We start from the raw sequence: 144,179 nt of genomic DNA, 5'->3' as shown, positions 1-144,179 counted from the left end.
GTAAATGCAGTTCCCCTTGCAGCCCGCTAATCCGGAAGCCGGCAACGACATGGACGTTCCCCTCTCCACGATCAAAATCCGGTCGCCGATGCTCTCGCCGTACTTCCTGACCACGAGGAGCAGGCCCTCCGCAGACTCCGCTAGGTAAACGGAGCTTGATCCGTTGTACGAAAACGGCGGCGACGAGATGATGACGGTTTCTTTCACTGAGGTGTCGATCTCGATGGTGCTGAGAATTCCTCCGCGGGTGATGGCGTAGAGCTTTCCTTTATAAAACTCGACGTCGACGAACTGCCAGTATCGTCCGGCGTGCGTCCACGCTTTGCGCCCGCGCTGCCAGAAGGCCAGCCCGGCTTTCGGGAAGGCGACGACGACGACGCACTGCTCCTTGGACGACGATGACGACGACGACGACCGCTGCCGGCACAGCTTGGCCTTGCGTATCAAGTGCTGCCAGAAGCCGGCGGAGGTCGACTTCGCGCGCTCGCCGCTGAATTCGGAGAGGCGGCTCTTGACGTCGGCCGCGGTGACGGTGTCGGAGAGGTGCGGAATCTGGGTGGCGGGCGGGAGGCGGAGTTGGGATCCGGTGAAAGGGTTGAGCAAGGAGAGCGCGGTGGAGGGGCCGAGGAGGACGAGCCAGCCGTAGGACGAGCCGAGGCAGTGCTTGTGGGTGGGGAATTCGAGGCGGTAAGTCCGGTGCTCGGTGAGGCTGTAGAAATTGCGCGCGCCGGAGCCGCCGCTGGGGTCGCCTCGTGCCGGCAGCATCAGGAAGGGCAGCTGCGGGGGGAGATGGCACGGCCGGCTGGAGACGGCGCCGCGCCACGAGGAGCAGACTGCGCGGAATCGGATGTAGTCGGCGTGGAGAGTTATGCGGGCGGCGATGAGTTGCAGTACGTCCGCGGGAAGATCGTACCAGCTCATCAATCTTGAAAACTTAAAATCTTTAATATTTATAAAAGTAAAGAGAAAGAGAAAGAGAAAGAGAAAGAGAAGGGGATTAAGAACTTCAACTAACTTTCTGTTGGATCTGAGTAAGGTGCGGTTAAGATGTGCGATTTGATTTTTGATGGAAGGGGGAGGACTCATCCTTCCAGGGCACGACTGCCTAGGCCGGCGAAGACGCTGCGGTCGTCGTGTGGGTTGCGTGTTGACATTGCGGCTTCTGCAAGCGCTGCACGAAGTCGTCGACGGATTTGCTGGACTCGAATAAAATTAACGGAAAAGTACAAACTAATGCTTACAAGTTACAAACTTCCAATTTTTAATTTTAATAAAATTTTTTTCTGAACTTATTAAATAGTTTAGTAGATTTTTTTTTTTTTTTTTTTCGTTTGGTTTGGGACGGAGTTCATATCAATAAAATTTATTTTATAATGGAAAATAAAAATTTTGATTTAAAGGCTTTATATAATTATATGCGACACAAGCGATCAAAAAAAATTATGTAATTAATAATTTTAATTGAGGTGAGCAATCTATTAAATTATTCAATAAAATATATGAGTCTAAAATTTAAAGTTATTTTTTTAATAAAATTATTAAAGTTTAAAAGGCTTTCTACATTTTTTTTTTCTAAATGTAATTTCACGGATAATTTTGTAAATTTTAAAAGAAAATATTTATTTGTACACCCCTGTTTGAATGTACATTCTACAACTCTAGAACTGATGGTTGAGATTAAATGGGTATTAAATGCGCACGTAGTCTCATGCGGCCTTATTGAGATTCCACCCATTCCCCTACTGAAATTTAAAGTTTTTAAATTTCAAGTTGAAAATTCTAAATGTTAAATTTAAACTTCAAAATTAAAATTAAAAATTTATCTTTACATTTAATAAAATATGAAAAATTTATTTAAAATTTAAATTTAAGCTTAAAATTTTAATTTTTAAATTTCAAATTGAAAATTATAAATATTAAAAATTAAAATCAAAATTTAAATTTTAAAATTTTTAATTTAGATTTCAAAATTTAAATTCGGTTCTAGATAAGTGTAAAATTTAAAATTTATATTTACTTTTTGCAAATACAAGTTATTTTATTAATTAAATTTATAAATTAATTTAGAAAAGTTATTTTTATTTTGGAAACGTCTACCTATACACCCTTGTTTGGAGTGTACATCCTACCGTTGGAAAATTTTTCTGATCATTTAGTAAAATTTTTTTTCAAAAGCAAAAAAAAAATTTAATTCTAGTTTTAGAAAAATTTTGAAAAAAAATCAAATAGTAAATACTGTAAAGAAAAGGATTAGAAAAGGTCCGTAAATCGAGATGTGTAGAGTAATGTCCTAAAAGCGAGATTGCCCCTCCACTTGCAAGGCTTCTCGGCAATCACTTCTAGTGATACAACGTCCACGTTCCGCTCCGTCGGCATGCTTTCAATGTGGCACAAGATGAACCCAACAAGTTTTAGGAGGTTCAGCAAAATATTAAAAAGCTCGGTGAAAATCAGCGAAAAGATCAATGGCGAGAAAATCGAAGCAGCAGAGGTAGAGATTAAGGTTTTTCTCTCAGGTAGGCACAGGTTGAGATTGAACTCTTGCAACCTCCTCCAATATATATATATACAAGGCAAAGATTGTGTTTCAACGGGTCAATTTTGTGTAGCGCAAGATAAGCCTACGAGTTCGTAATATATAGGATACGGGTTAGGATTCCCAAAAGATAGAGATAAAACTAATATATATATATATATATATATATATATATATATAGTCCGGCTACTATACTATCGGTAGCACGGAGGGCTCCGTGCTACCGAGTTGTTTTCGATGATGCGTCTTCCAAATCGACGATAAGCTCTGTTAGCCTTGATCTACATTATTGAAAATATTTGGAAACCAAATTTGCCTTGTATATATATGCAGTTTTTTTTGCATTGCATACTGGTACCCCGACGATGCCGTACCGGTACCAGGCCACCCAACAGCTCAAACCCGAGAGCTGCTTCTCTCGGTTTATACAGGGGATTTCCGGTACTCCTTCTCTGGTACCGGTACCTAGCACCCCAAAACCTGCAGTTTAGAGGTTTTGGTGGTAAATACTCCCTCGCGCATTCTTGCAACACGAGGAATGGGTCGGTACTCAGTCAACGACCAACAAAAACATCCAAAATAGCCCAAAACGCTATTCTAATACTGGAACCTCGTAGTTTGCTAAAGTTTAGTGTGTTACATTCTCCGGTCCTAAAAAGGAGTTTCGTCCGCGAAACTACAAATCAACCACACTACAAATCCATCCGAAAAGGATGGGGAAGCGCTCTGTAAAGCCCTCAATAGTCCCACATCGGATGGGATACTGATTCTGATCAGTTTATATGAGACCTACATGCTAATAGTAATAACTGGGCTTAAGCATTTTGGGCCGGTGGTTTGGGCCCAACGAGTTATTGTTGCTATTGGGTCGGGTCGTTGCAATTGGTATCAAAGCCGAATACCAGCCGGAAGTGTGAGAATTAAGTGCTATGCGGGATAAAGTGCTACACCAACGGGTTTGGTGGGAACCACCTCTTGAACACGTAGGAGCCACCTCTAGAATCTCACATCGCCTGGTAATGGTCCTGGTTTGTCTGTCTGTAATCTGGTTTGGACCCGACGAGGATGTCAGGGTCTAAACAGGTAGAGTTTGTAACGCCCCCAATAGTCCCACATCGGATGGGATACTGATTCTGATCAGTTTATATGAGGCCTACACGCTAGTAATAATAACCCGGTTTAAGCATTTTGGGCCGATGGTTTGGGCCCAACGAGTTGTTATTGCTAGCGGGTTGGGTCGTTGCAATTGGTATCAGAGCCGAATACCAGCCGGAAGTGTGAGAACTAAGTGCTATACGGGACAAAGTGCTACACCAACGGGTTTAGTGGGAGCCACCTCTTGAACCCGTAGGAGCCACCTCTAGAATCTCACATCGCCTGGTAATGGTTCTGGTCTGTCTGTCTGTGATCTGGTTTGGACCCGACTAGGACGTCAGGGTCTAAACAGGGGGAGTTTGTAACGCCCCCAATAGTCCCACATCGGATGGGATACTGATTTTGATCAGTTTATATGAGGCCTACACGCTAGTAATAATAACCCGGCTTAAGCATTTTGGGCCGATGGTTTGGGCCCAACGAGTTATTATTGCTAGCGGGTCGGGTCGTTGCAGCTCCAACAGCGTACAGAATATAATCCAAAGATCTTGAGCATGTCGGATGTCGGATCGCTCCAAGGCATCTTCATACCAAGATCCCGCGGCTCCAAAGATTCGGCATATCTCAAGCCAAACTTCCACTATTGTTCCTTGAACTCAAGTTCTTATAGGGAAATTCCATCTCTAATCAGCGCTCGTTCAACAAGCTCTTTAGTTGATCCACATGAAGCCAATTGCCCCCAACAAGGCTGAATTCCATTTCTGACCTTCCTCAACTAGGTCGAGGCGAAGTCTAGCTCTGCTTAAACTTGCTCCTATAAATGGAATTCCATTATATCCTTCTAAGGAGGATTCAAACAGTATTATCCATAGGAAGAATTCAGGGGTTACACCCGATATACAACCCATCAAAACTCCACCAGAGTGCTCAACTGATTATCACTTACTAATAAGAGGAGAGAAAAAAAAATCCAATCGTCGGCCCAAATCCCAACGATGATCCTCCAAATCCAAGGGTTACAACTCGTCAAGAAATTACACAACTGGGTGCAATTCTATTCCACAGTATGGTGTAATTTTCCATATTGCTTCTATTCGCATATTCCACCATTCAAGTCTAGTTTGGCAACAAATAATCCAAAATCACATCCATGGTGATATTCCTTTCGGTAGTAACGGAAGCTGACGAATCATCCCAACTCGCTCACCAGAGATGGTCACTTGATCAATCATTCGGCATTGTATCACAATACTTCCATACTATATCCAATTTCACCACCAAGGCGACAATCTCAATTTCATTTCCATAATAGCTGCTCGGGGTCGGTGCTCAAAAGTTCCATAAATTCCACTAAGGACATCTCTTCAATTCCAATACTCATAAATACCAATCATAGGACAAATCATAATCGTCCCGTCAATGAAAAATTTCATTCTCTGATCAACTTGATTTCCAAATAAATCTTTCGCAAGCCTAAATAATGGGCTTGCCGCCAATTGGATATCTCATAACATTTGTCGCTAGATTCCTCGAGTAGAACCAATCGAAATTCTTATCCTCAATACCTTCCTTAGAACATAATGCTCAAGGTGTTCGTCGTCACCGAGTTCAACTCAAGGGATAGAGAGGGATCAACCCATAATTCAATAATAAGCTCTCTATCATTGTCATCATGATGTGACTGTCAACCAAAATGTCAATCCCATAAACTCTTCTATGCAGTTCTATCCACTGAACTTAATTCCTTTGTACATAATTCGAAAAAAGGGAAACAAATAACTTGATAGTTTCCCTCTTTGAGCTTTCCCAACCACTCAATCAAACAGTGAGAGCCTCACATCTTGATCACCTCAATCTGCCTACGCAGTCATCCGTCACAGATGCTCATCAGGATACCTCATGGCCATCAGCAGCTGATTCTCAAATCCATCCAGTAGGGCTTAGAATTATCATTCAACAAGTCCCTTAACTTGTCTCAACTGGTGGAGTACCAAAAGCTTAAGTGGCATCACAATAATTTTCGTGATGTCCTAGCCTAATATCCAAATCCGTTTAAGGTACAATCTTAAGCTCCAGCACAAAAGGGTAATACTAAGATTGCATTTCAATCTATTGAGTACACCTAAACCTTAAAGCTAATCAAAAAGATCAACGAGCCTCAGCAACGGGTCCAGATACTAAATCGTGTTTCAATTGAAACCACGATAGTCAACATATAGTTGAAAACGACCCAATTAGTCTCACAACAAGTGAGATTGCTTTCTACAAGGCAAAACACTAGGCACAAAAAGCCTTCCTGACAATCGGGCTCACAATTTTGTGACTCAGTCGGGAGTACAACAACAACTCCACAAAGATATCCTTCATTCTGAGGATTCTTAATCATCCAAAGTCATCGGCCAATTAGGCCCTAAATTCCCTCCAAGGAATACCTGGTTTAGGTATGAAGATAGTCTTCGCAAATAGCGAGATCAGACCCTCAAGATGCACTAATTCGTGCTCAAGTTCACAAAGCGAGTCAATTCAGCTCACACAAACAACGGTACAAGGTATCTCACAATCACCCATAGCAGTTAGGGCCAATCCATTTTGTTGGCACACAAAACCCTCTCACAAGGCAGGGTGTCCCAAACGACACACCCGATTATCCAATTATCCTACATGCATCGAAAAAGAATCAATACTAAACAACTCGGAAAACAGCCGATCAAAGGATGCAAATGATGCAATCATCTCAAACATGATCAAATTCTAATAGTATTACATAACAAGCTACCTGCAGCAATCCTCTCTGTTGTGGCCTCTCGCTCCAGCGAATCTGTAGGAATACGCTCACTGTTTACCTCTCGCAATAAGGTAGGTGCAGACACCTCTGCTAGCATGCGACTCTCCAGGCACTCAGATCGAAAATGGCCCGCCTGGCCACACGAGAAATGCTTTCCCCTCCGCCGAGGACATTGTGGGGGAACATGCAGATCTCTGCAAATCACGCACAGCACAGGCGATCGACGATGCGTCGTTCTTCTCCTAGCAAAAGAATCACGTCCCCAAATCGATTCTTCTTTACTTTCCTCGACGATCCACCGACATGCAACTTGTCACTCAGGGTGGTCTCCTTTGCCGTCCCGATAACCTCCGCACCACTCCCCAAAGTTAAGGCACGATCAGAAACCTCATGGAATCTCTTAAGGTCAGCCGTCTGCTGGATCAACAAGCTCTCCAATCGTCTGATCCCCTCATCCTGTCGGTGCAAAGCCTCGGCTTGAAGTAGCGCCACGCTCGACTATCGCTCCACCACACCAACTAGAGTGGCCAACTGCTCTCTCAACTCCCGAATCTCGCCTAATCGGGGGGATGTAGGCTTCTCCTGCATCAACAAGCTCTCTAATCGCCTGATTCCTTCGTTCTGTCGGCGCAAAGCTTCGGCCTGAAGTAGCGCCACGCTCGACTATCGCTCCACCACGCCAACTAAAGTGGCCAACTGCTCTCTCAATTCCCGAATCTCGCCGGATCGAGAGGATGCAGGCTTCTCCTGCTTAGTCGCCTCGGCTGCCGTAGAGCGTGTCGTTGACATCACAAGCTGTAACAAACATAACAAGCATAGGTTAAAATAACCCATGCTATCGCAGCCCCACTTATAAATATAATATCCCAATCATGCGACAGTAATGAAGTGACCTCCCACCATTCTTCGATATCACGTTGTCGGCAGCCAACGTGATCTTGTAAAGACATAGATGTCATTCACTTCGATCCAACTGCAACACTTTTGGAGTTAAAAGTATAACTCAATCATAATACTTTCGCCTACAAATGATCCCAAAAGATCCCGTCTCTCACGTTTCTATCCCTTATTGTCCAATCGGCCTAAGGTTTGCTAGGTCCTCTAAGACTCAACTCTAGGATCTGATACCACTATAATCTATCACGCCCCAGCCCAACGGAAGCCGCCCGACACGTGCAAAGACCCGCCGTGTACACCAAACAACCACAATGCACACAAGGTATCTACCAATACAAGAATGAATAATATCAAATCCTAAAAAGGCTATCAGAGCGAATAATATATAATCACTAATATTCTATCACAAATATATCCACAAGATATACAAATGTATACAACTAAATCCAAAAGTCTAACAACAACTCTAAACCAAATGTATAATACATCTTTCCACAAAACAAAAAGAAAGATGACATAGATCTATCTAAATAACTCCGTAGGAGCTCTAGCTAGTCGCTAACCCCTTGCCACGATCCCTAACCTCTTCCGTCGCGGAAGGCTCTGAAACAAAAACCAACAATAAATGGGGGTGAAAACTATTAAACAATAGTTCCCAGTGTGTAAGCCGCCGAGAGTGGCGAAATACACCATTAGGTCAACTGAGGCATGCTATAAAGGGGTCAGTAAGCAATTAAATATAAATGACAAGTAAATAAATATGTTCATTTCATAGTCATTCCTCTACTAAAGGATTTACTATCAAGTACATGATATTCTAATTCCATTTATCCAATTATATGCCAATGTTCGTTTACATGCACATTCAACTATATGTCAATATTGGTTTACATGCATGCTCATTATGTCCAAAAAACTACAATGAGTAATTATGCTTTTTTTTGCTATTCTAACCATGCATTTATGCTAATCAATATTGATATAAATATACTACCACTAGTGAGTCAATGCTAAGAATGACTAACATTAAGTCCACAATATGCACTATCATGCATGTCTACAAGTCTAACTAGGATACACTCTCTAGTAGTAGTTTCCATATTATACTTTAAGTATCTTAGTTTAATTCTCGTCATGGATCTACACATGTGTAGTCCGGCTTGCGCCGTGCCTAAAATGGCCCCGTAGTAGTCAACATTCCCACTCTAGAAATGAACCTCTCCCACGGCATCCCATTTCGGCGCCCAATCCTGCGCCGGCGAACTTGTGTGGCGTAGGCTATCTCCGGAGTGCCGGCTTGTGGGGAGCGACCCTCACAAGCATGTGCGAATGAGCACAACGGCAAGCAAGCATAATAAATAGTATCCATCTCTTGGTCATCATGTCTAAAATATAGAATAAGTACCAACGACCCCAAAGGTTCAATATAGTATCACATTGTCAATGTTTGTCATTTTCTATCCCAAATGTCTCTACATGACATTCAAGTTTACTAGTTCATAAGCACACTACACTTGTCATTATCCTATTCAAGATAGTTCACTATTGCTCAAGTCTCCAATCAGAGTTTACATATAGACTATTCCATTATAACCAAAAGAATCACTTTCTTATGCCATATGCATAGGTATCACAAGATGTTTACAATGCATGTCATGCATATATTTTTCTACCAAGTCCCTATTACATGGAATAGAATTAATATCATGCAAGTGAGTTCCAACAATTTATTTTACAAACACTTTTCCCTCTTGTCATTCGCCCAAGGGCATTGGAATCTCAATTCACAAGTCCAACACATGGAATGCGACTATCAATCCCTAGATCGAATGCAATATCATAAGGTTATATACTAGTTGTTCAACTAGATTGGATTTATCAAACTTAGTTTCATTTTGACCCTAACATGCACTTATGCCACAATGTCATATTTTCCTTGTCTACCACAAGTATACCTTACATGCAACCAATTGCTAGGTCTACTTCATTTCACAACTCAAGCAAGGTTAACAAGATCAAACCTTATTTATCTCTAATCATGCTCTCTATTATAACATAATAGGCAATACAACCACATGTCATTTAGAATGCAAATCTATATTATGTACCTCTACTACATAGAGTATAAACGCCCTACACATAACATGTAATCTCTAACATGCTCCCTAATGTTGCATAAAAGAGGAATCATCATGAAGGGTCACTTTATGCCCAAATCCACATATATGCCTCTACTACATAGAGCACAAATTTTACTATACATAACATGTATATATTATGCTTTCATAAATTCTAGCATTTTACATTAAGCATGAATAAGCAACTAATTATGTCTTAAAACTATAAGAAAGACATAGGGGGAGTTCACCCATTTCGGTGAGGTCAAACCCACCGGATGATCTTCGAACCATTTCGTTCTTTCGAACAAAGTTGTCCCTCAAGCTTCTAGCACCCTAAGAGAATTTCTAAGAAGGTTAGTAGTAATGAACGAATACCCAATAAGCTAACTTTAACCAACCCAAGAATAGGCAAAAACTCACCTTGAATAGTGTAGAACCCTTCCAAACTCCAAATGAGGGCTAGGATACTTCTAATCCTACCTAAAAGAAAGTTCTACACCCATCAATTTAACCCCAAAGGTCACAAATCAAAAACCCCCAAAATAAATTCTAGTTTTTTCAAAACTACGTTTTCTTCCTAAAACTCAAACAAAACCACAATCACAAGTGATATAGAGGTTACTAACCTTATCCCAAGCTCCTGTTACGTACCTGACTCGGCGCAACCCGTCGATGATGAGATATCGCTGAGATGAAGGACGGCGTCGAGGATGATGATACACGTAACAGCTTGCCTCGGATCGATCGGATCAGAATTGGGGTATTTGATAAGTAGATGAAAAGGATAGAAAGAAGAAGATAGGAAGAAGAGAATAGAAGAGATGAGAAGAGGTAGGATTAAGAAGAGAGATTAAGAGTTATAAGAGATGTTGAGAAAGAAGAAATTTCATTAATCTGCCTGCCTCCAATCTCTGTTACACGCTGCCTTTTTATTGCTACAAGAATAGAAAATAAAATAAAAACCCTAACTCTAAGTGGGCTTCAATCCTCCCTTCGCGGCCCATCCCTTCACAGATATGAATTACTCTTCTGGGCCTCGGCTGGGCTTGTTTGGACCAAAACTGCATGATAAGCGGGTAAGCGGTTCGCGGGTCCGCCTAATCCGCACTATCCACAACCTGGCGGGGCTTGGGTTCGTGTTTTGCCTCCGATCCAGAATACTGCCCATCCGACCAGCAAGCTTCCATCTTCCCCAACCTTAGATCCTGTCGGACCTCTTTCTCCCTTCGGCCTCCCTCACTCCGATGCCTCTCCTCCATGAGCATGGTTCCAGAAGGTTGAAGCTCCCTATCCTGTGGAATGAAGCAAAGAAAAGCTAAGCCTCATCTCCTTGTACTTATTCTACTAGACCTCATCACTAATACTACTCCTAATCCTCTCACTGTGCTTGGCAGGCGTAACAATCCCCCCCTCTTAACACGATCCTTGTCCTCAAGGATCAAAAGAGGGAAACTGACTTTTAAGGAGCCAGTAATCTTCCCAAGTTGCCTGTTCTGCCGGCAGATTTGCCCACTTCACCCGCACTTCAGTTACAACCCGGTGCCCACGCTTCACCTTTCTTATCTCCAAAATCTCCTCGGGTTCCGCTCGCACTTCATCCTCTTCCTCGATTTTCGGTACCCTCGGTGACGCTTGAGCTGCTAACGGGGGACTCTTCTTCAGAAGGGAAACATGAAACACGGGGTGAACCCTCGACCCTTCAGGTAATTCCAACCTATAGGCGACAGGACCGATACGCTCCAGTATCTTGAAAGGACCAAAAAAATCGCGTGGTAAGCTTCACATTCCTCCTTATGGCCACTGTGGTTTGCCGATAAGGTTGTAATTTTAGATAAACCCAATCTCCTACTGAATATTCCTTCTCTTTCCTGTGCTTGTCTGCTTGCTGCTTCATCCTACTCTGAGCTACCTGTAATCGGTCCCTTAACTCCTTCGTCAACCTTTTTCTCTCTGTTGCCCCCCCTTTGAATTCCTGAGGGGTAGCTGTATCCGTGGCGGCCACCAGGTAATTCGGGGGAGGTTGCCCATACAAAGCCTCGTAGGGGGTCATTCCCAATGATGAGTGGAAGTTCGTATTATACCACCATTCCGCTAGTGCTAGCCACGCATGCCACTTCTTTGGATGTTGAAAACACAAACATCTCAAATAAGTTTCCAAGCACCTATTAACTCTCTCAGTTTGCCCGTCGGTTTCCGGATGATAAGCGGAACTCATGTGTAGTTTTGTAAGGAAGTGAATTCTCGAAACTCGAGGATTAGACTTCGATTACAATCGACTATTCGTCGAGGGTGTAGGCTTCGGAAAGTCCGTAAGCGATTATAATGCATAAAGTGCATTAAAGAAGGGTCTGCGGGAGCACCAGTGCAAAATCTGCACTGGAGCAGAAATGCTCTCGGGGACCGGTCCTTGGCAGGGAGGGACCGGTTCCATCAGGTGGGTTGCGGAGGTCTCTGATGAGACCGGTCCCTGATGGGCAGGGACCGGTTCCCGAACGTTGGCCTGGCGAGACTTAGCCAAATTTGGCTAAGTCCCGAGAATGCAACTCTCGGGAACCGGTCTCTCGGACAAGGACCGGTCTCCCGGGGACCGGTCTCTCAAGAAAGGACCGGTTCCCGAACGCGAAAATCCCTCTGCTCGAAATGGCAGCCTTCGGGGACCGGTCCCAAGTCGGGGAGACCGGTCCCTCCGCGCGAAAACTGCCCAGTGAGGGCAGTGAACAGGGGTGAAAGTTGAGGGGCTTTTATGCAAAATGGCCTTTATTAGAGGTGGGGGACCTCTCTCTCTCCCTCTCAGCTGCTCTCTCTCTCTCTCTCTCTCTCACACTCTTTCCCTCTCTCTCTCTAGGAAAGAAAAGAAACGAAAGAGAAGAGGAAGGAGAAGAAGAGAAGAAAGAAGAAGAAAGAGAAGGAGAAGACTAAGAAGAGAAGAAAGAAGAAGAAAGAGAAGGAGAAGACTAAGAAGAAGAAGAAGATTGTCTTCTTCTCTCTCTCCCTCAAGCTTGGAGCTTAGGTTAGAGGTAAGCTCCAACCCCTTTAATGGTGTTTTTAGGGTTTTGGGTTTTATGGTTTAGAGATGGTTCGAATAGGTTCAAATGGAACCTAGAGGAGATAAGTAGATGGTTCGGGCTCGCAATCGAAGCTCGCACCGTGGATTTCCCTCTCGTCGCCATTCTAGGGCACGGATTTGGGAGTTTGGGAAATTTAGGGTTTTGATCTAATTTGTTGGGTCGCTAACCTAATTGCTAGGTCCCGGAACGCGTCGGCGAAGTCGGTTTCTCGATCCGACGAGCGGGTGCGGAGAAATCGCCGAATCGGGTACTCGAGGGCTCGCTTCGCCCCGAGGAGTTGAAGCGGCGTACAAGAATCCCAACGTCGAGTTTTCTATCGTTGCGGCATCGCCGAGAGGTGGGTGGTGTCCATCCCGAAGCAATCGGGCTCCCTTCTATGTCTTAGTACACGTCAATTCTTGCATCTTGTATTATTGCATTATAGGATAAGTATGCATTGCCTTTCCTTATGCTTTCCTTGATGATATCATAGCATGTATTGGATACTGGATATAGAGGACTGGTGAGGATTGGGTCGAGTCTTTCGAATCCTATAATGTAGAGAAAATGATGAACAATGAACGAGTGGCACCTAGTCAATATTAAACTATGAACGAGTGGCATCTAGTCGATAGCGAACCAACGGACAATTGGTAATCTAGTTAATAGTGTATGTGAATCCTATGGACTATATGATGATTGTGACCCTAGAGGACAGGGTATCCTCGAGCTTGGAGGATTGGATCATGCTCATGGTCTGTTAAATCTTGTGATGGAAGCCCCACACAAGTAGTGCGCTCCGGATGTTGGTCACGCCAGGGATTGCCTATATGGCCCCGCCAGACGGTCTCGGGTCCGTAGTGTGAGTTAATTCTCCCTACCTTCGAGATGGCTAGTGAGCAGTAGGCTCCTTCAGGGAAGCCACGAGATTGAGAAATAAATAAGTGGGACTGATGAACAAGTAAAGAGCTTTACCTTTGGACATGATAATGGGTTAGTGGTTTACCTATTTCATTGTGCATGCATCATATATTTATGATTGGGCATAGTAGAGTAGCTTTACTTTCCTGTTATGTACAGTTTTCCTCATCTATCAACCTATCTGTTGGTATATCTACTTGTGCCCGCTTGGACCTAGTGGGGAGATCGGCGGAGTCGGCGGCCGAACCCACTGGGAACTAAGGAAGTTAGTTCTCACCCCTATTTTACTACAGGTTCCAGTTCGGGTATCCCCGGTGAGCGTGAGGATCGCGGTAAGGGCCCGGCGTTCTAGTCGCATTAGCTACCTCCCTTTTGCATTAGCCGTCACCCTTTTATATTTGAGAGTAGATGTTGTATAGGGTGAGGTGGAGTGATTGTATTTATATTTTGGAAGAATATAAAGATGTAATTGAATGTAGTAAATCAAATGAATGTAATAGATAGTCTCCTCTCTCTTATGTACTTGTATATGTTTCTATACTTGTATCTTGCTCTTGTTTTATAGCACTAGTGGTGCTTCTTGATCGTGTATTTATGAATTGATTCCTGGGTAAATTCTTATGCACGATCTGTTGGTCAGCCTTGGACTGACAGGGGAGGTCCTGTCCGTTCGGCGTCTGTTCCACGCGCCCGGGCCGAGCCAAATTTGTAACGGTCGCGGGGCGTGACATCTATTATGCCCCGAGAGTGTAAATTTGGAACGAATCGATGTCAACGTTCACAAGAAACAAAACAGGAACAACATTAGACTACTCAGGTGCGCACTAACAGTATAGCTTTGCAACGAGTACTTTTTCTCATTTTATCGACCAAATAGTAGAAGCTAATTATATTGTTCTATTATGCCCCAAGAGTGTAAATTTGGAACGAATCGATGTCAACGTTCACAAAAACCAAAACCGAAGCAACATTAGACTACTCAGTTGTGCCCTAACAGTATAACTTTGCAACGAGTGCTTTTTCTTATTTCATCGAACAAAGAGTAAAACCTAATTAACTTGTTGGATTATGCCACGAGAGTGGAAAGTTGGATCGAATCGATGTCAACGTTCACTAAAACCAAAATCGGAACAACATTAGACTGCTCACATGCACCTTAACAGTATAAATTTGCAACGAGTACTGTTTCTCATTCTATCGAACAAAGAGTAAAAACTAATTATCTCGTTCTATTATGTCCCGACAGAGTAAATTTGGAACGAATCGATGTCAANGTGGAGTCGGCGGCCGAACCCACTGGGAACTAAGGAAGTTAGTTCTCACCCCCATTTTCACCACAGGTTCTAGTTCGGGCGTCCCCGGTGAGCGTGAGGATCGCGGTAAGGGCCCGGCGCTCTAGTCGCATTAGCTACCTCCCTTTTTGCATTAGCTGTCACCCTTTTGTATTTGAGAGTAGATGATGTATAGGGTGAGGTTAGAGTGGTTGTATCTATATTTTGGAAGAATGTGAAAGATGTAATTAAATGTATTAAGTCAAATGGATGTAATAGATAGCTCTTCTCTCTTTATGTACTTGTATATGTTTTATACTTGTATCTTGCTCTTGTTTGTAGCACTGGTGGTGCTTCTTGATCGTGTATTCATGAATTGATTCCTGGGTAAATTCTTATACACGATCTGTTGGTTAGCCTTGGACGGGCAGGGGAGGTCCTGTTCGCCCGGCGTCTGTTCGACGCGCCCGGGCCGGACCAAATTGGTAGCGGTCGCGGGGCGTGACAAGTTTGGTCCCCAAAGACTGGAAAAGCTCCTTCCAAAACTGACTGACGAATATCTTATCTCTGTCAGAAACGATACTTTTCGGACACCCATGAAGTTTGCATATTGTTTCCATGAAAGCCTTGGCTACATCTGCTGCGGAAAAAGGGTGTTTAAGTGATATGAAGTGTGCGTATTTTGTAAGTCGGTCGACCACTACCAGTATAGTATCTCGCCCTTCTGATTTGGGTAGAGATTCGATGAAATCCATGCTTATATCTTCCCAAATTTTGTGAGGAATAGGTAAAGGCTGCAATAATCCAGTGTATGGAGTGCCATCCACCTTGTTTTGAGTGCACACAGTACATCGTTTGACCCAATCCTCTACGTCCCTTTTTAGTCCTGGCCAAAAGAAATGCTGTTTAATTCTTCTATAGGTATTTTGGATACCTGAGTGGCCACCCAAAGCCGAGTCATGCATTTGGCCTAGAATGTTCTCTCTCATTGGACCAATATTCCCGATGTATAACCTCTCTTTATAGCGCAACAATTCATTACCATAAGAATAATGCCCTTGGATGGTCGGTTGTAAAATCAGCTCGTGTATCAGCGCCTCACAATGTTGGTCACCTTTGTAACTTTCCACGACCTCTCGGACCCAAGCTGGAATAGCCGCCGATATGGCTAAAGTAACTCCCTCCTCTTCTCTTCGGGATAATGCGTCGGCAGCCACATTCTCTTTACCCTTCTTATATTGAATGATGTAGTTTAGCCCCATCAGCTTAAGCATACCTTTCTGTTGCGTTGGCGTGGAAATTCTTTGCTCCAATAGATGCTTCAAACTCTCGTGATCCGTTTTAATCACAAAAGTACCAGTGCTGACGTAGTGCTTCCACTTTTGCACGGCCATTAATATCGCTAGGAATTCTTTTTCATATGTCGACAGCCCCAAATGCTTACTACCAATGGCCTTGCTCAGATAAGCTATGGGTCTTCCTTGTTGGGACAACACTGCCCCTATTCCAGTCCCGCAAGCATCAACTTCGATAGTGAAAGGGTCTCCAAATTTAGGCATGGCGAGTACCGGAGCCTTCGTCATGGCCCTCTTTAATTCTTCGAATGCTGTTTGAGCTTCTTCCTGCCACCCAAACTGATCCTTCTTTAATAATTCGGTCAAGGGTCTACTAATCTTCCCATACCCTTTAATGAACTTCCTATAATACCCGGTGAGTCCTAGGAATCCATGAAGTTTTTTGACGGATTTTGGCACGGGCCAGTTGGTCATCGCTTCAATCTTTGATGGATCTGTCGCCACTCCTTCCTCGGAAATAATGTGACCTAAATACTCCACCTGGTTCTGCCCAAAATAGCATTTACTCCGTTTAGCGTAGAATTTATTCTTCCGCAACTCCTCCAATGTGGTACGCAGATGTCTTACGTGATCCTGTAAACTTTCACTGTAGACTAGAATGTCATCAAAAAACACCAATATGAATTTTTTAAGATAAGGTTCAAAAGTAAAGTTCATAATGGCTTGGAAAGTGGCTGGGGCATTTGTCAGGCCGAATGGCATGACTCGAAACTCATAATGCCCTTGATGTGTGCGGAAAGCTGTTTTGGGAATGTCGTCAGGATTCATCCTAATCTGGTGATAGCCCGATCTGAGATCTATTTTGGAAAAATACTTTGAACCTCCCAATTCGTCTAGCAAATCATCGATAATAGGTATTGGAAACTTGTCTTTCACCGTGCATTTGTTAAGTTGCCGATAATCTATACACATTCTCCAGCTTCCGTCCTTCTTCTTGACCAATAGGGCAGGGGAGGCGAAAGGACTATTACTCCTCTGAATTATCTCATGGCTCAATAATTCCTTTATCTGCTTTTCAATCTCCTCTTTCTGATCTTACGAGTACCGATATGGTCTAACATTAACTGGGGCCGTGTTGGGCTGTAGAGGGATTTTATGATCCTGGACGCGGGGTGGTGGTAACTCTTTGGGCTCTTCGAACACATCCCGGAACTTCTCTAGCACCTGTTGGATTTCTGGAAGCATGTTTATTTCCTGTACAAATTCTTCTGATACTGCTTGGTGCCGGAGAAGATAACATTCACCTTTCTCTACCTCCTGTCTCCATTGGGCTGCAAATATTAATCTTAATTTAGCTCCATCCTCCATTCCTTTTAACTCTAGCTTCTGTCCATCTTCAGTGATTGCTACTGAGTTGGATACGAAATCGAAAGTTACCAATCCATAGGATTTTAGCCAATCAATTCCAAGCACTATGTTAGAGCCTTCAATCCTAATTACCCTCAAGTCGGATCGAAATGTGTGTCCTTGCATAGTCCAAGTAAAACCTGGGCATCTTAACTTACTCAAAACTTTGTGCCCGTTCGCTACCGTTACCGTCAAGGGTGAGGCTACTTCCATTCGGGCTCCTATCTCCTTGGCCACTTGCAGGTCGATAAAACTGTGCGTGCTTCTCGTATCTATCAAAATAGTAAGAGTCCGATCGTTTGTTTTTCCACATATCTTGATGGTATCTTGGGGTACTTCTCCACTTAATGCATGTACGAAAACCCCTATCTCCTGCTGCTCTTCTCTGGAAGGTATAATTTCTGTTTCTTCTCCATCTCTCCCGCTGACCGCCCCCTCGCTATCCCCTGTTTGCAAATACTCTTCATCATACACCTCCATGATGTTGTCAGTAGCTTGTAGGATATTCAACGACTTGTTTGAGCATACGTGTCCAGGATGATATTTATCTCCGCACCGAAAGCATAACCCCGCCGCTCGGCGTCGCTCTATTAACTGCTTGTTGATCGGATATTGATTTGCCATAGTTTTGTTCTGACTTTGGTTCGATTGCTTGTTTCCCTTCGAGCTCCTATACAGGGAGGTTGATTGATAAGTCCCCACAGATGTTTTGGGAGTATATCTATTCTTCCGGTTGCTCACATTGAGAGCCTTTTCATGTAACTGTGCTTGTTCGTATGCTTCTTCTAGCGTGTTCGGGTGAGTGATATCGAGAAAGGGAACTAGTTCTTCCTTGAGCCCATTAATGTAGCACGCAATAAAATATTCTTCCGTCAAGTAGGGATTGTAGTGAAGTAATTGGAACCTTAACTCTTCGAACCTTTCCTGATATTTCTCACATGTTCTCGTGTGTTTCAAATTGCTGAATTCGCGGATCAGGTATCTCTCCCCCAATTGCGCAAACCTCCGACACACCGCTTCGGTAAATTCATCCCAGGACACCGTTTGTTTATTAACAAAATAACCTTGCTTCCATGTTCTTGCCTTGCCTGTGAGGTGCATCGTTGCTACACTCAACCACTGATGTTGAGGTATTTGATACAATTCAAAATATTGTTCGCAATTTTCGATCCAATTTCTAGGGTCCTCTCCATCAAAATAAGGAAAATCCAACCGAGGGTACGGTAAGTGCTGATGTTGATTAAAAGTTCGATTGCTCCACGGTGAGGCGTGTTCTTCCTCTATATCATTCGTTCTAAACGGAGTGGGTAGAATACCTTTACCTTTTTCCTCTCTGATCAGTAATGGCGTGTTGCTACTTCCAGGCCGGAACTTGCGGTCAAAAGAGGGCGCTTCGGCTTGAGTCTTGAGTGTTGGGGACGGAGCGGTCATCAGCTTCAGCAGCTCCTCATTCCTCCTGTTTGCCTCGGTTTGCAGTAACTCAAACTGTTTTTGCCCCGTGTCCCTCACTTCGGTTATTCGTTGGGTAAGCGCTTCTATGTTGGCTTGACGTTCCGTCCCCAACTGCTGGTACTTCTCCTCTATTGCATGGATGTGATCACTAATATCCCTTAGTCGAGTCCCTTCGGCCATATCTATATCCTCCAAATACTCCTTTGGATTGAACTTGAACTTGTTGCCTCGCTTACCCCCAATCTTGTCGTGTTGGTTGAACTAGTTATGGGGGTTCTATGAACGGAAAAATTTGTGACCCGGTAATTTGCCTCGGATGACCCAATGCGCCTGCGGTATGGATTAATCTGAGGAGTGAGGGGGTTTTCCTTAGATCGTATGGCCAGTCCCGGCTATTGTATGGTGATTTCCTTTGTCCAACTCTGATTGCAGTACAGAATCGGCAGTGCGAAATTCTTATACGCGATTAAACTCAACGATGCTGAGATCGGAGTTAGGAAGCGATTCTACCATACAGGGCCCTGGGATCGGACTGCTCTGATACCAATTGTTACGTACCTGACTCGGCGCAACCCGTCGATGATGAGATATCGCTGAGATGAAGGACGGCATCGAGGATGATGATACACGTAACAGCTTGCCTCGGATCGATCGGACCAGAATTGGGGTATTCGATAAAGTAGATGAAAAGGATAGAAAGAAGAAGATAGGAAGAAGAGAATAGAAGAGATGAGAAGAGGTAGGATTAAGAAGGGAGATTACGAGTTATAAGAGATGTTGAGAAAGAAGAAATTTCATTAATCTGCCTGCTTCCAATCTCTGTTACACGCTGCCTTTTTATTGCTACAAGAATAGAAAATAAAATAAAAACCCTAACTCTAAGTGGGTTTCAATCCTCCCTTCGCGGCCCATCCCTTCACAGATATGAATTACTCCTTTGGGCCTCGGCTGGGCTTGTTTGGACCAAAACTGCATGATAAGCGGGTAAGCGGTTCGCGGGTCCGCCTAATCCGCACTATCCACAACCTGGCGGGGCTTGGGTTCGTGTTTTGCCTCCGATCCAGAATACTGCCCATCCGACCCGCAAGCTTCCATTTTCCCCAACCTTAGATCCTGTCGGACCTCTTTCTCCCTTCGGTCTCCCTCACTCCGATGCCTCTCCTCCATGAGCATGGTTCCAGAAGGTTGAAGCTCCCTATCCTGTGGAATGAAGCAAAGAAAAGCTAAGCCTCATCTCCTTGTACTTATTCTACTAGACCTCATCACTAATACTACTCCTAATCCTCTCACTGTGCTTGGCAGGCGTAACAGCTCCAAACCAAGCTAGAGGATGCTAGGATTGGAGATCTTTCCTCAAATAAGCTCCAATCTTCTCATCCAAGCTCCCTCCAAGGTTCACAAACTTGCCACCATGAAGAGGGAGAAAAAGAGATCAAATCTCAAATTTAAAAAAAATTTGGGAGAGAAATCTAGAGAGAGAAAAAGGAAAAAAACCTCACATTTTTATTTCTCCAAGCTCTGCACAAAAGGTGTTGTGAGGGGGATGAGGGTTATTATATAAAGTTGTAACAAAACCTAAAAAGGCCCTCAAAACAACCAAAATAGCAAACTGCACGAACTGCAATTTTTTTTGCACTGCGTACCGATATGTAAGGACTGAGATTTTGGCAGTGTAGCTAAACTCTCTGTTGATGATGTTTTTGTGTGTAATTTAATTTCATAAGCACTCGCCAATTTTTAAGAGAAAACGAGTTAGGACGGAGGAGTTACGCGAACTTTAGTAATGACTTAAAGTGAATAGTAACTTCGATTTTCCGGAGAAGCCAATGAGTAGAGATGGCTTCTAGTGCGTATTGAACTCCATACATAATGATCCAATAGCTCGTTTTCAACGGTTCGACTGTTGTGGATCCAATGACACCTACAGATTTGGGTTTTGATGCACAATTTTCGAGAAAAAGGAGTTTTATCGAAAAGAGGGTTTTCGTTCTTTGCTATTCTTTCAACATGAAACTCCTCGTGATCTGTGCATGTGACCCAAAGTGGGGTGAAGGATATTTCAGGTACCTACTAGGGGTAAGGAACTCTAATTCGAATTCGAATTTAAGGTTTATTGGATTTACACTTTTGTGCATGTGTGGTGTTTGGAACATTGGAGAGCGGATGGGTTTTGTCGCAAATCGGCGACCCAATCGGACGAAACAAAATTGTAGATTCAATACCCCAGTCATGTTAAGCACGGTGGTGTGATCCGATCGGAAATCCGACGGACGGGTCTCCGGGAATCGCGAAATGTTCGTTGAAGGATCGAATTTGGCAAAATGGAAAATCTGCGAAAAGCATATTTTATGTATCGTTTTGCGTGAATTCGAATGTCGAGGTGCATCCACGCGAAATACAAGTGCAATGAGGGACTGGACTTGAAATTTGCAGCTTTGGAGGACTAAACTGCAATTAAACCATCCTATATATATATATTAGCTCTAGGGTTTCCATACTACCCCTAACACTAGTCCATCTCAGCTCCCTCCAGCTAACCCTAGCCGACACCACCTCGACCCTGCCCTACCCGTGTGCACACCCTAGCCGCCGGCGAGCACCCCCGGCTGCCGGAAAAGCCACCCCAACCTCCCTCTCAGCTTCCCTCTCCATCTTGTCCCCACCATCTCTGCCGTCAACCATAAGGAGACACCCCAATCATGTCTGGACCTCACCCTGGCTGGGACCAACTTCCGGCGTCATCCCTGTCGACCCCCGCCATCCACACGCGCTGCCGGCGCCGCCTGGGCTCTCTGCGGCCAACCTGGGACCGTCCAGGCCGAGCTTAGCTTAGCTTGAGGCCGGCGTGCCGCCACAACCTTAGATCGGCCGCCCCATCCTCCCTCGGCCTCCGGCGACCTCCCGCTCGCCGCCCCGCCGTGCCAGCGCGCCGCCGGCCATCGCTCGTGTCACCTGTAGTCGCCCAGATCTTGTGCAGGTCGAACCTGGGCCCGCACTATCATCGGGTGCCTCCGCCGCCCACCGTCGGGCGTACCACCTCTCCTCAACCTCCGGTGGCGGATCGCCGTTGCCCTGCGCTCCTCCGGCTGTCGCGCGGCCGCCGTAGACCTCTTGAACCGAGTTGAGGCTGCTCGGGTCGTGCTTCTCCATCGCGCCACCAGCCGCCTCCCGCCGCCGGCGAGCACGTGCCCGACCCCTCTCCGACTGGCCGCGACCTTCCCCTGCAGGAGCACTCGCCGTCCGGCCGCCGCCGGTTACCTTCGGGCTCCACTGGTCCGGTAAGCACTATTTTCAGTTCCAGCACACTGTTTGAGGTTTTCGGTCACCTTTCGATGATTCGATGATCCCTCAACACCTCGGGAAGTGAGCACGATGATCTTCAATTCGTGCTGAACAATATGCTTACCTCCGATGGGGTCAGAGATTCCCTGGTCTACGCGTTAGAAGCGTTTTAAGTACTGTGCGTGCTGTTCCACTGATCTTCGTGTCACTCGTGAGCTCGCCACAGTGGCCGGCAATGCTCCGAAAGGTGAGCATGGCCTCCGACACGCCGAGACCTGTCAGCGGGTGTCTCAGCATGGCTGAATGACCCTCGGTTTGCGCTAGCGGGCCATAAAAGCTCAGAAATCACATAAAATAATGTGATTTTATGGAATTGGGAGGGCTTTTATGCAATTGTGATTGTTGTGGTCGCTGTTGGCAGCGTGTGCGAGCAGTGGGTAACCTCTGGACTGATTGTCCAAGGCCCCAGGCCTTTGCGGAAATTGAAAAGTGATTTTCGGTGAGTTTCTCGGCAAAATTCGCCGACAGAACGTGTTTTTGGTTCGGAATCCTTCCGATGGTGCTTCGCAATGATTTGTTATGTCGCTGAGACTTGTTGGCTGGTCAACCATGTCGTTTCGAGGGTTCGAAAACGACGGGTGAGCGACGGTGGGCTCCGGTGTTGAATTTGACACTTCTGAAAACCCGGATCGGAACGATTATCCGACGATAATCGTTTCGGAGTGAGTTAATGCCTTTGCTGCCAAGTCATATGTAAATATGTGTTTAGTGGCAGCGGGCGACTCGTATCTTGAGTCGGTGAGTTCTGGAACAGTTTGTGGGTTCCGACGGAGTCCTGGTGCGATTTTCGGGACTTCTGGCGTGTTATAGTAGTCGATTTTGGGAAATCGATTCCCGCGGGGCTATGAATGGAGATTGTGAGTTAGTGTTACTTGTTGGTGGGTTAGATTCTAACACGGTGGACCCTTCGTATGTAACACACCGGACCTTTGCAAATTACGATGTTCGAGTGTTTGATCTGTATTCCAAGTTTTTCTAGGTATTTTGGAGGGTCGTAGATAGCGTTCCGACTCATGGCTCGCATCCAGAGAATTGAGGTTTAAAACTTAGCACTAAAATCCAAAAGATTGAATTTTTGGTCCACTCTCGGGTTTGGTTTTGGAGGACTGTGTACCGATACACTTTGATGGTTGTACCGGTACAGAAAGTGTACCGGTGACAACTCGATGGTTGTACCGATACACATGTAATTTTTGGCCAACCCGAGGCTCGGGTTTGCGCATTCGGGGGAGTTGTACCGGTACACTTTCCCATGTACCGGTACACTTTGCCAGACTGCAAAGATAACAGTTTTTCAGGGGTGTAATTGCATTGTAGCAATTCTATAGCAGCCCCCACGCCCCCTAGGGCTTCCTTTGAGCTGAGGAAGGTGGAGAATAAGGTAGGGCTTCCTCCCTCTTCTTCTCTTTGGTCTATACTTCCCTTTTTGCTTGGGATTTATAGTTTGATCTCCTCTTTTGCTCCTTGGTGCTTCTTCCACCTTGATGAAGGCTTGAAGGCTTGGACTTGGAGCTTGTTGGAAGGAAAATCATCACCCCTTGTGGACTTTGAACCATGTTTGAAGCTTCTAATGAGATTGGAAGCAAGTTTCTTCCTCTAGATTTTAGTTTTGATGCTTTTTGTTAGTTGAAACCCTAGAAATGAAAAATTAGGATTTAGGGCTTTTGGATTTAGGGCTTTTGGAGCTTGATTTCTTGGATTAGAATCTCCCTCTAGGTTGGATTGGAAGGGTTCTAGCTCCTATTTGGAGATCGAGAGAGACTATCACCATCTTAGGTGAGTTTTGCCTTTTTTTGTGGTTCGGTTAATGATCGATCTATGTGTTGTTTGTAACGTTCGTGTAACTCTCCTTTTGTTACCTTTAGGGTACTAGGAGAATTGTGAACAACTCCTTTCGCGCAAACGAAGGGTCTCGAGGAGACTCGGTAGGTTTGGCCTCACCAAAATGGGATAAATCATTCCTATGATGATTTTTATTTATCGAAAAATAAAAATGCATGCACATTCATGTTAGATAGAATATTTGAGAATTTTAGAATGCTTAAAATACACATGTTATGTATATTGCATTTTTAGACCTCTATATAGTAGAGAGTTCCATGTTGGGTTTAAGCATGTGAATAGCATTCTTTTTTGTGGCTTGAAATCATATTTCATTTAGTGAAAATGATATTTGCATTACACTCTGGGACTTAAAACTCATGCCTAGCATAGGAGCTAATATAATGTCATAAAGTGGCATTAGACTCGAGAGAAATATGATTTAGTAAGCTAATGTCATAAAAGGACATTAGGCTTAGACTATGTATGGATTTAATGAGCTAATGTCATGAAGTGACATTGAGCTTGAGCTATGTGTGAACTTAGTAAAATAATGCAATAAAGGGGCCTTGAAATTGGAATAAGCTTGGGTATAGCAACGTGCTAGTGTCATAAAGAGGCACTAGACTTAGTCAATATTGGAACCTCACATTGAGACATAGACTAGACCGATGGGTTGCTAGTGGCTATTACCATGTTAAAGACATGATGATCGAATTTTTGAGATGATGACTACGCTTGCTTGCCATTTGTGCTCATTCGCACATGCTTTTGAGGGTCGCTCTCTACAAGTCGGCACTTCGGAGTTAGCCTACGCTACTTATACTCGCTCGTGCGGTATCGAGAAGCCTACGGGGTCAGAAGGGATAGACTCATTCCTAGAGTGAGAATGTTGGGGCTATCACCGACACTTAGGCGGTACAAGCCGGACTACCTTGTGTAGGTTCTTAATTAGAAATAAAAATCGACACAGAGTCATATAAGTAATAATCACTACTAGACAATTCATAGTAGTTGAATTTATTCGGTATTTGGACATATAGTATATTTGATGTTATTGCTTGTCGCATTATAGCATACTTGTTTGCCATGTTGGAGCATACTAGTCATGTATTGGCATATTGGACCATGATAGAATAAATCTACACCATGTTAACATCATGTATGTTTGTGGCATTGTAGATTAGCATTTCATTATATGCTTTACATATCGCAGCTTACTAGTAGTTCTTTTATCTACTTATACTTTTGGGTCTAGTGGTGCATTTTGCTCAGGTCAGTAATTGCCCACTGAAAATTATAAATTATAGTTCTCACGCCCTCTGTTTTATATTCCCTTTCAGAGCCTTCCACTCCAGGAGAGGCTAGGAATCGCGGCAAAGGTGTCGCCTCGAGCTAGCAAGCGAGGGGTCTTGCTAGGTGGATCATTTCTCCTTTTTATTTTAGTTGGAGAGAATGAGAGTATTTGTACCCTACATAGAGACTACCATTTTGGTTATTGTAGTATCGTTTTTTAGACTGTTGGTTGTATTCACTCTATGTTTTATCTTAGTGGATAGTTTTACTGCTTTTACTTATTGCTAGAATTTAGCTGCTATTTGCTCTGATATCTCTAGCTACTTATTTATTCTTATCATTCATCGCTATTATTGTAGACGCCTTATATGTGCAGGCATATGGCGGGTTTGGGCATGCTATCAGGAGGGCCTTCGCCGGTCCCGAGGCGTGACATCGTAGGTCCGGTTGCTTCATCTCCGAAGTCGAGAGACCAGTGCCAGATACGTACAGGTGGGTACTTCGATCTGAAGTCGGTACAGTGGTGCAAACTTGATGATATCCTCTTATCTTTGTTCTCCTGTTATTATTATTACATATTATATATTGAGCCTTGCACCCACGTTGTTTCCATTGCACTCTACTCAGTTGTTTCCATGTTTAGTATTATGAGTAGGAGTAGAGTAGTTTTATCTACATGTGATATCTGTAACCTGATTGGTCAGTTCTCGTACTTCGTATCAGTGATCTTGTTGGTCGGTTGGATTATTTGATAACCTATACGGTCAGTATACCCTGAGGGGTAGGATTGTCGGTTAGTGGCTGACTGTTAGTTCTGGAGTATACTTGCATATCTTCGATAGGATGTTGAGTGGTTCCATCCTAGTTGACCTGAGTGGTCGGTACTTGCGCTCCTTACGGTTCGATGACCTATACGGTCGGTTTACCCTGAGAGGTTGGATTGTTGGCTAGTTGCCGATATTTGGCTATTGAGCATATCAACATCGATCGCCACTGTTCGTACACAGTTCACGAACACCAACGGTCTGATCCACCGTAAGAGGGTATTTTTTTTTGAAAAAGTGGTTGGATGTGCCAGCCTGTGAGCTCATCGGTCAGGACTGAGTTATGTGCAGCTCGTGAGCCCAGCGGTCAGGACTGGGTTATATACAGGTAGAGTAGCAGTGGCATAGGCTTCGGGTCTACGGACCGTTATGCTAGGTTTAGATTGGGTATATATTTGGACTACTCGTCCGATTGACGCATATAGTTATAGTAGCGGTTATTGCATTCATACTTACAGTTGTTTCTCTACACTTATCTTGCTACTATAATTTTGATATGCATATATGCATTTGGTTTTTCTTTACAGTAGCGGTAGTTATATATCCTACTATTGTTCTACTTCCTTTTGGTTTAGTGCTATTGTATTCGTTATATCTGCTTATGACTTTATTTATTTTTTCTTATATCGGAAAGTACTCCTCGCATTCGTCGGCTTGCGGTACCCACTGGGAGGGGAGACATATTTACATTTTCTCACCCTCCGCCCCCATTACAGGTGACGTCGCTGGTTCTTGTGGGACGGTTTGTGTGGAGTGCTCTTAGTGGTTCGGTAGAGCTTTCGAACCCGTTTATCGGTTTCAATTCTAACTTTGTGTGTAGTGCTCTTAGTGGTTCGGTAGAGCTTTCGGATCCGTCTATCGGTTTCAATTCTTAAATAATTGAATTAGACAGTTTATATGGTTCAGCATTTTATTACATTTGAATTTGGGATTTCATGCATGTAGTAAAGGATTTGTGAGTTTTCGTGAAATAAAAATGGTCTTCTACCCCTCGTGGTAGCGTGTTTTTTTAAAAAAAAAAGATTTTCGTATGGGAAATAGCTTTCAAAAGGTTTTCTTGTAGTTTTTCATGATTTAGTATTTCAAAACTAGTTTCCGGTAGGAAACATTTTAAACTAATAGTTGTGGATTTATACTTGTAAACTCTAAATGTGAATGGTGTGTGAATGTATGAATGGATGAATATTTGTATATTCAGTTATGGTGGTTGTATCCTGTTATATATCTTGTATTTGTGCGACGCCTTGCAAATATAGGGGAGACTATCTGTGTGAACAATGGACTCTCTATATTTGTGGCGAATCTGGCATACTCTGGGGGTCAGGTTTTCAAAAAAAAAAAAAATTTGGGCACTTCCGCTTGATTTTAAAGAAGAAATAGGACGTAACAAATTAAAGTGGTATCAGAGCCAATTTACAACCACAACACTATTCACAGGCTGTTTTGAAAAGATAAAATGAACTGAACTATTGGTTAGGTTGAACTATAGGAAGGCCTACGGTATATAGGCACGCGAGAGTGCGGGGTTGGGTTTGAGTCTTGGTAAATAGAGCTGAGTCTGTTTGTTCCCAATTTGACTCTGACCCTGTTTGTTTCAGCACATGGCACGCAGTAGAAAGAGACGACGTACTAATGATGAGGCTTCTGCGGTTATGCGCGGCCTCCGACGGTTGGAGGAGCAATTGGCCGCACTTGCCGGTCTAGTCTAGCAGGTGGTGCAGCAGCAAGCTGCAGCTGGAGTGGTTCAGGCTTTGCCGTCGGGTACGAACACAGGTATTGCTGTGCATAATATTGTTGATGTGGCCTGCGAAGCGATTTTTGGACCTCCTGGTGATCAAGCCACTCGAAGGTCATTTTCGGGTACCACGGCGATCGTACCTAAGTCGGCCGGTGGTCATTAGAGTTATGTCGGTGACGGATGGCCCTAGATCGGTGTGCGCTACTGACACTATACCCAACTTGGCGACATCCACTGTTTCTACCGAGGGTGTTGACCCTCTGGCTATAGAGCTAGCCTGCGTGAGAGGGAACTTGGCAGAATTTAAGATTGGTAATCCGTCAAAGCCCTCGGACGAACGAGTGCACTTGGTCTTGAAAGGGAGTTCGGGCATAAATGCATTTGAAAAGTGGTCTCGTTCAATGTGGAGGGTGGGTCATCGAGCAACAATAAGCCACCCAAGCATCCTCGAACTTAATCATCTTCTAAGACTGAATCTGTTGTTAGAAAGAATAGAGGTGGTCGACCTTGCGTAATATGCGGTCAAGCGCATCGGGTGACCTCCTGCCCTCGACGTCGAGACCGTTGTTATCGATGCGGTCAGCTGGGTCATTTACGTTGAGATTGCCCTAGGGGTAATGGACCATTGCGGGGTGCAACTTCTTCTTTAGCAACTTCGTTGCAAGCAGTTGGCAGACCTGTTTCTGTTTCGACACAACCGATGATTCCGCTCATACGCAGGAGCGCAGGTATTAAGTTCAGTTTACGTAATTACCTTAATTAATTATGGAAGTCTCTTGAGTTGCTGTACATATCATGCATACCTGCGTTCCTCTTATCTTTTCGTTATTAGAATGGTAATCTAATTGGATGGGACACAGTTTTGTTGTCGGGTCTCCATAAATTGCATACGTCGTATGCGATTTTTTCAACACCTAAATTGGTGTGTTATGGGTTAGTCCGTGGTTGGTGATAGAATTCGTCTTGACTCAAGACACTCCAGGGTATTGTCGGAGTTCTCGAAGCTTTGGGTATGGTGAGGTTGTGGTGCGGAAATTGGTTAGAGAAACCGTCTCCTAAAGCTTCAGTTGGTGTGGTTCGCGGCTTAGTGTCGCTAGCAGCTTTCGGATGTTGAAAGTTATAGGACTCCCAGTGAGTCGGTTCAGGGTCGATCTGATTTCGAATGTAGGCTTGCAAAGTCAATGTTTCGATGGTTTGGTTGTGAACTTTTGGTTCAATGAAGAGCTAGCAGCTTTTGGATGTTGAGAGCTAAAGGACTCCCAGTGAGTTGGATCAGGGTCGATCTGATATCGAATGTCGGCTTGCAAAGTCGATGTTTCGATGGTTTTTGTTGTGAACCTTTGGTTCAGTGAAGAGGTATCAGATGGCTTAATACTTCGACGTGTCGCGCTTTCAACTTGTTGTTGTTAGTGAATTTTCAGATATTTCGCTTTTCTTTTGATAAGTACATTGGCTGCAGATAATGTACTGTCGAAAGTTGGGACGAAATACTCTCATCCCATTTGGGACTCATGGATTGGGTCAGTATTTTTTTCTTGATTGTCTTGTGGGGAAGCTAGAGCGATGGCCATCTCTGACCACGTAGAGAGTCTTGGATTATTTCCTGACAGGTTTTGCGTAGTTGATTTATCATCACTGCAGATGATTTTGACTCAGGCTCGAGTCTGGGTGTTCGTAGCTCTTTAGTTGTGTCATCCACAGCTAAAAGGTTTGTTTAGTTAGTAGTCTCGGTCTGTTACTGGAAGGCTCTGAATCACAGTCGTTGTGTGACTTGAGCCCAGTTGTTGGCTTTGATCGTCACGGTTGGTGATAGCGTATAAGGTTTGCGTTTTGACTTATCGTGCAAACCTTGGAATGGTACGCTTGTCCGGTTATTTGGTGATAGGTGCGTCTGGGTCTTAATGAGACCGGTAATTGAGTGTGGTTGGGAATATCGATCGCTAGGGTCCCTTGTAGGACGGCAGCGACAGGGTCTCGTAGAGACAGGTGTTGAGCATCACCGATGGTTAGTATCGCATAGTGCGATTGGTAATCCTATGCATCAAGTGATGGACTTGCATGGAACTTGCGTTGGTCTGATTGAAATATTGAGCGAACGAATTGTCCAGCTCAATTGGTATTGTCAGGCTTGGGCTTTTTGGCCAGGCGGACGATGAGGTCTTGAACTTAGGAGTGTCGAATACCGTAGGTAGGTTTTCGATACTAAGAGTTTGACTTGGGTTGTTTATGTTTTAGACTGGTGGGAAATTGTGGTCTCCGTGGTGAGTATTACTGACTCAGTTTTTGGAACAACGTTTCGTTTTTGCTTATGGTGAGCAGGTTGATGTTGTTAGCTAGTCGGAGTGTGTCTTTTCGGCCTATGAAAATATGCTCCAGACTTGTGGTGTTGTTCCGCGACTTTTCTACATAAACTTTCGAAGTAGTCAAGTCGATTACTGCTACGCGGACTAAGGTTGAGTGGACCTAGAGTTTCTGAGTGGTGAATTATTATCTCAGAATTGGCAATTTGGGATCGGATAATCCTGGTGTGGGACTGTTTTTGTTCGCAGGTTATAGGATGGTGTTGATCCTGGTGAGTTTTGGTCCGTAGTTTTTGGGTCGGTTTGTTTTCCCTCGTCTTGTCCGAGTGTAATCGCAGTCCTATCCTTCCCTTCGTCGGAGATTGTCCAAATTCATGGAATTGTGACTGACCAGTACTCAAAGGTGATACCGCATTGGTGGAGCAATGTCTGAATTCGATTACGCTGGGTACGTGGTCAAGTTTTGGGGACGAAACTTCTTTTAAGGGGGGAATGATGTAAGGACTGAGATTTTCGCAGTGTAGCTAAACTCTCTGTTGACGATATTTTTGTGTGTAATTTAATTACACAAGCACTCATCAAGTTTCAGGAGAAAACGAGTTAGGACGGAGGAGTTATGCGAACTTTAGTAATGACTTAAAGTGAATAGTAACTCCGATTTTTCGGAGAAGCCAATGAGTGGAGATGGCTTTTGGTGCGTATTGGTGTAAGGTACCGGACTTCTAAAATCATGAAGTTACGGTGTACATTTGGTTGGAGAGCCATTTGAAAGGTTCTGGTGAAGTTCGGTGAAGTTCGGGAGCATTCGGGCGATTTGGTGCGCGTAGGCGTGGAAACGGAACCCGAAAGGCTATGTTGGGCCATGAGTTAAATCTGGCATTAGCGTGGGTGAAAAGATGAAGAAAACATGCTCGAAAACATGTTTGGAGAGTCTCGGTTCGATTTCAAACGAATCGGATGTCAAACGGGCGAAAACGGAGCGAAAACGGACCCCGAAAGCTGAAAAAGCTGAAAATTTGGCTAAGTCTGGAATGCTGTTTTTCTGGACATTCGGGGACCGGTCCCTCAAGTCCAGAGACCGGTCCCAGCACCCGAAAATGGCCCAGTTTGGGCTGTGTGTGACTCATTTTGTTGAGGGACCTTTGTGCAATTGTGCAAAGTGTTTATAGGGTGTTGGAGGCTTATTTCTCTCCTTCTCCCTCACATTGGCAACCAAAAGAATTTCTCTCTCTCTCTCAAGCTCTCCTCTCTCTCTCTACAAGGGTGGATCTTGGAGGAGGATTTGGTGGAGAACAAGATCAAGAGAGGGATTAGCATCTTCTTCTTCTTCCTCTCCACCATTGGAGCTTGCTTTGGAGGTAAGCTCATGAGAGCTTTCATGGTAAATCCCTATAAATGGGTTTTTATTCCTTAGTAATGGTTTTGTTGGAACCCTAGCTTCTCTAATAGATGGATTATGCTTGAATCTAGAGGCTACATGATGGATTTTTGCATAGTGAAAACCTAGGGCTCCAAAATGGGGTTTTGGGAAATCTAGGGTTTTGATCTAATTTGATGGGTCGCAAACCTAATTGCTAGGTCTCTGAACGCGTCGGCGAAGACGGTTCGTCAATTTGTCGAGCGGGTGCAAAGATATTGAAGAAAAGGCTTGTTGAGGTACAGATTGCCGCAGCTCGCGGCGAAAGCTTCCTAAAATCACGAAATCGGAATCGTGGGCTCGTGGCATCACCTAAAGGTGGGGGAGTGCCATCCCGAAGCAGTCGGACTGCTCTTTATGTCTGAGTTCCATTGTCGATCAATTACATATTATAATGTTGCATTGTAGGGTGCTAAATGTAATTGTTACATGTTCTTGCATGCTAGTAGAATAATGTAGAGTTAATTTGTCTAATACATGAATTTAGTATGCTTAATATAGTGTCAAGTGACTTGAGACCCTATAATGAAAAGATAGTTGATAAGGAAGGAATATGTTTATGTGGATATGAACCTAGGAAAATGATAACCTAGGGAGATAGTGCTAAGAGTGTATAAAGAACACTTAGATGATAATGAGTGGCATCTAGTTAACATTGAATACAAGAACGAGTGGCATTAATGAACTTAGAGTATAGATGAAAACTCTTATTGCATGTTGAACTTAGAAGTGAATTAGTTCCCAAGTGTGGTTGTCTAGAGTGTAGGGTATCCTCAATGATGGGGGATATGATCATACTCATATGTCTGTTCGAAGCTTGGAGTGGTCGCTCCACACAAGCAGTGTACTCCGGAGTTGTCACAAGATAGGGATAACCTTTTTGGGTCCCGAGGGGTTAGCCTTTTTGGGCCCCGCAGACAGTCTTGGGCGAGTGAGCTGATCCTCCCCATGTGAGTCAGGTGAGTGAGCTGATCCTCACTTGTGAGATTTAGATTGGGTTGTGTCATTTGTGTGAGTCGGGCGAGTGAGCGGATCCTCCCCGAAGTGTTTAGAGAGTGAGTCGGGCGAGTGAGCGGATCCTCCCCGGTATGATAGAGTGAGTCGGGCGAGTGAGCGGATCCTCCCCGGTATGATAGATTGTGAGTCGGGCGAGTGAGCGGATCCTCCCCGGTATGATAGATTGTGAGTTGGGTGAGTGAGCGGATCCTCACCTGTGTGATTAAGTAAGTATGGCATTTCATTATTGTTGAAGCATCATGTAGTAGAATTGTAGTTATTTACTATGATTAAAATTTATGCATGCATTATTGCAGATTGAGGCATAGTTAGATGTTCGTTTTATACTCCTAACTGTTTATTATAAATGCTTTCAATTCAGCACAACTATCTATCTATTTGCATTATCTCTCTATGCCTGCTTAGACCTAGTGGGGAGATCGGCGGAGTCGGCGGCCGAACCCACTGGGAACTATTCGTAGTTCTCACCCCGTGTGGTTTTGGGGTACAGGTCCGAGTACTAGCGCGCTGGTCGAGGATCGCGGTAAGGGCTTGGCGCCCTAGGCATTTGGTAGCTTACTTTCCTATGCACTAGTAGTACCCTATTTCTATTTTGAGAGTAGATGATGTATAGGGTGTGAGGTATTTTGGATGATGTAAACTCAATTTTTAATATTTTGAAAGTTTAAAGGTAAGTTAATCAAATGTATTATGGTATGGATGTAATAGATTAGTATCTCTCTTTTATTCACTTGTATGTTGGTTACTTGTGATGCTTGCTTTTGTTTGTTTAGCACTGTTTGTGCTCTCGCTATCATTGTTTGATCATGTATGTAAACGAGTGTATTTCCTGGGAACTTGTGTACATGATCTCATCGTTGAGCCTTGGGCGGACAGGGGAGACTCTGTCCGTTCGGCGTCCGTTCGCCGCGCTCGATCCGGATCAATTGGACTCCGTACATAGTGATCCAATCACTTATTTTCAACAATTCTACTGTCCTAGACCCAATGGCCCCGACAGATTTGGGTTCTGATGCACGGTTTTCAAGAAAAAGGAGTTTTATTGAAAAAAAGGTTTTCGTTCTTTGCTATTCATGCATTATGAAACTCCTCGTGATCTGTTCATGTGACCCGAAGTGGGGTGAAAGATATTCCGGGTACCTACTAGTGGTAGGGAAGTCTAATTCGAATTCGAATTTAAGGTTTATTGGGTTTACACTTTTTTGCATGTGTGGTGTTTGGAACATTGGAGAGCGTATGGATTTTGTCGCAAATCGGTGACCAAATCGGCCGAAACAAAATTGTAGATTCGATGCCCCAGTCATGTTGAATGCGCTGGTGTGATCTGATCGAAAATCCGACAGATAGATCTCCGGAAATCGTGAAAAGTTCGTTGAACGGTCGAATTTGGCAAAACAAAAAATCTGCGAAAATCCTCATATTTTATGTACCGTTTTGCATGAATACGAACGTCGAGGTGCATCCGCACGAACTACATGTACAATGAGAGACTAGACTTGAAATTTGCAGCTTTGGAGGACTAAACTGCAATTAAACCATCTTATATATATATTAGCTCTAGGGTTTCCATGCTAACCCTAACACTAGTCCATCTCAGCTCCCTCCAGCTAACCCTAGCCGACACCACCTCCAACCTGCCCTACCCGTGTGCACACCCTAGCCGCCGGCGAGCACCCCCGGCTGCCGAAAAAGCCACCCCAACCTCCCTCTCGGCTTCCCTCTCCATCTTGTCCTTACCATCCCTGCCGTCAGCCACAGGGAGACACCCTAATCGTGTTTGGACCTCACCCCCTGGCCGAGACCAACTTCCGGCGTCATCCCCGCCGACCCCCGCCATCTTCGCGCGTTGCCGGCGCCGCCTAGGCTCTCTACGGCCAACCCGGGACCGTCCAGGCCGAGCTCAGCCTAGCTCGAGGCCGGCGTACTGCCACCACCTTAGATCGGCCACGCTGTCCTCCCTCGACTTCCGGCGACCTCCCGCTCGCTGCCCTGCTGTCCCCACGTGCCGCCGGCTGCCGCTCGTGTCACCTGCGGCCGCCCAGATCTTGTGCAGGCCGAACCTAGGCCCGCACTGTCACCGGGCTCCGCCGCCGCCCACTGTCGGTCGCACCACCTCTCCCTCGACTCCAGCGACGGATCGCCATCGCCCTGCGCTCCTCCGGCCGCAGCGCGGCTGCTGTTGACCTCTTGAACCGAGTTGAGGCTGCTTAGGTCGTGCTTCTTCGCTGCGCCACCGGCCGCCTCCTGCCGCCGGCCAGCACGTGCCCCACCCCTCTGTAATATACTGGACTTTTGCAATTTGCAGAGTTCGAGTACGTGGAAGGATGTGTGGATCAATCCTACATATTCTAAAAGGTTTGGATAAATTTTTGGACAAGTTAGAAGGTGATTGGAAAGCTAAAAGTGAGAAAGTGCATTGCAATTTCGAAACTGACATTTTCTGCATTGGTGTACCGGTACAGCAAACAGCAGCAGCTGCAGCTGCGTGGCAGCATGGATATTTTAGTCATTTCACTTCATTTACCCATCCTTATCTCTCCCAGCTCGACCCAGGAGCTCAGTAGAGCTTGCTGGAGACCAGAGAAGCTTCTACCTTCTTCTTCTTCTCTCTCTCTCTAAGATTTTTCTCTCTCTACAAAGAAGTTGCCGTGTCGCACCGTGTCGTCGCTGAGCTCGCTCTTCGCTGTTTGGGAGTGTTGCTGAGCCTTGGTGGACGTGTGAGGGAGTGCTTTGGGAAGCTTTTCGCAGCTCTGGACCAGTAAGGTGCTGGTTGGAAGCTTGAGAAGGTAAACGACGCGATGTTTTTCCGTTATCGACATTCTATTCGTCGATTTGAGTATTGAGTTTGGGTTGTTGCTTCTAATCGATGTGAACTGAGAATTCAGCTGTTATTAATGGATTACATGGCTGTGAATTAAGCTTCTAAGACTAGAGATAAGCTTCTTTGAAGGTTGATTGAGAGAATTAGCTATTTATGAAGCTAAATTAGAACTAATTGCACTTGTTTACGCGAATTGATGCAAATTAGGGATTATTTGTTCGCAGCAGGTCTTCGAGCTTCGCTGAGCTGAACTTGTACTCGTTGAAGCTGGTTTGGAGGCTGTTCTACCCTGAGGTAAGCAAGAATTTCAGTTTGGAAACTGAAATTGCAAGATTCCGACTATAGTTGCTAATATATGGTGAGTTTGATGCCGTTTCGATGTTGTTCGCAGCAGGGTTATGATCGAGCCCTGGATTATCGTGAGTTGACTTATGAGAGCTCTGGGAGACATATTTTGAGGTATTACACTAGTCCCAAAACAGGGATTTAAGGGGGTTATTTTGTACTAAGTGTAATTTAGACCGAAATCGGATATTCCGGTCGTTATTTTTGACGCGGTGTTGATATTTGTGTTCAGCAGGATTGAGATCTAGTAAAGCTGATCCTTGGGACTCCTTGAACCGATTAGAGCATTAGTGCGAGGTGGGTTTGACCTAACCAAAGCAAGTGAAGCTCCCCCTATATTCTATATGTTACTATAGAATTGATATGATCGTGTGTTTTGTCACTATATGGTTACTAAGGGATTTGGAATATCTATGCGATAATGTTGGATATAATGAAAATAGAACCTCTATGGAGTAGATGGAACTCATGCATATGTGTATTTATGTTTATGTAGATGTTTAGTTCCGTTGAGTAACTAATGGACATATTGGACATATTAGTTATGTCTACGTAAAGTAGACAACAATGACATTACTTGTGATTGTTTTGATAATATCTTACAAGTAGAAAGTTCTAATGTCATGTATGAATTAACATTGCTTCTGTGTACTTACCAATCTAGTGGATGCTAGCTATTGTCATTGTTATTATATTGAAAATGCCGACCAATGGATCGAGAGTAAGAACAGAAGGTACTATGACGTTCTGAATAGGATATACTGGGCTATAGACTTTGCTTGCTTGCCATCGTGCTCATTCGCACACGCTTGTGAGGGTAGCTCCCTACAAGCTGGCACTCCGGAGTTGGCCTACGCGACAGTTGCTCGCCCGTGCGGGATTGGGTGCCGAAGTGGATTGCCGTGGGGAGTGTATACTACCACGGGGCCATTAGGCGCAGCGCAAGCTGACCTACCTTGAGTTGGTCCTTATGAATGAAATGAAAATACTAAATGATTTGAGAACAGTAATGAATGCTCATCAGTATAGTGTACAGTATTTACTTACACACTCATGTTTGTGTTCATATAGTTGCTATGCTTCTATTATTCAGTTAATTCATTACTTCAGAAATCATGATTACATGCGGAGTATATGCCTATTGCCTACTAGCATTGTGTATAGATATCATGCAATTATCGCTTTTACTTTCATTTAGTACATCATGAGCCTAGTGGTGTAATTCGCCGAGGCTGGCGGCTTACCCACTGGGAACTATTGTTTATAGTTCTCACGCCCCTTTTATTGTTGTTTTTACAGAGCCATCTACAGGAGAGGCTAGGGATCGTGGCAAGGGAGTCGCGCCTAGCTAGGGACTACTAGGAGCGTGCTAGTCGATCACCTTGCTACTCGGCCACGGCCGAGGGTGATGTCCATTGTATAGAGAGACCACCTTTGTACCTATTTTTGTATACTCCGTGATGTATATTTACTGTTGATCCCGATGTTGTTTTTGTGACACTTGCTCTTTAGTCGAGATTTTGGATTGTACACTTTCTGTTCTTTCACTGATAGTATACTGACATGCACATTGCTCTGATATCAGGATAGGACTTTTTTTGTCTTACTTCCTATCGACTTCCTTTCTTTGTAGACGCCTTATATACTGCAGGTGTATGGCGGGTCTGTGCACGTGCCGGATATGCTTCCGCTGGTACCCGGGCGTGACACCCTCTTCGACCCGCCGCAACCTTTCCCTGCCAGAGCGCTCACCGTCTGGCCACCGGTGGTCACCCTTGGGCTCCATTGGTCCGGTAAGCACTATTTTCGGTTCCAACACATTGTTTGAGGTTTTTGGTCACCTTTCCGGTAATCCGATGATCCCCCGACACCCCGGGAAGCGAGCACGATGATCTTCAATTCGTGCTGACCAATGTGCTTACCTCCGATGGGGTCAGAGATTCCCCGGTCTACGCATCAGAAGCGTTTTAAGTACTGTGCGCGCTGTTCTACTGATCTTCGCGTTGCTCGTGCGCTCGCCACAGTGGCCGGCAATGCTCCGAAAGGTGAGCACGGCATCCGGCACGCCGAGACCTGTCAGCGGGTGTCTCGGCCTGGCTGAATGACCCTCGATTTGCGCTAGCGGGCCATAAAAACTCGAAAATCACATAAAATAATGTGATTTTATGAAATTAGGAGGGCTTTTATGCAATTGTGATTGTTGCGGTCGCTGTTGGCAGCGTGTGCGGGCAGTGGGTAACCTCTGGACTGATTGTCCAAGGTCCCAGGCCTTTGCGGCAATCGAAAAGTGATTTTTGGTGCGTTTCTCTACGAAATCCACTGACGGAACGCATTTTCGGTTCGGAATCCTTCCGACGGTGCTTTGCGATGATTTGTTATGTCACTGAGCCTGTTAGCTGGTCAATTGCGTCGTTTTGAGGGTTCAAAAATGACAGGTGAGCGACGGTGGGTTCTGGTGTCGAATTTGACACTTCTGAGAATTCGGATCGGAACGATTGTTCGACGATAATCGTTTCGGAGTGAGTTAATGTCTTTGTTGCCAAGTCACACATAAATATGTGTTTAGTGGTAGCGAGCGACTCGTATCTTGAGTCGGTGAGTTCCGAGATAGTTCGTGGGTCCCGGCGGAGTCCTCGTCTGATTTTCGGGACTTCCGGCGTGTTACGGCAGCCAATTTTGGGAAACTGATTTCCACGGGGCTATGAGTGGGGATCGTGAGTTAGTGTTACTTGTTGGTGGATTAGATTCTAACTCAGTGGACCCTTCGTAGGTCCGGTTGTTTCGTCTCCGCAGTTGAGAGACCAGTGCTAGATACGTACAGGTGGGTACTTCGATCCGAAATCGGTACAGTGGTCCACGCTCGATGATATCCTCTTATCTTTGTTCTCCCGTTATTATTATTGCATATTATATATTAAGCCTTGGACCCACATTGTTTCTATTGCACTCTACTCAGTTTTTTCCATATTTAGTATCATGAGTAGGAGTAGAGTAGTTTTATCTACATGTGATATCTGTGACCTAGTTTGTCGGTTCTCGTACTTCGTATCAGTAACCTTGTTGGTCGGTTGGATTATTTGATGACCTATACGGTCGGTACACCCTGAGGAGTAGGATTGTCAGCTCGTAGCTGATGGTTAGTTTTGGAGTATACTTGCATATCTTCGGTAGGATGTTGAGTTGTTCCATCCTAGTTAACCTGCGTGGTCGGTACTTGTGTTCCTTACGGTTAGATGACCTATACGATCGGTTTACCCTGAGAGGTTGGATTGCCGGCTAGTTGCCGATGTTTGGCTATTGAGTATATCAGCATCGATCGCCACTGCTCGTACGCATTTCACGAACACCAGCGGTCAGATCCACCGCAAGAGGGTGTTCTTTTCTGGAAAGGTGGTTGGATGTGCCAGCCCGTGAGCCTAGCGGTCAGGACTGGGTTATGTGCAGCCCGTGAGCCCAGCGGTCAGGACTGAGTTATATACAGGTAGAGTGGCAGTGGCATAGGCTTGTGGTCTACGGACCGTCATGCTAGGTTTAGATTGGGTATATATTTGGACTACTCGTCCGGTTGACGCATATGGCTATAGTAGCGGTTGTCTTGCTACTATAGTTTTGATATCCATATATGCATTCGGTTTTTCTTTACAGTAGAGGTAGTTATATATCCTACTATTGTTCTACTTACTTTCAGTTTAATGTTACTGTATTCATTATGTCTGCTCATGACTTTATTTATTTTTTCCTGTATCGGTAAGTACTCCTCGCCTTTGTCGGCCTGCGATACCCACTGGGAGGGGAGACATATTTACATGTTCTCACCCCCCGCCCCCATTACAGGTGACGTCGCTGATCCTAGTGGGACGGTTCGTGAGGAGCGCTCTTAGTGGTTCGGTAGATCTTTCGGACCCGTCCATTGGTTTCAATTCTAAACTCTAGTTTCTTAAATAATTGAATTAGACAATTTATATGGTTCAGCATTTTATTACATTTGAATTTGGAATTTCATGCATGTAATAAAGGATTTGTGAGTTTTCGTGAAATGAAAATGGTCTTCTACCCCTCGTGGTAGCGTAAAAAAAAGAAAAAATTTTCGTGTGGGAAATAGCTTTTAAAAGATTTTCTTGTGATATTTCATGATTTAGTATTTCAAAACTAGTTTCCGGGTAGGAAACATTTTAAATTAATAGTTGTGGATTTATGCTTGTAAACTCTGAATGTGAATGGTGTATGAATGTATGAATGGATGAATGTTTGTATTCAGTTGTGGTGGTTGTATCCTATTATATATTTTGTACCTATGCGACGCCATACAAATACAGGGGAGACTCTTCCGTGTGAACAGTGGACTCTCTGTATTTGTGGCGAATCTGGCATACGCTGGGGTTCAGGTTTTTAAAAAAAAAAAATTTGGGCACTTCCGCTTGATTTTAAACCAGAAATGGGACCCTTGGGCGTGACACAGTACCCCGATGATGCCGTACCGGTACTAGGCCACCCAACATCTCAAACCCGAGAGCTACTTTTCTCGGTTTATGCAGGGGAGTTCCAGTACTCCTTCTCTGGTACCGATACCCAGCACCCCAAAGCCTGCAGTTTAGAACTTTTGATGCTAAGTATTTCCTCGCGCATTCTTGCAACACGAGGAATCGGTCGGTACTCAGTCAACGACCAACAAAAACATCCGGAATAGCCCAAAACGCTATTCTAACATTGGAACCTCGCAGTTTGCTAAAGTTCAGTGTGTTACATAGACGGGGAGGCTTACCTTCTCTTCTCTGGTTCAAAGCACAAAAGAAATCCTAAAAAGGGCGTGGGGGTATATAAAGTGTTGCTACAATTTCAAAAAGACCTCTCAAAAACCTACAGTTTGTGGACTGCACTGCGTACCGGTACGCATGTTGGAGTACCGATATCCCGCAGCCGAACGCGCAAACCCAAGCCTCTGTCAAGCGAACAGCGCGCAGTGTATCGATACCCGCGCGATGCAGTACCGATACCAGGCTCCAGTACCGGTGCTTGGGCAAGTCAGTACCGGTACTCTGCCTCGCAGAGCTCAAACCCGAGAGCACCCCTCTCGGTTGCGCGATAGGGCTCCAGTACCGCCTCTAAGGTATCGGTATNGCCTCTGTCAAGCGAACAGCGCGCAGTGTATCGATACCCGCGCGATGCAGTACCGATACCAGGCTCCAGTACCGGTGCTTGGGCAAGTCAGTACCATCTCGTGCGCATCGTACCAGTACCCGCGCGATACAGTACCGGTACTCGGGCGATGCAGTGCCGGTACTCTACCTCGCAGAGCTCAAACCCGAGAGCACATCTCTCGGTTGCATGATGGGGTTCCGATACCTCTCTCTATTACCGGTACCCAGCACCCCAAAACCAGCAATTTGGAGGTTTTGGTGCTAAGTATCCACTCTCACTTCTCAAGAAGCGAGTAATAGGTCGGAACACAGTCAACGACCCTAAAAAATAATAGGAAAGGCTTAGAACACTGATCGAACACTAGAACCTTACAATTTGCTAAAGTTTAGTGTGCTACAGCCGCCACAACGACTGCGACGAGGCTACAGTTCGTCCAGAATGTTTAGCCAACGATGGTAGACAGCCGAAGCAGAGTTCGAGGAGGAGGCGGCTCGCTCGGAAGGGTACCATCCAGCGACGAGGCGTTAAGATTGATTCGCACTATCTAGAATAGTTTATTTGCCACGAGCCTATTGGCCCTACTCTCATTCAGATTCTTAAATTCTTGCAGATTTTAATTGTTATTGATGGATTCTAATATTTTGCTGACTGTATTGTCTGTTTCATGGTAGAGCGGAGCTCCAATGGGCTCGAGGCAAATAAAGCATTCAAGATAGTGCGAATCAATCTTAACGCCTCGTTGCTGGATCGTACCTGTTAGCGTCGGCTCTGTCCGCTTGAAATTGCAGACAAGCTTAGATGATTCATACTTTTATTAATTAATTATTATGAAAAGTTTGTATGTTGTATTGTATGCAAATTCTATTTGTATGTTACAAAGTACTATAAAATCATGTAATCTGCACAAAGAAAATGTAATTCTTGCTCACAAATTAATGGACTACTTACGAACTTGTAACACAATTTACCAAACAATGTAGCACTGTTTTGATCAATTGTTAAAGAAGACTTGTACTAATAATTCTTCATATTGCATCAATTTAGATTGGATTGCACTGTTATGTTTAAAAATACTCAATTAAGCTAGTGTTGCACTCTTTTTCAAACCATTGCACTGTTATTACTACCGTATTGCACTCTTACAAGCTTAGTTGCACTATTTTTCAAACTATTGCACTATTATTACCACTGTATTGTACTCTTACAAGGTTAGTTGACCTCTTTTATCATGCATTGGACTATTAATCGTGTTTTACAGACTTGTTTTTACTATAATTACATATTATCAATAATTGGGAAGAAAATTTACATTACTGAACGACTCGTTGCACCATTTGTTAAAGAATTGAATTATTATTGGGACTCTTGTTATCAGCGTTCCACTGGTTGTGTTACCCTGGTTGGAATTGCTTTGCACTGTTACGTTGAATGTTCCTCTATTATTAGGACCGCATTGCACAGTTAGAATCTTTCTTTCAACCTTTCACCTAGTCTTGCACTATTTTCGCGTTTAACGATGGACTTATTATACGGTTGAAAGAAGGACGTGAGATTTTATAAGAAACTTTACACTATTATCTTCTTCAATCGTTTAGCAGTTATATCTCACCTCTCGAACGTTGCACTCGCCGCTGACCGTCCTGCCCCGCCACCGCGGAACCACTTCCTCCCTCCTCATATTCCAGACCCTAAAGCCATGTCCCTCGGCGGAGCTTATTCCACTAACTCCCCTATGCTTTTTATGGTTTCGGAAGTGAGGGTGGGAGGTTGCCCTAGTGAGGGAGCAGATTGAAGGCGAGTGTCGCTGATCTGCTTTGGTGGAGATTGCACTGGAGCGAGCCGATGGATGCACTGTTAGTAGGGCTATTGCATCATTTTTTCTTGCGTTGCTTCGGGGCGTTGCACTATTATTTCTGTTGCGTGCTGCACAGTTCTTGGCTTTTAGCTTCAGATATTTTAAATTCTTAAAACCGAGCACCAAATAGCGGGACTGGCGAATAGCAGGACAGATGTGGTCCGAGTTTCGAAAAAGAGCAAAATTGCGTAAAGCGCATGGGGACGCATTTATTGCCCGTCAAGACCGTACGGTAGGGTAAACGTATCTTAAGAAATACGCGGAGAGCATTTGTATACGAGGGGCATTTTGGTCAGGCGGCTGAAAATTGAGTCCGAATCTGCAAAAATAAAAAATGTGGCCCACTTTTGCAAAAGCGCAAAACTAGTGAATTTTTTATGCAAATTGGCCATTAAAGATTCAATGTTTTAGAATTCGAAATAGATAATTCAAATTGGTTGGATTAGGTTGTACATCCAAAAGATGATTTTCGTAAAAAAAAAAACCTCTTTTTTAATTTTTCGTTTGCTTGGTTCGAAGAAAATTAAGTATTTTTAAAAATCTTATTTTCGTATTTCAAAGAAAATTAGCATTTTCTTTTTCTGATTTTTTTAGAAAAACAAAGATAATAGTTTTCCATAAAATATTAAAGAAAAGTTTTTTTATAAAAACTTTTTTTTTTTAAATCAAACAGACGAAAAATTGAAAGAACGGTATTTTATGAAAATTTTTATTCTTAATATTTTTTTCATATTTTTTCGGAAAACTAAACAGCTTCTAAAGGTACAATTTTTATTATTAGATTGTTGCCTATTACTTTCTCCGTACCAATTAACATGTGGGACTTTTCCTTGCGATCCATTAGATACTCTTTACTTCCCTTATCCAAAACAAATAAGGCAATGTGTACGCCGTGCAAATTTAAGTTCACTTTTTGGTAACTCAAAATCAATGCAATCATGCAATTCTTCATCTTCATGTAATGTGTTAATAACTTCAACAGGTGGCAAAATACAGGTGGCAAAATACAAGTGCACGTAGTTATCATGGTACACTAGTAAAATACCCGCGCGATGCTGCGGATATAAAAATAATTTTATAATAAATTTTACTTTTTTTTACGTTTTTATATAGTTTTATAAGTCTAATTATTAATTAAATAAAAGGTATATAAAAATAATTTAATCGGTAAATCTATTTAAATAAAAGTCATTAAAATTGGAATATACGCAAAGTACATTTATACAACAATTTATTTTATAAATATTTATATGAAAATGATTTGAGATAAATCTACAAAATAATTTAAGAAAATTAATAAATATAAGAAAAATAAAATTATAAAAGAAATTGTTTAATANAAGGTATATAAAAATAATTTAATCGGTAAATCTATTTAAATAAAAGTCATTAAAATTGGAATATACGCAAAGTACATTTATACAACAATTTATTTTATAAATATTTATATGAAAATGATTTGAGATAAATCTACAAAATAATTTAAGAAAATTAATAAATATAAGAAAAATAAAATTATAAAAGAAATTGTTTAATAACATCAATTATATATATACAGAAATACACTATATTTCTAAAATTTTACTTCTAAATTTAAATACTGTATTTTTTTTATGCAACAATATTTTACGTGATTTAAATTGCATCTATCAGGCTAGACTTTATTACGCAATTTATTATATGTATTATTAATAAATTAATTAATTATATTATATATAATGAATTATTAATAAAATTAATTAATTAATTTCATAGAGTTTAGAGATTTAAAATTTTAAATTTTGAAGTTTAAAATTTGAAAATAAATATTATAAATAAAATTTAAAATTTAAAATTATAAAATTTGAAAGTATCAATATATATATATAGAGGGTCCAGCTACGAGTTTGACTGGGCTACTATCGATAGTAAACCGCTTGGTTTACTACCGATTTGTTTTTGATAATAGAGCTTCCAAATCGACGATCGGCACTGTTGAACATGATCTAGACTATTTAAATTATCTAGAAATTAAATTTCATGATTTTTTGGCATCACTAACTGAACGATCAAAGAGTTACAAAATCTATAATTTAATGGCCAATATAGTGCGTTTGCTCATTTAACGGTATAGAAGAGTTTCAATCAACTAAATTTTTGTTAGAAAATTCTTTAGACTATTTAAAATAAGATCTAGACTCTACATCTCAAATATAAAAATTGTATCATCACTTTTTGAAGGATATTCAATTCCAGCCATTCATTTTTCTGTTTACTTGATGGATAAGAGAATAATATCGAAAATATGTGAAATTTGATTTCCAGATAGTTTAAATAATTTAGATCATGTTTAACAGTGCCGATCATTAATTTGGAAGCTCTATCATCGAAAATAAATCAGTAGTAAACCGAGCCGTTTATTACCGATAGTATTCTAGCAAAACTCTCCGGCTACTATACTATTATGAGTACGATCGCCCTCGTACTCATAAGTTGTTTTCGATGATAGAGCTTCCGAATTGACGATCCACACCATTAAACGTTATTTACGGCATTTAAAACTTTTAGAAATCAAATTTTATAATTTTTCGACATCATTTATCTTACGATCAAGAGGTTACAAATTTGAAAATTTTTAACGGCCGGTATTTGATACTTGCTAGTTTAACGGTGTAAAAGAATCGAAATTTATTGAATTTTTTATAGAAAATTCTATTCACTACATAGATAAAGATTAATAACTCCGATCTTGAATTGAAGGATCCGATCATCCTTTTTTAGGACGTCGTTCGATTTTGACCGTTCATTTTATGCCCACTTGATGGACTTTATTATGATTTCGAAAATTTACGAAATTTATTTTCTAAAAGTTTCAAATACTCTAGATCATATTTAACGGAGTGGATCGTCGATTCGGAAGCTCCATCATTGAAAACAACTTATGAGTACGAGGGCTCCAATACTCATAANTATATATATATATATATATATATATATATATATTCCGGCTGGGGTACTATCGATAGCACCAAGGATTTGGTGCTATCGAATTATTCACCGTTAGATTTAACCCTTTGATCATTTTTACCAGTTAGATTATACTATTCAACCAACCACTCACTCAACCCTAGGGGCCCACATCATCTGTCACGCCCTAGGACCCAGCGGAAGCCCGCCCGGCACGTGTCCAGACCTGCCATACATCTAAAACATATAAGACGTCTACAATAAATAAAACGGTAAATAAAGTAATGATAAAAGAACATCTAGGAGTATCAGAACATAGTACAACTAGAATCTACAACAAAGGAATAGACAATAGGCTAAAATCCACAAAGAAAAGAACCACAAAGTAGTATAACTGAAATCCAAATCTAAGAGCCAAAAGTATAATATAGGTGGTCTCTATATATGGATACAACTCTCACTCTCTCTACAAAAATAAAAGAGAGAAAACCACCTAAGCAAAATGTAAATACTTACTATCTAACTACGCGACCCCTTTGCCGCGATCCCATGCCTCCACCGGTGCTGAAAGCTCTGAAATAAAATCATAAAACAGAGAGTGTGAGAACTATTAAATAATAGTTCCCAGTGGGCAATTACTGACTTCACTGAAAAGCACCATTAGACCCAAGAACTAAGCAAGTAAGTGCGAATCGATAAGCAATATGAATAACAAGTATTTAAACATGAATACTTACTATACCATGATATCTCTACTTAGCATGAATTTGCATAAGTATGATGCTATTCTAACATGTATATGCATGAATATACAACCAATATGATATCCACAATATAAATAGTAAGATGTCATTGTTTACTATTCTAGTCAATATCCACTTGGCATGTTATGTCACTAGAATCCCAATCCTGTAGGACCTACCCGTAGGTAATCCGGCCTGCGCCGTGCCTAATCGCCCCGTGGTAGTCAACATCCCCACTCTAGGAATGAGCCTCCCCCACGGCATCCTATTTCGGTGCCCAATCCCGCACGGGCGAGCATGTGTCGCGATGGCTATCTCCGGAGTGCTGACTTGTGGGGAGCGACCCTCACAAGTATGTGCGAATGAGCACAATGGCAAACAAGCGTAAAAGTCCGTCTCAAGTCCCAAATCATCATGTCTAAAACATGAAATGTAGCAAATGTCTCAATGACCTATCACTATGTCATCATGTCTAAAACATGAAATATAGTCGATATCAAATGGCCTATCATTATGTCTCTATGTTGCAGTTTCATAGTTTACTAAGTCGGGTGCCCCTTTATGACACTTTTGTCCACTAAGTCCAAGTATGAGTTTAGTGTTCAGGAGTACATAATTCGAGTCATTTTCATCATATAAGACATGTTTCCAACTTGCAAGAAAGAATATTTTTCACATGCATGCATAATACACATATTGCTCTACTATATAGAGTTGAATTTTTATGATATATAGCACATGCATTTTAAGTATTCTAAAATTCATAAAAATTCTATCTAGCATGAATATGCATACATTTCGATGAAACGACAAGTATAAAACACATAGGAGACATTTCTCTCCTATTTCATGAAGTCAAACCCATCGAAACTCTTAGTTGCCCTTCGTTTACGCCGACGAAGATGCCTACTATTCTTCTAACTCTCTAAAGGTAAACTTAGGAGAGTTAAACTCAACAAACGAACAACCCAAAGTTCGATCAATAACCAACTCAAGAAAAATAGTGAAAACTCACCGAATGTGAAAGAAACTCTCTCGATCTCTAAATGAGCGTTAGAGTCCTTCTAATCCAACCTAAACAAAGGTTCTAAGCCCATCAATTGAGGTCAAAAAGCCTCAAATCAAAAATGCCCATTAAAACCCTAAATTTCCAAATCTAGGGTTTCATCAAGTAGAATTAACCAAAACATGAATCAAAGAGGGGATTTAAGCTTACTAACCTCACAAGAGCTCCAAACAAGGCTCCAAGTAAGCTAGGGTTGAAGATTCTCCCTCCACAATGCTCCAATCACAAGCTCAAAGCTTCTCCCATGGTGGTAACCAACAAGAAGCAAGAAAAGACAAAGAGGAGAAGATCAAAACTAGTTAAAAATCATCAAAAATGGAGAAGAAATCAAGAGGGAGAGTGCTCACCTTGCTCTCCATTGGTTAGGGCTTAAAAGAGCTCTCTAAGGGGGCTGAGGTGGGTTATATAAAGTTTGCAATAATTGCAAACACACCCTTCAACTAAAACAGCCGCACTGCACTGTGTATCGGTACACGAAAAAGTGTACCGGCATAAACCCCGCGAGACAGCAAACCCGACCCTTGGGTCGACAGTTCATCCCATTTGTACCGGTACAACCTGTTCCGGTACAACCATCAAGGCTGTACCGGTACACAGCCATGCAAAATACAACCCGAGAGCAGCCTAAGTTCTGCACTTTGGTGACCTTAGCGTTACTTTAAATACTCTCAACTTCTCGGATACGAAGCCATAGGTTAGCAACACTGTCAACGACCCTCACCATAATAAAAATATTTAAAAAAAACTCGGAACAGATCAAAACACTCGAACGTTCGCAATTTGCAAACGTCTAGTGTCGTACATCATCCTAACGTCACGCCGTTCCATCTAATGGCTAAAGAATGCAATAGCAACTAATAGCTTGTTGCTATTGATAGTATTCGCAGCGTAGTTTCTAATACATATATATAGTATATATATATATATATATAATTATATAATGATATACTATATATATCGATATATATATAAATATATACTTCCTTGAGTTCCTCCGAAGCATCCCGCGTTTGCGCGGGGCTTACGTGGACCTCCTTTTTATTCCTTGGTTCTCCTCTGCTCCTCTTCTCTCACGCTCCGAAGTACTCTCTCTCCTCCCCACCCCCTCTCCCCGGCTCTATCTCTTTTTTCCCCTATCTCTCTCCCCTAACTCCCCTCGTCTGTCGTTTCGCTGTAGGGCGCAAGGGCGCCAGCACGGGTTGCGCGCGCACGGAGTGGGGCGAGAAGAGTGGCGGGCCGACCCCGCACCCCCGCGCGCTCTTGAGAGAAAGAGAGAGAGTCTCTCTCTCTCCCTCCATCTCTCTTCCTCCGTCCTCTTCGCCCGTCCCACCGCCCCGGCTCTTCCTCGTCTCACCCCCCTCCTCTCCTCCTCTTATTCACTCTCTCTCCCCGGCTCTCGATCTCTCTCCGACTCCTGCTTCGCTCGTCCCGCCCTCTCCCGCAGCGAGGAGCAGGCGCAAGCGGGCGTGGTGGCATAGGTGGCGGCGAGCGAAGGCTGCAGTGAGGAACCGGAGGCGCGGGCGCGCGTGGGTGGGGCCCAGTCGAGGGAGAGAGGAGAGGGATTTTATTTTATTTTATTTTTTGTCTCTCTCTTTAATTTTTTCTCTTAATTTATGGGATAAAAAAAATCGCAGGAGCGCGGGGCGAGGCGGGGCGCGGAGCGGACACGCTAGAGCACGGGGCGGTGAGCGGCGTGGAGCGGACGCGCGGAGCACGGGGCATGGCGCGCGTGGGTCGGGCCCAACAGGGGGAGAGAGTAGAAAATTTTTTATCTTCTTTTATCTCTCTTCAACTTTTTCTTTTAATATATGGTTGAAGAAAATTTATAATTTTTTTAAAATTCAATCTAATTTTTTATTTATTTTTTTAAAAAATATAAAAAATATCAATAATTTAAATAGTTTAAATTATTTGTATTAAATATAAATTTTAATTTAGCTGAATAAAAAAATATTAAAAGTATATAAAAAATAAGGAAATTTAAAAATAAAACATAAAAAGTAAAAAAAATAAAAATAAAAAAGATAAGATAGATAAAAGAGGAGTAGAGGTAAAACTGTAAAAACAATAAATCAAATTTTTTTATAAATTACATATAATTATAATTATAATTATAATATATATAATTATATATATTTTCTTATTAGTATGGTTTTTGCCTTTATTTTTTTTAATCCTTCCTATAATTTATTTTTATATATTTTTTTGCAGCTATAGTTATTTATTTTTCAGTTATTTTTTTAATATAATTTTTAAGCTTTTTTTTACTATTATTTTTTTTATTTATTTATTTATTTCTACGGAATCAGCGCGAGCGGGTCCCGCACATGGCGGCGCCCTTTCTCCCCCCTCTCTGCCTCCCCCCTCTCTCTCTCCCTCTCCCTCTCCACCCCCTCTTTCTCTCTCGCTCTTTCTCTCTCTCTCTCTCTCTCTCTCTCTCTCTTTCGGCAGTGCGGACTCACTCTCTCTCTCCCTCTCTCTCTTTCCCCCCCAATTTAGAATATTAGATTTTAAAATTAAAATTACAAGAAAATTAAATTCTAAAATTTAAATTTTAACGTTCAATTTTTTACAGTTGAAACTAAAAATTTTAAAATTTAAAATATAAAATTTTGAAATTTAGTTTAAAATTTAAAATTAAATATTTAAAAGTTAGAAATTTTTATTATTTAAAATTTAAATTTACATTTAAACTCTCTTCCTCTCTCCCCCCCCCCTCTCTCTCCGCGAGCGCAGGCGCGAGCAGGTGCGGGCGGGCGATCCACTCCTCTCTCTCTCTCTTTCTCCTCCTTTTTTCCCCTCTTTTCTAAGTTTTTTTTTTATTATTTTGTATGGCTGTGGATCACATAAAAAAATTAAAATTAAAATTAAAATTAAAATATTAGTTTTAAATTAAAATTTAAATTTTAAATCGAATATATCCTTATTTCGATGGATTACGGGCAAGCGTCTTTTTTCTTTTTTTTTTTTCTTTTCTAACTTTTTTTATTTTGTAGGATTGTGGATCACATATAAAAAAGTAAAATTAAAATTAAAATTTAATATTTGATATTTTAAAATATTGAATTTTGAAATTTAAAATTTACTAAAACTAAAATTTTACTGTTTTAAATTTTAAATTTTAGATCCTATATTTTAGATTTTAAAATTTATATTCAAATTATGAATGCTTACAGTTTAAAAATTATATATATTAATTTACTGAAATATTATCTACCCGCCGGCTCCCCGGGTTTGGGGTGCCCTGTGTGTCCCACTTCTTTTTTAAATTTTAAATAATATAAAATGTTGAAGTTTAAAATTTAAAATTAGATTTAAACATTAAAAAAATTAAACTTAAATTTAAAAATTTAAATGATAACAATGTAAACATAGAAATATATTCTTATATATACTTTTATTCTAACTTTGGTAAATAATATTAAATAGTCTATTCAAATATTTTAGAAATTCCGTAAATTTACCGCCGCGAAGCGCGGACCTTCACTAGTATATATAGAGGGAGAGAGAGTAAAGGGGGTTTGGGGGGACACGTGTCACCCTTTGGTCCCCAAACGCTCTTTTAATGTAGAGAAAATAGAAAATAGATGTTTATATAAACAGCTAATAGAATTATGATAGTGATTTTAAAAATAACAAGCGAATCATGAGATTCTATTATATTTCTCGACAGTCTGGATTCTATTATATTTCTCGACTTACGTCTCTGCAGCTGGATCAGGCTTTATTAGGAGCTCTGATCGAGAGATGGAAACGGAAGACCTAGACTTTTCACTTCCGCCACGGTGAGATGACGATTACACTTAAAAATATGGCGGTTATTTCTAGTCTTCGTATCGATGGAACGCCTGTCACTGGGACTATAGTGTATCCGTGGCCAGAGATATATCAGGCGCTTTTAGGGATTGTGCCGGATTACATTCGAGCTAGTCAGATTTGATTAGATTGGATATACCAGCACTTCCACCATATACATTTGGATGCCTTTGCTGGATTAGTTGCAGCCACAGCACGTGCATATATGTTATATCAGATTGGCTGTAATCTATTTCCAAACCCCACCGGATATAGAGTTCACTTTAAGTGGCTGTCACTTTTAGCGGATTTTGATGCATGTGGCGGTTTAGCCTGGGGTGCAGCAGCATTGGCCTATCTTTATCAAGTATTGGGATCGGCTTCATTAAAAGGAAAGGTCGAATGCTGTTGCTTCGCGACATTAGTACATGTATTATAAGTAATATATAATAATTGTTATATAAAATTTCTCCTATTTAAGTTCACCTGCTTAATTTATTGTAATTTATTTATAGATTTAGGAATGGACCATCTTCATGTCGGACGACCTACTAGCGTTAGAGCTATTGTCGACATGGCTGATTGCCCTTTGGGTTGCCGATATGACATATAAATTTGATACATCTTACATTTCTATATATACATTTACAACTAACACGTATACTGTTCAAATATTAGGTGGACGAACGCCGGCGGGTTACATTTTAGAGCAAACGTCCGGACGACGGATATTGAGTTCTACCGAGATGAGTTAGATGAGTATAGAGTCCCAGATACGTATTAATGCAACCATTATTTTCAATATACAAACGTACTAATACATTCAGCTGACTATTATTGACTTTTGCACATATTATATGGTGGCCGTATACAGATGCTATTATAGCTGCGCTACCGGCATTCTGTGTATAGGGCAGTGAGGTTTGGCGATCGAGGACGACACTGATTTCTTTCCATATTATTGAGCTTCACGCCCCGGATCAAGTCCTACGGCAGTTTGGTCTCCTCCAGCATATACCCATTCACGTGGAGACCATCATCCATTGTATCACTTCTCTTGGGCGGCCAGATGAGGATTGAGCCCACTTTCATGTTGCACACATCGAGAGATAGGGACAGAGATTACAGGTTATTATTGACCAGCTGTCGATTGTCGGTGAAGACCCGATACAGACGACCTCTGTTTATATGCAGTGGTATAGGCAGATTACGAGAAGATGGATTTCTCGTCCGGTACAGCATCTATCATTGACTTACCAGCCTCGCGGCCAGACTGAGAGAGCTTTTGTACAATCACTCATATGTTAATTATTTTTTTAATCTTATATTTAATATAGATTGCAAAAAATGAGTTTTTATCAATAATGCAGGTGGATGCATTACGACAGACTCAGTATAGCATCGAAGAACTAGTTCATGATTCACCTTCTTACGGTACGATGCTGGAGACATTGACGGGCATGTATGCCCATATTGAATTAGTGCTGGAGCACATTCCTTACATACCTGTCGTCGCTATGTTGGAGGTCGAGATTTTGGTCATGTCTCGACATCGGGTCATCACAGGAGACAATCACCGACTCCTACTGGATCTTACTCGACATCGAGCCTGCGAGTGTTACGATCTCCATCTCCTACTGATGTTGCAGATATGCCCGCCGCCCCTTCGAGATTTCTTTTTTTGACATTGGACTTGGATTTACTTCCACCGTGAGTCTCTCGAGTGCGTCATCATCACAGCCCCGCCCAGCATCTACACCGACCACTATCGAGGGTGATCGACCTGAGCCAGAGGAGACTCAGGCAATTCCGGAGCATCCCGAGAGTATTATCATTGCGGATCTTAATCAGCTGGCCGATATCGAGACACTTGATGACGTAAATATTGCTGACCTTGATGTGGCTCGTGGCCGTAGACGTGGACATGGCCGAGGACGTCGAAGGAGAGGAAGATCGAGAGACTGATTGTATATTATTGATTTAGATCGCATATTTTGTATAATATTATATAATACTTTATTTAGTTCATATTTTTATATTTGTCTGAGTTTTTGTTGATATTTTTATCCGGTTGATTGTATCTTGTTATGCCACTTGTGTTGTTGTGTTTCTTGTTAGAATATTTGTTCCCGTAAAAATTTTTGCCTCAAACTAGTTCAAATTGTTTTTAAAATCAAGCTGAAAAAAAGTTCCTATTTTTTTGCACTAAAGGTGGTGAATGGTTTACTGCCTTTAGTGCAAAATTTTCAAAACCCACAAAAAATTGGCTAAGTCCTGGACTGGGGGCCGTTTGCACTAAAGGCGATGAACCATTTACCGTCTTTAGTGATACACTGATAAAACGGTGAACCATTCACCGTCTTATCTGTGTTTTAACCCGAACTCCAGGACTTACCCAAATTTGGCCGGGTGAGAGTTTTACAGTAAAGACGGTGAATCGTTCGCCGTCTTATGAAGACGGTGAACAATTCACCATCTTATCTAGGCCACAACACCGATGACTTGCGCGGGGATTTGCTCTGAAGGCGGATCAAGACTGTGAAGGCGGTGAATAGTTCACCGCCTTCAGAAGGTGGTGAACCATTCACTGCCTTCTCAAGGGTACATGCTAAGCTGTTGGAAAGGCAACCTTGGGGAAGCGGGGGGAGGGGTTTTGCACTAAAGGCGGTGAATGTGCAGGCGGTGAACCATCCACCGTCTTCACGACAGAACAACAAAGATGGTGAACGATTCACAGTCTTTGTGAGAAATACCTAACGTGGCACCCACGTGGTGAAAGGAGGGTTAGTTTTACAAATAAAATTTTCACAGGATTATTTTGCCAATTTCAGAATTCTACAGGGTCATTTTATAAAAAAGCCCTATTCTTGGAGTAGTTCCGGTGAAGTTCGGGTGCATCGGAATGCTTTCGGTGCGTGTTGGACACGAAGACGGAATTCGAATAGCTAGATTGGACTTTGGCCGGAATCCGGCAAAGCGTGGATGAAACGGTTATCTAAACGCGCTCAAAAATATGTTTTGGGGGTCTCGGTACGATTAAAGATGAATCAGAGACCCACGGAGCGAAAACAAGCGAAAACGGAGAAAAAATGGCAAAAGGCTGAAATTTTGGCTAAGTTTGAAATTTGCAGAATTTCTGAACCTACGGGGTCCGGACCCTGAGTGCAAGGTCCGGACCCCGAGCCCGAAAAGTGCACAGTAAGAGTGGCAAACTTGTAATTAATGGTGGGGGTTTGATCTTAAAAGGGGCTTCATCCCCTTCCCTTTTCCCTCAACCATTTTATGCGCACACACACACACACAACCTAGAGAGAGAATGTAGTATCCTTTTATATATATATATATATATATTAGTACTTAGACTAAGTGTGGCTTTGGTTGCCACGTGCATTTCCTATGAAAGCTTATCAACATGTCAAGGTGGGCATTTCTTTGTTTTCTTGTCTCTTTGTATTTCTCTGGAGCCGTACGCAAGGAGGAGGAGCTCAAGTGGAGCGTTCGTCGCCGACATCGCGTCGCGGAGCCGTTCGAACGCACGTTTGTCGCCGTAGCGTCGCGAGGAGGCCAGGCGAGGGTGCGATTCCACTGTTCTCAACGTCGCGCCGGATTGGATTAGCGATCGAGGTGGGTTTATCATCGAAATTCTACTCCTATAATATTGTTGGTCGACATGTATCGTTAATATTATAAGTTGTTATTGTTTAGCTCAAATTCAGGAGTAGGTATGTTTTAGACATATTAACTGAATTGGGAGCATGTTATTAGCTGTTATTAATCATACATGTTAAACTTAGATAAAACATAGGAGAAAATCAGTGTTCGGAACCTGTCATACGTTAAACTACCTGATTTAGCCTTAGGGGCAGTTGTACTTTTATGCAGTTGCAGTGTTCTTGTGGTGAGTACCCCAGGTAGTCTAATTTACTGTTACACTCGTGGGATGCCGAGTCTATTTTTACAGTAGTGTTTAGACTGTTCTGGACTAGTGGGTGTAGTTGCGGTTATCGGTGGACCCGAATTTGGTCATTTCGAGATCCGATTGTGTCGAGGGCACGTGACTAGTGGTTAGTAGCCAATTGGACTTATTTTCTTGACTTTAGCCTGTGAGAGCCTGATTGAGCTCGACAGAGATACGCTTGCATACTCGGTTGGATCGCGCCCATGAGTTGCCGCTCCGGAATTTGGCATTGTGCTTTCGCGTTGATGTCACTGACTAGTTTTGCTATCCACGGACTGTTTTGCGTGGAGGTAGCATGGCTTAGACAGACGAGACGGGTGCGTTCACAGTCCCCGGGACGGGTGTGTTCACAGTCCCTATTGAGATTGGGTCAGATTTGACAGTTACTACAGTTGGATATAGTGTAGTGGCAGGTAGCTGTAGATTTCTTTCCAGCTTTAACTACTAGTTTGTTTCTGACTGTAGTCTTACTGGGTAGGCCGATGATGTTGAGGGCGGTATCCACTGAGGACTACTTGTTTTTACAGTAGTTCTCACGTCCAGTTGTTACCACTATTTTGCAGAGCCACCGGTTTCAGTTGCTTCGCCTTCCGAGGCTGATCGAGGCAAGGGCGTCGCGAGTTAGAGCCCTACCCGACGAGTTGCTGAGATAGAGGATCCACCGCTGCAGGTAGTTTCGGTTTATTTTGTTGAGTTCATGTACATACAGTTGTTATAACTCGCTGGAGCGAGTACCTTTGTATAGCGTTTTGTTGTATGTATGTGAGACTTGTTTTATTCTACATGTTTGGTTTCTTTACAGCTTTATACTACTGGTTGTAGTATTGTATATTTTCAGTTACCGATACACTTCGTATACAAGGAAAATTCTTTGTATACGGCGGATTTGTCGACGTGCCCGGAAATTGTGTAATCCGGGGCGTGACAGAGAAGCTCTCTCCTCTCTCTAGATTTCTCCCTACCCTCTCTATATCTCTCTCCCAAACTTTGAATTTTGGAGGAGAATGACCTTGGGAACGCATGGGAGGCGACGGTTCAAGTCTTCGTGCGCTCGTTTGAGCGGCGTGCTTCCGACTCGTTCGTATTTTGATGAGTATTTTGGATTTTGGTTAAATCCTTCATGCATGATGTTTTAGGGGTGTCTAGAGTATTTCTAGCATGTTTCTCCATTTAATTTTGGAGTATTTGAAGATCATCTCATGTTAGAGCTTAGAATGAGGGTTTTGAAATTTGAAGGGTTTTAATGCAAATTAACCCTTTAGCTCTCTAATTGAAGGTTAGAAACGGGTCCCAAACATCTCTAGGTTGCGGATTAACGTGCGGTTGATGATCGATTACGACTTCAAGCCGAACCGGACAACGAGTGCCGCGGGAGGCCGATTGCAAGTGCCGACAAGCAATCGGAGAGCGATACGAGGGCTTAGAATGAGGATTTTGTAGAAATGCTAGATGAATGCATGTTGACATATTATAGAAATACTAGATGAATGCATGCTGACATATTGCAAAATATGCTAGATTCATATAGATATGAACTTGGGTCGATAACTCTCTGTAGATTAGAGAACTCGACATTGAAAAACAAGAATGTGAAGTCTATGGATACTCGATGTGGACAAGTAGGATGTCAAGTAGATCGAGTGGCACTGAACCTAGTGTCGTGAACATAGGTTGGACATGAATGGCATTGAACCTAGTGTTAGTAAATATAGGTTGAACAAGTGAACCTAGAAGTTGAGATCTAGGTAGAGATGACATAGAACCTAGCGTGGTTGAACCTAGATTGTGGCCTATAGTAGTAATAGCCACTAGGATGTTTATGGGTCGAACCTAGATAGGTCAACATTGTAGGGTTTGCAGATAACCCTTGAGCCGTAGAAATAGATTCCGGAATCCCAGGACTTGTGGTGACTTTGGTATCAAGACTAGGTCGTGTGCGACAATTTTGCTGCTGAGTTTGATACCAAGGGGAACGGGTGTGTGCGCAGAGTTCACCACCGGGAGGCTTGAACCATTGTTCGACGTGTGCGACGATTTCGCCGCCAGATGGTTAAGCCGATTTATGGATCATGCCGCCAGTTGACTTGAACCATTGTTTGGCGTGTGCGACGATTTCGCCGAAAAATGGCTAAGTCAAATAGCGCAGTGGGCTGTTGTAGCAGCCAAGCTGTGGTAGAGATACAGCCGGGTGCGCGGTAGTCCGCGAATAATTGACTCGAGGCCGAGTCGGGTGGATAGCTTGGTTAAGGTGGTAAAAGCCTTAAAAGTAAAGAGCAAATGATATGAATCAAAAATAGATGAAACCTTGTGAGCAAATAGTAAATGGCAAAACCTAAGATAGTAGAAACCTTAAAAGCTAGATGATATGAGCTATGAATAGCAGGATTGAAAGTAGTATCAGTTGATCTACTAGTTGATTGCATAGTTGCATGACTTATATAGTTACATGTTGGATTGCATTGTTGCATGTTGTGAGGCATGAACATGATAATTGTTAGTTGCATAAAATATATGATGATATATATATATACATATATATACATATACACACACACATATATATATATATATATATATATATATATATATATATATATATATATATATATATATATATATATGGATATTTGTTGGACTAACATGTTTGTAGTGCCTCCTTTGGACCTGGTGAGTCGAGCTCTTCCCTTGGGTGACCGTACCGACTAAGAACTATATTTATATAATTCTCACCCCACGTTTTTTTTGGAAGTTTTAGGTTCACACATGAGCGGCGCGACGACGCGAGGAAAGGGCGTAGCTCCGTAGATAGCGCCCTACCACCGAGACCAGAGATAGCGGTACCCCAAGTCAGTCTAGCTTAGGGGTATAGAAGTGAAAGAAACAAACTTGTAATAATAATTGTAATAGTATCGATTGTATTTGGAAGTTAAATGTAAATCAAATTATAATATGTAAAACCTGAGACGAATGTTTGTAATAGTATAGTTGTATTTATATTTTTGATACTTTCTTATGCAATCCTTGCTTGACTATTGTTCCTGGTTGGAACCTCATGCTTTGTATGAATTGTGACGCCTAGGACGTACAGAAAACACTCTGGCCGTTCGGCGGTCTGTTGGCGTTCCCGAATCCGACCAAATAGGCAGATGTCGGGACGTGATAGAAGGGTTCTCGGGCGAAAGAGGGTGGCGACGGCAGCGGCTGGGTGGGCCACAGAGAGAAAGATAGAGAGAGAGAGGTAGGGAGTACTAGGTAAGAGAGAATGAGGGTAGAAAAACAGGTCAGGCGAGAGAGGCCGACGACGATGGCGTCGACGGGGTGGGCCACAGAGAGAGAGAGAGATAGAGAGATCGAGCGAGAGAGGCGGGTGGGATCTCGGGCAGGGTAGTAATACAAAAAGAATACAGTGAATAGTTTCACCGTGTCACCGTGTTCAACTTACTACCTGGCCCCGGCCCCGCTCGCATGGCGCTGACGTGACGCTTGTGTGGCAGGGTCAAGACCATTTTTACAAATATAAATTTGTTAGAACTATTTTTAAAATTAATTTTTTCCTGGGGGCCAATTGCAAAAAAAACCCACCAAAAATTTGCTAGTGCTTACATGCGTAAAATGGGTAGCAGTGCTTGTGAGTAGGACAACCAGTGATCCGTGTGAATTCAGAAGACATCTGTGGTGATTCAGATGCTACTTCAACCTTCTTTTTGTGAGATACTTCCTCAAAAGAATGAGAAGAATACAAAGATAGTTAGAACAACTGGAGTGTTAGGATGACCAGAAACAAGGAGGATAAGCAGAACAAGATAGATGTTTCGAAAGGGTTATATTGCATGTTACTCAGAGATGATGCACAGTGGGATGATACACACCATACTCCATATGCTCGGGACTGTACCCAAAGAAAACGTGTGGCAAACTTTCTAGATAATTTGGTTCTAATTGAACGAAAAGACAAGAAAAAATTGACAGAAGTGCAGCACCTTTATTCGCGTGAATACAACGAATCCTTGCAGTTTAAGACCATTGACCGGCTTTTGAGGACGACCTGGTGCACCTAAATGCGGATCCCAATCATTTGTAGCCAAATCTCGACTACATCAATGAGATATATAGATAGATTCCAAGTGAGGGACAAGACAGCGAGATCTGGACTGGTTTGCTCTGGATGAATAGAATATGTTAGAGACGTTGGGCGGATCGGGATTGGAGCAGAATGGCTTTAACCATTTAGGTTACTTGTACCAAGACTGAAGAGGAAGAAGAACAATTCCAGAGAAAAGATTGATCAATATCATAGATATATTAAGAACAGAGAGATAAAGCTAGATACGTAAGAGTCACCTTTTTGGATCAGTCATACACATGCTCAACGGAGAAACAAAAGCTCCAAGTGCAAATTTCGAACAAAATAATATGCTTACTTGAGACTCGTTTAGGCTCTGCTTACATACTTAGATAGGAATGATACCTATTGCTTTCAATTGAATGTTGGATATTCTCCTGGCATAAGACTTTTTTGGGTGCTCCACTTATTTTATGCATTGAACTTCTTTCTCATGGCATATGCAATGGCTAGACCTGCCACTCCAACGGCCACAAGCATTGTGGCAGACATTTTCGTCTTCATGTATCTCCAAATAAATTGAAATGCGAAATGAAATGTACAAGATGCTCGGAATTTCTTCATGGAAAAGTCCTGCATAAAGCATTTAAGTTTTTGTTCGTTTTTTTTTTTAAAAAAAAAAAATTTAAGCTGAAAAAAGAGGACTACTAAGAGCATAAACTTCACAAAATTAAACAATAATAGGAGCGAAAGGAGAGATCCAATTGACATCCAGCCAAATATTTTGAAAAGCCAATTAATTATTTCTACAACACCCTAAATTATGCCAAATTGTGTTGTACCAGAGACAACAAAAGGAAAAGAATTTTTTTTTATTCTAAATTAATTCCTAAAGATCTTGTTTGAATACAACATTTATTTGCGGGGCAACTGTCATGAGCATTATTTCTCCCTTCTCAGTTATGCAAGAATACAAGTTGCGATGAGTTGCTGAACTCGAGTTTAATATATAGCGGAGCCAACAACGAAGACTTCAAGAAAGTGCTTTTTTTCTTTTTTCTTTTCTTTATATGGAAAAAAGAGTAAAAGAAGGTAAAAAGGAAAGAAGTTTTTGAATAAGGGGAGAGAGAGAGAGAGCGAGAGAGAGAAGAGGTAGAGAGGATTTGAACGAAGTGGTGGGGTTGCTTTGAGTGAGAAAAAAAAAAACGGAGATTGAAAGGTTAAACTAAAGAAGATTTTGTTTTAATACGTCACTGATCTTAGAGCATAGAGAATCCTTGAATGTGCTTTATCCATGATGGCATCTTTATTATTAAAGAACTAAAATGATCCATTATTAAGTGCTTTATTTGAGATGTTATTAGTGCTTATTTGTTTCTCATTAGACTAATCAAGCCTTTTTCACACTATTGCTCAAGCCAGGCATCTGTCTTCTCAGAAACAAGTGTATTGCACTACTACCTGTCCTGAACTTTTCAATTAATTTTATTTTTGGTTCTTAAATTTCTAATTTTTTTACTTTAAAATTTTATAATTTTAAAAATATTTCGACTTATTTTATATTTATTTAATGTTAGAGAAAAAATATTGCCCACAGCACGATACAAATGCCACATAAGTACTAAAAGGTAATATAGCTGGAAAAATATTGCCTACTGCCCTCGATTATAAATCCAGAATATGTAAATTGGAAAAGGGAAGACACCTCTATACTCTCGTGGATTAATACTACTCTATCTCTTAGGATATTATAAATAGTTATTTCTAATTCACCCAAAACTACATATGATGCCCGGAAAACAATTGAGGCATACTTTCTTAACAAAACTGTTTCCACGGCTTTCTTTCTAAAGTCTATACTACGAAACATCAAGAGAGGCTCAACAAGCATGAGTGATTACATGCAAAAGATCAAGTCAATTGATGATGCTCTTTAGGCAATTGGTGAAACCAAGTCAGACCATAATTTGGTCATGACTGTTCTTCTGGGGCTACCAGAAGAATATAGGGATTTTGTTAGTGCACTTAACACACACAGAAGTAAGCCTACTTTCAAACAATTTCATCTACTCTTAATGCAAGAAGAAATATAAGTTCAATGTCGTACTAGCTTGACGACATCACTTGTTACTCCTACTATTGACGGTGAAGCACTTTATGCAAATCGTGGACGTGGTAATCGTGGAGGCTGTGGGGGTAGATATCGCGAAGGCCGAGGACAGCGCGGTAGACACAACTCTCATCCTGGTCGTGGATCTTCTGGAACCTACCCACATCCTCAACCTAATAATCCTCAATCTAATCAACAATCTTACATTCCAAAGTCCGGCACACAATGTCAGATCTATGAAAAGTTCAATCATTCTGCTCCCAAGTGGAGGCAACGCTTCAATCATTCTTTCGTTGCCGATGAAATTCCACACTTTTGCTGCTATGAACCTTTATGAACTCGGCAAGGAATTATGGTATCTAGACATTGGAGCGTCTAATCATATGACCACCCAATTCTGGCATTCTCTCTTCTAAACCTTATATTGGGTATGAACAAATTCTTGTTGGTAATGAAAATTTACTTGATATTACCCAGACAAGTAAAACTCAATTGAACACGTCCTCCAACTCCTTTGCTCTTAAAAACGTTCTTGTCATTCTCTCTATTAAAAGAAATTTACTTTTAGTGCATCAGTTCTGTCATGATAATAATTCTCTTTTTGAATTTGACTCTTCTGGTTTTTCTGTGAAGGATAACGAAACAGGGATGGAGCTTCTTGATGCCCTATTTTGGGACATCACTCTATCCAATTTCTTCTAAAATTACAAGTGATGGGAATAAGCAACAGCTAGCTCTAGGTTTACGGGAGATGTTTGGCATAGACGGTTCGATTATCCTAGTCTTCTTGTTCTTTCTATATTTATTAAAAATAATAAAATTATTTCTAGTGGTAATTCTGCTTTAAAATTGTCTGTCTACAATACTTGTAATATAAAAAAACATGTTAAACTCTCATTTCATGATTCAGAATCTCAGTCTTCTTTTTCTTTTCATATTGTTCATTCTGATTATGGCAATTACTTGTTCCCTCGGTTTCTAGTTATAAATATTATATTATTTTTATCGATGATTACTTCCATATATAGAGTAGGATTACATGGTATGTAATCTTGGTTGTATTATTACTATAGTAGGTTTATCTCTTGTACTATATATTTGTCATCGATACAACCCAAGAGTGTAAGCTCTTTTGCCCTTCTTTCACTGTGGACCATTTTGATTTGACCACCCACCATTTCAAAAATATAATTTTACTACTCAATCTTTCAATATTGTTTGATATAAGTCGGTCAACAATATTTAACTTTCAAATTTGAATGTTAAATATTGTTTATCTTTACATGTTTAGTTAGCATACTTTATGCAATTTTCGTAATTATAAATCCATTAAAGTAAATAACTTAAATTTTAAAGTCAAAGTACCGTTAACTGACTCAAATTGAAATTGAAAGGTTGGGCAGAAAAATTAAAGTTAAATAGCCTATTCAAAATGGCTCAGAGTTTAGATAAATTCCTTATATTTTTTGCCTGTAAATTATCAACATTAAAATTTATGGAAAAATATTACCCGCCACGATGTGCGAACCTACACTAGTACAAGCAATGTTTTGTACATATTAACTTGTGTTAGAAAAGCAAGGGGAATTTGATTTAATTTCTCCAGAAAATTAATGTGAACAGTAAGAATGATTTGCTACCAATTTGTTGGTTTTGTTCTTTTCATGTGAATATGGTAATTCATGATAAATATAAATCTATTACAACCTTGTTAGAATGAAAAGGTCAGTGCACAATACTTTGAAGATGGTCAACACTGAGCATTTCAAATATGAAAATAGTCCTACCATGATTAGATAAAATGAGTTTGGAACCTAAATATCTCCTCATTCTGAAGCAAAAGTTTAGTAGTCAAAGAAAGCATATAATTAGTATGCTTCCTTTGTGTGCAAAAAGATAATTGTTAAGTGCAAAGAAAAATAAGTACAGCAGAGAAAAGCAAACTGACCTTTGGTAACTTCTGTTGATAAGCAAGATGATCAACATGAAGTCTCACATTTGATGAAGCTGGAATCCACAACTTTATGTCAATATCACCATATGACTTTCCAATAATGTCAGACAAAGTTTCAGCCCCATCCTCAATGACTTTCAAAATGGAGGCCTCTCGATCCCTACGATGCCTACAAAGCAGAATTTCATAATTAAAGATGGAACTATAATTAATCCACTTACTGGTGATAGTTACTACATTAGCATTGATATTTTGGAAAGAATATTATAGGAAAGATGTTAAGTTCAATGAGACTAGGTATGTAATCTAAAGAGAATAATATACATTAGACATATTATATTTATAGTGATGTCAGAAAGCCGAGTAAATTTTATAGAAAGGAAATAGCCAGCTGAATACTCGAATGTGACTATTCTATTAAACATGCTTTTTTTATGCACAATGTGCAGATGTGAAGAAGTACTTGAAAAACATAAGTTAACAGAAGAATCATAGAGTTACTATATAAATTTATAGTAGAACTACTATACTATTATAAGCAAGATTTTAAGTGCCCGTCGGCACGGGCCGTATCCACTGTGCCGTATCGTGCCAACAAAATACCGGCACAATACAGACTCCGTGCCGATGGCACAGCTCAAAACCTTATATTCTTTAAATTAGTAAGTAATTTCTCAATAAAGTTCAAAAGATGTAATAAAAAGACATAATAAATAGTTAGAATATTTTGTTGCTAAAGAAAATAAATATTTCATGCTATTATGCATTGGCACACAAGAATTTTTTTGACCGGCACGCATCGGCACGGCTCGGCACACACCATGCCGGTAAGTTTCCGGCACGACCCCATGCCACGGCACTTAAATCCTTGATTATAAGTATAGAGGTCTTCGTACTCTTAAGTCAATTTTGATGATGGAGCTTTCAAATTTACGATCCATAATGTTAAACATAATCTAAAGTATTTCAAGTAGAGACAAATTTCACAAACTTTTTATATCAAGTCCGTCAAGAGGATATAAAATGAACGGTCCAAATTGAACAACCTTCTAGAAATAGAAGGTTGGTTTCTTCGACTCAAAATTAGGGTTATTGATCTTAATCTAGATAGTAAATTGCCAATTTTGAGGCCTTTTGATCGTAAGATATATGATGTTAAAAAAATAAAATTCGGATTATAAGAACTCAAATGCTCTAAATAAGTTTAACGATATGAATCGTCGATTTGGAAGCTATATCAATGGAAAATGATTTATCAGTACAAATCTATCGTACGCATAGAAGTTTAGAGACTTAAGTATCTAATTGATATCACACGCACACGCGCGCACACGCACACATGCACACTCTGGCTATTTTACTATTATACGTATGATCACCTTCATACTCAAAAATCGTTTTCAATGATAGAATTTTCCAAATCGAGCCATACCATTAAACATAATTTAGAGTATTTAAACTTTTAGAAATCAAATTTCATGAGTTTTCGACATCATATACCTTACGAGCAAAAGCCTTCAAAATTGACAATTTTAATGGTTGGTATAAGGCGTTTCATAGTTTAACAGTGTAGAAAAATTGGAATCAGTTGAATTTTTTATAGAAAATTCTATGCACAATCTAGATCAAGATAAAAAAAAAATCCAGATCTTGAATTCAACAATCTAATCTTTTATTTGTAGAAGGCCATTCAATTTTGACTGTTCATTTTATACACACATAATGTACTTCATTGTAAATTCAAAAAATTAGGAAATTCGTTTTCTAGATACTTTAAATGCTCTAGATAATGTTAAACGGTATATATCATTGATTAGGAAGCTTCATTTTCAAAAACGACTAATTGCTACGAAGGACAGGTACTCATAACAGTACAAGAACCCTACTATACATTTGTGTGTGCGCGCATGTATAGTAGGGCTAGAATACTACTGATAGAAGAGAATAGTGTTTACTACAACTTTTTAACCATTAGATGCCTAGAGTTTAGTGGGGTAGGTGGAATAATATTGATCCAATGGCCAAAAGTTGATAGTAAACACTATTCATTTCCTATTCATTTACTATTCATTTACACACACCCACACAATACCACTCCCATTTCAGGTTTGGTTAGGGTTCCCAGATGGAATATTGATCACTTCTTATCATATGGCTATGATGCAGGACATGCTTGTGTCATCGCGTTCTCCGGATTGGGGTTATGCGGAGCGCTTTGGCAGTAATCTCTGTTTGAAGCTTGATGAGGACACTGGCTTGCTGACAGAAAATGAAATGCTAGAGACAGCATGCTCAAGATAATCGACTTGTGTTTAGTTTAGACTCGAGTCATGTGAGGATTCATTCTTCTTTAGACCACGTTAAAAGTAACTGAAATAAGTGAATAATTTGATGTGCAATGGTAAAATAGTCATTTCATACGAAAAATTAGGCATTCTTTTCATGTTCAGGGAGCATTTTGTTTAAAACAAAAGTACAGGGACCAAAATTGCCACATGGGGTTAGTAAGGAGACTATCAATACATTTTACCAAAAAAATTATGATAATTTTTTGAATTAGCAGCTGTAATATAATGCAGAAGTAAATATTTGTTAGTAGCAAGAGCATTATAATTAGAGCAAATGTTGCTTTGATGAAAATAATTAAGTACTGAAGTATAAAACAATATGCATATTTTAACAATATACACAGTAGGATTTGCAAGTAATGTATGCCATACTTGAGGTACCCACAAAGCATCCTTTTGGGCCAGAGATTGATTCTACCATGCATAGGAATCAAAACATGTGGTGACGTATCCAAGAACTTGTATGTTGTATTGAAATAGTCCTGCATTTGAAAATTGTCTAATATTATCAGTAAAGCAGACTAAACTTCATTAACAGGGGGTAACGATCAATGACAAGAAACGAAGAATAAAATGGGATATAAAGAAAAAGAAAAAAAACCAGAATATGAAAATTCAAGTGCATCAGGTCAGACAACTCCTTTAGCTGTAACAATTTCGGATCTTCAAGTCATCTGATACTACATAGACAATTTTGAACTTTGGAAAAGAGAATGAGGCTTCTCCCCTTCTGTTTGTTTTAGAATGGCCAGACGTTATGAGAAAATTACGCTAGAAGAGATTTTCATTGTAACTAAAACAGAAATCAGATTGAGAACATAATAAAGGTATTTTCTTTGGGGGTCAAACGGTAGTGACATTAAGGTAGACAATGATAGGACGTAAAGCATATGCAGCTAAAAAGTTCGTAGGACATACACGAAAATTATTTTTCCCATCAATTTTGAGCAAACAAATTGCTAAATAAAAAGGCAACTAAATATTACAGATGGTAATATGGGAAATCACATAGAGCTGTATAACAAATGCACGCTATGCTGCAGTAGAGTTATAATATCTCATATAGGCAGTTGTACAGTATGAACAATCCAATTATGTTCTGTTTAATGTTAATTATTTTAAGCCTTTTACTTCACAAAATAGCTCTTTATCTTCAGTCCTTTACTCGGTACTCTGTACAATAGCGTGTATAAGTTCCTGGGTGTAATAGACTGATAGTTCAAATGCAGAAAGAAAGGCAGGTATCAATGTAGGAATAAATGATAAAACAATGAAATCTAAGACAAATACCACTCATATGCGACACATGTTATTTTAAAAAGTACTTATCTCTCAGTAACAAAAATAGTATCTTTTGGTACTGACCTTCATATTTCCACCAGCTGTGAAGTCCAAAAGAGCGCTACCTTGACTGCAAAAGAGAAATTGTTAAATTAGTTGTAAAAAGGTAATTATATTTGACATATAAGAGAAACACAAGCAAACATGTATGGACATTCTCCAACTATAGATCATCTGGAAACACATCCCTGAGCTTTATTTTCTCGTGTAATCAAATCCCTCAATTAACATGTTGTCCAGTGTAGCCTCACGGAACGAATTGTCTCCATAACTTTTACAATGGAAACTCACAAAAAATTTATGCAAGAACCTAACAAGCTTTTGTAAAATCAAACATAATACATTATCTGAATTAAGATAATAAAAGAAAAACAAAGCTCCAACTGCAAATGATCTACTGTTACAGGTGCTTGTACATTTTTGTCCAAAGTAAATAATCAATTGAACAAAGTTAGAAATGGGAGAAATAATGAAACTTCTTGAAGCATGAGTATCAATTTAATAAAAAGGAAACAAACCTTAAACATGACTTCATCAAGAAAAAAAGCTCAAGTATCTGTCTAACAGTGTTGTGCATAAGTGAATAGAAGATTATAAGATGTGCTGCTTCACCTTGACAACCGAGTTTGAAACATCTAACAAAAGAATTTGATGATTCACACACTTCCTGTTTATAAACCAGAAAAAAGTGCACCTTGCACTTAGAAACTCTTTACATAATTCGCATTCAAGGGTACGTATTCACCAAGGTTTTAAGTGCCTATCAGCACGGGTCGTATCTACCATGCCGTATCGTGGCAACAAGATATCGGCACAATACAGCCCCCATGCCGATAGCATAGCTCAAAATCCTCTATTCTTTAAATTAGTAAGTAATTTTCTCAATAAATTTCAAAAGATTTGATAAAGATACATAATAAACAGTTAAAATATTTTGTTGCTAAAGAAAATAAATATTTCATGTAATTATGTATCGGTACATAATTATTTTTTGTAACCGGTACGTATCGGCACAAACCGGCATGCACCGTGTCGTACCGTGCCGGCAAGTTTCCGACATGAAACTGTGCCACAGCACTTAAATCCTTGATATTCACAGATGATTCATTAAACTTGTCTGAAGGCGACCAACATACTAAATACTTTATAATTTATTTAAAACCAAATAGAAGCCCTAATTCAAAACAATTATCTAAGAGGGTAAGAACTAGGTTTTGATCATCTGACAAAACAACTGTAATGAATGTCAATTCTCTTTTGCTGAAGAATCAAAACTAGATACTTAGTTGGATAGATAGACATAAACAATAAAGACTCTTACCCTACACAATGATCACCAACAATGAGCGAGTTTGTAGAGATATGTAGCAAAGCAAGATGACCATCAGTATGACCCTAGGTTACATACAAGTGCAATATAAGTACCCCAAGGTAATAGCTGGGAAAATCAGTGTTAACACCAGATGCGAATAAATAAACTGAAACCAATTTTTACAGACAAACGAAAAGAATAAAGTTTTACACAGTACCATTTGCTTAAGCAATCTAAATTTGGACAAGATAATAAATCAACAAAGATACTAAACCGCAAATGATGTAATCTCTGAAATAAAAAATTATGATAAACTCAAAAATATAAAATTTTACATCTCACATACAGCATTACAAATTATCATAGTTACTAATAGATCATGACAAACCATAAACATACACTAAAGTTTAAAATAACATGAAATAAAAGGTAAATTTTCTTCTTTTTTTTATATAGTTGCGTTAAAAATTAAATTTTACCAATGCATTTATATATGTAAAATTGTAATTTTTATAATATTATATTAATCTAAACTAGAGAAGTCATACATTACATTTATTATTTTTATAGAAGTATCTTATGTTTTTTATAAAAAAAAGTTAACTATTTCTTATTGCTACAAGATCTATGATCCATTAGTTTTACTTGGATTAGGGTAATGTGAGGGTGGGACTCTTTTATGTTCTAGTGAAATGGCTTCCATTAGGTAAGATAGTGCACATCATACCGGAGCAGAAATAACTTCCAATTGCTGGCCGCCAATACAAATCTTCTCCCCACCAGTTATTTTAATGTACCCACGAGACCAATTTCCTGCCACATTATTATAACATTATTCAAAAGATAGCAGCATAGTAAAAAAAAAATTACAAGATAGATTATACTTGGTCCTCGAACTATAAGGCAAGTGACCTATGATCTTCAATCTTTAATTTGTTGCAATTTACGACTCAAAAATTCTAGATTGTTGCAAAATCTTGTAGTCCAATTTTGCTGACTAGATGATGATGTGTCACTAATGTGGCATTTGGCAATGACATGGCATCTTAGTCATCGTCACGTCACGAACTACAACATTGTCACATCACTACTATATTAATGACACGTTATCATTCAATCTAACTAAATTGTACCATGGGACTAGATTGCAATGATTTATAAAATTCATATAATACCCTATTTTAATTTTGGGCTTTTGTGAATTTGATTCATTTGGAATGTTAATGTGCATAAAAAATTGTATTAGCCAAATTAGTTGAGGATCCCTTCTCTCCTCTTTCTCCAATGTACAATGTGACGCCCCGACTTCCCAAGGGGTCACCCATCCTAGGATTACTCCCATCCTGACATGTTTAATTCTCTTAACCTCTTGAACTTAGCCACCGCAAATGCTTAAGCCGGGTTAAGAGTTTTAGCCATATTATATCTTATATATAGGACTACTTGGGGTCTCACATTCTCCCCCCTTAAGCCCTGACGTTCTCGTCAGGCTCAGACTCACAAGTATCAGGTGATGTGACACTCGTCTCGCTAGCCTAAACCAACCTTATGGTGAGCTGCGTTCCACCCACAGCAATCAACAGTATGAGAGCCTCGCTCTCCCTACTGTATAATCATGGCTTAGTCAAGACTCATCTCACACTTCCGGCTAATAATTGGCTCTGATACCAACTGTGATGCCCCGACTTCCCAGGGGGTCACTCATCCTAGGACTACTCCCATTCTAGCACACTTAACTCTCTTAACCTCTTGAGCCTAGCCACCGCCCAAAATGCTTAAGCCGGATTAAGAGTTTTAGCCCTGTTATATCTTATATATAGGACTACCAGGGGTCTCACATACAACCCCACCTCCCCCGACCATCTCTCTCTCTCAAACGTGTATGACAACTCTCACTCTTGTTCCTATAACATCAACACTATTGTTCATGGCCGCCGCCGCCACGCTCCTCAATCGCTGTCGGTGCCGTTTGGTTTCATCGTTGACAGCACTTCGTTCACTTTTGTTTCCTTCATCATCATTGAAAGTTTCTCTACCTTCTTTGTCATTGCCTTTTTTACCTTTTTCCATTTTTAGAAGTTAATTTTCCACTTTTATTCACAAGAATGTATATCTTGTAGATGTTCTTCTCCTCGATGTGTTTTAGGTTTAAAACAAGAATTTAAGTGCCGTGGCACGAGGTCGTGCCAGAAATTTGCCGGCATGGTACAGCATGGTGCGTGCCGGACCGTACTGATGAGTGCCAGTCACAAAAAATATATGTGTGCCAACACATAATGGCATGAAATATTTATTTTCTTTAGCAACAAAATATGTCAATTATTTATTATGTATTTTTATCAAATCTTTTGAACTTAATTGAGAAAATTACTTACTAATTTCAAGAATAAAGGGTTTTAAGTTGTGCCATTAGCACGGGAGCTGTATCGTGACGATATCTTGTTGGCAGGATACGATACGGTGGATACACTTTAATACTTGGTTTAAAATCATTAAAACTTGAGACCTTGTGTTTATTATTGATTTAGAATCATTAGGAAATTGTAATTTTGTTTAAATGTTAGTATGCCCATGAGATTCAGTAATACAGTTTCTTTGCATTTTCCATGTATTCAGAATGCCTATTAGGTGTTTGACAGACAACCTAAGTGAAGTAAAATGAAATTTTTGCTTCCAAATTTGACCTCAACGATTACAATTAGTAAATAAGCATGTTGCCATGTTGGCATATGAAAATTATTTTTTTCAGTATCTGAACCTTCATTTTAATCTTTCAAATCATATTCATTATCTTTTTAAATAATGAAGTTTATTTAATCCTTTCTTGGCGGTTGATAGTTTAGATCCTTCAAGTTATTTTGCTCTAGATCTTTTTCTTGCATGAAGTTGGCCTATTAGCAACTATTTTAAACTCGTGCAAACATTCTGTGTAAGCCTATCGGAATTGGGTTGATTGGGTATTACTTTGCTATGACTATGCTTACCAGGAAATGATTATTCTTGTATTAGATAAGTCGAACCTTTTCTTAAGAATAAAGACTATTTTACTTTCACTTCCGAATGTAATAAGCTTTCGATGATGTTAATTTTTATGTTTTGTGCCTGTGATGATATATTAAATGATATTTGCTTCCATCTTTAGGCTACAGAGATTAGATTGATATTTGGCTTTTGACCAGGCGATAAGTTAGATTAGTTTGGAGGAAAGTGATGAAACACCTTTTAGTATTCTTTCACTAAAACCCTAGAAATACAATACGACAACGAAGTAATTCCTTTTTTTCAGTTTTCTTAAAAATAAGGATTAAGCGTACTTAAACGGATTACAAATCATTGGAAGAGAAGAATTTTTAAAGATTTTGATCTGACTGCTATGTAATTTCAAAGAAAAACACGTACTTCGAAAATTTATGTTCATTTGGTAAAATTCAGTATTCGGCAACTTTTTTTTTTCAAATTATTGGCTGGACAAAGAATCTTAAAACTGTGATGTTTCTTGGTATTTTACTATAACTATGCTGGCCATGTCAAAAATGAATTTTATGATAGAAGCCAACTTCACTTTGTGATGCGCCTTCGGTGCTACTTTGATGCGCTTTCGGTGCTATTTTGATGTACCTTCGGGTGCTAATTTGATGCGCCTTCAAATGCTAATTTGATGCGCCTTCCGGTGCTAATTTGATGCGCCTTCCGGTGCTATTTTGATGCGCCTTCGGATGCTATTTTGATGCACCTTTAGGTGCTATTTTGACACGCCTTCGAGTGACTTTGCTTTGTAATCATTCCTTCGAGTACATCTGATATGTGTTTCGACCTTTGCCAATGGGTCACTAATGCAGTTAGTTGCCATAGATTTATTTTTTGACATTTCAATTTCTTCTTGAAATAAAGATGCTTTTGTAAAAATTCCATTTCAATTTGTAATATATATTTAAAACTCAGAATTCTGAAAGATTTATGAAATTTCTATAAAACCCAACCATTATTATTGTATTTTTAATAACAAAATTTATATTTGAATATTAAGAAAATGTTCTATTTAGCATGTTTAATCCAACTAATGTGACATATGGTTACTTACTCAGGTACTGAGTCCAATCAGCTTGTGGAGGATAGGATCGAGTCATCACTACATGCAAAGATACTTATTTAGATTTATGCATTGGTTAACAGATTTAGTTACTTTTGCGTATTTAAAAATTAGTATTTTGACACACTGGATATTAGTTTAATTTACAATTATTATGAAAATTTTACTAAGTTTGAATAATTTATTTGTAGAAACTTTAGTAGTGAATTTTAGTTTCATGGATAAACAATTTATTGAAGATTTTTACAGGTTTCCAATCAGTTTGGTATTAACTTGTTCTTGAGATAAGATGCTATTGCCTGATATCCATAGGTTTTGCTACATTGCGTATTTGTGATTAATTAATCACAGATATGCGGCATTTATTATGCTTTGGGATTAGAGCATCACAGAAATTGTGGTATCAAAAACATAAGTTTAAGGTTTCAAGGGACGTGAAAAACTAGTGTCGAAAAGTCAAAAACTATAAACTAGTGTAGAGGAGCTAAGGAGATTGTCACACCCCAATAATCCAACATCGGATATGAATGGGGATGTGATTGGGTATATAAGAGACTTAGACACTAGTAATAATAACTGGGCTTAAGCATTGGGCCGGTGGTTTTGACCCAACGAGTTATTGTTGCTAGTGAGCTGGGTCGTTACATTTGATCACAGAGCCAGTTCACCAGCCGGAAGTGTGAGATGAGTCTTGGCTAAGCCAGGATCGGAATGACAGATTAAGCCAGGGTCGATGATTGACAGGCTAAGTCAGGATCAGAATGACAAAGACTAGTGAGACAAGTCTCGCTCGGTGATATTGGGCTGTGTGTGTTTAGGGCTGACGAGGATGTCGGGGCCTAAACGGGGGGAGTCTGTGACACCCCAATAGTCTCATATCGGATAGTTATGACTAAATGTGGGAGTATATAAGCTTAATTGGGCAAGACATAATAATTGGGCTTAAGCATTTTGGGTCAGTGTTTAGGCCCAACGAGTTATTGTTGCTAGTGGACTGGGTCATTACAGAGATAGCACGTGAAGCTTACAGTTATGGGTACACATGTACCTTCTTTTTTCGGGGCAATTTCATAACTTACCCCTCAAAATTTTAAAAATATTGCAGATACCCCTTCAAAGTTGTCAATATCAATATTAACCCTACAAATCTAAAAATAATATCATAAATACCTTTTCCGTCAATTTTCCTTAAGTTAAAAATATAAAATGACCAATTAACCCTCATAATAGTAAATTATCATATAATTTGTAACTTTGGGTTTAATTTATGTCACTTAGGATAGTAGTGTATTTTGCACATGTAAAATAGTACAAATGGAATTAACCATAGTAAACTATAGAAATACAAATCTGAAATAAAAGCACACCAATATAAATCAAAGTTAAAATAAAGAACTACTGAACTACATCTAAAACAATAAAAAGATCTAACAAGTAATCAAAGTAAACTATATGAATACAAATCTTAAATAAACGCATAGTAATATAAATTGAAGCTAAAATAAAGAACTACCGAACTATATCTGAAATAATATAAAGATCTAAAAATGAACCTAATAAAAAGTATCTAATTGTTCCACCCATAAATAAACAAATAAAATAAAAATATACTAACTAAATGAAATAAAATAAGGGCATTCAATTAGTCAAAAATAAAGGCAAATTAAGATAATTAAACTAAACTAGAAAAATACTAACAGTAAATGCATATTATTTTGATCATAAGTTGGATTACTACAACTGAAAGGGTAGGAGGTGTAAAACAGGGATTTCAGTCATATTTTACGTGGAATAAAAGCAGTATGCCTGTATGGGTAGTTGTGATGATTTTACTAAATTTGAGGGTCATTTTTGATATTGACGACTTTTGAAGGGTTTCTATATGTAATTAGGGGCGGGCGGAAAGGCACTTATGAAATTAACCTTTTTATTATTGTGTTTGTAAGCTTCCCACAAGAAGGGGGAAAAGAAAATGTACATTGATAGCATTAGATCGAGGAGAAGAGAAGAACAAAGACATGTAGTAAAATAAGCAACAAATACACCTAACATTAATTTAGAGCCAAAGAGATAAAAGTTTTGGTCCTGCTGCACTCCCTATTGAGGTTAGAGATGGTTAAAAGATACAAATTTAAATATCAGGGCCAAAAGCATGTCAAATGAGTAGTCAATGAAGAAAATAGTAACCAAGCTCTACAAGCTACCTGGGGTTAAACTATAAGTCTTGTTATGAACTGTCAAGCAAGAATAATCTATCAATGGTAATGATGCGAAACAAGTATACTATATATATATAAAATAATAATAATAAAGTTCCTTCCAAGTATAGCAAATAATCTTGCATAAGCCATTTACTCGTAAGGCAACTTTTAAAGAAGTATAGGGAAATAAAGAAAGGCAAACATGTTATATTACTACTTAGCAGAAGCCATGTTAGGAAGCCTTGAGAGTTATTGAAGAAAATATATAGATTGGAAGCTAATTGGAAGCTAATTGGAGGGAAGACAGATGAATTTCTTATCACAATCAGCTGGCTAAAGTTTTAGCATTAAGCACACCCTTATTACATTGTTTAGAGGGGCTATGCTACAAAGAAGATATGTGGAAGTACAAGATTTGTTGAAACTAGCATACTAAAATTATTTAAGGTCCATGGGTGAATGCTATTGGTTGATAAAGTCCCTGTAGACATCCAAAAACCAAAATAGAAACCAATTTGATGGTCAATATTATCAATTTTTCTGTCAGAATAATAAGTTTAACTCTATTGTCCTCTTTTTGGAAAGACAAATAGAGCCCAACAGCCCAAAAAAAGGATTTGCCACCATAAAAAGGCAAAGGGGTACATTTTGACCCTGAGCACTGCAGCAGCTGTAAAGATGTTAGCAGGCCGAACCAGCTGGAAAACTGCTATTGACATTTTTATTTTTATGTCAATACATGCAGCGATGAACTTAGAATTTAAGCTCAAAGTGTGAGAATCTTTGCTTAAGTTTCTTATTCTTACTGTAAATTTTCATTAAATTCCTAATCATATATCTTCAAACAATTGAATAAATCATCAACCACCCACGTCATAATTCTGAGAAAATAAATCAGAAACCAAGATTGTCATTCGGTTGGTTGCCAAAAGAATAATTATTATTTATCATAAGTAAATCAACATTAATAACCTCAAAAAACACAAAAATGATTAAAAAAAAAGAGTATTTACATGTTAAAGAGTTGAACTTCTTGCACGGATAAACACAAAATTAAAGAAAAGTACCTTTCCCAATGCGGTTCATCGTGTTTTCATGTGCCAAAAGAATTGCATCCGGATTGCATCTCTGGACAACTGAGAGACCTACAACCAATCAAAGAAGTTCAATCATTCAGCTTGCAAATGCAACAGTGAGCCAACATACGTTATTCAAGAATACACAAGCTCTATTGGAAATACTATAGTGAACTAGTAGGGCTTTCAACAGAGAGCCCAACCGCACAAACTTGAGTCCTTTTCAGGTTAGGCTAAGGTTTTCAGTGTGCATGGCCTAATTAGACTGGGCCTATAATCAAAGGTTTAGAAGAGCCCCAACCTGCCCAATTGATGTAGCTTATATTGCAGAACATCTACTTGGGCTGGCTAGAGCTTTTGCAGAAATGTTCTTTGGGTGGAGCTGCATGAAGAAGCACTAACAGCTTTTGCATTGAATCATCCCAAGGCTTCAGTTATCACTGCAACAGAAGTAGTAGCCTCAAATTGGAACTCTTAATTTTTGGCTCCAGAAGTTAATTTCAGCATCCTGCAAGAGCAAAAGCTCTAACCCTTTTTCTTTTCTAGTGAAATGCCAGGCCATGGTTCTCAAAGAAGAGAAGCTACTAACTAGCCAGGACAAACAGGAAAATAACAACACACCATGACGACTTTACTAGTTAGACACGAACAATTTGAAAATACCTCTGTACGAACACTCAAATACAGCTAACATCTTGCTCTTCCAAATAATTTTCAACCATAAATGCTTGGGGGCACAAACCTAATATTTTTAAGGTAAAAATGTATAAAACTTACATCAACTATCACCCATTTTAATCTGACTACCTAATCTTCAAAATTATGATTTTGCTACCTAATCTTTTAACTTACATGATTAGAGCCAGTTAATGACTCTTTAACATGAAATTTTGAGAATGTATCGTTTATCTTTACGAATTTTATTAGTATATTTTATGCAATTCATGTAACTATTAACTCATTATAGCAAGCACTTAGCTTAAATTTTGCATCAGAAGATTCATCAAATGAATTAAATCAAACAAATTGAAAAGTTGGGTACTAAAATCAAATTTTGAAAGATTGGGTAGTCCAATCAAAATGCTCTATAGTTCAAGAAAGTTTTATACATTTTTACCTACTTTTAATCCATATCGTCTTTACACTAGTTATAAGGGGTGTGTAGCTCGAGTGGTAGAGGTTTGCTGGGTGAGTGAGGTGAGAGGTATGGCGATTGAATCCTAGCACCAATAGTGTATTTCTACTGTAACCAAGGTTTTAAGTGCCCGTCGACACGGGCCGTATCCACCGTGCCGTACCGTGCCAACAAGATATCGGTACGATACAGACCCTGTGCCAATGACACAGCTCAAAACCCTTTATTCTTTAAATTAGTACGTAATTTTCTCAATAAAGTTCAAAAGATGTGATAAAAAGGCATAATAAATAGTTAGAATATTTTGTTGCTAAAGAAAATAAATATTTCATGCTATTATGTGTTGGCACACAAGAATTTTTTTTACCGGCATGCATCGGCACGGTTCTGCACGCACCGTGCCGTACCGTGCAAGCAAGTTTCCGGCACGATCCCATGCCACGGCACTTAAATCCTTGACTGTAACGTCCCAGCCCAGTAGCACCAAAAACTTGTTGAGCCCAAAATACTTTAAAGCCAAGTTATTAGTTCTATTATGTACATCACATGTAAGCCTCTCGCACTCTCCCACATTATCCAATATAAGACTATTGGGATGTCACATAGTACTCCCGTTTTAGGCTATAATGTCCTCATTAGCCCAATCACACACAGGGTTCCAGATCACCAAGCATGTTGTAACACCCCGATCCGCAACGGCATATGACTGTGGAACAGATCTATAGTCCTGAGTGGTTGTGGTGCGGTGAGGAGATGGATTTGGAGCTTCTTGATCCAAGACGGACCGATTGGAGTCACAACACTCGGTGATGACAACTCTCTGAGAGAGCGAGGGCGACGATGATGATCAGATCACCTCGACGCCATGGATTAGATCTGAAGCTTGAGCTCTGGTAGGGAATTGGTTAACAAGAATTTAGGGAAAAATTTGGGAAAGAGGAGGAGATTGAGGGGAAGAGAAAAAAGGGGAGAGAGAGAGAGATAGAGTTGAAGAGGCAAATTCAAATTCCAACTAACTATTTTTAGTTACACTGTAGCTATTTATAGACACAACTAAGGACTGAAATGCAATTATGTCAAAATTATGAATTGAAATGAACTGGTGCTATTGTGGTAGTCGGCTCTAGTGGGCCAATTGACCACTTGGGCCTGGGCTGCTTGGGGAAGGAATAACAGGTAAACCCAAGTCGGGTTTGGTTGCTGGTATTTTCAACCTGTTAACGCCCGTCCGCCCAATAGCCCTGGAAGACTCCAGAGCTTCCTCGACATTACCCCTCTGCGTCGCCTTGATTGCACCACCATCTCTACCCCCCATCACCCGTTACCTTGCAAAGGATGCTACTCAGCAGCCCTGTTCATTGTCCTCCCTCTTCACCCTTCACCTTTGCGCCTATGCTCGAGTACCTTCAAAAAGAGCCCTCAAAGTGGAGCTACAAAGTCGATCGAAGTGCTCCCATCACCGGATCATCCAACCCCTCTCAGACTAAGCTCCCTTCTCCCTACCTTTTCTCTACTCTTCTTCTCTTTTTCTCTCTATAATTTATTTTTTTCTTTATTTTTTTTATTTGCATACAGGCGTTGCAATCCTTCCTCCTTAAGGCAATCCCTATCCTCAAGGGTCAAACTCAAGAAATCGCTGCTGAAAGGCTCGATAATCCAACCAAATGGCCGACTCGCGTGGCAGATTACTCCACTTGACCAATACCTAAGTTGTAGCCCCCCTCCCTCGCTTGACAATACGCCTTGCCGAACACCTCTTCCGGTTCTGCTAAAAGTTGCCCTTCTTTTCCAACAGAAGGTACGTCGGCTATGATTCGACTCCCAATATAGGGGCTCTGCTTAAGCTGGGAAATGTGGAACACCGAACCCTTCAGGTAATTGTAGCTTGTAGGCAACTTGCCTAATTCGTTCTATAACTTCAAATGGACCGTAGTACCTTGTAGCTAATTTGGGATTCTTCCTTGAGGCCACAAAAACCTGCCTATAAGGTTGAAGCTTTAAGTATACCTGACTACCCACCGAGTATTCCTTTCCCTTCCTATACCTATCTATTTGTTGTTTCATACAGTTCTAAGCTATATTTAGTTAGTCCCTTAACTCCCTAGTTAGTTTCTCCCTGTCATGTGGATACACTCTTTAACTTCCAGTGAGGTAATTGCTTCTGCAGTGGCCGCTAAGGGACTAGGGGGTTATACCATAGAGAGTCTGATAGGGTGTCACCATTCCGCCTGAGAGAGATACCTGCTGCGAGGACTGAGATTTTTATAGTGCTTATCAGTGGTGTTGTACAGGTACTTCAATTTTGAAATTATCGGTTTAATTTCTAGGAAAAACAAGCTTTTATTAAAGGTGTTTAGTGACTAGTACTATTCACTTAAGTGAATAGTAACATGTGTTTATTTTGAGGCATCGCCTTGAGGATGGCTTCAAACGTGATTTGGACACCGTTTCGGACGATCCAATAGATCGTTTTCGATGGTCCAACTGTGCCGGAGATGATGGCACTATCCGATTTTATGTTCGACGCACGATTCTCGAGAGAATCTATTTTTATCGCAGATTGGCCTTTTTCTACTTGATGTTGTTGCTTTTTAGAATCCTTTGGTGCTCCGTTTTGCGTGAAAATCCATGAGATGGTGATACTATGCGCGTTACACGCATTGGTGAGCTTTCAGTAAGAAACTCTAGGTTGGAGGGCTCAATTGCAATTTTTGCAATTTGTAAAAATAGAACACTTCACGTTGAGGCCAAAGATTTAAGTGCCCATCGATACGGGCCGTATCTACCATGCCGTATCGTGCCAACAAGTTATCGGCAATATACAGGCCCCGTGCCGATGGCGCAGCTCAAAACCCTCTATTCTTTAAATTAGTAAATAATTTGCTCAATAAAGTTCAAAAGATTTGATAAAAATACATAATAAACAATTAGAATATTATGTTGCTAAAGAAAATAAATATTTCATGCTATTATGTGTCGGCACACATGATTTTTTTATGACCGGCACGCATTGGCACGGCCTCGCATGTACCGTATTGGACCGTGCTAGCAAGTTTTCGGCACGACCCCGTGCCACGGCACTTAAATCCTTGGTTGAGACTATCATTTCATTTGAGAAATTTCACAGTTTCGGTGGAAGGATCTATATGAAAGTAGACTCAGAGGGGAACGTGCGAATCAATTTTCGCGAAATTCGAGGGTTTATGTGCAAAATGGCACAAGTTTACTTTCTATGAGAGAGTTGGTGATTGAGAGGCTTTTCGGAATGAAACACGGTGTTCCTCGTGTCAAAGTGTACTAAATGGTATGGAGAGGGACTAGCATGCAAAACACACGTGTTGGCTGGGCCTGAGGAGAAAACATTAGAGTTTGTGGGGTTATTTTGCATTTTTGGCCTTAATCCATATATATATAGGTGTATACATATATATATGAACATATATAAAATGTATATATTTTATATATAGATAAAGGGTGGGGGGAACCCTAGCCTGAGCCCCTACTCCCATCCGCCGCCTGCAAGGAGGCAGCAACCGCCGCCGTATCCGGCCTCTAGTTAAAAAGGGAGCATGATACCTTATATGTTAATAACAAGTTATAGGGCTAAGTATATTATACTTAACCAAGATGAATAATTAGAGATGACATTATGACAATGTATTCGACCTCTAGGTCACCAATTGATATACCATGTTTTACACATGATGAATCAGGTTTCAAACGCATTTGACCACGCTTGTTTGCCTTTGTGCTCATTCGCACAAGCTTGTGAGGGTCGTTCCCTACAAGCCGACACTCCGGAGTTACCTTTGCGACATCATGCTCGCCCTTGCGAGATTGAGCGCCGAAGTGGAATATCGTGGGCGAGGCTCATTCCTAGAAGGGGGAATGTTGACTTCCACTGGGCCATTAGACATGGCACAAGCCGAGACATTACCTTGTGTAAGCCCCTGATGATTGGGTAAAAGTTAATTAAATTTGATATTGTACATCGCAACTAGTTGATACATACATAGTACTCGGATGTATTTCAATTAATACATCCATGCTTTATCTTTAGCCGCTTACTATCTTTGCCTCAGTTGACCTAGTGGTTATTTTGCTTTTCTCAACGGCTTACCCACTGAAAACTATTATTTAATAATTCTTACCCCCATTGGTTGTTTGTTTTTGTTTCAGAACCTTCCATTGCGGGAGAGGCTATAGATCGCGGCAAGGAGTTAGCAACTAGCTAGAGCCTCTTGGTGTTGCTTAGGTGGAACCGAGACACTTTTCTTTTGTTTTTGTTATGAAATGTATATTAAATCATTTTGTGTCGAGACCATCTTTTATTCATAAGATGTATCTTTTGTATGAACTTAATGTATGTCTTGTGAAAGGTTTATGTTCTTTGGAGTAAACTTGTTGATTATTTCATAGTATATATATCGCTTGCTCTGATTACCTTGTTAGGGTTGTTTCTTTACTCTCTTTGTTAGCTTGTATTTGGTTGAAGCCTTGTGTGCACCGGGGGTGCCTTGTGCGCACGACGGGTCTGTGCACGTGCCGGGTAGGCTTCCGCTGGGGCCCGAGTGTGACATCGTGTCTCCGACATTACCATAGGTCGGACCCTTCAACCATCCGGTACTCGCTCACACGGAACGCTACGCGTGCCCACTCCACTAGCCTAGGGACGACCCATGTACTATAGGTCAACGGGGGAGTAGAGGCCACTTACGAAGTCTCCACCCCTCCTCTAAATACCTTGCAAGGCATTTCCCCATTTGGCACCCCGGGGGTACAAAGAAACTCACCGAGGGGTACGTTTTGAGCTCCTGCATGCAGCACCTATTTCCTTGCCACGACATTGGCCAATGCTAGGGAATTGCCTCCATCGACTTGACGATGACTCCGACCTGACGGAATGCCTCAACTCCGCAACTCCATAACTTCGTCAACCCAAATGCCTACCAAACGTGGCCCCTGAGGGTGTCACGGCCGAGTCTCAGCGATCGGCCCGTGACAGACTGGCGAAGCCACTCTCTCTCTCTCTCTCTCTCTCTCTCTCTCGCAAGCCTTCTTTCCTCCCATGACCATCCCCCTCGGCCGCCCCACCCTGAGGCGCTGCCGCCGACCTCTTGACACTCCGGTGATCCCTACAAGCCCTGCATCCTCCCTCCCCCTACACCCCCAGCCCTCCCCAAACCTGTTGTTGGCCAAAGCCAAAATTGGAGGAAGTTTCAGCTGCAACCTCTAATTCGCCGCCAGCCACCGCCTCCTCGGCCTTCCTTTTGTCGGCTTCGACAACCTCTGGCCGCCTGAGCTGAGGAAGAGCTGTTGCTGCTCCAAGTTGCTACAGGCTAGAACTTTCCCTAGCCGAAGTTCCTGTTCCAACCAATCTGCCATTAACGACCCTCCCGTAATAGAGCGCGACCCTTCTGAGTGCTCCTACATCATCGTGCTCATTTTCATTGTTGTCGGATTAGTCCCCGATCGCTAGTGCGGTAGCATTGCTCCTAGGGACCTTGGGGCTTGAAGAAAAAGTTGCTCCAGCACTTTTGTCGGCAATCGGTGGTGCTTTGGACCACGAGCACGGTATCCGAAACATCGATACCCATCTACCGGAGCAGTTGGTTGCTTTTCAAGTTGTGGAATCCACAGTAATTCTAAGTTAATAATGCAGTTAACGACATTTTAGGGGTCTTTTATGCAAAAGTACATTACTAGCTGCCTTAGGCTGCATTATTTATCTGCATTCAACCTTTGGACTGATTATCCTAGGTTTCGAAATTGTTACGGGCTTGAGCGGGCTTCCGGTGCAATTATTGCTGAAACTGGTCGATAATTCGCATTTCGGTTAGAAATCCGCTGAAAATCATCGCGGTTGCCTTCTTATAGCTATCGAGACTCCTTGGCTGGTTGGCTCTCGCTGCCTCGAGTGTCCAGAGACAATGGAAGGGTAGTGGTGGGTTCCGGAGCAGAAATCAGCACTTCCGAGGATTCGTTGTAGCACATTTTCAACTACAACACCTATTTAGCATTCTCTTCACGTTTGGTTGCCCGGACATCCAAGTTGGTGTGTTACGGGAAAACGTACGGGTTTATTTGATGGATAGCATCCTCCGGGACACTTTGTGAGTTGTGGAAGTGTTTCCGGTTAGTTTCCGTGATTTGCGATGAGTTTCGAGAATTCGTAAAAGGAACCGATCGTCTGATCGTGTCATTTAGTGATTTAAGTGACTTTGGGTCATTTTGGTGTTGGTTTTCGGTTGTGAAGGTGTTTGTGACTCCGACGGATTTTTCGTAGGTCCAGACGATGTTTACTTATGAGTCGCAGACTCATAGTTAATTTGAGGAGGGTACTTCGATTCGAAGTCGATAAAGTAAGCACTACAAGGTTACCTTTCTTTCCCTTTATCATTCTCTATAGTTCTCATTGGGTATCTTTGCTACACCACTTGACTCCTTATTTTATTGCTCTACTATTGTTGGTATGTATACTCAAGTTGTAGAATAGTACCCTTTCATTCCTAAATTATATCGCATGATAGCAGTTGATCTGGTAGGTCGTTATCACATATGATTTAGCGGCATTATTTGACCCGATTGGTCGGTGGACATCCTATTGATCTGTCTTGGGTATTTGCCGATGGTTTGGCTATTAAGAATACAGCATCGATCACCACTGCTCATGAAGCATCTCACGTACACCAGTGGTTTGGCCACGGCGAATGTGTTCTTTTTTGAAAAAATTGTCATGTTCCAACCCATGAGCCCTAGGCGCTATGTTTTGCAGTAGAGTTGTATGCTTGGTGACTGAGCACAATGTGTCATTGCCTGAGGTCTTTAGACCAACATAGCGGTATGTTAATTGGGTTGGTCATTGGACTGTAAGTCTAGTTGATGCATACTTGTTTGCATATCTTGTTACAATAACGGTATTAGTTCAGATATTTTGTCCGCTCCTTTCTTGTTTTACTTATTATTACTTTATTCTCTTACGTATTCATACTTGTCAAATCATATTATTTCTTTTTCTTCTTTACTAGTGAGTACATCTTGCTTTCGGCGGCTTGCAATACCCACTGGGAAACATGTGTACATGTTTCTCATCCTATATTCTTCACAGGTGACACTGGAGGTGAGGGTCGGGATGGTGCGTGAAGGCGCTAATAGATAGACTTGTTCCCTGGGCTGTGATCTCAATCCTTTAGTCTTGCTTTCATGTTTTAGAATGTATGTGATTTAGTTATTTAAATATTCTCTCATGTTAATAAATGCGAAATTATATTTTTTAGCATTTAGGTGATATCTCTCGATTGAATAACTATTAATTTAATTGTTCGTTGATTAGCTATATGTTGGTCAGCTATATATCAGTCTTCGTTGTTGCTATTGTTGTTCTTGTTGTGTTTGTTTGTGTTTGTTGATGTTGTACTCTAGGCTTCTACGTCGTGCATGTATAGGGAAGATTGTTCGTTTGTACAAGGGATACTCTGTCCATGTGGCGAATTTGTGCCCCTTCAGGGCAGTCTTTAGTTTTTGTTTTAATATAGATATATTAAATATATATATACACGTTTTCGTTCTTTTTCCTATAAAAGGTTTTACAAAAAAAAGCCTCAGAGCCGCGGAGCGTGACAAGTTTCTTGCCTATTCGATGTGGGACTACTGGGACATCACAGAGTCCTCCCTTTTAAATACTGGCGTCCTCATCAAGGATTTAAGTGTCGTGGCACGTGGTGGTGCCGGAAACTTGCCGGCACGGTGTGTGCCGGGCCCGTGCCGTGACAATGCATACCGGCTACAAAAAATTCATGTGTGACGACACATAATAGCATGAATATTTATTTTCTTTAGCTATAAAATATTCTAACTTGCCGGCATGGCGCGTGCCGGCCATGCCGTGCCGATGCGTGCCGGCTACAAAAAATTCATGCGTGCCGACACATAATAGCATGAAATATTTATTTTCTTTAGCTATAAAATATTCTAACTATTTATTATGTATTTTTGCCTAATTTTTTAAACTTTATTGAGAACATTACTAACTAATTTAAAGAATAGAGGGTTTTGAGATGTGCCATCAGTACAGAGGCTATATCGTGCCGATATTCTGTTGGCACGATATGGCATGGTAGATATGGGTCGTGCCAATGGACACTTAAATCCTGGGTCCTCATCATGTCCCATTCCTAGCCCAATATCACTAGGCAGTGTAAGACCAGTCTCACACTTCCAGCTGACAAACTGACTCTGCTACGAATTACAACAACCCGACCCACTAGCATGAATAAGTTGTTGAGCCCAAACCACCAATGCTTAAGCCGAAGTCATAATTTCTAGTATGCCCGTCACATATAAGAGTAGTGAATTTATGTCTATTGGATCAAAAAATTATAATAAACTTAGTAAGTCATTACCTTATATTGAATCTTGAGAGATGTTAAGTGATGTATTTAAGGATTTGCAAAACTTTGATTATGTGTGGTCTTTATTTCTGTTATTCTATTTAATGTAATATTAGAATGAGTATATTGATTGCTTTGTACTGACGCTATGCAAGCAAAAGTGCCGCGATGGACTTGTTTCTGTGGCAAAATATATGCACGCTCCTAGTAGGTTTTCAAATGAGCTTCCGTCATTTCTTCAATAAAAAGGGCTCGGGGCATGACAAGCGCAATAGTACGTTGAAAATGACTAATATAGATAGAATAGCAACCTTATATTATGTTGTATCAGATGTCATTGAGTAGCGTATTTCATAAAGAAGACAGAATGCACTGTACTTCCATCAGTAGTGGAGGGATGAACATATTTCTTCTAGACAAGTGATCAAATTAGAAAAACTTACATTATAGTTATCTCAAAAATCATAATTCAATGTGACTATATTAATACAGAACTAATAATAACAAAGGTAGATAGTTTAAAATTAATTACATCTGGCTTGTTAAAAAAAATGCATAAAAAAAATGCATATTGGCAAGACACTTGATAAGCACATCACTATATACTGCAAGGGTTTAAGTAGCCATCGGCATGGGCCGCGTTTACCGCGCCATACTGTGGCAATATGATATCGACAAGATACGACCCATGCCAGCGGCATGGCTTAAACCCTTTTTTCTTTGAAAGTAGCAAGTAATTACTTCAATAAAGTGCAAAAGTTTGATGAAGATAATAAGAAGAAATTTGAAAATATTGGTCAGAAAGAAAATAAACATTCCATGTCATAGTGCGTCAACACATAAATTTTTGTGTCCAGTACACATCGGCACGATACGACACACATCATGTCATGCTGTGCCGACGAGCGCTTGATAAGACCCCATGCCACAACACTTAAATCCCTGCTACACAGGGATCACAGGGAAATAAACTTTGAAATAAATTTGCCAATGAAAGTCTAATTCATGCAATAATCTCTGTCATTTACTGATTGACAAATATAAATAACATAGTTATAAAACATACCATCAATGTGATCATAGTGATGATGAGTAACAAAGACCACTAACTTTCTTGGAAGGGACGCTACAAGATCTGCCAGCTGAACACAGTTTTAGAAATATGTTAAGATGAGAAAAGCATAATGACTAAAAGCTATCTTACATCAAATGAAACTTTGTCATTTGGTTCTAGAATCATTAAAGCTAAAATTTTATTTTTAGATAAGAAAAAGAAAAGAGACATATTTGTTGAACAATCCTCAAGTTTACTCCACGCACAAGTATATTCAATTCTATTTGGAAAAGAAAAGACGACAGACCAGCTTGACATTATAAGTAATAGGACAAGAAAGATGAAATTTACATAGCTAAGGGAAAAAAACAAAAAAAGTAAGAGGAAAGATCGTAGAACGAAGAAAAAGATAGACCGAAGAAGAAATTAGCCAAATAAGAACCATACTGAATTATCCATCTATAAACAAAACAAGTTCGTTATTTGTCTTGCCCTCTCTGAAATAGACACACATATTTTTAACAAAGTTCCAAGGATAGAAGAAAAGAGATAACTCATTGCACTAAAATGAAATGTCATGCAATGAAAGGAGAAAAACAAAATCTCTAGTAGCATTCAATAAATAAGAGAACACATAATTGAATAGTTAAATTAGTCCAAGACACATGATGAAATATGAAATTATGAATAACCATATAAAGCTCGAAGGGCCATCTAGACATACATTCTCAACTATCACCTAAAAATTTTGATACATATGTACTAGACACCATACAAGAAGAAAGTTTGGCAATTAAGCTTACAAGACATTCCTCACACAATGACAAAAGAAAATAAACAAAAAGAAACTACATTAACGTATGTAGTAGGCCACATAGGAACCCACTGACACCTAGTTAGCAGAACGTCAAGACTCAAGACTTCTAAAATTGAAACGTCAAGCAAGCAGTAAATGGTGGAGGTTACCCAGAATCAAGATGCATCACAACTCAGAATGAGGAAAATAAAGCCACATAGAAGCCTGAGGAGAATTCTAGCAAGAAAAGTTGGGATTGGTTCGATCTAATCTAAAACTGAACCTCAGAACCTAATGGTTTCAAACTTGGATCATAATCTCAAAAACTAATCATCTCCATCTGTTTCCGAATATATGCAGTTTAAGAGGTACAAAGTTACAAATAGAACAGGTCAGTATAAATGTGAACAGACAAATGAAAATTAACATGAAGGTATGACCTTACTTTCTTATGGAATTGTGAACAGCATCCAGGATCCATTATAAGTGTGTCACCAGAAGTAACAAAACTCGAATCACTTAATGCATTGACAGCCTTGTCTGGATGTACAATGACTAGATTAGTTGTTCGAAAAGGCACTGTCGTTCTACTCTTCATTGGCACAAGTGTTATTCCAGGAGGGTATTCCTAGTTTCAACAAAACAAATCTTTCAGCATAAATGAGCTTGATTATCATCTGAAACGGATAATATGACCAAAGTAGACAAACGAATGATATATATATATATATATATAGAGAGAGAGAGAGAGAGAGTCCGGCTACTATACTCTTATGAGTACGATCGCCCTCGTACTCATAAGTTGTTTTCGATGATAGAGCTTCCGAATCAATGATCCATACCGTTAAACATTATTTAGAGCATTTAAAACTCCTAAAAATCAAATTTTATAATTTTTCGGCATCATTTACCATACGATCAAAAGGTCACAAAATTGATAATTTTTAACGGCCGGTATGGGATACTTACTAGTTTAACGGTGTAAAAGAATTGGAATAGATTGAATTTTTGATAGAAAATTCTATTCACTACCTAGCAAGGAACACAGTGCCACCTCGTGCCGCGCAGCACGGGCCGTGCCGTGCCGTGCCCCCAAGAAAGGGGGACGGCACAGGGGGGTCTCAGTATGCCCCGTGCCGCTCGAGACAAAGCGGCACAGTGCCGCCCCCGTGCCACCTTTTTTTTTTTTGTTTTTTTTTGGCTTTTGTTTTTTTTTTTTGCTTTTGCTTTTTTTTTTCTCTTTGGATCTATTTTTGCTGTGGGCATCTATCACATGCCCACAGCCTTTGTTTTCTTTTTTTTTTTTGTCTTTTTCTTTAGCATTTGGTTGATTAGTTTGGTGTGGCCCATAGTCACATGCATACAGGTCAAAGCAATTTTTTTTTTGTCTTTTTCTTTGCCATTTGATTAATTGGGTTGCTGTGGGCATCATATCACATGCCCACAGTGTAATTTACTTTTGTTGTCTTTTTGTTTGGCCTTTGGGTAACTCAAAGGCTGTATAATGCAAAGGCTCCGAGTGTGAGATTATAAATTTATGCAAACCCGCCTCCTAACCTCTGCACGAATCTTTCTTTCCTTCGTATTCTTTCTTCCCCTTTCTTTCTTTTGCCGGTGCTTAGCAACCTTAGCTATCTTCTCCTCTCTTTTTTTTTTTTTTTTTCAGTTCTTACATATCTTCCTAAAATTATTTGTCCTCTTTCTTTCGTCGCTTGAAAAAAAGTCACTTGAAAAGAAGGCAAGGACATCTCATATCGCAGATTTGTTTATTAGGTAAGTCAAAAAAAATAATAATTTAAATTTGTTATTTATAAATATAGCGGCTAATTTTTAATTGACATATCTGATCCAACACAGACATCCACTTTCTTTGAGCAAATTATTTTATCAAAATTTCTCGCACTGTGAAGCGTTCGGCGAATCAGGGTAAACAACATCAATTATAATTTCTTTTTTTGCATCATAAGATATAAAATATTGATAAAATTAAAAGCCAAATGAAATCAATTGATATTTAAGTTTATTTAATTTATTTGTCATTTCGTTTTATCTGTTATAATATTCTATAACTTTATCTGTTATAATTTTTTCAAACTTATCAAAAAATAAAAATAAAAACAAAAGAATTTTCAAATTTGGTACTTAGTAGATATGATACATTTTTCATCATATCGTTCTTTTTCTTATTTTTCTGGAATAGATTTTATTTTATTTGTTTGTATGTCAATAATTATAGATCATAATGGCACCTAAACGATCAGAAGATTATGGTTGGCAACATGGACAAATGATTGATACGAATAGGTTTCATTGGAAGTGCAATTATTGTAATATGGTCGGAATGGGCGGAGGTGTCACTCGCCTAAAGAAACATATTGCTGGGGGTTTTTCTGAAGTATCAAACTGCCCTAAAGTCCCTCAGGAAATAAGACATGCAATGAAAATTGAGTTAGAATCTTCAAAATTAGCAAAAAAGAAAGTAAGAGATGATCGAGATGAACTAGATAAACGAGCGGCAGAATATCCCCCTATTGACCCATATGAAGGTATAGGTGATGAATTAGATGCTGATACTAGAGCTGCCATGGAAGCATCTGCACAAGAAAGATGGCAGCAAGATGAAGTCCAACGACATAGAGCACAATTTGGACGGTCTCAGTTTGATGCCGGTGGTGGGTCTGGGTCTGGGTCTGCACAATCTGGTTTAGCTCGCAGTGGTTCTGTTAGCCGTTTGTTCGACAGATTTAAAAAAGGACCAAAAGAAAAAAGTGGAAGACATCCAAATATTATAGATATAGACCCAATGGCCATTCCACACTCAGATGCTCAACAGCAACGTATAGATACAATGTTAAAAAAAGATAAAAAAATGTAGAATTGGTAGAGCTATAGCAAAGTTTTTTCACTTTAGTCATATTCCTTCCCATGCAGCAAGTACTCCATATTATAGATCAATGATTGCTACCATACAAAAAGAGGGTCAAGGAGTTGAACCTCCAACACCGTATTAGCTCTCTAACAAATATCTTGACGCGGAGGTCAATGATATTCATGAATGGGTAAAAAACTTAAAACAACTGTGGGAGATGTACGGTGTGACATTGATGTGTGATAGTTGGACAGGACCAACAAAAATGAGCATTATAAATTTTTTAATTTATTGTAATGGCAAGGTGATATTTCACAAATCAATCGATGCAACCGGTCGATTTGAAGATGCTGACTATATATATGCATTATTGGAACAAGTTTTACGTGAGATTGGTGAGAAATGTGTGGTACAAGTTATATCGGACAATGGTGCAAATTTTAAGAAAGCTGGCAAACTATTAATGCAAAGGCATCCCCATTTATTTTGGACTCCTTGTGCAGCGCATTGCATCAACCTAATGATGTCTGACTTTGGTGAGATAAATCGGGTGAAAAAACTGTACATACTGCACAACGTATATCTAAGTACTTGTATAATCATCTTTGGGTCCTTGTTTAATGGTGAAATTCACAGGACGAGAACTCGTACGTCCTGGTATTACACGATTTGCAACAAATTTTATTGCTCTAAACAGTATCCTTCAAAATAAAAATGGATTAAAGTCCATGTTTGCATCAAATGAATGGCAAACATCTCGTTATGCCTCCACGGCTGATGGAAAATCGATTGAGCAAATAATTATGTCTACCAAGTTTTGGGATTATGTGAAAGAGATTGTTGATATTGTGGAGCCGCTATATGTGGTCCTCCGTTTAGTCGATCAGGAAAAAACACCTCAAATGGGACATGTTTATTATAAACTGAGGATGGCTAAAGATAATATTAAAAAAAAATAATCCACTACGGTGCCAATCTTTTCTAAAAATTATTGACAGACGTTGGGACGTCCAGATGAGCCGGGATCTACACTTAGCAGGTAAGTTAGATAAATTATAACAAAACTATTTATTACTGATTGTTCATTAGTAGTCTTGTATTGATGATGAAGTGATTTCTTTCTTAATGATAGGTTATTATCTTAATCCGTCGTATCATCATCGTTATAATCTTGGATTTGATGATGAACTGTTGAAGGCATTACGAAACGTTATCAATAGATTGGAGAGGGATCCAACATATGCTGCTCTTGCCATAAGTGAGGTATAATATTTTTTCAATGTATTATTAGTTTGCTAGATGTTAATATGCTGATTTCTGATTATTATACTACCATAATAAAGGGAAAAATATTTCGTGAATCCTCTGGAACTTTTGGTGAAGCGGGTGCAATTAACGTAAGACACAATACCGATCCCAGTAAGTAACTCCATAATTTGAACAGTTTACAGCTGATGATAAATCTTATTTGATGTATTTTTAACTTTTAATTGTACAGCTGAGTGGTGGCTACAATATGGTGGATGGGCAAAGCACTTAAAAAAGATTGTTGTGCGTGTCTTATCACAAACAACAACATCTAGTGGATGTGAACGCAACTGGAGCACATTCGCACTTATACATACCAAAGTGTGTAACCGATTAGCGTACGCTCGATTAGAGAAGCTAGTTTATATCCACTATAATATGAGGCTCCGTTTAAGATGTATGCAGGAGGAGTATGATAAGGAAAAGGTATTAAAAACTTATGATCCCTTGGATACAAGTTTTATCAATGATGAATCAGACCCCGTACTTGATTGGCTACAAGATAGAGACAATCAAGAAGACCCATTACTCGATGAGCCTGGAGATCCACCACGATCATTCAGAATAATTGCTGATGAAGCAGGAATTAGTGATGCTGAAAGATGGGCTGACGAGAACATAGGAAGCTCTCAAGATAATGTGCAAGAATAAGCGGCTTTGGACGAAGAATCCCAAAATCCTGCACGTGACTCTGATGCGGAATTCGAACGTCTTATGCAAGGACCTGGATATGGTCGTTCACGTCGTACTCAGAGTCAATCTGGAAAGGAGAAAACGTCTTATACTGCAAAAAGGCCTTCAACGACAGTCCGAAGTGGTAAGAGTAAAAAAAGTATGACATCGATGGATCCATTAGATGCAGCTGATGCACTCCCACAAGATAATGATAGTGATACATCGACACCAGCAGATTCTGGATTACCACAGTCTAAAGATGAATGTAGTGATGATGATGATACCACTAATAGCAGTGAGGATGGTGGCGACTTCATTCCACCAACACAACAGGAGAGTGGAGGTGGTGGTGGCCTTATATTTACTGAAGAGCAAAACTTCACACATGCCACTCAAGATGCTGATCATGGGTCTCGACCACGTCAAACATCCGGAATGGTATATGACCGTCGAAAAGGTAGGAGGTCCTCACAACAAGATTATGGGGAGATGAGAGAAGGTTTGGAGGCAATATCAACTAGACCTCCACGAAGGGATGATACTTTGCAAACACAGTTTGATAGTACTTCAATATCATCGCATCCCTCATATCGACATGGTCTATATGGAGAGATATTTGATTATGATTCATCAATTTATGGCACTCAGAGTGAATCCCAATCCATCCCTGGACATAGTGAAAGCTCATACGGCGAATCTACATCCACTCATGCATATCCACATTATGGTTCTTCTTTTCCATACAATCCATATCCTTATGATGCTTCAGTTTATATGCCGCAGATGACTGTTGTCCATTATATCCACGATCCAGTTGCATATGCAAATTATCTCCGACAATACAATGACCTATATCGGGAATATATGACTTTCTCACAGTACCAGCAATACTTATATCAACATTGTCATATAAATGTTGTATCTGCAACTGACAGTATGCCATATGATCAAGCGCGACAATCTATGTGGAATTTAGCAGTCATCTCTATGTAAAGATGTAAATTTGAATAATTATTATACTTGTGAATTTTATTATTGTATTTTAATTTTTATTCTACATCAGGTATAATTGTATTTTACTTACAAAAAGCTTACATGCATGTTAATTGATGAGTATAATAAGGTATATATAGCAAATATAAATAATTATTCATTTAAATCTTTCAAAATAATATTATAAGAGTTTATTGAAATCAAAAAAACTGAAAAAAAATCCGTGCCAAAGCCTGCCAGTAGGAGGTCATGCGTATCTGTCGGCACGCAAGCGTACCACGTGTCGGCACGCAAGCGTGCCCGTGCCGTACCATGCCAGGGCTGTAACGACACGCCCCCGTGCCACGGCACTTTAAACCTTGCTACCTAGATAAAGATCAATAACTCCGATCTTAAATTGAAGGATCCGATCATCCATTTTTAGGACGTCGTTTGATTTTGACCGTTCATTTTATGCCCATTTGATGGACTTTATTATGATTTCGAAAAATTACGAAATTTATTTTTTAAAAGTTTCAAATACTCTAGATCATATTTAACGGAGTGGATCGTCAATTCGGAAGCTCCATCATCGAAAACAACTTTGAGTACGAAGGGCCCAATACTCATAAGAGTATAGTAGCCCTACTCTACACACACACACACACACACACACACACACACATATATATATATATATAGAGAGAGAGAGAGAGTAGGTCTTGTGTGCTATTAGGAGCGCGGAGGCCTCCGTGCTCCTAAGCCGTTTTCGATGATAGAACTTCCGAATCGACGATAGGTTCCGTTAGACTTGATATAGCGTATTTGAAGTATCTAGAAAATAAATTTTGTGATTTTTTTATATCATTTACCTAGCGATCGAAAAGGTTCAAAATCAACAGCTGAAAATAAAAATCTTACAAAAAGTGGTGATATAACACTAAAATTTTCGATCAAAGACATTGATCTTGCTGTAAATAGTATAAAGAATTTTCTATCAAAATTTTATCTAATTTGAATACTTCTACACCGTTAAACTTGTAAACGGTATACATCAACCATTAAAAATTGTTGATTTTAAACCCTTTCGATCACTATTGATATCGAAAAATCGCAAAATTTATTTTCTAAATACTTTAAATATGCTAGATCAAGTCTAACAGAGCCGCTCATCGATTCGAAAACTCTATCATCGAAAACGGCTTAGGAGCACGGAGGCCTCTGTGCTCCTAATAGCACACAAGACCTACTCTATATATATATATATATATATATAGAGAGAGAGAGAGAGAGAGAGAGAGAGTTGGGCTGGAATACTATTGATAGCAAAAGACTCTTTTTGCTATCAAGTTTTTAACCATCGGATGAGAAATTGTAGGGTTAGGATGATATTAGTCCCTTAAGGTTGAGTGGTCCGTCTAGGATTGAGTAGTCCTCACTGAGTTATAATATTTAATCCAATGGTTGGAAATGATGAAAGAAATTGATCCAAAGACTAAAAACTTAATAGCAAAATGGGCCTTTTGCTATCAATAGTATTCTAGCCCAACTCTCTATATATATACGTAGATAGATAGATAGATATATGCTTCCTACATTGAGTCGAACATATTGAAATATAAATGACCAATAGTAGGATGGACGCATAATTAAGATTCAGGACCATTTGAAAAAACAATGATAATACTCAAGTATATTAATCATTAACAACTAGAGGAAATGAATGATAACAATGTATCTGACTATTTGTTATATTAAAATGTATTCTTTCCAATGATTGTTGTGCCACTGGCAAGGTCTGTGTGGGTGAGGCATGCCAATACTGGCAAGCTCCCCAATCCCAATGGTGTTAACCTGTAGTGGTTGTCAAGATTTTTTTTTTTCTATTTCTCATAAAATTATATTTCAAGGATATTTCGATGCCTATAATAGCTATGAATATGTTCCAAATTAAACATCTCATATAATCTAATAAGAATATAGCCATACACAACAATTTTAAGTACACAAATTCTCATATCACATTACATAAATAATATGAAAAAAGATCACAAATCAAAATCAAAGCCATAATTTGCTACAAATTAGTGTGAAAACACTACCACGAGTGGATCCACTGGATTTTTGCAAGGTTGGCACCTAGTATTTAAGTTCTAAATTTCAAATTTTTGGAACTTATTAATAATGGTAGAAACATACACATGCATGAATCAACATATTTGGAGCCATTTGATATACTTGAAATATTTAATGCAACATCTTCAACGTCAAATTACAAAGAACCTGGCAAGGCAGCATGGTAGCATCTGTCAAGTTTGATGGCACCACTGAATGTGTCAAAAGACCAGAAACCACTAAAGGTCCTAGACGAGAAGCACAGGGTTTGACTTCCAAAAGCAACTTCAGGGCACATTCATTTGACATCCATTTACATGTTTCTGCACAAATACAAACGAAATGGTCATACAGTGCCAAATGATATGGTCATACGACTCATACAGTGTTAAATTGCCGTGCAATAGACCTCATACAGTACAATAGATGTATCTTTTTATGAGACAGTAGAAACATGAAAATGAACCATGCTATCCATTAATTTCATCAAATACAGGTTCATCAAGTACAGCTATAAACAAAAAATTTGCAAAATAAAAGGACTAGACTGTAAAGCAAGGTTACCACATGTCTCGACAAATTAATATGCAGATACAACATTATTGGAGCAACGAAACAAACATACTGGTGTTGCCTTAGAAACTCTACATGTACTATCTGTTTGTCTATTTGACAAAGCAGAAATAGACTGGCCCTTATAATTAAGGTTGACACTAAAAACTGACCCAGCAGACGGTAATTCAACATCACTCAAAGACTTCTTTAATGTTCTAGGAAGGATTATTGCACCAGCATGCACCATTGCTGATCATGTGCCAGCATGCCATGTATTATGGTACATACAATGTCAACAATGGCAAAATTAGCTGTCATGGCAGTGTGGCATCCTTAGCTCATTTTGCCATCCCTTTGCAAAGCATTTTTTATTGGTTTCTCAGGACAAAAACTACTGCAAGAGCTTCTGGAAGCCCTTCTCACAGTTATGTACCTTTAATGGGTACAGATGTTAACTAATTTGATAGAAACTTATCAAACATAAAGCAGAAACTATCAAAAGGGTTGAAGATTAACAAAAACCACCCAATGGGTAGAAGAGAACTAATAGTTAGTCAATTAGTACTTTCGAATTTCATCTAGTTTGTTATCAAATATCTTAATTAACCTGTATGTTACAAGATTCAGCACACAACTCGAAACCGCAACTATAAGAGTTTAGATCTGTAAGATCTACACGTACATAGTAACCACTCTTGTCATATTTTATTAATCTGCTTTCTTTTTGGTCTAGTAAGAGTAATGGATATTAATTTGGGAAAAAACAATTTCTCTAAAATAACCCCCAATATCAAGAAATTTCATCAAACAAATGAATTAATGATGCTTTCAATTATTACGTTTAAAACATTTGCCACTTATGTGTCACTAATTTTGTAATACCCTGAACTTTAGAGTTCTATTCCTGTGTCAGGTTCCGGAACATGGGTTTTGAGGTTTTGGAACGTGACAAGAACCTTAGAGTGGCAAAGGGTTCTGTCCCTCCAGGGCGAGGGAGTGCACCCGGTATCTACAGGTCGAGTCGACCGCATTGCTCGATGAAAGGATGATGTATCCAAGAATGCAAAAACAGGTATAAGCTTCCGTGTGTGTGTGTGATTTGATATCCTGTATAGGCTGTTTGATAATTGTACTGTGTAAGGCGTATTAATGTTCCTACTTGTCACTTCAGATTTGATGGTCGAGTTAGTTGTGATTTGGTGCTATTGGCATAAATGTAATTAGACCATCGGTTGACCAGTGTGGACCTAGTGTGACCACTTAGAACTTGTCTAGACTTCAGATTTGTTCCAAAAGTTTATAATTGGGCCTTGTCGGCAAGTTTGGTGGTTTTGAATGCCGAAAGGGTGGTAGATGCTAGTTGCACGGCCCGGTGGGTGATGGATGGACCCGATGACAGGTGCGGTGAGCACGACCATTGAAGCATTGACTTGTATAACCGAAAGGTTGGTATCGATCGTTGGTGTAGTATGGTCGAGTGATCCATGAATCCTAATGGATGGTGTGCCACCTGCACGACTCAAGCAACTTTGATTGCTAGGGCTAGTGATCCATTTTCAGATGGCTATGAGATAAATTCAATCTCAGTCGTTTTTGGAGTTATTCTCCATTGTGATTAAACCTTGTGTAGGTTAAGTTGTTGATCGTTAGAGGATGTTCGCCCTACCTGGTTTCGGTAGACGACGTCTCCGGTCGGTTCCATAGGAGATTCATAGAAAGCGTTAAGGCTTGGTGTTTTCACATTGAGAATGTGAAGGTGTACCCTCAGTGATCACTCGAGAATGTGTAGTCAAGTTTCGAGGACGAAACTTCTTTTAAGGGGAGAGTGATGTAGTAACCGAGAATATTTTTTGGTGAATTTTTCTAAAGAAGGTGTTTTATTACGCAATTAGAAATGATTTTCACCAAAACAAAAAGTACTACATTTATTGTCCGCCAGTACTGTAAGTCCTATAATAGACCTTGGTGAGATTTGGCGTGATATGGTGATGTTTTGGAGAAGAAATTGTGTAAGTGAAAATTTATTGAATCAGAGTATTTATTCATAAAGCACAACATTTATGGCATTATTTTTTAGGTAGAGGAACTTATAAGCAAAACGCACCTGTGGGTGAGTTTTGGGCAGGAAAATGTGAACAGGAGGGATTAAACTGTAATTTTTGCAATTCGTGAAAAAGAGGCAATGTGCGAAGGAGTTATCATTTCATATGAGAAATTTTGGATTTTCCGTAAGCGGAGGGACTCTTGTGAAACTAGACTCAAAGGGGGATGCGTGAACTTCAGTTTTATGAAATTCTGATTTTCTGTGGAAAACTATGCTGACATTAGGTTAGAGAGAGAAACCAAATAAGGGATCTTTTTATGAAGTTGTGGCTTTTATTGCAAGAGAGAAGAGACTGCGAATTTGCCTCACTTGGAGGGCTTCGACGTAAATTAGGCTGTGCTATGGAGTTGTGTGCAAGAAGGGGAGTAAGTTGCAATTGTTACAAGATAAGTCATATATATGTAATTATGTGTAGTGTACAAGGTTTAAAGTGTCGTAGCACAAGGGCGTACCGCTGTCTACCCGGCACAATACCGCACCGGCATGCTTCCGTACCGACACATGGTACCAAGGTTTTAAGTGCCCGTCGGCACGGACCAAATGCACCGTGCCGTACCATGCCAATAAGATACCGGCACGATACAGACCCCGTGCCGATGGCACAGATCAAAACCCTCTATTCTTTAAATTAGTAAGTAATTTCCTCAATAAAGTTCAAAAGATGTGATAAAAAGACATAATTAAAACCCTCTATTCTTTAAATTAGTAAGTAATTTCCTCAATAAAGTTCAAAAGATGTGATAAAAAGACATAATTAATAGCTAGAATATTTTGTTGCTAAAGAAAATAAATATTTCATGCTATTATGTGTCGACACACAAGAATTTTTTTGACCGGCACGGCTCGGCACGCACCGTGCCATCAAGTTTCCGGCACGACCCCGTGCCACGGCACTTAAATCCTTGCATGGTACGCTTGCGTGCTGATGGATACGCATGATCTCCTACTGGCACGCTTTGGCACGGACTTATTTTAATTTTTTTTTATTCCAATAAGCTAATATAATGTTATTTTAAAAGATTTAATCAAACAATTATGAACATTGGCTATCTATAGCTTACTATACTCATCAATTAACATACTTGTGAGCTTTTTTATGTAAAGTACAATTATACCTGATGTGAAATAGAAATTTTTACAGGTTAGAATTTTTAAAATACAAAGACATCTTTTTTTCTTTTTTCTTTTGACCATATTACAATCTTTCTTTTATAAAATACAAAAAAATAATTTTTAAAATTATTTTAAAAATTATTTGAAAAAAATATTTTTTGATTAATTTTTTTCCAAAAATTAGTAGATCTATCAAAAAAATTAAACGATAAATTATATGACAAATAAATTAAATAAATTTAAGTATCAATTGATTTAATTTAACTTTTAATTTTATCAGTTTTTTCAATTTTCTAACTCAAAAAGAAAATTTTATGTTCAATGTGCCTCAACATTTGTTTATGGAGTTCGATTTTGTTCCCCTAATTGGCAAAAGTTTCGCAGTGCGATAAATTTTAATAAAATAATTTGTGAAGAAAACATGAATATCTGTGGTCAGCCCGAGCCCGCGGTATGGATTGGATATATATAAATTAAAAATTTTCCCTCTATTGATAAACAAAAAAAATTAAATTATAATTTTTTTGACTTGTCTAACAAGTAGATCTTCGATTTGCAATGTCTTTGGAGCGGGGGCTGTGGGGTATCCAGAATGCTTCAAGTACCCTAAAAAACAAAACAAAAAGAAAAAAAAACAAAGCAAAAAAAAAGGAGCGTAGTGCCGGCACGGCACTGTGGTGCGGCACGGCCTCGCGTGCCGCAGTACAAAGAGAGGGGTCCAAGACCACCCTGTATCGTGCCCCCTTCGTAAGGGCACGGTACGTGTCGCCCCGTGGTACGGCACGAGGCGACACTTCAATCCTTGATAGTGTATATGTATATACATGTATATATGTGTGTATATATATATAAATATATATATATATATATAAAGAGAGAGAGAGAGAGAGATGGGCTAGAATACTGTTGATAGCAAAAGTCCTTTTTGCTATCAAGTTTTTAGCCTTTGGATCAATTCCTTTCATCATTTCTAACCATTGGATTTAATATTATAATCCAGTGGGGACCACTCAACACTAAGAGACTAATATCATCCTAACCCTACAATTTTTCATCCAAAGGTTAAAAACTTGATAGCAAAAAGGAATTTGCTATCAATAGTATTCTAGCCTAGCTCTATTATATATATATATATATTATTTATATTATATATATATATATATATATATATATACATGCGAAATTTCCTCAAGCGGGTGTTGGTTGAGTTTGTCGATGGATAAGAAGACAGGTAGAATGCTCTTTGTGGCTTCTGGTGATTGTTATATTCTGTACAGGTGACGGTTAGATACATCGGTCGAGTCGAGGACTCGCAATACTTAGTGAGGTGGGTGCTCCATTCCGAAGTCGGTAAAGTTGTATCCTACTCGGTGTTCCCTTACTTGATTCATTCTATATAGTGGTTGAGTAGTACAACTTATCCTAATTTCCTCGTTGGTAGATGCTTTTACTCTACATGTCGTGCCCGTCATGTGTTTGTAATGCCGTTTCTTAATTCGTGATTGATTTCTCTATTATCGTTATCGTTTGACAGGTAGAGTAGATTGTGATCTAGTGATTATCGACCTGTTTATCATGGACTTGATGGGTCGATGTTCACTCCTTGTTGAGTAATGGCCTTGCTAGTCAGTTGATTTCTCTTCGGTGAGACTTGACCTTATTGTCGGCGAGTTACTCATGAGATTGACCTCGTCGACGGTGTTTTACCTCCTAGGATTTGACCCTAGGGTGGATGACTTATCCTGTAATGGTTTGGTTTTAGCATGTTTCGCCTTGGTTACTTACAGTGTGTCACTCCTCTAATATACTTGTGTAGTGTTGCATGCTAGTCGACTTGGAGAAGTACAGATCTTATGTCCTTGTTGACATCTCTTCAGATTACCTATTGGCTCCGACTGTCGCCTACGGGCAGTGGTTTGACTATTGAGTCTAGTTCATTGGAGCTTTAAGCATACACATGTGACTATAGCTTGTACGGCACTGTAAGAGTCTTAGACAGGGTCCCAAACCTTAGGTTCTTCATTTGCCTGCCCAGTAGGAGGTGATGTTCATAGATAGGGTTCGCTACCTTGAGTTCTCACCCCAGATTTGATATACACTGCGCTTAGACAGAGTCGATGCAGTTAGCGATTTGGTGCAGGTGATTGTGTCCCTCCGGAGTAGTACTTGATTTTTGTTTTCGCGACCTAGTGGGCGAGCTTAGACCGGGTCTTTTTGACCAGCAGTCATAGTGCTTGGGTATACTTGGACTACTACACGTCCAGTTGATGCATAGTATCTCTATTTGAGTAGTGCATAGTATCTGGTAGCTGTCGGATCCCTCATTTAGTTGTTTATGACATTTTGTTATCCATCATCTTGCTACTGTAGTTGGTGTCCCTATGGTGTTGCTGTTACTTCGTTTACAATAGCGGTACCTTTTAGTATATTCGATCATGACAGTTATTTACCGATTCTTTTGCTACTGTGGTTGTTGTATTCCTCATGTTTAGTATCTTCACTCGTGATTATAGTAGCGGATTACTTCGTGTTCTACCTCGTGATGTTTATCTATCTATCTATTTTGCTACTGTGGCTGTTTATTCCTTATTCGCAGTTACCCTACTTACAGTACTCCTTTGTTTGCCAGTGAGTGGGGCTTGTCCTCGTCTATTGGTTGTCCCTACTGGAAAATATATTTATATGTTTCTCACCTACTGTTTTTACAGGTGTTGCTGACAGTGCGGGTCGAGACACGGTGTGGGAGACGCAGGAGGTTTTCCCACTAGGTCTAAGCTGGCACAGAATAGAGAGAATAGATAGATATATAAAGAGATAAACTGCAACATACTCTATCATGCCATCAATGATGATAATGCATGCAACAACTACTATCATGCGAGAATCATGTCCATGAGTAATATAAAGTACTAGTAATGCATCTAACAACATACACTATGTCTACTCGAAGTAATAATGCAAGTCTACTATGCATCTCATGTTTATTACCCAATCTACTATGGCCAACTTGCCTAAGATCTCAAATCTCAAGGTCCTAGACAAAGAGCTACCCCGCTCCTTGCCCGACTCAATCTTGAAGGTCCTAGGCAAAGACGCTACCGCTCTCGCCCGACTCAATCTCGAAGGTCCTAGGCAAAGAGCTACCCCGCTCTCGCCCGACTCAATCTCTCGTCTATAGGTACGAGCCGCTCCATAGTAATGGAATATACAATGCTATTATGCTCTGTAATCACGGAATGCGATGAACACCCCCCCCGCCCCCCCCTTCCCCCCCCCCCCCCCACCCCCCCCCCCCCCCCCCCCCCCTTAGAAATGATATTCTACTAATCATGATACTATGCTTCAACAATAATGGAAATGAGCTACTACATAGTGATGTATCTACAACATGCTACTATTTCTAACCATTGGATTTAATATTATAATCCAGTGGGGACCACTCAACACTAAGAGACTAATATCATCCTAACCCTACAATTTCTCATCCAAAGGTTAAAAACTTGATAGCAAAAAAGGAATTTTGCTATCAATAGTATTCTAGCCTAGCTCTATATATATATATATATATATATATATATATATATATATATATATATATATATATATACATGCGAAATTTCCTCAAGCGGGTGTTGGTTGAGTTTGTCGATGGATAAAGAAGACAGGTAGAATGCTCTTTGTGGCTTCTGGTGATTGTATATTCTGTACAGGTGACGGTTACTCGGTGTTCCCTATACTTGATTCATTCTATATAGTGGTTGAGTAGTACAACTTATCCTAATTTCCTCGTTGGTAGATGCTTTTACTCTACATGTCGTGCCCGTCATGTTGTTTGTAATGCCGATTCTTAATTCGTGATTGATTTCCTATTATCGTTATCGTTTGACAGGTAGAGTAGATTGTGATCTAGTGGATTATCGACCTGTTTATCATGGGACTTGATGGGTCGATGTTCACTCCTTGTTGAGTAATGGCCTTGCTAGTCAGTTGATTTCTCTTCGGTGAGACTTGACCTTATTGTCGGCGAGTTACTCCATGAGATTGACCTCGTCGCCGGTGTTTACCTCCTAGGATTTGACCCTAGGGGTTGGATGACTTATCCTGTAATGGTTTGGTTTTAGCATGTTTCGCCTTGGTTACTTACATTGTTGTCACTCTCCTATATACTTGTGTAGTGTTGCATGCTAGTCGACTTGGAGAAGTACAGATCTTATGGTCCTTGTTGACATCTCTTCAGATTACCTATTGGCTCCGACTGTCGCCTACGGGCAGTGGTTTGACTATTGAGTCTAGTTCATTGGAGCTTTAAGCATACACATGTGACTATAGCTTGTACGGCACTGTAAGAGTCTTAGACAGGGTCCAAAACCTTAGGTTCTTCATTTGCCTGCCCAGTAGGAGGTGATGCTTCATAGATAGGGTTCGCTACCTTGAGTTCTCACCCCCAGATTTGATATACACTGCGCTTAGACAGAGTTAGCGACTTTGGGTGCAGGTGATTGTGTCCCTCCGGAGTAGTACTTGATTTTTTGTCTTCGCGACCTAGTGGGCGAGCTTAGACCGGGTCTTTATGACCAGCAGTCATAGTGCTTGGGTATACTTGGACTACTACACGTCCAGTTGATGCATAGTATCTCTATTTGAGTAGTGCATAGTATCTGGTAGCTGTCGGCATCCCTCATTTAGTTGTTTATGACATTTTGTTATCCATCATCTTGCTACTGTAGTTGGTGTCCCTATGGTGTTGGCATGTTACTTCGTTTACAATAGCGGTACCTTTTAGTATATTCGATCATGACAGTTATTTACCGATTCTTTTGCTACTGTGGTTGGTTGTATTCCTCATGTTTAGTATCTTCACTCGTGATTATAGTAGCGGCATTACTTCGTGTTCTACCTCGTGATGTTTATCTATCTATCTATTTTGCTACTGTGGCTGTTTATTCCTTATTCGCAGTTACCTTACTTACAGTACTCCTTTGTTTGCCAGTGAGTGGGGCTTGTCCTCGTCTATTGGTTGTCCCTACTGGAAAATATATTTATATGTTTCTCACCCTACTGTTTTTACAGGTGTTGCTGACAGTGCGGGTCGAGACACGGTGTGAGGACGCAGGTAGTTAGCGCCTAGATAGTTCGTGCCGTGGATCTCAGTTCCAGTCTCAGATTACTCTTATTTTATTATGGTGATACTATGTAGGAATTTATGTGATTGTGATCTGAGTTAGTTGTATTTGGATTTTTCCTTTGGTAGTTGTTTAGTCGATTCTGACTTATGGTTTTGGAAATTATTTGTAGCTGTATGTTAGTTCCTCCTTGTTCTGATTGCTTGTGGTTACGTATCTGTGCTCCTACGCCGTACATGTACAGGGGAGACTCAGTCCACATGGATAGAGGACGCTCTGTGCATGTGGCGGGTGTGTGCATATCTCGAGCAAGGTTTACGAAAAAAGCATTATACGCTTCTCCGCAACTCTGTTTTCAAATCGAAAGGATTTCTCAAGATTAGCTTTCCAAAAAGGGCCCAGGGTGTGACAAATTAAGATGGTATCAGAGCAAGCTAAACCGCAGGTTTAAGATAACCCACAGAATGACCTAAGGCTTTTAGGCATGTGAGAGCACGGGGTTGCTGTGTGGGATTAGGAGTCCCGGTGTGACTTCAAGTCAGGTCGGTGTTTGACTTAACCCCGTTTTGTATCTCAGGAAATGGTATGTTTCCAGTCTGGTAGGCGTGGTGGTGATGGGTGCATTCGCATCGGTGAGCCTAATGGCTCGGATCGTGTTCAGTGCCTTGAGGAGCGGCTGACGGCATTAGAGAGGTTGGTTCAGCGGTTGGTACAACAGCAGGCAACCACTAGAACCAGTCAGGCTTCAACCTCCTATCCAGACCTTTAGAGGAGCTACCGATCCTCCTACTGATGTTGTGCCACCTATGCTGGCTGGTGTTGAAGCTGTTAGAGCAGCTGGTACTGTACCGATGGCCACTGTGACGGCAAATCCGACAGTCGCGGCCACTGGAGTGTCTTCTCTACCGACTGGATATCCTATCTCTACAGCCAGTGACTTGCTCTTGCGGCAGAGCGGGCCTGAGCTAGGGCGAATTTGGTGGAATTCATGAAGTTCAAACCTCCGAGCTTCAATGGCGAAGGTGATGACTCATGGGCTGTTGAGAAGTGGGTCGATCATATGCAAAAGTTGTTTCGGGCTCTAGATCGAGGAAAGAGATAAGATCCCTTTGACCGCCCATTTCCTTAAGGGTGATGCCAATTGATGGTGGTCAAGGCTGTCGGATCGTCGCTATGCAACTATGCCTCTTCCATCATAGGGTGAATTCAAGGAGATGCTCTTCAATCAGTATTTCAAGGAGAGCACTAAGAAAAGTTTGGAGTGAGACTTGGAGAGATTACAGCAATGGAATCGAACTGTGCAAGAATACGAGTGAGACTTCTCTCGTATCGTCGACTTGATTCCGCGTGTGGTTCATGATGAATGACATAAGGCCCGGATGTTGGCAAAGGGTTTACAGTCTGATATCTGACGACTACTCTCTTCTCATGGCAACCTTACCTTCGACGAGTGTATCGGACGGACCTTTATAATTCAAAATGATGTTGAGGAGCATCGCATTGAGCAAAAAAGTTTGGGCAAAGGTAAAGAAAGGAAACGGCCACACCAGGGATTTGGGGGTGTCTTCAAGCAGTAAAGGGTCATGCAAGCATCCTTGATCTCAGCCAACTGTGAAGAGTGCACCGACAGTCAATCAACAGCGAGGTAGCAAGTTATGTGCAATTTGCGGTGGCAAGCATTTGACAACAGTTTGCTCTCATCGACATAACCACTGTTTCACGTGTGGACAGCAGGGGCATAAACAAGCTGATTGCCCCCAAGGATCAGGTGCGACTCATATAGCCACTTCTGCCCAGGCAATTCCATATGAGAACTGAAGTAGTGCATTCGTTGCGGCTTTGACGGGGCATCCGTCAGCATCACTCCAGGGTGAGGGAGTGCACCCGATATCTACAGGTCAAGTCGACAGCATTGCTCGACGAAAGGATAATGTATCCAAGAATGCAAACACAAGGTATAAGCTTCCGTGTGTGTGTGATTTGATATCCTGTATAGGCTGTTTGATATTGTAATGTGTGAGGCGTATTATTTTGATGGTCAAGTTAGTTCTGATTTGGTGCTGTTGGCATAAATGAAATTAGACTATCAGTTGACCAGTGTGGTCCTAGTGTGACCGCTTAGAACGTGTCTAGACTTCAGATTTGTTCCGAAAGTTTATAATTGCGTCTTGTCAACAGGTTTGGTGGTTTTGAATGCCGAATGGGTGGTAGATGCTAGTTGCACAACCCGGTAGGTGATGGATGCAGTTAGTACGACCCGATGGGTGACAGATGCGGTGAGCACGACCCTTGAAGCATTGACTTGTATAACCGAAAGGTTGGTATCGATCGTCGGTGTAGTATGGTCGAGTGATCCGTGAATCCTGATGGATGGTGTGCCACCTGCATGACTCAAGCAACTTTGATTGCTAGGGCCAGTGATGCGTTTTCAGATGGCTATGAGATAAGTTCAATCTCGGTCATTTTTGGAGTTATTCTCCATTGTGATTATACCTTTTGTAGGTTAAGTTGTTGATCGTTAGAGGATGTTCGCCCTACCTGGTTTCGATAGACGATGTCTCCGGTCAGTTCCATAGGAGATTCATAGAAAGCGTTAAGGCTTGGAGTTTTCACATTGAGAATGTGAAGGTGTACCCTCAGTATTCACTCGAGAATGTGTAGTCAATTTTCGAGGACGAAACTTCTTTTAAGGGGGGGAGTGATGTAGCAATCAAAAATATTTTACGATGAATTTTTCTAAAGAGGGTGTTTTATTACACAATTAGAAATGATTTTCGCCGAAACAAAAAGTGCTACATTCATTGTTCGCCAATACTATAAGTCTTATAATGGATCCTGGTGCAATTTGGCATGATATGGTGATGTTTTCTGGATGAAATTGTATAAGTGCAAATTTATTGAATCGGAGGATTTGTTCATAAAGCACAACATTTCATGTGTCAAATGACATTATTTTTGAGGTAGAGGAACTTATAAGCAAAACGCACCTGTGGGTGAGTTTTGGGCAGGATACTATGAACAGGAGGGATTAAACTGTAATTTTTGCAATTCGTGAAAAAGGGGCAATGTACGAAGGAGTTATCATTTCATATGAGAAATTTTGGATTTTTCGTAAGCGGAGGGACTCGTGTGAAACTAGACTCAGAGGGGGATGCGTGAACTTCAGTTTTATGAAATTCTGATTTTCTATGGAGAACTATGCTAACATTAGGTTAGAGAGAGAAACCAAAAAAATGATCTTTTTATGAAGTTGCGGCCTTTATTGCAAGAGACTATGAAATTTCCTCACTTGGAGGGCTTCGACGTAAATTGGGTTGTGCTATGGAGTTGTGTGCAAAAGAGGGAGTAAGTTGCAATTGTTATAGAATAAGTCATATATATGTAATTATGTATAGTGTATATGTATATACATGTATATGTGTGTATATATATACAGATATATATATATATATATATAGAGAGAGAGAGAGAGAGAGTTGAGCTGGAATATTATCGGTAGCAAACGGACTCCGTTGCCACCCATTTGTTTTCAATGATGGAGGCACCAAATCGACGATCGGCACCGTTGAATATGATCTATACCACTTGAATCATCTAAAAACCAAATTTTATGCTTTTCCGATATTGTTTTCTTGTCCATCAAGTGGACACAAAAATGAACGGCTGAGAATGAATATCCTTTAAAAAGTGATGATATGAATCTTATAATCAAGATCGAGAGTATAGATCTTGTTCTAAATAGTTTAAAGAATTTTCTAACCAAAATTCAATTGATTTGAATATCTTTACACCGTTAAACGAGAAAACGCCTTATATCGACCATTAAAATTACAAATTTTGAAACCCTTTGATCATTAGGTCAATGATGTCGAAAAGATTTGAAATTTAGTTTTTAGATACTTCAAGTGATATAGATCATGTTCAACGGTGCCGATCGTCGATTTGAAGACTCCATCATCGAAAACAAATGGATGGCAACGGAGCCCGTTTGCTACCGATAGCATTCCAGCTCAACTCTATATATATATATGTATATATATATATATATATATGTATAGATGTCACACCCCAATAATCTCACATCGGATAGGAATAGGGATGTGATTGGGTATATAAGAGACTTAGACACTAGTAATAATAACTGGGCTTAAGTATTTTGGGCCGATGGTTGGGCCCAACAAGTTATTGTTGCTAGTGGGCTGGGTCGTTACATTTGGTATTAGAACCTGTTCACCAGCCAGAAATGTGTGGCGAGTCTCGGCTGAGCCAGGGTCTGAAAGACAAAGTGATAGGCTATGCTGGAGTCTGAATGACAAAGTGACCGGCTATGCCAGGGTCTAGATGACAAGGCTAGCGAGACGAGTCTCACATCGCCTGGTGATCTTGGGCTATGTGTGTGATTGGACTGACGAGGACGTCAGGGCCTTAACGGGAGGAGTTTGTCACACCTCAATAATCCCACATCGGATAGGAATGGAAATGTGATTGGGTATATAAGATACTTAAACACTAATAATAATAACTGAGCTTAAGCACGCCGATGGTTGGGCCCAACAAGTTATTGTTGCTAGTGGGCTAGGTCGTTACAATAGAGGTTAGTAGGGTTGACTATGAGTCATCGCCCTTCTCCCCATGTCGTACGTTACCGTGCTTCGGCGATTCTCAAGCCAATGAGGAAGCCTTCTAAGTTCTCTATCTATAGAGGTGACCCCGCCGCCCCTCTCGGGCTGCAAGCGCCGCCGGCGCCTCGTCGTCGCCGCCTCCGAGCCAAAGACCCCCAGCATCACCCCCCACCTCGGGCAAGCCTCCCCCAGGCTACGATCCCCTCGGATCTCCTCCTCTCCATCTTCTTCTTCCTCGGGCTGCAAGCATCACCGCCAGCCCGTCGACGCCGCCGCCTGTTGAGGCACTTCCGGCGGCCTCCATCTGCTAGTTAGGTCCCCCTCTACCTTACCTCCTTGGATTAGCCCAGGGCTCCCCGAAGCTCTGTAGATCCTGCATAGTTTTTGGAAACTTGGTGGTGGTCGAGCTCCTTCTTCCAGCCGCCGCTGCCGGCCTGCGTGTGCCCCGTCATTCATCCTCCCTAGCCAACCTCCCTCTGTGCCCCAGCCACGCACATAACCTCCCTAGGCTACCGGCCTGGCTGCTGCTCCCTCGCTGCTTGCTTTGGCCTTGATTCTCGTCGTGGGCTCTGTTCCAGCCAACCGGCACCTCCGCCGACTCTCCACTGATGAGCACGGTTACCCTCGACATCTGTGTCGGTCCGTGCTCCCCCTATTTGCAGGTCTTCCTCTACGCCGTGCTCACCTCGCTGATATGATATGGACGCTCGATGGAATCGCAGATCTATCGGGTACTTGAAACGACTCCACGTGGCTTCAACACACTCTCCGATTGTCAGTGATCGTTCGAGTGACTTTGGTGCTAGTCCATTGCAGCAAGTGCAGCATCGTCAACCCTTTGTGCAGTTGGTCGACTCCCAGTTTGTGCAAATTTGATAAAATTATGTCAAAACCCGACTCTCTTCTATAATAAATGTTTTACATACAATGTAGATGGCGACTTGGATATTTTGATGCTTTGTGCATCTTGGGAAGTGTTGAACTGTGGTGTCTAGTTAGGGTTTGATGTTTGGACTTATTGTCCGAGGTGTGGGAAACCTCCTGTGGGCGATTTGGTGTGAATCGACTCGAATCGAGCCAGTAGTGGGTTGATAGTTTTCGGTTTCATTTTCACGAAATCGATGTTGTTGCTGTCCGAATTTGTTGTTGAGCCTTATTGGCTGGTCTAGCCTCACGTTTTGCACCCCTCATGGCAGCGAGTACGTTGTGGGATGTCCGGATACCGAAATAGTTATCGCGAGACCCACTTTGAGTCACTTTGGAGCTATGGCTCCTGTACTGGCGTGTTTTGTTTACGGCTGTCCCAATATCTAAAATGTGGTGCTTAGAGACAGTGGGTGTGATTTTGAGGTATTTGGTGTGACTCGTGACACTTCGTGAGGTGTAGTGGCATCTCGGTTAGTTTATGAGGATTTCGACGGATTCGTGATCGGTAAAAGTGTTCGACGTTCCGATTGTGCGATGCGTGATGTGGATGGCCTATATCACTAATTGGTGATGTTACAGTGTTATGAGCACCTTAGGGCTGATTACACAATGTGTGTGTGGTCCGATACCAAAGTGGTTTTTGGATCATCAGAACGGCATCTATAAATCCCATCGTGGTATTTGTTCGGCGATCGTCATCTATTTGTCGAGCACTTGGTGTGCGGTCGTCCCAACGCCTAAAGTGGTGCATCTTGGGATTGTTGAATTATTGTTATGACTCTCTATAGAGTCGGCTATTGGTTGGGCCTAGATTCGTGAGCTGGTTTGTGGAATTGTTATACGTGGGTATTGGTTGAGTTTGTCGGTGGATATAGAAGACGCGTAGGATGCTCTTTGTGGCTTTTGGTGATTATATCTTCTGTACAGGTGACGGTTAGATACATCGATCGAGTCGAGGACTCAGATACTTAGTGAGGTGGGTGCTCCATTCCGAAGTCGGTAAAGTTGTATCTTACTCGGTGTTCCCTATACTTGATTCATTCTATATGGTGGTTGAGTAGTACAACTTATCCTGATTTTCTCATTGGTACATGCTTTTACTCTACATGTTGTGCCCGTCATGTTGTTTGTTATGTCGATTCTTAATTCGTGATTGATTCCCTATTATCGTTATCGTTTGACAGGTATAGTAGGTTGTGATCTAGTGGATTATTCACCTGTTTAGCATGGGACTTAATGGGTCGATGTTTACTCCTTGTTGCGTAATGGCCTTGCTAGTCAGTTGATTTCTCTTCGGTGAGACTTGACCTTATTGTCGGCGAGTTACTCCATGAGATTGGCCTAGTCGATCGGTGAATACTTCCTCGGATTTGACCCTAGGGGTTGGATGACTTATCCTGTCATGATTTGGTTTTAGTATGTTTCGCCTTGGTTACTTACATTATTGTCACTCTCCTATATACTTGTGTAGTGTTGCATGCTAGTCGACTTGGAGAAGTATAGATCTTATGGTCCTTGATGACATCTCTTGAGATTACCTATTGGCTCCTGCTATCGTCTACGGGCAGTGGTTTGACTGTTGAGTCTAGTTCATTGAAGCTTTGAGCATACACATGTAACTATAGCTTGTTCGGCACTATGGCTAGCATCTTATTTGAGGGCGTAGGGCATTCCAAAGCTTTTCAATGTTTGATACTTTGTAGTATCATATTTTATCAACTCATTCTATTTGATAGCTACATTGCAATAAACAATTATGATGCAATTTTGGATATTGGATACTGAGACTATTTTTGGCTACTAAGTTGTTATTAGTTTGGTTAATTGAATTTATTTGTTTCTCTATATTTAATCAGTTGCGAGACAAGCCATGTACTTCAATTTGATTCTATAATAGCTTATACCAGGGCGCGACATGTTTATATAAACATAGAACTGCAAAGTGAGTATACTATCAACAAAATTAACTAGTGAAAATACTTTAAACTAAGAGAGTTGTGTTGGGTTACTATCGACAGTAAACGGCTCGGTTTACTACCGATTTGTTTTCGATGATAGAGCTTCCAAATCGACGATTGGCACAGTTGAACATAATTTAGACCATTTAAACTATCTAGAAATCAAATTTCATGCTTTTTTGACCTCATTAACTGAACGATCAAAGAGCCGCAAAATTTGTAATTTTAACGACTGATACGGTGCGTTTGCTCGTTAAATAGTATAGAAAAGTCCAAATCAGCTGATTTTTTATTAAAAAATTCTTTAAACTATTTAAAACAAGATCTAGACTCTATATCTTGAAAACAAAAATTGTATCATCACTTTTTCAAGGATATTTATTTTCGAATTTTTTATATAAATGATCCTACCAATTTTTACAATTGCAACAATAATCTTTTAAAAGAAAAAATTATAAAAATAAACCTCTAATATGCTATACTGAATTTTTGAAAAAATAAATAATATATGCAGTGAATGAATTACCGCATTTAAATACGACGAATCATTCACAACTTCCATAACTCGTCTTAAAACCAACAAAGTTATTTTAAAAGCAGTAAACCATTTACCAGTTTTATTATTTTCCCCTCCTCTCTCTCATTCTTTCATCATATACTCTTTTTACAAGCGGTGAACCATTCACCGTTTTCTCTCTTTGTAAAAAATTTGACGAATGCGGTGAACCATTCACCGCTTTCACATTTTTTTTTCTCCCTGGCACCATATGACAAAACAGAGACTATATTTACAAATGAAATTTTGACGGGTCTAATTTTAAAGTAAAATTTTTGAAGAAGCCTAGTATACTAAAAATCTCCTTTATTTTCAGTCATTCATTTTCTATCCACTTGATAGACAAGAAAACAATATCGAAAAGCATGAAATTTAATTTCTAGATAGATTAAATGGTCTACATCATGTTCAACGGTGTCGATAGTCAATTTGGGGCTCTATCATTGAAAACAAATCAGTAGTAAACCGAGCAACTTACTACCAATAGTAGCCCAACACAACTCTAAAATAAAATGCTAATCCAAAGATGAAAACTATGGTAGAATTACTTATCAACAACTTAATAACAAAATTTTATATTACAATGGTCGAGCATTATTTACAAATTAATGGCAGAATTTATATAACTATAGTAGTTGTAATGTAATGGACCTTCGCAAATTGGCAAGGTCACAGTTTGAGTTGATGGTTGGGGATTATTATTGATTTTTGGAGGTTATTGGGTTGAGCTTGGTCTGTTCTAGCATGAAAAGGGCGTGAAAACGTGAAAACGCACTTAGCTGAAACTAGAGATTCAAACACTTCCAGATGCCCGAAGGTGGTTGCGGGCGCCCAGAAGTACTATGTTGAGTAGGAGAGTGCGTTTTAGGCGTTTGGATGGTGTTGCAAATGCCTAGAATTTGCAAGCAAGGCTCTGGACACCTAGAAGAGCATTACATCCGGATTGTTGAGGTCACTGTAGGGGCCCGGAAGTTACTATAGACACCCATATAGTTGAGGATAAGTGTAACCGAGTGAAAAACAATGAGCAGGTGACTCATTACAATGGTTTTAGACGCCCGATAGAGGCTTCGGCCTTCGGGCGCCCGAAATAGTTGAGCTAGCATTTGCTAATGAGGTTTTGGACGCCCGAAAATGGTTTCGAGCGCTTGAAAAGTGTTTCGGACTAAGGGACTCTATTTGGTGATTTGTTGGAAATTGAAGAGCTTAAATGCACTTGTTGCTTTTCTATAAGTAGGCTTTCATCCCCCCAGCAGCTCCATCTCTCTTCTGAAAGAAAACCGTTTCTCCCTCTCTTTCATCTATTTCTTCCAATAATAGAGCTGTGGATCTTTGGTGAGGAGGCCCTAAAGTTAATAATTCTCTGCTGGTGATCTCTGGTTGATGTGTAGCTGAGGTTGGAGCTGAGGATTGAGGAGGGAAGCTTTCAGATGATCCTAGTTGGTGTTTCATTCAGTCCATACAAAAATTAAGGTAAGAATAATGAAACTAACGGTTGAGTAAAGATATCTTGAGATGAATTATGCCACTGTTAATTGTGTAGATGGTCTGAGTAATGAAGTTTGGTACAGAGATGAGGTTGATCAGCTGGTATAGAGCTGTGGTGAGTCCAGAGGAGTGGAGATTAGAGTACTCCAATTCTAGCGTTGATTAGGTGGGTATTTGTCACTGAAATCGACGAACAAATTACTACGTCTATGTTATATGTCCCAGCTGAGATTTTTTTGGTCCTAGTGATCCTAGTGATATATTACACTTCGTATTATGTTGTTGCCTAACAAGAGAACATGCTGGAGAAATTATTACTTGGTTTGGGATTATGTTAACATAGCAACAAGTATACTGATGACATTGAAAGCCTAGTATTAGTACCATGCATATTCTAGTTCCTAGAGACATATACTACGCTATGACATATAGGACTATAGGAGAGTAACCTGTGATTAGCAGACTTGAGAGTTGAGACTATGCAATAATACCAAGGGGCGAATGAAAAGAAAATGTGTGAAAGTGCCAAAGAGCAAGCGAAAAGAGTAAAATGTGAAAATAAAGTGGAAATATATGAATATACCAAAGAGCAAGTGAACAGTGAAAGGACTGTGAATTGTGATTTTGTTGATCATAGCATGTGACCATAGCCTGCAAGAGACAAATTGAGCTCAACTACAGTTGTGGTACTTCTACTCATGTGGTGTAGCACCCCAACAAGATAGCCCTCCGGAGTGGTAGCCTCATGAGACAGTTTGTGGTTCCTATTGAGTGCCGAAATGGAGGCGATCCTTTACTCATAAAAGTATAGTAGCCGGACTCTATATATATATATATGTATACTCAATGTATATGATTTGTACAGGTTGGTTGTATTACACTTCATATTTGTAGGGTGTGTCCTCATGCATACAGCGGGTCTGTTAGCATACCCGGAGGCTTTCGCTGTAAATCAGGGCGTAACAGTAGCATTATTTACCAACAAATTAATAACAAAACCTCATATAAGGAGAGACAAAAAAAGAGAAAGATAAGAGAGAGAGTAGAGCTACTATAATATTATGAGTACAGAGGCTTTCGTACTCATAAATCATTTTCGATAGTAAAACTTTCACATCGACAATCCATACTATCAAATATGATCCGCAGCATTTGAAATACCTAGACACCAAATATAATGAGTTTTGAAAATTATTATCAAATCAATTAGGCAGATGTAAAATGGACGGCCAAAATCAAACGATTTTCTAAAAATGAGGATCGGGTTATTTGATTGAAGATCAAAGTTATTGATCTTTACCTAGAAAGTGAATAGAATTTTCTCCCAAATGTTCACCCGATTCTAATTGTTCTGCATCGTTAAACAAGAAAACCTCCCATACTGACCATTAAAATTGTAAATTTTGAGGCCTTTTGATCGCCAGGTAATGTCAAAACAAATTGTGAAATCAATTTCCAGGAAGTTCAAATGCTCTAAATCATGCTCAACGGTATAGATCATCGATTCAGAAGCAATAACGTCTAAAACAACTTATAAGGACAAAGGTGATCGTACTCATAAAAATATATTTAGACTCTCACTCTCTCTCTCTCTCTCTCCCCCTCTCTAGCTAGATTTGTACACTAACCTTGTAAAGGATCTCCTTTGTTCTCTATTGATCCGAGGACAAAAAGTGTGTTAACAAAGCGTTCTGGACCAAATTCAGCTTCTTCTACATACTTAAGAAGGACCCATTTTCCATTAATAGCAATTATTGGACCCACTTGCATCAACACCTATACAGATTCAAAGAAGTATTGTTAGAGGTTATTTCACCAATTTAAAACAACATACATGGTATTTAACGCTCACTGGTTGTCAAAATTGAAGCTGAAAAGCTAATAAGAGTTTATGCCTGCAGGGAAAATGGTCCAATAAGAACCTAGTTGCCAATAGAGATGTCAACGGGTCGGATTCGGGGCGGATTTTCAAAAACCCTAACCCGACTCCAAACCCGAGACCCGAGACCGGAACCCGAACCCGAACCCGACGGATTTTAAAAATCCATATCCAAACCCGAACCTGACCAAAAATCCGAAACCCGAACCCGAACCTGAAAATTTGAACCCGAAACAATTATTTCTTTTTTCAATATTTCAAAATATATTATATTAAATCTAAATTTTTAAAATACAAATTCAAATATAACATCAAATATATATATATATATATATTATATATAATACAAAATAAATTCGGGTTCGGGTCGGGTTCGAGTTCGGGTCGGGTACAGTCAAAATCCATATCCGAATCCATATCCGCCGGGTTTTTATTTTTGATATCCATATCCGAATCCATATCCATTTAGCATCGGATATATCCGTTTCATTCGGATTCGGGTTCGGATAAAATTTTGGGTATCCATACCCATTGACATCCCTAGTTGCCAAGATTAGGCCGAGTGCACCTAGGTAAGACCTCATAGTTCCTTGCTTAGATTGGTCATACCAATTCGGCTCAATTTAGGTCCAGATTGGCTTTTTAATTTTACAAGAGTCATATCCAACCAACTGAGGCTATTATCACAATTTACATCATAAATCGATAGGTTCACATACTTGATCAAGTCCAAATTGGATATGACATCCTTAGGTTTAGTTTAGCCCCCCTGATTTGCATGCCTATGAAAGCTAAAGCTAGAAGTAATGGCACATCATAAGTGATACAGTAGCACATCGCTGGGCAGAAAAAGCCCAGCTTAAAACATCAAAATAAAAGAGAAAATTGGCAGAAGCAGTTGACAGCCAAATCAGAACATAGGCCTCATGATAACAAGTCTATCTTGAGATCGCTTCTATGTAAGGTAGAAACATAGGTTTATTCAAACTATTATTACTTATCAACAAAAAGCTCACATACAAAATCAGATGTCAGTAGGTAAGGACATATAGAATAATAGAAATGATATTAGTGTGTCCCTATTTCTAAAGAGAATCTGTTATGCCATGGCAGTAAAACACAATCACAGAAGATTGATAAAATTGAACCACCACATTTGGTTAATCCAGTTACATTGATGTGAAAGTCCATGTTTCCATTTGGTAACCAAAACCAAAAAGAAGGAAAGCGTTTAGAGTGGCTTCATGAGAATTTTAAATTTTTAATACATTTGACTTGAAGGCCATAATTGGAAGCTTTACCATCAGGACTAATACTTCATCCCACAGAGGTTCCAAGGTGTTGTGAATATTTTAACCTGCTTCGACATTGCTGGACTACACTTTCCAGTATCAAGTCCTCTGCCAATTTGGCTGCCTCTTGTACTGTTCTAAAGAAGCCCCATAATGGAAATCCAATTTTACCCCCATACAATGAGTATTCACACTTACCAAGGTGTTCGATTCAAGGCAGATGATATGGCATCCCTTAGAGCATTATAGCAGTCGATATAGGCGATGTGGTTGGCACTTAAAAAGTTAAAACGCTTTGACTAGACCTCTGTTCTGTAATTTCAACCCAAAAGTTTCAATTGTAACAATTTGGTACCTCAGTTTTGAACCTAATTCCAATTCGATCCTCAGGTTTCAATTCAGCTGATGAAGTTTAACCTTGGTTTAAATTTCAAATGTAAATTTTGACCTCTAATTCAAATTCAATCATAGAGTTACAATTGCAACAAAGCTAAAGTCAACTTAGGGCGCTAACTTGGCACTTTTTGACTCGGAAGACCAAAAGGAAGGATTCATAGAACAACAAACTTCATGGGGTTCGCACTTCAGTACCTTATGGTTTCATTTGTTGCACTGAACTAACCTACTGTGTCTATTGACCTCAATTTAATAGGAAATTAGAAATGGCATATGGAGTCAGAAACCAACTCAAAATACAACTATCGGGGAATTTGAGAAGTTCGTTTGTACTAATTGAAATATATTTTTAATGTTTGGCATTGGCCTTGTTTTGAATAAATTAATTCTGACTATAAACCTTAGAGGCATTTATCATGTATTGACACTTTTTCATTAGACACCAATGAAATGAGCCACATCCTTTTTCTTCTACTTCTCTCTCCTACAAACACAGAGGAGAAGCTAATCAACAATTAAACATTAATGTGGATAAATAAACTGAAAAGACAACACATTTGAAAGAGTGTTAAGCTTCTAGGTCTTTAGAGACCCAAAAAGAGCACCACGATCGATATATCAGAAGCAAAGACCAGGAGCAACTGCTATTATAGACTCTTCAAGAGTTTATTTTAAGTGTACAAAACACTACGGATACCAAGCTAAGGCAGGAACCTAAGAAGATAAGTTAGAAATTAGAAAACACTAAGGATACCAAGCATCGATTTAAGTGTTGTGGCACCGGGTTATACCAGCACGGCGCGTGCCAGGCCGTGCTGATGCATGCCGGTCACAAAAAATACATGTGTGCCGACACATAATGACATTAAATATTTATTTTCTTTAACAACAAAATATTCTAACGGTTTTTTATTTTGTATCTTTATCAAATCTTTTGAACTTTATTGAGAAAATTACTTACTAATTTAAAAAATATAGGGTTTTGAACTGTGTCATCAGCACAGGGGCTGTATTGTGCCGATATTTTGTTGACACGATACGACACGGTAGATACTGCCCTTGCCGATAGGTACTTAAATCCTTGATACCAAGCTAAGGTAGCAACCTAAGAAGTTAGAAAGATAATCAATTTATTAACTAATAATGTTATATACCGTATTTTTTACTAATGCTATTCCTTGATGGAGAGAAAATCCATGATCTAGTTTGAATTAGATTAGATTTAGTTGAGATTAGACCCATTTTCGTTTGAATTCCTAATCGGACTAAGATTCATGTAAGTACCCTCTTTTTGACTAGGGTTTACATTGAGAATCTCTAATTATTTGGATTCTTCCTTGGTAGGCTTCCCAAAAATCCTTGGTTTAGTTTCAAATGTACTTTATTTGAGATCTACTTGCATTAAGGGCATGTTTGGTTGGCCAAAAGTGGAGCACCGAAAGTGGCACTTTTGAAAAGTGACGTCTTATCGGTTGTTTGATTTGCGAAAGTGAATATAAAAAGTCATTTTAAAAAAGTGGGCTGATAAAGTGAATTATAACTATATCTCACTTTTTTAACTTCGGCTCAAAAAACTCCGAATGTACCCAAAGTGGAGAGCTTAGCTAAGAAGTTATATCTGATCTTAAGACTCTTTAACTTTAATATTTGAATTTACTTTTAAAGTTGAATTTCACTTTAAATTTGAATTAAAATCATGAATTTAATTTCACATTCTGAATTTTATTTGTAAATTCAAATTCAGCATAAAATTTTTAAATTAAAATTTGTGAATTTATATTTAAATTTAAATTTTTAATCTTTAATTTTTTTAATTTAAATTTGAATTATAGTATTTACATATAAATTTTAATTTTAATTTTAATCAAATTATTTTTTAGCTAAGAACTTCAATTTGAACTTTGAATTCAAATTGTTCCAACTATAAATTAAAATTATTGATCGAAAATGTATAGTTAAAATCCAAATTCAGGTTTAAGTTTCCTATTTATATTTAATTTCAATAATGAGTTTCAAGTGTGAACTTTAAATTCGAATTATGAATTCAAATGTTTAGTTTGAATTGTGATTTAAAGTTTTAAACTCAAATTTTAATTCTAATTTAAATATTAATTCAAATTGTGAATAAGTATTTGAATTCAGAATTTAAGATTAAAGAGAAATTAAAATATGATTCAAATTATAAATTCACATTATGAATTCAAATTTGAATAAATGTTCTAATTTTATGTTGAACTTTTTTTTAGAATTTAATTTTAGTTATGAGTTATCGCTTAAACTTTAAATTTCAAAATGTAAATTCAATTTATGTCTTAAATTTTAATTATTAATTCAACTCAGATTTAAGTTTAAATTTAAAATTTAAAATTTTAATTTAACTTTAAATTTTTAATTTAAATTGCGAGTATAAGTTATTTGTTTATATTTTTACTTTTTTATATATATAACTAAAGAATCAAAATTACAAAACTATCATTTTTCATGTTTTAATTTATAGCCAATCAAACAATCGAACTGAGAAGTACTTTTGTAAAGGTGATTTCTTTCACTTCGGCCACTTTTGGGCAACCAAACATGGCCTAAATGGGAAGAAATTAAAAATGTAAGGAGTCTGGCGGGATTCGAACTCAGGACCTCCTACTCTCATACTATGTTAAATTATCTGAAACAACTATTGTTCTCTAAAGGCTTAAGTTACCATAGAACAGTATTTTCGGTATAAACATTTAACACTATCTATCTATGCATGAATAAAGTTGAGGAACGTTTATCTATCACCTTTATCTCTTTATCCAATTTATATTACTTGATGCCTCTCTCATGAGATATCTCTTTATCCAAATTGATAGTACTTGATACCTCTCATATGAAATATTTTATCCATTGGCACATTGTAACCTTTTTAAAGGGGAAAGTTATTATACCCCGAGAATTTGAAGACAATCTCTTATTACAATGTTTTTGGAGTCATGAAGGTATTAGTATAGCATTTCTCTTAAATTTTCTTAATCTTGTTGCTTGGTATTATTTGACTTTATGAGTAGTTATTGAGGTTTACAATGTTTAGTACATAACAAGTAGAATCCATACAAATATATTAATTGGTAGTTCTAAAGTTCCACGTGGCGCTTTCTCCCAAACTCACCTCCCCTCTATCCTTCTCTCTTTTTGAGAGTCTTCTCATAATTCGAAAGGCCACTTTCTCTCTTTCTAAGAGTGTCTTCTCAAAATTCAAAAAAGTATGTCCTTTTCTCTCACCTTTCCTCTCTCTCCTTCCCTATAACCTTCCTACAGCCTAAACCCAATTATTACCTATACCTCACACCCAATACTCCACCCTCAAACCTGAGAGAGCCTCTCCCAATAATAAAGATGTCTCTTACGGCGCATGCCATTGCCGCCTCCTTCTTCTGCAGCAGCGACAAAGGCCCACTAGCCGTGGCAATCGCCGCTAGCTCTTTGGGGAGCTCACAGCGATGCTCGGCCTCATCGCCTTCACCCTCCTTATCCTCGCTTGCTCCTACTAGAAGCTCTTCGCGCGCCTCGAACCCGACTCCGACGACCCCCGCGGGCCTTCTCTAGTGACAGCAGGAAAGACTTCTGTGGCAACGCCACCAAACCCCCACTGATGTTCAAGAAGCGCATCGCCATGGTCATGGCAGGGAGCCAAACCCCACCACCTCGCCACCCGCACCTCCAAGGGATTTTTGAAGACCGTGCAAAGGCATAAGAAGATCTAGATCAACTTTATACATATCAGAACTACAGATCCTTCATATACTTAAGGCACCAGCGACACAACAACACTAGTTACAAAGTGGTCCAAAGCTTGGCTTTACCAAGGGGTGATAACAATAATTCCAACAGTCAACGAAGTAGGGGTGGAACTGGGCCCGGGCCTAAACAAGGCCCGGCCCAATGGGCCATGTTTGGGCCGGGCTTTGGGTATTAAAAATACAACTTTGGGTTCGGGCCGGGTTTAAAAATTTAGGCCCGAAAAAATTTTGGGCCTATTTGGGCATGTCCAAGCCCGACCCGAGCCCGACCCAAAAGCCCGATATATTAATTATCAAAATAAAATATTTAATTATATATATTATTTATCTATTAAAAGAAATAAATGATATAGTATATATTGTTATTAATGATATGTACTTATATATATGAGGATATATTATATATTAACAAAATATTTAGTTCTATATTATGATATATTTGATCTTAGATATTAATTTCTTTGATGTGGTAAAACTAAAAATAGGTATTTTATTTTAATTTTATACAAATAAAAGTATTCATATATTATATGATAGATGCATAAAATGGGCCTCCACAAAGCCCGATGGGTATTGGGCATTGGGTTTGGGCCTGGGCCGGGCCTCAATTTAAAAAAAAAATTGGGTAAAAGCCCGACCCGAAGCCCAACATTTTTTTTTGGGCCGGGCTTGGGCATAGTAATACCCGACCCAAGCCCGGCCCAGTTCCACCCCTAACGAAGTACAACTAAATGATGCTATACCAAAACTCTGATTTTTTTTTCAACGGTCAACAAAGGAATTGCGCATGCTATGATTTTTTTTTTCAAAAGATAATTTTGCTTGGTTGTTCTTTTTATTTTAAGTATTTTTGTATTATCTTTTTGTCTTCTGTGGTGTTGAAAGCTGTCTCTTTTGAAGAACTAGATATTAATAGTGAATTAAAAAAATATTAATCATCTTAATGCAAATTGTTAGTCCAATTGTGAATGAATTTTTCTTTCCTCTTTTTCTTTTCTTTTCTAAATTGTATTATTCCTTTGACTACTAATTCTAGGTTATTGATTTGTACGCAAAAAAAGTCAGAATTGGCGAAAGATCATGTAGAATTGAATCTGAAATATAGTTTAGATCAATTGTTTTACTGCTAGACTTAAAAAACAAATTCTTTATTTTCCTATTCTTATTGTAGAATTGGCAAAAGATTATCTTGCAGTGAATTCGAAGCCTCTAAAATCTATTTTAGATTGGTTATTTTACTACTTGAATAAATAAAATAATTTCTTTGCCTTTCTATTTTTATTATCTTATTTAGAGTACAATTAAAGCTGATGTGCTATAAAATATTTTTAAAAATAAATTAGTTATTTGTTTATATTTTATATGCTTTTTAAATCAAATATGTGAGTTCTCTGCTACATGGTTTACTTATTTTTAAATTGTTTACGTTAGTTATGTCATTTTTAATATATTCTACTTGAAAGCACTAATGAGATGAGATTTATCAACAAAATGATATCCACCACAACAATGAACTTCAACAATACCTATCCACTGCGAAGCACTGGCTCTTAACTAGTATATGTAATAGTTCAAATGCACATTTTCCATGAAATGATGTGATATAATATGTAGTAATAACACATTATGTATAGATCCTATAATAAATATTTGGAAACCTAGAGGACCTATATGCAAAAATGAGTAACCTTTGCCACTTCATGCTTTTTCTAACCAGCCAACATAAGAGGATAGGATCAAAGAAAAGGGTTTACCAAATAATTCATGCAAATCTTTAGAAAATGACAAATCACCTTCTTACATGAAGATATTTGTCTAAAATGCCACATCATGCTCATTAGTAAAACTAGCTATTTAACTGAATTTTACTCATACACAGATATAAAGAAGTGTTGAGAAGAGTTTTACGAGATAGTTGGAAGCAAGAAAGTTCTCATATCTTCACACTATCTTTTAGGCTGGTTTGAGATATAGGTAAGTGGTTATTTTGGTTCACTAAATTTTTAATTTTGATCCTTCTTAAGATTCTAAATGAAATTTGAATGATTTTCTTTATAATAATATATATTGATTTGCATCTCTAAGACTGATTGTTTTGATCTGACTCAATTAATGGCTAAAAATGGTTAGATCTCTTTGATGCATTATACATTTAATTTTAAACCTTCTATTCGGGTCTAGTAAAGAATGGATTCAATTGAACCACATATGTAATCCTTTATTACATACATAATCTACTCGTTATCATTGTTATTCTTTTGATGCTAATTTGTAAAAGTTAATAAACATATAATCAATATGATTAATTATTGCATAGCGATACTTCTCTTGAAAATGTTTAATGTAGCTATATGTTTAATGTAGCTATCACATTGAAAACATATTGATTGATTCTTCATGAGTTATGACATTCTAAATGTGAATAATGACATTGGGTAAGTTGTGCAAGTCAAAAATATTCTATTGACTCTTCTAGAGACGAAGAGAATTGTCAATTATTGTTGCCCTGTGAGGTATTTGGTGTCAGCCTATGGGCCCATCCAAATGTGGGTGGGAATGTGACCTTATAGATGTAGAAGGATATGACCTTTTAGATGTAAGAGGGCTTCTGCTTTTTGCCATCCAGCAATGGGTGTGAATTGTTACTTCTGAATTATATTTTGTCTCTGTTATTATAATTGTTGGCAATTGAAATCCTATGATAGATCATCTGTGTCTCTCAAGATATATATTTTTCATGTTGTATCGAATAATTTATTTTGTTAAAAATCTAGTTAACACAGGCACAGGCACGGGATACGGCAACTTGGCAATTTCTTAAAAAGTAGGGCACGGACACAGCATGGACATCATTAATAAAAAATATTATTATTAACGCAATAATATATATTTATTATAATATAAAATATTAATTTTTATAAAATATAGTTATATTTCTCATATGAATGAAAGTTAATAAAATTCTCTTGGATAGTTCATATATATTAAGGAAAGAAATTCTCCACCATAAAAAATGTATTTATATTATCCAAAAAAATTTGTACTCATTCATTAAAAACCAAAATATTTATCATCTTACATTACATATGCATAAAAAATAAAATAAATAAATAAATAAAGAAATACATATACATATATAAATTATTTTAAGTGGATGCGCGACAGACCCGCGTTGAACGCACGTCCAAGGAAGTGTCCGTGATATATAGTTAAAAATCCATATTATGATGCTTCAGTTTATTATGATAGGCCAAACAATAAATAAAAATAATAAATCATTCTTATATTATGCAACAAATTACATGTGAATTCTATTATCTACTTTGATGGTATCTCACTGTATTATTATTTGTTTTCCTTCATAGTCTTCTACAATCGCTTATTGGATAGTGTTACTTATTATGTTTGCCCTACTTGGATGGTATCTCACTGTATTGTTATTTGTTTTCCTTCATAGTCTTCTACAATCGCTTATTGGATAGTGTTACTTATTTTGTTTGCCCTTGACTACTTCAGGTTAATCAGAGCATTTGGGCAAATTTTTGAATTCTAGGAGTTCTAGCTCTCAAATATGGAAGTTTTTAGTATACTAGCTTACTGTTTCTTATACCTAGTGGGTAAACGAGTTGTCATTATGGAGAAAGCTTCTAGTTGATGTAAAATAGTGAGGTGTATAAATTAACTTTTGGCGATTGTAAACTAAGCATACTTTGTATGTGTTTGGTTTCTATCCTTTAATTAGGATGATAGAGTTTTTCTATTTAGTTTTACTTGTAGTTGTGATGCTAGTAGATAAATAAACGTGAAATTTATGATGATCAAATGGATGAGATTTTTTTTGAAATTTTTAGCATATGTTTATGTTTGAATTGAAAGCTTGAAAAACGTAGAGTTTACTTGCATTGAGGCGGTCCGTAGTGAGCTGAAATAATAATAACTCATTATAATACCTAGGTAACAACTTCACTTCCAATCTTATCCTAGCTTTTTGTTTCAAAGAGATAAGATCAAAAGAAACGACCGAATCTTTCATTATCTTACTTTCTAAGAAAAAGTAAAATTCAAATATAACTAAATCAGACCTAACCTTGACAAAGTCCAAACAAATTATTTGCATCAATGTCAGTATAACTGAAAATCAAATTGTCTCAAGTTCAAAGGCAATTTAGCAAATACTATCAAAGTATCAATAGGAGGTTGCATTTCCAGTTCATTATTTCTATGGACAGTGGAGTATTTGTGTAATCATGTATTCGGTTAATGTACTGTAATATCCAAAACAAGATAGGTTGGACGGTCAATAAAAGAATCTAGCTTGATAAAGTCAAGAAGCACACACACACACACTCACACACATATATATACACCTTGGAAGGTAGGGAAGTTCCTAGCGTTTACTGGTAAAGCATTAGAATACTTGATGCGCTTGGGATAAATCATAAGCCCTAAATAAAGCGCTACCAAAGTTTGTCAGAACTCTAGTACAATGTAAGCATTTCCAAACACTATTCAACAAAAAGCTTCAAAGAAAAATCCACCTAGGGGTATAAACTGTGCTTTAGTTTTTCTTTTATGATTTTTTTACGCCTATCAACTTTTAAGGTATTTGTTATTTAGTAAACAAGTTGGGAATTGTCGATGTATCTACCATATAACGACTTAATATTAAGCTCCAACAATTTTAGTACGACGACAAAAGTAACTTTAGGGAATCTAGTTTGAGAGGAAAATGAAAATTTACGTTCACTCCAAATTTCACAAACCAAAGACTTGGGAATATATTTTACTGCTTTTAGTTTATTGCCACATTGGATATTTGTGGACTTTTACCTTCACTTTTCACTATAAATAGCAAAATCCTCTTCCACCTCTCCCCCAAAGCTAAGAAAGAAAAAAAAAAAAAAAAAAAAGGGGCAGGATAGGAGAGAGAAAAAAAGAAAAGGGGCGACTAAGGGCACGGATTGGCCTTCTTGGGTCGACAAGATCAACTTCGCAGTTGACCGTTGGGGAGATGGTTAGAGAAGGGGGAAAAAAATGATTTTTAAGCACTTTAAGAAGGAAGTGAGTGGCGGTTTGCACCATTTACAGCAAACAGAAACGTAGCCTTCCTTCCAATTGTATGCTTTCAAAGTCCTTTCTCAAGCAATCTTTAAATTCTTTAACAACTGTGGGTGGGTTTCTGATCGAGATCTGGAGGCGCAATCTGAACTTACTCCAATTAGACCTTGTATCCTAGGGGTGGGATTTTCATGCGGCCTTCGCACTTTATAGGGTTAAGATAGCTTTCTAGAAGCCCCTTGCCTAACATCTTCATCCAAATCTGTGCATTTTACTAAAATTTTACAACAACAACCACAGTCAGATAGCACTACACACGGTTGGAACCGCCTCGATGTAATAGCGGAATGCGGCTAGATCATAGCGCCCCGCACATGTTAGGTGTTAAAAGCGGTATTTATCACCCATGTTCGGCCAAGTTACAATCAAGACTTACGGAGTGGAGGACATGTTTGCACACTTTATACCTAATGTGAAAGTGTACCTCCACTTTATGTGCTTAAGATTTCAGTTTGGTTCAAGAACATCCACGCAATTTTACCTACTGCTTTTTTTTTTTTTTTTCCCTCAGAAACTGCACGGAACTAAAGATCACAGAACCAAGAAAGGCGGGAATCACCTGATGAAGCGCGGAACCGAGATCGAACTTCGCGAGGTCGAGCTTCTCGGAGACGGAATCGGCGCCCTCGACGGCGGCCGCATCGGAGCGGCGGTCGCCGGCGAGGGGAGTGAGCGGCGCCGAGGGCAAGTCCCAGAGATCGGAGTCGACGTACCGGCCGTACTCCTCCTCCTGGAGCGGCGGCGGCGGGGACTGCCGTACGACGAGGAACTCGTCTTCGTCGGAGGGGTTCTTGATCACCGCCGCGACCCTGTACGCGGCCATGTCCGCGGAGGTGTGTTGGTTCGAGAAACGGTTGATCTGGCGAGGGTTAATGGCACGAGGTAGCGTCGATTTTATGGGGCATGCCCACCTAAAAATTGACGGCGATTATGAGACGGTTGGATGTTGGGTTAGTAGGTGTCGGGCCAAGCATTTGAAAATTAATATTGCACTCAAAAAGAATTTTTGATTCAATGAAGGGTCTGACAATCTCATTTTAATTAAATTTTTAATTTTCAAAGATCTAAATCAAAAAGGGTTAAAATCTACTTTTTGAAATCTAGTTCTGATATTGGACTCAAATTTTATATTTTTATTTTTATTTTAGATCAGATTTTAAATTTAAATTAATTTTATATTTTATATTTTATATTTATAATTTATACTTAAATTTTTAAATTTCAAATTTTAAAATTTTGAATTTAGATAATAAATTTTAAATTTTAAATTTCAAATTGATATTGATATTTTAAATTAAAATTATAAAATTTTAAGTTCATTTAAAATTCAAATTTTAAAATTTAATTCAATTTCAATTTTTAAATTTAAATTCAAATTTTAATTATTTTAAAATAAAATTCAGTAAAAAAATTTATTATTTGTAAACAATCCTTAATCGGCCAAATTTTGAAATTTGTACTATTACTGTCTTCTTAAAAAGAATTGCACTGTTAACCTGTAAAGTTTTGTAAAGAGCAATTTTTGGATTAATTTTGTACATGTTTTTATAAAGATATTGAATAATAAATATATTCCTATCAAGTTTGAGAACTCAAATTTGTCCTTCTCTATGTCGTTACTTTCTGTTAACAGTGATTAGTTAACTTAACTATAGTTAGTTAATAAGTAAAATGATATTTTTACTAATTTTATACGTGTCCTTATAAGAACATCAATTTATCAATAAATCCTTACAAAGTTTAGATGATCAAATTTGTCCATCCAAAAGTTTTAACATGTTCATATTTATCCCTCTCATCATAAAGTGATCAGATCTGTCCATCTCATTGTAAAGAAAAGAGAAGAAAAGTGAAAGATGATGTCGAAAATATAAGAAATAGATAAAAGGAGAAGAGAAAACATGCGCCAGGGATGTCGGAGATAGAAAAAGGAGAAAAGAGCAAAAAAGAGGTAAAGAAAAATGTTAGATGGATGCTCTAGAAGCCAAACAGATCGACATATATATTTTTTTTAGAATATAAATGTAAAGACTGAGATTTTGGCAGTATAACTAAACTCTCCGTTGACGATACTTTTGTGTGTATTTTAATTACAAAAGCACTCATCAAGTTTCGGGAGAAAACGAGTTTGAATGGAAAAGTTACACGACTCTTACTTTTCACTTAAAGTGAATAGTAACCTGAATTTTCGGAGAGGCCAAGGTGTAGATATGGCTTCCGGCGCGTATCGGACTCCGTTCATAGCGATCCAATAGTTCGTTTTTAATGGTTCGGCTATCCTGGAACCAATGGCACTAACGGATTTTGTAATATGTTGAATTTTCGACTATGGCCTAATCTTGATCAAATTGATCAAAATCATGCCAAAATGAAATTAGTTTGCTTCCGAGCTTAATTAGTAGCTTCGGCATAGTGTTTAGGGTGTTTTGAAAGTGTTTGACTGAACTCGGAGTGAGTTAGATGCGCAAAAAGGGGCTGCAATTACTGCTGCCAGGCTGCAGTTTAGTGCAGGGACTGAATTGTAAACCTGCAGGTACTGAATTGTAAACTGCAGGATTGTAATGCACTTTCGCTGATTTGAAGGGTTAAAGTGCAATTATTTATTCTTATCACTTAATCCCAGCTCCCTGGAATGTGTCCACGTACCAGGACCTTCCTCCAACAGCTTCTTTCTCATCTATTCCCTCCTCTCTTTCCCTCTCAGCCATAAGAGCAAGCTAGTGAAGAAAAGCTTGTGGAGTTGAACTTTTTGCTGTTGGAGCTAAGAAGAAAAACTGTGGAGCTGAAGGGAAGGTTTGTGGAGTTGAAGAGACCCCTGGGGAAACCTCAAATCCAGGTGAGTTGATATATATTCCTAGTTTGAGAAGGATTGGTTGCTATGAAGATGGCTTCTAAGTAGTTGAGGCTTGAAGAAGTGATGTTGGCAGCTTTGATGTTTAGGGTGGAGAGGAGCTGCCGAGCAGGATGTTTGGGCTATTGGAGCTGAGAGCAATCAGGTGGAACATCAAAGTAAGGTAAGCTAGGTTTAATATCTAATTATAGTCGAAGTAATTGCCTTAGAGATGATCTACAAAAGGGATTCTTGACTGCTAGAGTTGGCAGGTTGAGTATCTTGGGACTATGAAGTGTGTCCGAGCAAGGAAACCCAGCTAAAGAAGCTTGAAACTTGAAGTAAGTAACTTACTTCCCAGCTAAGATTAGCTATAGCTGTACAAAAATTAAATCCTAAAGAATTAGAACTGGTATTAATAGGTAAAAGAAACCTAAGTGGTGGCTGCTGCCTTTGTGGATTTCTGGGCGCCCGAATTGGAAAGAGAACCTGGTGGAGCTTCCTTGGGTGTTCCGAATTGAAAGGGGATTTGAGGAGTTGGCAGCTTGCTAGGTGATTGAACTGGGAGGAGCATCCGAACAAGAACCCAAGCTGATTAACCATTGAAACTTGAGGTAAGAAGTTATTCTCTGCTGAGAGTATGTGCAATTACCTTAAGCAAAGGGCTTAGGTGATTAAAGGTTATATCTGGGTGTAAAAGCATTGAATATATGCTGAAAATAACATGTATACATGTATAAGTATATATATATAGCTCAGTAGGGATGAAATTGGAGGTAAGTTAACTTCCAATTCCGAATTGGAATGATGCTGATGATTGTGTAAAAGCTGAAATTCTAAACATCATGGAGAACTTATAAAACTAGTTTATACTATGTATGTATGTATATATATACATATGAATGGTTAGTAGGGAGGCAATCTGGATTAAAATAGCTTTAAGGTTTAAATTATAATGACGTAAATCCTGGTTTAAAGAGGTTCTTTGCTGTAAAGAGGTAGTGAAGGGGGGATTTTTAAAATACTAAAACTTCCAAGTACTATGAACCCTATAAAACTAGTTCTAAGTATATAGATGTATGTGTATGTGCATATCTACTTATGATTAGTTGTTGGAAGATAAAATATGAACTGGGATCATACTAAACCTTGTTTAAAGTCGATGTTAGTTGTCCCTAGTTCTTGATTACTAAAGTGTAAAGTTGATAAGGAACTTCATAGTAAGACTATGTATATGTATATGTTGATAGTATATACATATATATAAGTTGGAGTTGAAATGCAAAGTTGTAAAAATATGAATATGACTTAAGTTTAATCCCTTTTATTCCTCTATGAAGGAAAAGTGGACACGCTCGAAAGTTCGAAGTGACATTCCGACAGATCTACGGCGCACTAATTACGATAGACGTCGTTCTAGCTTTATTCGCATCGAGTCACGAGGACTTGATACTTGTGAGCTCCAAGATATTGATTCTAACATTTCGGCATTTCTACAGGTGGGTGATGCTATCCGAAATCTTCAAATCTCTCTTTATGCCCATGTCGCCTTATTGAGCATACATATATATGAATTGTAGTGTATTCATGCATATAGGGTAAATGTCATTATAATGTAATGGGCAATTGAATATGTACCAATGTAAAGGACATGTGAACAATAGAAATATGGACATAGAACCCTATGAACGCGTGAATTTATTGTGGACCATGACAATAGTGAATTGGTGACATTATGATTAGAGTATTGGTTAGCATCGAGACTTGGAATTATAAACTAGCATAAAGAGCTAGTTAATGGTTAAAGTGTGGCATTGTCATTTGTTAAATCCTCTAAGTAAGGATTAGATCATACTCACATTAGTCTAATGCTCGAGGAAGGTCGCTCCTCCTTGGGCGATGTGCTCCGGAGTTGTCATCAACTAGGTTGGTAGCGGAATTCTCCCCAGTCGACGGTCATGTCGGGTTGTAGCAGAATTCTCCCCGATATTAGGAATTTTGTGGTGAGTTATTGTTAACCAAATGGTTAACCAGTTTGATTGGGTAAACATTATCAGCGGCATGCATGCATCAATTTCATATATTTTCTACTGTTTATTTCAGCTTTGTACAGGCATTGCAGTAGTTTCATGTTATAGCTGGTTACTATCTGCTCTCTTTTCTTGCCTACATATGCCTGAATAGACCTAGTGGGTGAGTCGGCGAGGTCAGTGGCCGAACCCACTGGGAACTTTTAGTAATTCTCACACCACCAACCATCCAGATCCTAGCGCGAGCAGAGCGGCCGAGAATCGCGGCAAGGACCTGGCATTTTAGCCAGTAAACACCAGAGTTTAGTGGTATACCATTTTGGTTTCATGTTGTATATATTTGATGTTAATGAAACATGTAAAGAATGTGTAAGTGAGCATGTAAATAACTAAATGGTGTAGTTATTCAGGTTTATACTTTGGTTTAAAGTTGTTTCAAAAATACAATGAATGCATGTTTAGCTAGCTTACTTTCACTCGTTCTTGTTGCTTGCCCTCGTGCAAGCCATGTATATTGAAATGTTATCTTGGGAGTTGTTTATTTCTTTATACATGTACTTGTTGCTATTGAGCCTTGGGCGGACAAGGTAGGTGCTGTCCGTTCGGCGTCTGTGTACGGGCTCGGATCGACCAAATTGGCGATAGCAGGACGTGACAGATTTTAGGTTTGACGCACAGATTTCAAGAAATCTGGAGATACATGCTTTTTATGTATTTGTGCGTAGTTTTGCCTGTTGGAGAGAGGATGGGTTTCGTTGCGAATCCGCGACCAAACCAGGTAAAACAAAATTGTGGATTTGATGTCTCTGTCGTGCTGATCGCACTAGTGTGATCCGTTCGCAAATCTGACGGACGGATCTCCTGATATCATGCGTTGATCGAGGAGGGGTCTTAGATGGTAAAATGGTAATTTTGCAAAAAGCTCTACATTTTATGTACCATTTTGCGTGAAATCGAACTTGGGGGTGTGTTCGCGCGTTTTACTCCCGTTGTGAGGGACTTAGATTAAAATACTAAGTTTTGGTGGACTAACTTGCTATTATACATCATAGGTATATAAGGTCACCAAGGGTTTGCAACATGCAAACCCTAACCCTAGCCTCAGCTGACCCTAGCCGCCTCTCTCCCCCTCACCTCGTGCGCCGTGCGTCTCCCGGCGGCCGCTGACCGAGTTCCGACCGGCCATAGCCTCCTCAGCCACCTTTTTCTCCCTCCATCTCCCTAACATTGCTTTCCTCCCTCCACCTTCGCTCGGGATCCTTGCAGGGTGCAACCTTTCCTTCCGGCCCTTCTCCGGCACCTCCCCCGGAGCCCCGGAGACCCTCTTCGTCGACTGCCGCCACCCCCGAACGTGGCCGCCGCGCTACAACCACCTTGCTGCTAGCTAGGGCAAGCTCGGGCCAAGGTCTACCTGCAGCTTCGCCGCCGCGCCACCGCCGCCTTGGACCACCCCTGCGGCATCCCTCCGACCTCAGGTGGTCCATCGCCACTGCCCCGAGCAGCCCCGAGCGCCGCCGCCGCGCTGCAGCCGTCCTAGGGGCTGCCTGGGCGACCTTGGGCCGAGCTGAGTTGGCTTTCTGGCCCGCACGCCGCCGCCGCATGGGATCGGCCGTGCAGCTTCGCTCCAGCCTCTGGCATCCACCGCCGCCGCCCCTAAGCTCCCTACCAGCCGCTGTGGCCGCCATTGATCCTGAACCCAAACCCTAGCCTGTGCAGGCTCGGGTTTCTTCGTCGCCGGCGCATCCGCCACAGAGCCGTCGCCGACTGTGCCCTAGCTCCCACTACCGGTAAGCCTTCGCAGTGCTGTCTTTTGGTTGTTGTTTCAGGTTTGCGCTTATTTTTCCGGCGATCCAAGGCTGTCCCGATGCCTCCGAAGGTGAGCACGGTGATCGCTGGTCAATTATGATCACAATGCTCACCTCACTTTGGATCAACGAACTCCGGATCGGCTTGTTCGGCGTGGTTTACCCCGAGTGAGCGTTGTTCGCTGAATATTCGGGTTGCTCCCGCGCCCTCCACAGTAAGCCGTTGTGCTCCGGATCATGAGCACGGCCCCCGGCACGTCGAGACCTGTCAGTACGTGTCTCGGCGGACCTCGGAAGTCCTTGGTTTGCATTAACGACGATAAGTCTAGAAAAGGGTAAGTCTAGAACCAATATGCTAGTAGGCCGAGAACTCTAACTTTTGCTAGGTACGCACCTCACGCCTCGTCCCGACTTGGTCCTTCAAGATCGCCTAAAATAGAGGGGCGGTGAGAAACCAATAAGGGTCTCCTAGTGGGTACCGCAAGCCAACGAAGGCGAGTGTACTCACTGACAACCAAAAGTATAGCTACGAAAGATAATACAGTAGCAAAGTAAAAAATGAAGTAAAATATATGTACAACTATCGCTACTGTGAATGAAATGTATCAACCGGACAATAGTCCCAAAGTACCCAATCCAAATCCGTCGTGTTGGTTTAAAGATCTCAGGCAAGTGTCATGCCACTCTAAATGGCATATAACCCTAGTATAAGCTTCTTGGCTCACGGGTTGGCACTTCCAACTACTTTTTCGAAAAAGAACACCATTGCGGTGGCCAAACCGCTGGTGCACGCGAAATGCTGATGAGCAGTGGCGATCGAGCAAATATGATCAATAGCCGTCGGTAAGTAGCCAACAATCAAACCCCTCAAGGTATACTAACCGAATAGGTCATTGAACAAAGAGAGTCAGATGTAAAAAATCTACGCATATAATAAACAACTGCTCTACTTCTAGACTATGAAAAAGAAATATAAAAGTAACTAAGTAAAGCAACATACAATAGAGTCATATGGTGTCAGGCTCAACAATCACAAGTAATGTAAGAATATAAGAAGAGAATGTGGAGAGAACATCACCAAATGTGCACCACTAGACCGACTTCGGATCGAAGTACCCACCTGTATCACTGTCGCATCCATCTCTATAATGTGCAAAACCGTCGACCGGACCTACGAAGGGTCCACAGGATCAAAGTCCAACCCATTGACTCAAAACACAATACTCACAATCCCCACAATTTACCACGGAATCGGTTTCCCAAAAACTGATCTGCGTAACTCGTCGGAAGTCCCGAAAATTACACCGGGACGCCGCAGGGACCTACAAAGTGTCCCAGAATGCACCAACTCATGCCACGAGTCACCCGCTGACCAAAAACACACCGATTTGGGTGTTGAGGTAGTGAACACAAGATCTCACGTCCAAACGATTATTGTCGAATAATCATTTCGATTTGGGTTTCCAAAAGTGTCAGATTCGACACCAGAACCCTCCACCGCTCACCCGTCATCTCCGGGCACTTGAGATGATGTAGGTGGCTAGCCGACATGGCTTAGCGGCAAAACCTAGGGCATTCCAACAATGTTGGATGAAATCCGAACCGAAGACGCGTTTCGCATGCGGATTTCACCAAAAAACGCACTGAAACCGATATTCAATCTCCGTGAAAGGATTTGGACCTTGGGCGATTAGTCCAAAGGTCACATACCACACATACACGCTGTCCACAGCAGCCACAAGGTGGCAATTGCATAAAAACCCCTACCTCAAACCATAATTACAATATTATAAGCAAAACGAGGGAGTTTAGGACCATATACCACTTTTTGAGCACTACCAAGGTCAGCCAAGGTATGGGTTGATAGGTCTCGTCGAGACAAAGGTCGTGCTCACTATCTGGAGCTCCGCCACCCACTGTGGAGTGTGCGGGAGCAAGCCGAAGTTCTGCGGGGAGTGCGTAACGGGAACAACAAGGCCGTAATCGATGATCCGGGCCTCGCCTATAGCAAAACAGGTGAGCACTCTGATCAGCATAGTCCAGAGGTCATCGTGCTCACCTTTGGAGGCATCGGATTAGCCCCGGGTTGCCGGAATAGTGAAAACAACCTAAAAAGGCCCTAATTGGGCTTGCTGGGGCAGAGGGGGCCAAGCCCGGCAGGTGGCGGCTCGAAGGCGGGTCCTTCTGCGAGAAAGGGGTGCGGTCGACGGGAGAAGGTCGGCACTCATGCTAGCCGGCAGCGGGAGGTGGTGGCGCAGGGACAACACAAGCCCGCACGGGTTAGCACTGGGGTTCAACTCCCTTTTCCGGCCACCACGCTGGCTGAGGTCATTGGGGAAGGGCACGGGCCTCCTCTGGGACTGAGAGGGAGGAAAGAAGGTGGCTGACGGTGGCGTAGCTTGGTGTGGCCGTACCTGCCCAGGATGGCAACAAGCTTGCAACAGCCGCGACGGCGGCGCTTGACGGCGGCTGCAACCAGCGAGGGAGGCTCGCCAGGGGTGCAAGGTGATGCCAGAAGGTGGAGAGTGCTCCCTGACCTGTCCTCGGCAGAGAATGAGAGGAGGAGTAGAGAAGGTGATGGTAGAGAGTAGACCTGGCAATTTCGACCCATACTCGTGGGTGCCCGCGGGTTACCCGCAAATTTGCGGGTATAGGTACCAACTTTTCAAACCCAAAAAATTACGGGTAAAACGGGTGGGTACCCATTAAACTGTGGGCATTTTGGGTAACCCGCGGGTACCCACGGGTACCCGCACATATATTTTTAATTAAAAAATATATTTTCTTAATTAAAATACATATATTTTTATTTATCCATCTTAAAAATTCTAACCCTAATTTCTTATCGTGTCTTTTATATTACGAATTTTTTTCTTGTTTTAAGACTTTAAATATTTTTATTTTATGTTATGATATTTTAAATAATGAATTATGCTATATTTTTAAAACTTATATATATGTATTTGTATTTAAAAAATATAAGAGAAAAAAGAGAAAAAATTGCCGGTAACCTGCATACCCACCCGCCCATCCGCGGGCAGGTATAGGTAAAGATGTTGGCTACCCAAAAATTTGTCGGTAAATTTTACCCATGCCCAAGTAACCCGCAGGTACAATTACCCGCCCACGGGTTATCCAACCCACCCGTTTGCCAGGTCTAGTGGAGAGAAAAAAGTTGGTGGTAATGGCGGTAGTTGGCCAACCGGAGCACGTAGGCGGCAGTCGGGGAGTGCACGATGCACGAAGGGGGTGAAAGGGGAGGCGGCTGGGGCTCGAGCTGAGGGAGATGAGGCTAGGGTTAGGGTTTCAGATGAAGAAAACCCTAGATATCACCTATATAGACAAATGGTATAATTACAAAAAGCCCCCTAAATAAGTAAAATTTTGGTCCAGCCCTCCACAACGCGTGTAAAATGCGCGGGCGCACCTCCACTGTGCGATTTTGTGCAATTCGGTACATAAAATATAGGGGACCATTTTCGGCCCCTTCTCGATGATTGCACGGAATCAAGAGATCAGTTTGTCGGATTTGCGAACGAACTACACTAGCGCTCCTGGCACTGCCAAACCATGAAAGTCACAAATTTGTTTTGCCCGATTCCATCACAGATTTGCAACAATTCCATCCTCTCTCCGCCATAGACATATATACAAGTTATATATATAAATATATAATTCAATTTAATTTAAATTCAAATTTGAAAATTTGAATTCTCATTAAACAAAATCTCATATATTACAAGAATACTATGTAACTGCGGGAGATTTTACTAAGAACAAACCAAAAACCTATGAGGACCACCAAAGCCGCGCAACAACGAAACAACTTCAAACCCTATAACCCGATGGTGTCATCGGGTCGTTATCAGAACCCCACTCCCTCCCTCCAACTACTCGTAAGGCCAACACCACGAATGCTAGGCCGCCAAAGTATTTTAGAACACTTTTCTATGTTTCCCATAAGCTCGTGCCTCTCGGCAACAAAGAGCTCATTCTTAGACATAAGTTCACTATAGTCACCCTTTAACAAATTGCAGTCAGTTTTTAGACGCTTGCATTTTTTGCAGACGACACTATGGTCCACCGGAAGCTGAGCATACAAATTCTCGTAAAACTTTTTATCCTCCAAATCCTTAACCTCAAAGGCATACTTGCCACGCAATTTTGCTACTACACACCAAGCAGCATCCTCCTCAGATTGGTCAACATTCGAGAAGGGAGTGCCTCAACATCTAATGGTCACTGCAACAGATTCCCCTCTAGGAATCTTGACATCAACATAAATACTAATCAATCTATCATTTTCAACCGGGATGCCATACCTCGGAGCCGCCAGCGAATACTATTGGCACACATCGCGAAGCAATTCACAAAAAACAAACCGTAACAATTACCGATGCCATAACTGCACCGACATGGTATAAAAAAATCCAAATGCAAGGGGAAATAAATTAGTAAAACAAATAAATAGCTAAAAATAAGAGTAAATAGAAAAAAAAAAAAAAGAATGTGAAGAAACCAGGTTTCAGTTATGATAGATTGCAATGACAGGAAACCAACCAGATTTGTAGTTGATTTTCTAGTTTGATAAGAATTAATATTTAAATCTATTAGAGATAAATTAATATTTAAATATTAATTAGAGTATAAATCTAATTAGATTAGGATAAATATTTAAATATATTGGAGATAAATAAAATATTAATTTAAATATTAATTTGAATAAAAATCTTAATTATACTAGAATTTGGGTACATTTTAGAGGTATACTATAAAAGCACTATGTGGATGCTTTTGGAGGTGAGTACGGCTGAGAGAGAGAGAGAGAGAGAGAGAGAGTCTCTTGGGTGGTTCCTACCAGAGAGGTACCAGAGAGATACCAGAGAGAGAAAGAGAAAGAGAAAGCCATGGTTGTGCTAGGTGGGCGATGTATGTGAGAGAGAAAAAGTTAGAGTTGTTTTCTTAAGGGTTTATAAAAGACGAGAGAAGGGTACGAGAGATTCAAAAAAAGGGCTCGGTTGTAGCTACTCTGTTGTAGAAGAAGAGTCAAGTATAATTTTTTTTTATTTAATAAATCTTATTTTACACGCATATTTTTTATTTGGTTTTTCTCTATTTTGTGATTGTATTAGCTTTTGCTGAGAAGACGAGTTTATGGTAAAAATCGATTCGACGCTTCCGTTGCAGAATCGCAACATCCGGTATCGAATGAACAACAGTCAGTATCGAAACGGATTGCGAATTCTCAAAATTTGGTACCAAGGTGTAATTTTAAGTTTGAATTTGAATAAATCGAACTTTAGTTTTATATTTTGAATTATCCACTAAACTTCAAAGTTTAATTTTTTTTAAAAAAATTAAACTAAAATTTTGACATTATTTCAAAATTTTGATGTAAATTTTTAATATTTAATTTTCAATTTGAATTTAAATTAATATATTATAAAGATAAAGTTAGTATATTAATTTATTATATTTTTTATATCTACCTGAACCAAACACCAACAATAAAAATAATTTATTCCGATTCCGATTCAGGTAGTGAACCAAACAAAATTAAATAATGAATCATTTCAATTCCGATTCCAACTTATTTCAATTCCTATTCTGACTTCGAACCAAACACGCTCGACTTCAAACCAAACACGCCCTTAGGGGAGTGGGCCAAGCTAATTGCCATTCCAATTTATTCCTATTCTATTATCTATTCCAATTCTACTCTTGAACCAAACAAGCTCTTATATTCATTTTGAGACAATTTAAAACACCTCACAATCAAAACTACCAACAATTTAGATTTACCTATAGTAGCGGTTAAAACCACCTCAACAAAACAAATCCATCAACATTTATGTTTATCTAGCGACAGTTTACACCGCTGCTACAATGTAGAGAAGATAATATTCAGGACATTCTACCGGCAGTCCAATAACCACTGCTATGTTTGGTAGGGGCGGTTTAAACTCCCAGTAGAGGTTAAGAAAACTGCCACCAAGTCTCTTTCCTGTAGTGTTGCAGCAATGTCAAAGAAACTAGAGCAATATGTTTATTTTCAAATGCCAAATTTGTCAGTAAAAGAGACAAGAGAACACAATAACTTTCTCAATCTACTAGCTATGGAGATAATAGCTAGTAAAAGTAAGCCGATTAGAACAACGACTAGTATCTTTACACTGGACTGAACACGTTTTACAAGCACAAAAAGACATACTAGTAATATGTAAATAAGCAAGCTTTATACAGTGCTACTTCAGATGAGAAGTTTTGAAGCAATACGGTTAGAACATGTGCAGTTATCAGTATATTTAAGCCCATAACATCCAATTTTTTGGCAGGAAAGCTTGCAGGTGTAAGCCCCAAGAGTGCAATTACTTCAGCTGGTAAGCCAGATATGTGAATATAAGGTCTTATGCAGTAGAATTTAACTTCCACATGCAATGCACTCGTCTCGATTGTTTAAGGAACAAACAACTTGTGCCATCTTGGCTTCAACATCCTCTTCCTCTGCTGGTTTCTTATCCTGTGTTCATAGCACCAGATATTTTCCCACCACGAGAGTCAGTACTTGATGTTACAAAACTAATACAGGATAGAACAAGAAATGACAGATCAAAAAGATGCAAGAGAACTCACCTTGAGAAGAGACGTATCCACAGTAAACTTGATAGCATCAGCAGCAGCACGGGTTCGCAGGTAGTACATGCCAGTTTTTAGACCCTATAATCAAAAAGAAACTGAAAATGTTAGTCAAACCATAATAAAACCCAAAAGCAAAGAATGTTCTATTGAAGAACAGGAATGGTCTGAAGACCGAAAGAAATGCAAAGACACCTTGGACCAAGCGTAGAAGTGCAGAGATGTTAGTTTTCCAAAGTTAGGTTGATCCATGTGGATGTTAAGGCTCTGGCTTTGATCGATGTAGCATCCACGATCAATAGCCATGTCCACTAGTGTTTTTTGCTTGATCTCCCACACCGTTCTGACACACAATTGGAAAACTAATATGAGTATCTAAAAGAAATTTCATTTGCAATCCCGCCAAACAAGAAAGTACAATTGTGATATAGATATACATACTTGTAAATTGCTTTTAGATTATCTGGTATTTCAGAAATCTTTTGAACAGAGCCGTCTTCATAAATTATCTTGTTCTTGAGAATTGGAGACCAAAGACCCATCTCGGTCAAGTCATGCAGGAGGTGCTTGTTCACTACAACAAACTCTCCACTGAAGATGAAGAGATACCATTAAACAATTAACGACTAAACTCCTCTAACATGTTAAATGAATCCTTTTAAAACAGAGAAAAGAGTTATAAGCGAACCTCAGAACCCTGCGACTATAGATGTTAGATGTATAGGGCTCAAAGCACTCATTGTTGCCAAGAATCTGGCTAGTTGAAGCAGTTGGCATAGGAGCAACCAGAAGCGAGTTCCTCACTCCATTCTTAGAGATCAATTCCCTAAGAGCCGGCCAATCCCATCGGCCTGATGGCGTCACATTCCACATGTCAGGTTGAAGGATTCCCTGCACATAAAATATTTAATTACACATGAACCCCAAAAGCTAGCATTATTATGATTTTCCCTCCTGAAACAAAAACATATAACTAACCCGTCAATTCTTTATTGTTTTAGCACTTAACCCCATTCCCATCACATTTTTTGGTTTTGAAATTGTTAGGCAATCCTAAATATACCCATCAAACACCTTTTATAGCTTTAAGGTTCCTCAATTCCAGTATGATATGCAATACAAAAGGCAGTAACACTAGTGGTTTAAGCATTGAGGGTGTTAATTGTAGATTTTACATCTCAATAGGCGAAGCGCAAACGCTCTAGTTTCAGCAGGTTTTTCTGCAGTTCAGCTTAAATAAACCATCACACCATAATTACCAATTGTTACACTTACTAAATCTAGATGCAAGGTCTAAAATTATAGGGTTTAAGTTAGCATCCAACCCAAACTTCGAGACTAAGAATGTCACAAATTCTTCAAAATTTCTTTTCGAGATATCTTTACATATAATTCTGGATTATCATCAAGTAAAAAGATTTGTACAAAACCAAGACGTGCAAGGAGAAACCAATAAAGGACATTTCATGAGCTGCACTCTAAACTATAGGTATAGAAAAGAAATATGACAAGACTAGGTAAACAGTCGGTCCAGACACGAACCTTGCTGATAGGGCTTCCTTCATATGTCTCATAAAGACCTTCTTTTGCAGCAATCTCGGCAGAAGATTTTAAGGCATGGTAATATATAGTCTCAAATATATCTTTGTTTAGTTGTTGAGCCTGCAGAACCAAATGGTAGTGTTAAACCAGCCTTATAAATAAGTTAAACTGTGATACACATTAAGACCTTAAAATTACCTCAGGGGAATCAAATGGCATGCCAAGTAAGATAAATGTATCTGCTAAGCCCTGAACTCCTATGCCGATTGGTCGATGCCGTATATTTGATCTTTTTGCGGTTTCAACTGGATAAAAATTGACATCAATTATTTTATTGAGGTTTGATGCAACAATCGAAGTAACCTGTTCCAAAAGACAGGAGAAGTTATCTACCCTATTAATGTGCCAAGGAGACCATTCAAAGGGAAGAAAGATAGCAAAACACACCTCAGCTAGCTTATCGAAGTCAAAGTATCTGTTTTTCGACCCACTGCTGCCTACCAGTTTAGAAGGGTGAGACTCGATTGGAACCCCCTGATAAGAGATAAAAATTTTGGTTATGTGCAGATAAGAACTTAAATTAGCATTTTGTATATACCTTCTCCCTCACAAAGCGTGGCAAAGCAATGGATGCCAAGTTGCACACAGCTGTTTCAGTAGGACTAGTGAACTCAACAATCTCAGTACACAAGTTTGAAGACTTGATCGTCCCCAGATTCTGTTGGTTGCTTTTTCTATTACAAGTGTCCTGCAGATAAATCACAAGGTGACCAAATATCACAATTATATCGCAATTGCAGAAACACATGAAGTTAGCTTTTTGTAATAATAGTGCCATTTGCCTCCTATAACTAAACAAAGGCAAATTACAAATTAAATCACTGAAGGTTGCGCTCTATGGTAATCATATTTTTAATTGTAATAATTTAGTCCCTAAAGCTTGTAAAGTCACTGAAGGTTGCGCTCTTTGTTAATCATATTTTTAATTGTAACAATTTAGTCCCTAGAGTTTGTTAAGTATAACAACAAAGTCCTAAAGCTATATTGTCTGAAAAAGGTACATCGTAAGCAGCATCATTTATCTGTGCTTAGTTAATATCGAAACTTCAAGGACTAAACTCATATTGGAGTCAAACGTCAGGGATAAATTGCTAAAAATGAAGAGCTTCAGTATTAAAGCCCAAGGAGTCATGCTTCAGAGACTATATTGTTACATTGACACTGAGGACAATTGATATTTGGATCAATCCTTAGGGGGTATATCTGTAACAAACTCAAAAGAGAAAAAGAAGGAAGCAAAAAAAAACCCTAAGATTCTTGTATACTTAGTGTAATACCTTGAAAAGCATGTACGGCGTCCCAGTTTCTATCTGAGCCTTCAGAATCTCAAACCAGAGGTTCTGAGCTGTAACAACTTTCTTTGCCTTTCCCTAATGTAGGTAAAGCTAGAATTAGTGAAATAAAATCCACTTGTAAGCTGCATCATAATCTGAAAGTGGAAAAGTAGGATTACCGCTTTTTCATATTTCATGTAGAGAGTTTCAAACTCACTACCCCAGCAATCAGCTAGACCTGGAGCTTCATTAGGGCAAAACAATGACCACTGTCCATTGTCCTGGACTCGTTCCATGAAGAGATCAGGAACCCAGAGTGCATAAAAGAGATCTCTTGCACGGTGTTCTTCCTGTGAATTATCAAGTGCTAAAACTTTTTAAGTTCAGATTCATGAATAGATAAACTTAGATAATTATGATCGGAAAACGTGCATGTGTGTACAAAGCCGTATAGCCAATTGAACACAAAGGTCTACCGAGCAAGCTGATACATAAATCAAGAATCTCTAGTTGCTCTGCCAACTATCTTCCGTATTAAACCATGACGACCAAATTAGATCTTCTAAGGGAACAAAATTGGAAACAGGAACACTTTAACAAATGCCTACCATATATACATTTTTAGTCTGTTATAATATTTATTTGTAGCTGATGAAAAATTCATTGTAAAAAACCAATTGATAAGTATAAGATCCTTACAAAATGAAAACATGACCTATAAACAGAAAATCATCAGATAAATAAAAAAACGTGTAGATTTGAAGACAATTTTTAGAGGTTAAAAGCTGTGATACCTTTCCATGGTTCTTCCGAAGGTCAAGAAACTCAAAAATATCAGCATGCCATGGCTCCAAGTATACAGCAAATGCACCTGAAGTTGTTATATCGATCAGACCTCAAAGAGGTATCACATCAAAATTATGAGAGAAAGCTATGCTCATATTACCCTTCCTCTTGCCACCCCCTTGATCAACATAACGAGCAGTATCATTAAACACTCGCAGCATAGGAACAATCCCATTAGAAGTCCCATTTGTCCCACGAATGTAACTCCCAGTTGCACGAATGTTGTGAATAGAAACACCAATTCCTCCTGCGGATTTGCTTATGACAGCACACTCCTTCAGAGTATCATAAATTCCCTCAATACTATCCTCTTTCATGCAGACAAGAAAACAGCTGCTTAACTGCAAAACCATTAACAAAAAACAGATAAGAAAGGCACGTCGTGAACATCTAGCGTAAACTGTATGGGTATAGTCTGGTGTTATCCCAACTATGCAGGGTAGTCCTCAAAATTTTCACTTGAACATTTTTGTTCCTCAGCTTTCTCATATATTGCAATTTCATCCCCACCAAAAGAACCAACAACAAGACTTTTCCTGTAAAATTAATATTTAACCTTATGCCATACACTGAAAAAAGGAAGTCAGTTTATAGAAAGGGTGAATGACCGTCGTAAGGCCAAAAGTTCTTTTACAGTCATGGTCATTGTATAGGAAAGACAAAGATTTAGAATTCAATCACAGTAAGGGATGAAATGACAATTTATGAGAAAGTTTAAGACTAGTAGTTTTAAGCAAAATGTTTAAGGACTAAGCCACAATATCAAGATAGCACAAGGTCTATTCTAACATTTAACCCAGGTGTCTATAGCATTTGTAAGTGAAATAGTAGATGGAAGAGTACTTGAGGCCTAGGAGTGCCAGCATTGAATAGTGTTGGGGAAGCATGAGTGAACCAACGTTGGGACATCAAATGGTACGTTCTGATAACAGACTCGATATCATCTTTGTGGATTCCAACAGCAACTCTCATTAGCATGTGCTGTGGCCTTTCTACTACCTTTCCAGAAACTTTCAAGAGATAGGATCTCTCAAGAGTCTTGAAACCAAAATAGTCATAGTCGAAGTCTCTGTCATAAATTATCTCACTGTCCAGGCAAGCAGCATTCTGTATTGTATACAATCACAACAACACAGCCATAACAAAATGCCTCAGAAACAACAGCCACCATAGAGTTCTATGAAGGAAACA

The 144,179-nt window shown here is 39.9% G+C and overlaps 4 protein-coding genes and 2 long non-coding RNA genes across 12 annotated transcripts in view; 3 read left to right on the top strand and 3 right to left on the bottom strand.

Moving 5' to 3' along the window:
• The window catches only part of LOC109710704 (F-box protein SKIP23-like), a 1,413-nt gene extending 165 nt beyond the window's left edge, over positions 1-1,248 (bottom strand). The window contains exons 1-2 of the mRNA XM_020233440.1: positions 1,016-1,248; positions 1-925 (exon numbers count right to left, since the gene is read on the bottom strand). The exon at positions 1-925 is cut by the window's left edge and continues 165 nt beyond it. Coding sequence (XP_020089029.1) covers positions 1-925; positions 1,016-1,086 — 996 coding nt within the window. The 5' untranslated portion in view covers positions 1,087-1,248. The remainder of the gene's footprint in view (positions 926-1,015) is intronic.
• Positions 45,866-126,916, bottom strand: LOC109710380. 4 transcript variants are annotated; one of them, XM_020232905.1, is made up of 13 exons: positions 126,525-126,916; positions 115,133-115,280; positions 95,227-95,381; positions 87,565-87,747; positions 86,336-86,411; positions 75,736-75,813; positions 69,105-69,190; positions 68,387-68,460; positions 67,090-67,135; positions 66,097-66,206; positions 63,371-63,545; positions 46,204-46,260; positions 45,866-45,913 (listed from the first exon to the last, which is right to left on the bottom strand). In XM_020232905.1, exons 1-12 carry the CDS (start codon positions 126,786-126,788, stop codon positions 46,207-46,209), a joined length of 1,449 nt encoding a protein of 482 aa, XP_020088494.1. In that variant the 5' UTR covers positions 126,789-126,916; the 3' UTR covers positions 45,866-45,913; positions 46,204-46,206. The 4 variants fall into 4 exon arrangements, with proteins under 4 accessions (XP_020088494.1, XP_020088493.1, XP_020088495.1 ...); XM_020232904.1 differs by lacking the exon at positions 45,866-45,913 and having other exon boundaries at positions 46,052-46,260; XM_020232906.1 differs by lacking the exons at positions 45,866-45,913; positions 46,204-46,260 and adding an exon at positions 47,709-47,732.
• LOC109710382 lies at positions 51,052-53,327 on the top strand. Of its 2 annotated transcripts, none has more exons than XR_002216347.1 (3): positions 51,052-51,281; positions 51,970-52,524; positions 52,662-53,327. It is a non-coding gene; the product is annotated as an uncharacterized LOC109710382 (long non-coding RNA). The 2 variants fall into 2 exon arrangements; XR_002216346.1 differs by having other exon boundaries at positions 51,052-51,688.
• LOC109710381 lies at positions 90,592-92,792 on the top strand. Its single transcript, XM_020232907.1, has 4 exons — positions 90,592-91,027; positions 91,121-91,251; positions 91,332-91,407; positions 91,487-92,792. Exons 1-4 carry the CDS (start codon positions 91,003-91,005, stop codon positions 91,945-91,947), a joined length of 693 nt encoding a protein of 230 aa, XP_020088496.1. The 5' UTR covers positions 90,592-91,002; the 3' UTR covers positions 91,948-92,792.
• On the top strand, positions 128,599-131,272 carry LOC109711028. Of its 3 annotated transcripts, none has more exons than XR_002216492.1 (6): positions 128,599-128,801; positions 128,906-128,979; positions 129,068-129,136; positions 129,218-129,409; positions 130,136-130,294; positions 131,059-131,272. It is a non-coding gene; the product is annotated as an uncharacterized LOC109711028 (long non-coding RNA). The 3 variants fall into 3 exon arrangements; XR_002216491.1 differs by having other exon boundaries at positions 130,980-131,272; XR_002216490.1 differs by having other exon boundaries at positions 128,600-128,801; positions 130,136-131,272.
• The window catches only part of LOC109710947 (ribonucleoside-diphosphate reductase large subunit), a 6,750-nt gene continuing 1,299 nt past the window's right edge, over positions 138,729-144,179 (bottom strand). The window contains exons 4-17 of the mRNA XM_020233765.1: positions 143,832-144,095; positions 143,089-143,329; positions 142,937-143,013; positions 142,322-142,492; positions 142,146-142,238; positions 141,407-141,556; positions 141,256-141,342; positions 141,007-141,171; positions 140,809-140,928; positions 139,955-140,157; positions 139,708-139,857; positions 139,462-139,609; positions 139,264-139,347; positions 138,729-139,150 (exon numbers count right to left, since the gene is read on the bottom strand). Of these exons, the coding sequence (XP_020089354.1) occupies positions 139,052-139,150; positions 139,264-139,347; positions 139,462-139,609; positions 139,708-139,857; positions 139,955-140,157; positions 140,809-140,928; positions 141,007-141,171; positions 141,256-141,342; positions 141,407-141,556; positions 142,146-142,238; positions 142,322-142,492; positions 142,937-143,013; positions 143,089-143,329; positions 143,832-144,095 (2,052 nt within the window). The 3' untranslated portion in view covers positions 138,729-139,051. The remainder of the gene's footprint in view (positions 139,151-139,263; positions 139,348-139,461; positions 139,610-139,707; positions 139,858-139,954; positions 140,158-140,808; positions 140,929-141,006; positions 141,172-141,255; positions 141,343-141,406; positions 141,557-142,145; positions 142,239-142,321; positions 142,493-142,936; positions 143,014-143,088; positions 143,330-143,831; positions 144,096-144,179) is intronic.

The sequence above is a fragment of the Ananas comosus genome, linkage group 5 (assembly GCF_001540865.1).
Source record: "Ananas comosus cultivar F153 linkage group 5, ASM154086v1, whole genome shotgun sequence".
NCBI lineage: Eukaryota > Viridiplantae > Streptophyta > Magnoliopsida > Poales > Bromeliaceae > Ananas > Ananas comosus.
The sequence above is the reverse complement of the archived record's forward strand: the minus strand, read 5'-3'. Positions and strand labels throughout refer to the sequence as shown.

What these genes read in the sequence shown, in the direction of transcription:
- LOC109710380 (XM_020232903.1), bottom strand. Translation starts at nt 126,788, where the DNA reads ATGGCCGCGTACAGGGTCGCGGCGGTGATCAAGAACCCCTCCGACGAA. An exon ending in TCGGTTCCGCGCTTCATCAG is followed by an intron (nt 115,281 to 126,524) that starts GTGATTCCCGCC and finishes GAATCTGTATAG; the next exon opens with GTGTTGATGCAAGTGGGTCC. An exon ending in GTTCACAATTCCATAAGAAA is followed by an intron (nt 86,412 to 87,564) that starts GTAAGGTCATAC and finishes AACTGTGTTCAG; the next exon opens with CTGGCAGATCTTGTAGCGTC.
- LOC109710381 (XM_020232907.1), top strand. Translation starts at nt 91,003, where the DNA reads ATGAGCCGGGATCTACACTTAGCAG. An exon ending in CCGGGATCTACACTTAGCAG is followed by an intron (nt 91,028 to 91,120) that starts GTAAGTTAGATA and finishes TCTTAATGATAG; the next exon opens with GTTATTATCTTAATCCGTCG. An exon ending in AAGACACAATACCGATCCCA is followed by an intron (nt 91,408 to 91,486) that starts GTAAGTAACTCC and finishes TTAATTGTACAG; the next exon opens with CTGAGTGGTGGCTACAATAT.